The sequence below is a fragment of the Lynx rufus genome, unplaced genomic scaffold (assembly GCF_022079265.1).
Source record: "Lynx rufus isolate CCGP_SWC_20201006 ecotype Redwood Valley unplaced genomic scaffold, mLynRuf1.p SCAF_1, whole genome shotgun sequence".
Lineage (NCBI taxonomy): Eukaryota > Metazoa > Chordata > Mammalia > Carnivora > Felidae > Lynx > Lynx rufus.
Window position 1 is genome coordinate 188,328,043 of NW_025814823.1, and position 144,179 is coordinate 188,472,221.

General features: G+C 44.8%; 1 protein-coding gene across 1 annotated transcript; it reads right to left on the reverse strand.

The window, feature by feature from the left end:
- Positions 1-2,330: 2,330 nt before the first annotated feature.
- ADRA1B (adrenoceptor alpha 1B) lies at positions 2,331-53,521 on the reverse strand. The gene is made up of 2 exons (XM_047073378.1): positions 52,573-53,521; positions 2,331-2,938 (listed from the first exon to the last, which is right to left on the reverse strand). Exons 1-2 carry the CDS (start codon positions 53,519-53,521, stop codon positions 2,331-2,333), a joined length of 1,557 nt encoding a protein of 518 aa, XP_046929334.1.
- Positions 53,522-144,179: the final 90,658 nt, after the last annotated feature.

A 144,179-nucleotide genomic window follows, 5' to 3' on the forward strand; every position in this document is an offset into this window, starting at 1 on the left:
GTTCTGCTGTCCCTTTCCTTCTTCACTCTGGGCCTCAGTTATGTCAGGATTCTGTGTAAAGCCTGTTTGGAAGATCTGTGTTGCTAACAAAATGTTTTCAGAGGACTGCTCCAAACTGTTTCTTCTTCCCTGGAAATTGGGTCCAGGCTCTTCTTTTTCTAGGACTCTTTTATCAGTATTGAGACAAGAAAAAATCTGCTCTCTGTTAGAGGACGTACTCAACCCCAACATGGCAACACAAGGGAGTATAAAAGGTATGGACACAGAGGCAGCAGATTGGGGTCCTGGTCCTAGTTTAGTGTCACATAGTCAAGTTATTGACCTCAGTATCCCTATCTGTAAAGATGAGGGATTAGCCTACAGAATTCTAAACTCCAATTTTGCTCAAATAACCTGTGGATCTAGGGCATCATGCTTGGTTCATGGGATCTTAAACAGGGATGAGTCACTTGAAACTGTGTAAAAATATTATATATCTATATTTATAGATAATTTTTTTTATGGAAGGAGAATGTACAGCTTTCTCCTTGAGACTGTACAGAGTCTCAAAGGGGTCTCTGACACAGAATACCTAGCCTCTCAGGACTCTCTTTCTTTCGTGTCAGAATTAGTGGGAGATATTTCTCCTTTTCCAGGGGTTTAAGTTGTAACAATGGTGTGAGAAAGCTATTTTCAGAAACAGGGAGAGATAAGCAGAGCTAGAAGTTGAAAGCTAAATAAAAGCATCAGAACCTGTGAACAAGTTGACAATCTTGTTTAAACTCCTGGATGCAGCCATGCCTGATACCCCTACACTTTTCAGTTACATGAACTATCGCTTGCTCCTTTTTCACTAAGCCTTTTCTATTTCAATTGCCTATAGAAGAAATGATTGATGTGCTAACATTGTTGGAGAAGGCTCCTGCCATTTGAAAAAATATGAAGTTCAGCATAGAGAAAGCAAAGAGGGAAAAGAAAGGACTGAGGCAGGTGCGTTCCTGTCATGGTTTTTGTTGAATTTCAGGGAAGAAAAATGCTCTCTGTTTTGTTCCCCATCCTTTATTTATTGTTGTTGTTGTTGTTAGCAAACTGGAGGCTTTCAGAGGCAGGAAAGATGTTAAAAATCAGTCCCATCATTACAGAGATGGGAAACCGAGATCCAGAAAGGCAATGTGACTTTGTCCAGGTCATACAGTAAATCAGTAGAATGGCTAGAAGGGAGGTTACCGGCTCCCAGGCTCCCACCTCTCTGTGTGACTTTCCTCATTGCTTCTTTCTCAGGCAGGCTCCCCAGCAGAGCTTATGAGGGTTCTTGTGCTCACGTGTGTTGCTTGGTCACATAGATCCATATCTTATCCAGAAAATTCTTCAGTCTGGGTTTCTTTACAGGTTCCATGGACACAGGTAAACAATGGAGTGTTTGGCCTAAAAGGGATGTGGGGAGGAGGTGAAAGGAACCAGCCCTTTTCTCTGCCTGGGATCCCATTCCCTCTCAAGTGACAGGCCCACCAACTGTCCTGGCCAGAGAGTCCCGGCTAGGATTGGGGTCCCTGGGACCAGGCTAGAGCTTGCCCAGTGTTGCCCACAGCAGGAGGATTAGATACCGCTAAGGGTCAAAAACAGGCAAGCAGGATTTATGGGACAAATCCACGGGCTCACTTTCAGCCACAGGGTCAGATCTGTTTAGCCCTGGATGGCGGTAATGACAAAGGCCGCAGCGGGGCCGAGGGGCTCCAGAACAACTATTGTCCACAGGACCGGTGGGACTGACGGGGACAAACCTGAAGGGGAAGGAAGAGGAGACTCCAGATCCTGCCTACCGCCCGGATCACAAACTACTCAAAGGCGCACAGGAGAAATGACCTTTAATGTCCGATTTGTTTGCAACCCCGCCCAAGTGCCATCATTCTGTGAAGTACAAGGAGGGGCTTGAGAGGTACGAAGTCACGGAGACAAACGACGCCCCCGCTGCCTCCCGGGCGCACACTCGCTCTGCCCCCGCAGACGGGCGGCCCCACGCACGCACACATGCAGACCACACGGACACCGCACAGACACACGCACGTGTACCCACGATTAAATACATGTACAGAGGGACTCGTTTGGATATATACAGAGAGAGAGACGGAAATCCCGGCCGGCGTCGGGTCCCCCAGGCTGTCAGCATGCTCGGCCCAGCTCTCCGCGCTGTACCTGGCACCCATGCCCCTGCCAGAAAAGCAGCTGCCCCTCTCCCCGCCCCCCTCCCCCCGGTTCCCCCGGGGCCCGCGCCTCCGGGCGCCGACGCCCCTCCCCCCCTCCGCCCGCCCTCCCCCCACGATGGTTTCCTCCCCACCAACCCCCCGGGGGCTCTAGAACTGCCCGGGCGCCAGGGGCATGTTGGTTTTGAAGCCCGGCTGCCCGTTAGCCACGTCGGTCGCCGCCTCGCAGCCGCCGTTGCTGGCGCCGCCGTCGGTCCCGGGGCTCTCGGGCTCCGACAGGAGCTTGAAGGTGAAGAGCGGGCCCGAATCGTGGCGGCCGCGGCGGCCGGGGGGATCGGGCGCCGGCAGGCTCAGGAGCGCGCCGGGCGCCTTCCACTCGGGGAAGGCGCACAGCTCGACGGGCGGCGGCGCGCCGCGGCCCAGGTAGCCGGGGCTCGGCGAGGCCGAGGGCAGGGTCCGCTGGCTGCCGCTCAGGCAGCTGCCGCTGTCGTCCAGCGAGTCCTTGCGCGACTGCGAGCGCTCCAGCGAGCCGCCGCGCGTCCACGGCCGGTAGGTGTAGGCGCAGCCGCCCAGGCGACGGCGGCGGCGGCGGCGGCGGCGGCCGCGGCACTGGCACCCGAGGATGCGCACGAAGGCGCGCTTGAACTCCTTGCTGGAGCACGGGTAGATGATGGGGTTGAGGCAGCTGTTGAAGTAGCCCAGCCAGAACACCACCTTGAACACGGCGTCGGGGGGCTTCAGGGTGGAGAACAGGGAGCCTGCAGGGGAAGGGGTGGGGTGGGCACGGGCAGAAAGACAGACAGCAGTTTGTGAGTAGTCAGGTCCTCTCCTCCGAGGGCTCCGCCTAAACGCGGTGCCCGGGAAGCGCTCCCGCTGCCAGGGCTTTGCCCAAGCCACCTTTCGCTGCCTGGAGCGCTCGCCTCTCCCTTCTCCAAGTGAGCGAATCCGACATTCTTTTTGGGGGGCTGGTTGAGCTAACCAGCGCCGAAACTCCCTAAAATCTTTCCTGGTTTAGCTGACCAGCACCCAACCTCCCATTTCTCTAGATATCCCAGGGCAGCGCTTACCACTTTGTATTCCAGTGATAATAATCACCACACGCAACTGCACAGCTCTTGGGGCATTGTGCTAGGCGCTTTAACTATATTGTTTTGCCCTACAAGAGGCATTGAAGCTGACGCCGATTGATTTCCATGGCAAATACGAGAGGTGTTAAAGACCTAAATGTGAAAGGTAAAACTTCAAAAGACAAAGTAAAGGAACGATCTTTTTGATCTAGGGCTGAAAGGAAAATGACTTAACACTTCAGAAAGATGAACTGCAAGGCAAGGGTGGGAGAAGGTATTTATAATGTCTAAGACAGTCAAGCCATCTCGGTATTTAGAATATATAAGGAACTCCTGCAAACCAACAGGAAAAAGAGCATTCCCAGTAGAAATGTGGGCTAAGCAAGTGAACAGGCAATTTACAAAGCGGGGAAACCTGAGGGCTAACGTATGCCAGGGTACTCAAAATATTAGGGAGTAGGATGAATAGTAATGAAAACCACAAAGAGATACAAGGTATCTGTTAGGGTGGCAAAAATCAGGGAACTAGAGAGTGCCAAGTGTGGGCAGGGGTGTGGGGACATGGGGAGCCTTCTGCCTGGCTGGTGGGGAGCACAGGCTGTGAAGCTGTACTGGAGAAGATTCTGGCACCACTTGGTCTCATCAAGTATATACACATACCTCTTAACCTGGCGGTTCTGCTGCAAGGTATAGATCTCAAAGACTTTTCACACAGGTCCACAAGGGGACACCTATAAGAATGCTGAGAGCAGTGTTGCTTATGGTGATAGACAGCTGGAGAGAACATAGGTGTTCCTCACTGAGAATTATGGAAAGGTAGCCTGGGGTAGAAGCCCAGCACAGAGATTATGCAGCAGGTAGATAAGGCCCTAAAAATGGCATGTCCATATAGCAATGTGCAAAGGCTTAAAAACATCGCTCTTTAGGAACAAAGTAGGAAACAGAATTGAGATTTACAGCATAATACTATTTAAGTAACACACCAAACCACCACACGCATTTTGCAAAAACACTTTCAAAAAATGTCAAGCACAAAATGGTTGCCTAAGGGGGTAGGCAGAGGGAAATGGGAATAAAAGGAAATAAATCAATGAAATAAGAGAGAGGCCTTACAATGAGGTGCTATGATGGAGAAACATGATTAACTCATCCCTCGAATTTGAGGTCCAAAAACATTTTATGGCATATTAAGTTAAAAACAATTTCCATTTTAAATGCAAGGCAGCTAAGACTTGGAGAGGGTAAATGACTTGCCCCAGGTTACACAGCATGTTTGTAGTATAGTTGGGATTCAAACTAAGTCTGTTTGAGTACAAAATATGTTTTTTTTAAAGGTGATTAATAATACCCTTGGTGGAAAAATGAGAAAATACAAAAAGAAAAAAGAAAAAAAGAAAAAATATTGTAAAAGCACACATAACCCTGCAATGCAGAGAAATTACATTTGGTGCACATACCTTCAGATTTTTTTCTCTGTTGTATATGTATCTTTAAATGTTTTGATATATGCAATTATACTTTACAGGACATTTTGTTATTTCAAACTATGTTCCCTAACCCTGCCACTAAGTTGGTGGTGCAGTGACTTTCATATTCCTGTCCTATCTCCTCTGTTTAAACTGTGAGCTTCCCAAGGGCCTGGTCTTCTGGATCAACTTTGATTCCATTTGGCGAATGAAGAGCACACACTCCTAGAATATCTGAATGGGGGTGGGGGGTGTCTTAGCAATCACAAATCCAAGCTCCTCTTTTGCAGATGGAAACACTGAGTCCCAGAGAGTGGCCGAAAATGCCAAGGGGCAGTGGCATAGAAGCCACAGGATAGAAATCCTTTGATTTTGGGCTACACTTGAGCTTCCCCCTTGTAGCACTTCTCCTTTTTGATTCTTTGAGGTTTGCCTATTGTTATAGGGAGCCTCCTAGTTTTCTGCTTAGCAAGCCAAGGACGGTAGTGGTGGTGGGCAAGGGTGGGGAGATGGCTGGGCTCCTGGTGCAGGGCTAAGCCAGGCAAAGGTTTACATTTAGAAAGAGGGTTATCTGTATCCGGGTGTAAGTGCTCTATTTTATAAAGTTTATTTGTTTATTTTGAGAGAGACAGAGATAGCAGGAGGGGCAGAGAGGGAGAGAGAATCCCAAGGAGGCTCCCCACTGTCAGTGCAGAGCCCGATGTGGGGCTTGAACTCCCGAAACCATGAGATTATGACCTGAGCAGAAATCAAGAGTCAGATGCTTAACTGGCTGAGCTACCCAGGTGCCCCTAAAAAGTTTTTTATTTATTTATTTTTAGAGAGAGAGAGAGACAAAGAGAGAGCGGGAGGGGGGGGAAGAGGGAGAGAGAGAGAGAGAGGCAATCCCAGTCTCTGCACTGTCAGCACAGAGGCTGACTTGGCCCTCAATCCATGAGATCGTTATCTGAGCCCCGAAATCAAGAGTCCGGATGCTCAACCAACTAATCTACCCAGCTGTCCTTGATGTAAGTGCTAATTATATGTACAAGGTACACTGATTCTTCTTCTTTTTTTTTAAAGTTTATTTATTGATGTAATCTCCATGCCCAACGTGGGCTCAAACTCATGACCCTGAGATCAAGAGCCGCGTGCTCTACTGACTGAGCCAGCCAGGCACCCCACTACACTGATTCTTCTCCCAACTCAGGGGGAAATGTGGGAGTAGGCTACATTCTGCGATTGCTTCAGATGAGGCAGAAGAGGGCGCCACCTCGTGATCTGATATGTGACAAGGCCAGCACCATTAGATTTTCACCCCACCATCCCACATACTCCTTTGGACTAAGACACTGTATGGAAGACCCCAGCTGAAATCCAAATACATGGCGTGTGAACAGCTAGTATCCATCATGGAATGAGTTGTCTCTGTCCCCAGGGAAGGCCTTGTTTCTGTCACTGAGTCTGAAGGGGATAGGCATTGGTCTTGACAACGTGGGAAACTGGAGAATAGATTTTGGAGAGAGGGAAACCTAGAAAAGCTTGGAAGCCTTGCGCGTTACCCTAGAGGATAAATGCTGATGAGCATGTGTACGTGTAGGCATGTGGTCTTTTTTTTTTTAATATGAAATTTATTCTCACATTGGTTTCCATACAACACCCAGTGCTCATCCCAACAGGTACCCTCCTCAATACCCATCACCCACCCTCCCCTCCCTCCCACCCCCCATCAACCCTCAGTTTGTTCTCAGTTTTTAAGAGTCTCTTATGTTTTGGCTCCCTCCCTCTCTAACCTTTTTTTTTCTTCCCCTCCCTGCCATGGTCTTCTGTTAAGTTTCTCAGGATCCACATAGGAGTGAAAACATATGGTATCTGTTTTTTCCCTGTATGACTTATTTCACTTAGCATAACACTCTCCAGTTCCATCCACGTTGCTACAAAAGGCTATATTTCATTCTTTCTCATTGCCACGTAGTACTCCATTGTGTATATAAACCACAATTTCTTTTTCTATTCATCAGTTGATGGACATTTAGGCTGTTTCCATAATTTGGCTATTGTTGAAAGTGTTGGTGTAAACATTGGGGTACAAGTGCCCCTATGCATCAGCATTCCTGTATCCCTTGGGTAAATTCCTAGCAGTGCTATTGCTGGGTCATAGGGTAGATGTATTTTTAATGTTTTGAGGAACCTCCACACTGTTTTCCAGAGCGGCTGCAGCAGTTTGCATTCCCACCAACAGTGCAAGAAGGTTCCTGTTTCTCCACATCCTCGCTAGCATCTGTAATCTCCTGATTTGTTCATTTTAGCCACTCTGACTGGCATGAGGTGATATCTGAGTGTGGTTTTGATTTGTATTTCCCTGATGAGGAGTGATGTTGAGCATCTTTTCATGTAGGCACGCGGTCTTAATGAGGACACTTAGGGCCTGGGATAGAGGCTGCGGACGCATAGACAGTCGTGGCAAAGGTAAGGAGGATGAAGAGCTGGAGAGAACGCATGCTGAAAACATACTCATAGCTTTGCTTGCGAGCCCCATTGAAGATGATAGTAAAATAGGCAATAAATGGCTTAATGGGGACACATCCTTAGGGACTGGCTGTTTTAAAGGATACACGGAACAACAGTAAGGCTAATGGCTAATATTCCTCAGACCCACTGTTTGCATTGTGTGTGTGCTCTGTATAGGCCTTGCGCTAAACTCTTTATACCATTAGCCCATTTAATTATCACAATAATCCCTTGATGAAGGTACTATTGTTGGTCCTATTTTATACATCAGGACATCAACATATGATAGTGCCTGCTATTTACATGTGTATACACCTGTTCATTTGTTTGTTCATTCACTCATTCCACAAATACTGAGCTCCTGCTGATGTTGGCATGAGGCCAAGGTGAGGGGGATACAGAGATGAATTGGGGTGTGGTCTCTGCCCCATGGCAGCCCACAGGCATGTGGGGAGAGAGATGTGTTAACAGGTCATTGCAACACAACACACATGGCATTATGATACAGGCATAAATGTCACTCTGTCCCCCTACACCCAAGTGGCATTTGTGTCTGGTGCTTCTTCACGTCCATCGTATTGGAAGCCTTGTATCAAGGACAATGATGGGCTGGATCTCTGCCTTTATTTTCTTACAAAGTACTCTTCAAGGACTATGGCTCTGAGAAGTGTTCAGCCAAAAGTAAGGGGATGCTGCTGACTTTTTTCACTGTATTTATTTACAGCCACATTGTGAGTTTGGACTCCCTGAACCACTTGTTCCTCTGAGAAGAAGATCATTCTTTGCCTTCCATTCTTTGGCTGCCTTTCATCATCCTTCTGCTGATTTAGGCAGTGTGATTCTGTGGCTTGAGCACAGGGCTTGGGATCACACAGACCTGGTTTTGAATCCCTTTTTTGTGTGTGTACTGGCTGTTTGACATTAGAAAAGTTAATTGGCCCTCTTAGACTCAATATTCTCATCCATAAATTGGGGACAGTATCTGTTCCATATTCTGAATACATGAAAATATCCCTGTAAAATACTAGACATAGGGTCTGGCACCTTGAAAATAATACATAGTGGTCATTTTCCAAAAATACTTTATATCCTGGCACAGGCATGAGCCTCCTCCAAGAACTCTTCCCTGATGTACCTCACCCAACTCAGATTGACTTCTTTATTCTGTACCCCACAGAAGGTATACAATCACATCTTATTCTGTTATGGTTTGCCTGTTAATGTTAAGCCATTCCAGGGCTGACTGAGTCCTCGGCCACACCCAGACTTTAAATTCCTTCTGCCAAGGGGCACCTGAGTGGCTCAATAAGCTAAGCATCTGACTCTTGATTTCAGCTCAGGTCATGATCTCCGGGTTTGTAAGATCGAGCTCCGCACTGGGCTCCAGGCTGGTAGAACCAAGCCTGCTTGGATTCTCTCTCTCCTTCTATCTCTGCCCCTCCCTCCCCTGCCCTCTCAAAATAAATAAATAATCTTAAAAGAAATTCCTTCTGGGCAAGAACCACCTCTTCATTTCTTTTCTTTTCCTCTCCAGATTTGTGTATTTTTATTACAAAGAAAAAAAAAAAAGAGGGAGCACAGAGGTTTTTTAAGGCAGTGAAACTATTCTGTATGACATTATGATGGTGGATACATGTCATTATACATTTGTCCAAATCCATAGAATGTATAACACCAAGAGTGAACCCTAATGTAAACTATGGACTTTCGGTGAAAATGTGCCAATGTAAGCTCATCCATTGTAACACATGTACCCTTCTGGTAGGGGATGTTGATAATTGCAGAGCCTGTGCATGTGGGGGGGCAGGAGGTGTATGGGAAATCTCAATACCTTGTTGTCAATTTGGGTGTGAACCTAAAACTGCTCTAAAAATAGTCTATTAGAAAAACCTCACTTACGTAAAATGAAAAAGTGATCCATGCTGATTTTTTAAAAATTACATTACGAAAAAAAAAAAATCTACATATTATAAAGTGAAAATTCTTCTCCATTCAGGTAGAGGGGACCAGAGCTCACAGTTTTATTTTTTATTTTTATCCTTTTCAATTGTTTTTTTTTTTAAATGGGAGTTATACTCATATCTTTCCCCCAATTTCTTTCTTCACTTAGAAAATATTTAAGACATTTCCCCATGTCGGGACATTATATCCTACCATCTGGATATATAGTAGCTTAACTTTCTCCAGGCTTAACTCTTTTCTAATGATAGTCAAGTAGTGATTTCCAAGTTTTGTCTGTTACAGACTGTAGTAATGAAAAGCCTCATGCATTTTGCTTTTTCCATGTTTGAGTGTTTCTGTGGGATAAACTCTTACACGAGGAATCACTGACTCAGTGCCACATTTAAGTGCTGAAAGCTAGCCAGATTGCCTTCTGAACTAATTGTACCAATTTACCTTCCTGTTGGCTGTATATGATTGTGATAGTTTCTTTACATCTCTGCAACTCTGGGTTTGGTCAGGTTTTAATCTTTGCTTGTCTGAAAGCTGAATAATGACTTTGCCCTCTTGTTTCCTTTGCATTCTGTTTTATTTTGGCCCCGTGAAGACCGTAGATCGCATGCCCACCCTGAGCAAACCTTCAGTGGCTTCTGACAGAGTCCCTTTCCTTATTAGAATTGGACTCCTTAGAATAGAATCCAGGCTGTCTCCCCAGCAGCCATGTGACCTTGGGCAAGTTTCACACTGTCCCTAAGCTTCAGTTTTCTCATCAGTAAAATGGGGCTAATAATAGTGCCATGCCTCTGGGTTATTTTGAGAACTAAGAAGATAAAACATGTCAAGTCCTTTTTAGCACTCAGGGTACCAGGAACCTGCCACCCAGTCAACTTTGCATGAATGCTAATTAACCAAATAATTCTTATTCCTGTCAATCACTGATTGGACTGGAAATCTGATTACAGAAAGTCTATGTGTGGGACCAGTGTTTGGTAACTAGATATTTCATTCTGAGTAGGCTGCTTTCCTTTTCTGAACCTCAGTTTCCCTCCTTTCGGGGAGTGGTTTCATTTGGGTTCTCTCCAGCCTTAAAATTCAGAGTCTTCTTGAAGCTGGGGTTGGAAGCCCTGCTCAGCCTTGCTGGGATGTGCCCTCTTCTCTGGACTTACCACCGAGGGGCAGTGTGGGTCAAAGACTGGACGGCGGTCTCTCGGATTCCAAGCATATTTCTGCTGCTCCCTCCTCCCCTCGCCCCAGCTGCACAGAAGCTACAGGGCTGAGGGGTCTTGTTTGCTACCCAGGCGGGCCCTGTTACAGCCAAGAAGTTGTAATAGGGAAGGCGCTGAGCCTCGTTGGCTTAAAAAAGGATCAGGACCGGGATATCCAAACAGACCTTGGGGGCCAAAAAAGCCATGAGGAGAGGGAAAGGGAATATCAACAGGAGATGTGGGTTCCTGGAAGCCTGTTCTTTCTGCTTCAGGTCAGGGTGGTGCCAGTCTCTACGACGTGGCCACCAGCTTGTGGGACGTGCCTCTGAGCCTGGCTCCCCTTCTCTTGCTCATGAAATGGTGTGGTGCGCCTTGCCCTGCATCTTACCATCATGATCACGGCCTGACAGGGCCAGGAAACCTTCCTTCGTGGAGGCTCAGAGAGGGTGAGTGACTTGTTCAAGGTCACTCAGCTGGTGATGAGCAGAACGACTGCCAGGACCTGCTCAAGTGTCATTCATTTGATTCAACAAACATTTGTGGAGGCCGTGGAGGTCAGGCGTTAAGGACCGGTGCAGACATAGGTAGATCTGGGTTCAGGTGCTGACTCTGGCTTCCCAGCTGAGCTCCTTGAGCTCGGCGAGGCCCAGTTTCCTGGAAAACGGGGATGGTGATAGTTCTTTCTGTGCGGAGGAGATGAACTGAGGCTTGGCAAGTGCCTGGCGTGTTGAGAGTACCCAGTAAGTACAGCTGTTCCGACTGCTTCAAACACAACTGTCATTGCCAATGCCGATGCTGTGGTTACTGCCAGTACCAGCATGCAAAGATGGGGAGGGTGACGGAGAGGACAGGATCTACCGTGCTGATGTGGGACCACCCACCCTACTGCTCTTTCCAATGCAGGCCCAAGGGTGGGCGCCACGTGGTTCTCGAACATGTGGAAATTGTACACATTGTTCTGGGGGAGGACCCATAGCTGTCATCATGGGCTTGAAGGCGTCAGCAGCCATGAAAAGGTTAAGGCTCACCATCCCAAGTCTAGGGCTCCCAAGCATCAGTTACTCGATTGCCTGGACCACCGGCTGCTTAATGCTTTTCTCTAGATCAACTCACTTTTGGTGTCTCAACTTAAACTTTCTTAGGAAGCTTTTTATCATTATTTTCAAATCTGTTACAAAGAAAATGTCATGGTAGGGGAACAGAAGATGAAAAGAAAATGATATTAGTATCTCTGGGTCGCTCCAGACAGTGGTGGGCCTGAGGCATGCTCTCTTTTTTAAAAAGGGAGGTTGACGGGGGTTGTGGGGTATTAACTACTTGCTAAACTGAGAGGAATTCCCCTTTGAGGAATCTAAAGGATTGAAGGAACAACTTTCTCATGGGAGAACCCAGCGCCGGGCACATGGTAGGTGCTAACTAAAATTTGCTTCATGATGGACTGAATGAGTATGTGGTTCAGAGTTTCCTGGGCCATCTCTAGCTGTCCTGCCAAGCTGTCTTGCACACCAACTCAAATCCATAGTTAATTTGAGCAGCAGTCTAAGAGCCGCCCTGGGAAACCCTGCGGCTCTACTCTAAAGCCTCTTGGTGGCCTCCCACTGAGGCCTTTTAAGCAGATCCAATGGGACAACACTTCTGAACACTTCCACCCAGGTGGGGAGAGTAGGAGCTGGAACCTGAGGGGGAGGGGCAGAGCGGCAAGCAGAAGGTGCAGTGAGCCCAGCCACACTACAAGGGCCACGTCGAGGGGTTGTGAAGTGTAAGGATCAAAAGCTAAGGCTGAGCGGGATCAGCTCAGGGAGAAGCATTTCTTGGCTGGATGTGGTCCCAGTGGTCCTTAAAGTGCCATTCAACAAAACTGAACAGTGAACACAAGTTCTCAACCCTCTGGGAACCTCCAGTCTTCAAAACCACGGGGTGCGTTTGTAGAAGAGTTATCTACCGTTTGACAAGCTCTTAACTCTGCGCCAATCACTAGGTAAATGCTTTGACCTTCCCTTGCCTTCAACCGGCTCTGTTCCGAAGGCAGCTCGGCATGACTGTGCCTGGCGCAGCGCTAGGGGGCGCCATTCCACAGGGTAGTCTGCAGCACTCCCAGGTGACGGTGGCCAACCTGCATGCGCCCCGCCTGGAGGCCGTGATTACTACGCTCAGGAGGACGGAAGGTAAACTGCTGGATGTCTCAGAGCTAGTGGGTGATAGAATTAGAATTTGAACCCAGGCTGCCTCTCACAGAAGCTGTCAGTGACCACCAGTACAGCAAATGGGGAAACAAAAGATGCATGTGGATGTGGATAAAGGACTGAAGGCTATACAGGGAAGGAGACCTCAACAGTGTTTACCCTTTGTTGGTAGACTCATGGGTGAATTTTCCCTCTGTGTGTTTTTTGGTGTTTTCCAAAAATTTGCTCCATAAACATGAATTACTTTTGTAATTGGGAAAAAGCCAGTGAATATTATTTTAAAAATAAGAAGTAAACCAAAAGACACTGTGTTTATTGGGTCCTTATTACGTGTCAGCCAACTTTGCTTGCTCTATTTCATTTAATTCCTGTAATAGCCTATGAGCAAAGTGGGATTATCCCTACTTTGCAGATGAAGAACTGGAGGTCCAGGTGGAGGAGGCACTTGCCCAAGGCCCCCCCACAGGTAATAGGAAGAAAGAAGTATGAGATGACATCTTCTGTTGTTGAGCCCAGCAGCCTCCTCTGTTAGTTCCTGGTATACCTGTGGATGCCCTGCCCTTATTCCCTTACTGCAGAGCAGAAAAGGGGCCCTTTTAATTTTGTATGTATTCCTACATCCGTAGGCATCATTAAACAGTGGTTGGAGGAATGACCAACCGGCAGCCTCGGAGACTGCCCCAGGGCATGGGGACATAATGTAGCATGTATCGGGTCTACCAGGGGCCCGGTGGCTTGTAACATCCCCCAGGGCACTGACATTCTGAGACTCGAGGATTAGAGGTTTGATTTGACTTATTTCACAGTGAGCATCAGACAAGCGGATGACCTCAGGGGAGCCAGTGGGTGGTAAAACCATTTTGATCAGCTTGTAAATAGAGTGGAACTCCTTTTCAACATGGCTCTTTTTAGGAGCTTTTAGCTACACCTATGGCCAAGCTGCGTCTCCCCAGCTGAAACAGTTTGGCTCAATAAAAACTTGAAACATTTGAAATAGTTGCTAATTCTTTCAGCACCAATTTTATAAAGGAGGTTTCCTTGGATGTGGAAATTCCCTTTGAGGAATTAACCCTGGACACTTAACCCTGGAATGAGTTCATGAAATTGTCCAACAAATATGATATCTTCGGGGCCACTAGACATGTTAAGTTTTAAAGCAAATGATGAGAACAATGATAGTCACCAGAGCCCCCATTTACAGTAACCTAAGAACCAGTTATTAGGTACTATGTTTACAAACACTTGGTGCAATCCTCCAGCAGCCCTGCTGTTACCGTATCTCATTTATTTTACAGATGAAGCAACTGAGGTTTAAGAGATTAACAAAATCATGTGTCTGGTAAGGATTAAAATCCAACTTTGAAGTCTGGGTTCTTACTCAAATTGTTTAATAATAATAAAAAAAAGAAGCTTCTATTCAGTTCCTTAAGCACCAGGCAATTTCTCCCTCAACTGGGAACAATCTCTCTCTTTGCCGATTTGTCAAAGCACTTTCTCTGAACCTAAAATATGGCATTTATCACTTCCTACCTTGAATTACTCGTCTCCTCTGATTAGACTGTGAGCTTCTAGAAAAGAGAGTTCATGTCTGATTTTTTCTTTTCCCCCAAGGCCTAGAACTGTGCCTGACACATGACAGGCACTCAGCCAACATGTGTTACAGGAAAACTGAAATGTGTTAGCCCTGGCTACTCAAAATGAGGTTTATGGATAAACAGCATCCATATCACCTGGGTTCATGTTAGAAATGCAGAACCTCGGTGAGCCAGTGAGTCAGAATCCGCTTTTAACAAGATCCCGAGGTGGAAAGCGTTGCCTTAGCTCCTGTTACAATTTTATTTTTAAAATTGTTTTCCTAGGTATCTTGGGATTTATGGATGAGTAGAGGCTGGGCTAAGAGCCACCTCACCATGGGGTTGACAGTCTTGCCCCAAACCTTCCAGTGACTCCTATGGTTTACAGGATAAAGTTCAAACTGCTTAGGCTGGAATTTAAGACCTTCTCAAGTGGGCTGCAATGGACTGAATCTTCACAACATGACTTCACTTTTCTGGCTTCTTTCCCCTTATTCACACTGTCCACTGGTCTGAGATGCCTTTCACTGTCCCCCTCTCCTCTCCATCCTTTCCAAACCTCCCTCAGAATCCTCCGACATACAACCACAGCCTCCCACTGCATGGCTTCCTTAGAAGTGTGAAAGCAAGCGGAGGGAATGAGCAGTCCATGAAGACCTGCTAAGATCCAGGAGACCTGTACACCTTACCTCATTTCACCCTCACAATAGGTGGGAGGGAGAGGTGGGTTCTCTAATTTTCAATTCTCAGTTACAGATGTGGAAATCAAGTCTCTGAGGGTACAGAACACACCCGGTGTCACCACAGCCATTAAATGGTAGAGCTGGGATTCAAACCCAAATCTGCCTGGTCCCAAAGCTGGGCTGTTTCCACAAGACAGTATTGCCTCTGGACTCTTAGAACACTTACACTTCTGGGGTGGGGGAAGTCTAGAATTGTTTACTTGTTATTGTAATGGTGTCTTTATGTATATTTTATTTAGCCATTAAGACTCCAGGATCTAGAAACCAAGAGTTTTGTGTCACTCTACCCAAGTGGTTTGTCACCTGCCGATGCTGGTTACGCAGGTAACTTAGCACCATATAATTTGAGGGGCTCACAGGCCCACTGAATCCCATCCATGAGTACCCAGGAGGTGCACAATCACTAGATTAAGAGTGTTTGCTTTTCACTCCACAGATTTCTATCATAACAGTTGTTGGACTTAGCTGAGAGTCTGTCTCCCTTATTTACAAGATTCTTGAGGCGAGGGTCAATCCTTCTCATCTTGGTTTCTCTAGCACCTAACGCTGAGCTTGCTTATAGTGAATGTGTAAAGACATTTGTTGGACACATAATCTCCTTTTCATATGCTTAGGCCAGTTTCAGATTCATAGCAAGTGCTGAGTAAGTGATTATAGGGTGATTCCCTTGCTTATACCTTGCTTCCTTCCTTTTCTTTATTTAAATGGTAACCACATGCCAATACCCAGTTGAGTTCCCATCTCCTTCCTGGAATCTTCCCTGACTGCTCCAGGCCTCCTGTTTACTTCCCATTAGAACAGAGTCTACAACACATAGGTTAGTACAGAATGCCATTCTTTTTTTTTTTTTTTTTTAAATTTTTTTTTTCAACGTTTATTCATTTTTGGGACAGAGAGAGACAGAGCATGAACAGGGGAGGGGCAGAGAGAGAGGGAGACACAGAATGGGAAACAGGCTCCAGGCTCTGAGCCATCAGCCCAGAGCCCGACGCGGGGCTCGAACTCACGGACCGCGAGATCGTGACCTGGCTGAAGTCGGACGCTTAACCGACTGCGCCACCCAGGCGCCCCCAGAATGCCATTCTTAAGGGATGTGCCTCTTGTCTCCTTAGGCAGAGCCAAAGCTCCTTGAAGATGGGGTCTGTGTCCTATACTTCTAGTACAGGGCTTACCCACTGATTAATTGATTGGCACATTACATCTTCCAGAAGGGAAGCTACCTCCTGGTTTAGGCCCGGAGTTGAGAGCAGATGGGGTGGTGTGGTTTCCACAGCACTTAAGAAGCCATCTTTGATGCCAGACTGAATGTGATCCATGCTTTGACCTCGCTGGAAAGAGCAATTTCCCTGAAGAGCACTTTTAGAAACTGAGTGTTAGGGGATCTATATGAAGGAAGCCATAAAGCTTTATAAAGGGGCATAAAAAGGAGACATGTATAAATGGGGAGACATAGCTTGCTTTAGTACAGGAAATCTCTTTTGATGATAACTTCAGTTCTCCCCAAATTAATCTGTAAATTGAAGACAACTTCATTAAAATGCCAACAGGATGGTTTTTTGTTTGCTTCTTTGTTTTGGGGGGGTATTAAATGATCCAAATATATAGAAGCATATGGAATGTGTAAGAATAACTATGCAAAAATAGCCAGGTCACTTGAAATAAATAAAGAACGATGGTATTGGGATGATGGGTAAACCCACTCCTACAGATATTAAAACCTATCATAAAACCACAGTAATTTAAGAAATCCTAGGGCAGGAAGTGCAAGAAAAGGCAGATAGATCAATGCAATGATATAGTTTGGAAAAGGAGCCAAGTGTCCATGAGAATTTTATATGCCATTTCAATGTTTATGGGAAAGAAGAGATGCTTATATAGGCAGTATTGGGATACCAGGCTAGCTAGTTAGAGACAAATAAAGCTAGATCCTTACATCAAAATAAACCCGGCTAGATCCAAGATTTTAAGTATAAAAATTATTAAAATATTAGAAGATGCAAGTAAATATTTTTATTATTTTGAAATAAGAAAGAACTTTTTAAGGATGACAGAAATCCAGGATCTGCAAAGAAAAGCATTGATGAGTCTGCCTAGACATTTCTATAAGGTTGCAAACTTTGAGAACAAAGCTAAGGGAAGAACTGAGAGAAATATTTGTAATTCAAATAGCAGTAAAAGGAATAATATTTCTAATCCTCTCTTTCAAATCAATCATGAAAAAAACAACTCAATAGAAAACAAAGCAAATCGTTACAGATAAGCAAATAACAAGAATAAGTAGAGCAGACAGCCAGTGAATTATCGAAAACATAGTAAAACTCCTTCACAAAATAAATAATGTAAATTAAACAGCAGCAAAATATTTCAGGTCTATTAGTTTGGAATAAATTTAAGATATTGCTTATGCTCAATTTGGCAAAGGTGTGGGAAAGCAGACATTTTCGTATATTCTGGGTGAGAGTGTAGACTTGGGGTGGAAAATTGGCATTATCTAATAAAACTAAAATGAGCATAGCTTTTGAACTAAGTACTCCAACGTCCAGGAATTTATCCTACAGAAGAACTCTTAAAAGGGAGGAAAAATAAAAGTATAAAGAACTGTGGTAAAGTTCCCCCAGATTGGAAATTATCTAAATTTCTAACAATAGGGGTTGGGGAATAAGCCATGTATCATCGCACAATGAAAAATCATACATTGTTAAAATGATAAGCTACGTCTACAAGGAATGATATCCATGACAGAATTAACTAGAAAAAAAAAATCAAATTTCAGGAGACAGTGTCTACTATGGTCTGATTTTTAAAATAAAATTAAAAAAAATTATGTTTATTTTTGAGAGAGAATGAGAGAGACAGCGCGAACGAGCGCAAGCCAGGGAAAGGCAGAGAGAGGGGGAGACGCAGAATCTGAAGCAGGCTCCAGGCTCTGAGCTGTCAGCACAGAGCTGGATGCGGGGCTTGAACTCACGAAGTGTGAGATCATAACCTGAGCCCAAGTTGGACGCTAAACCTACTGAGCCACCCAGGCACCCCGGTCTGATTTTTTTTTTAAGTTTACTTTATTTTATTTTGAGAGAGAGCTTGAGTGAGTGGGGGAGGGGCAGAGAGAAAGGGAGAGAGAGAGAATCCCAAGCAGGCTCTGCACTGTCAGCACAGAGTCTGATGTGGGGCTCAAACTCACGAACCATGAGATCATGACCTGAGCCAAAGTCAATTAATTAACAGTTAATTAACTGAGCCAGCCAGGTACCTCTATGATCTGATCTGATTTTTAATAAAGAAACGGTGTGTGTGTGTGTGTGTGTGTGTGTGTGTGTGTGTGTGTGTTGTGAGAGTGTATTAGCATGCTCACAGAAAAAACAATCTGGGTGAATACATACCAAATTGTTCTTAGTGGTTATATTTCTGAAGGATGGGTTTATGGGAAGACTTTCACTGTGTATTTAAAATTATTTTTGCAATGAACAAACACTGCTTTTGTAATGAAAGAGAGAAAGCAAGAGAAATTGAGAGGGAAAGAGGAGAGAGAGGGAGGGAGAGAGAGAGAGAGAGAGAGAGAGAGAGAGAGAGAGAAAGGTTTAGCCTATAGGAGAAAAAGAGCCAACAGAGGGCAAGTAGCTGGCAGACCTTTAGGCCAGACCATCACCTTTCTGGGCTCCCATTTCTTTAAGTATGAAATGGGGGGGTTGCGTTAGCTAACCTCCTCCTTCTCAGATTCTAAGCTTTGTGTTCACTTGGTTTTAGAGGTGGAATGAAAATTGGGGGAGAAGGTACAAATATATACCTGCAGCCAGAGTGTCTTTGAGCCCAGAACAAACAGGCCACGCACACTTGATCCTTCTTTCTGAGGAACATGTGAACCTGCCGCTTGGCGGAGAGGCTTGGTGTGTTGGGATGAAAGGCTCCATGAGAGAGCAGGGACAATTACTGGCCTTGGGGAATCAGATGGGGAAGTGGGCCACTCAGGCCATTAGGCCTTGTGCAATGCCTTTCATCCCTTCCCTCGGCAGCTGTCTGCTGACTTCCCTGCCTTCCTCTCTCTGACTCATCTCTCTGTTCTGTCCTTTGGCTGGTGGTGATCAAAACTTTTCCCTCTTTCCAAACTGGTTTTGCAGGGTCAGGTTGGACTGGGACTCATGGATAGCGCTGTGTCTCCTTTCCACTTGTACGGTCTGGTCTGGGACATTCTCCTCCCTGCAGGGTCCTGCGGCCTTCAGAGCTTCTCAATCACAGAGTGGGTGATGATGCTACTCCACTGTCTGTAGGGCTGTCCTGTCTTCTTGTCAGAACCCTCTCCTGCCGTTGTGTATTGTGGGAGCCAGGCACATCATTGGTCTCATTAATATAGTATAATAAAATGATTAGTCTTTGCTGCTGAAGGCCTGCCCACCCCAGATTTTAGCAAAATGGGACTTTATCTTGCTTCCTGATCTAGGTTCACGGGCACACCACACAATGACCCTGAAATTCCAGCCCTTTCTCAGGGCTCAAAGGCTCCTTACTGCTAGGAAATTTACAGGTAGAAGTACCTGGAGGACAGGGAGCTGGCTGGGTTTACTGAGGCCACATGGGAATGTCTTCTGTGAATTGCTATGAAGACAGGACTGGGTGGGTTTAATATCTACTGCCTGTGCTGTTTATATTTGTGTAGCCCAGATGTCGGCTGGGAGTCTCACTGCCCTTTGAAAGCTAGGGGGGATTATTTTGAGTGTCCCTTTTCCTTAACCTTGGAAAGTCCAAAATCCTCCCCTAAAGTCTCTGGGTTCCTAGAGTGGAACAGGGGGCTAACTTCATTCATTCCTCTCCTGCTTCTTGGGCTCCATTTCCTTTGACAGCCCGTTCTGCATATACCACCTTAAGGCAATGATCCCACAAGACGAAAATCACCCATACCAACACACCAAGCATTTGAAGCCCTGCTTAATGCTGGGCTCCCCGCTCCCCTCCTTGGCCCCTCCTGTCTCAGCCCCTCTCCTCCCAGGTTACTCCAAGAGTTCCAAATTCTTTGCTTTTTCTTTTCTTTCTTTCTTGTTTAAGGCGAGCATTGAGCATTTCTCTTCTCTCTTCTGGTTGCTCTGGCCTCAGCGGGGAGGGTTCAGTTGGGGACGGTGACTGGGGAGATGGGTTTCACTTTCCACCTTCGGCTCTAATTAAGACATTTTCCCAAAGACAGTTCCTTTCCTCACAGAAATTCTAGATTTTCAGAAATACGATGTCTTCCATCTCTTCCCATGTAAATAAATGCTCCGTTGGGTTTGATGTAGGTTTTTAGATTATTGCCCCTGCTTTGCTCCACTTTGTAGCAGCTCTTTACTGAACACTTCCCAAGTGCCTGGAACCAGTTGAGAATTTAATCCAGGAGATTAGCACTGACTGGGGAAGCAAGGCAATTCCAACGATTATTTTATTCAGTCCCCACAAGCCTATGAGGTGAATACAATTACTATGCCCATTTTATGGATAAAAAAACTATGGCTTAGAGTGACTGAGGAAATTGCTCAAGATTACAGAGCGGTGGAGACAGGATTCAGTTCCAGGCCTGACACCAGAGCAACTGATCTCTCTGCTACCTCAGCGCGGATTCCCACAAACTGGAGACTTGTTATTTCCCTGGAACATTCGGTGTGAAGGTGCCTGGAAGAAAACCAGGAGGTGCTGGTTACACGTAGGGACAGAGAGGTGTGGGTGGGTGATAGTTTGGGAAGGAGGTGTTATTTGACTTCGCTGCTTTCAGGGAACTTTCCTGCAAAACGATTCCTTCCTCGTGTGTTTTGAGGAGACAGGAGCTGGGAGGACAGGGGAGTATATATATATATATATATATACTTATATATACTTTGTGGGAAGGGTGCAGTGAGGTTTTAATGGCAACAGAGCAAGTGTGTTTTAGAGAGCTTGTAACTTAAGGTTATTCAGTCTTTGAGAGGAGGCCTGACTTCCTACACAGCGTCCTGATCACAAGGAAGGTAGAAAATGCATGCTGACTCTCACGATGGTTAGAAACGGACTCAGTCTTTACAATGGTTCCAAAGAAAACACAGAAGGTGGTGGTGATCTGAATTTAACCACAACAATGACAATGGCAGATGCCACCTACTGAGAGCTTGTAGGTCGCAAGCTCTGTATCTATCCCCTGATGTGCATTATTTCATTCAATACCCAAAACGATTCAGTGTGGGACATACAGTGATTGTCCCCATTTTACAGGTGTTGAAACTGAGGCTTGGAAGAGAAGTAACTTGCTCAGAGTCACAGAGCTATTAGACAGTAGAGTTTTATTATAACCCACGAGTTCTTGCTTTCCCCTCGTCTGCTGTTTGGACTTTGTGAGGCAAGCCACCAAAAATCCAAGGACTGAAAGAAAAAGTGGAGCAGATTCCACAGGGGAGCGTGGGGTATGGGTGCATGTGTGTGTGGGGGGCAGAAGACCCATGTTTGGGTGTGAATATACTAGTTTTCAGATGACTCATCTTCTCTGCCAAATCCGGGAGGAACTGTGATTATTTAGAATTGAAAAGTCATCCTTCTGTCATTTCCTGGCTTTGTAAAAAGTAAGTCCCAGGGACCTGAGAAGGTGGGGGGAAAAGGGGTGTTTAAACCATAGACTCTTCTATCATCTGCAGAAGGAGCAATGCCAGGGGTGCCTGGGTGGCTCAGTCGGTTGAGCATCTGACATCGGCTCAGGTCATGATCTCGCGGTCTGTTGAGTTCGAGCCCCACGTCGGGCTCTGTGCTGACAGCTCAGAGCCTGGAGCCTGCTTCAGATTCTGTGTCTCCCTCTCTCTCTGCCCCTCCCCTGCTCATGCTCTGTCTCTCTCTCTGTCGAAAATAAATAAACATTAAAAAAATTTTTTTTTTAAAAAGAAGGGTCAACGCTAGGAGCCAAAGGGAGAGAATAGGGCAACATTTTCATAGGAGGAGAAAAATAAATAAATAGAGACCAAAAGATGGAATGAAGCCAAGGCCATAAAGGGCAGAACAGCCCCCTTTTCTGTCACGTATTTCTGACAAAGATGTGGTGGTCTTGTGCAAAATGAGACCCCAAAGCCGGCTGTGGCTGGGTGGCAATCCTGGGGCAGTTCAGGTGTCAGCTCGAGGAGCCGCCTGCATTCTCTGTGGTCTGGCAGTCCCACCTGTCCATCCAGATGGAGCTAAATTTTCCACCGGGTCACCCAAAAGGGCAATTCACTTAAGGGTGCTAATTCCTCTGTCCAGTTCCTTCCCTGCAGGCTGGGACCGGATGTTCCCTTTCCAAGTCTGAATATGTCACTGAACTTCAACGGATCATTGTGAAAAACGGTCCCATTACTTCCAGAAACACGTGCTCAGGCCAAGGAGGGCTCCTAGAAAAATCTGCCTGGCAAAGTGGCATTCACAGCAGATGGACGGGTGAGGCCCGGGCGTTCATGTCCCCTCCCCTCTTGTCCTAATCCACTGCCTGTGACAGGAGCGGGTGGGTACGGTTGGTGGAGGTTTGACTGATCTGGGACGAAGCTTTCCAAACCACAGAGGGGCAGGATGTGAGGGGAGAGCATGAAAAACACCAGCGTGTGAAGAAGCGCATTTGGCGGGATGATCCCTCCTTTATTGTTTGGAGGCTGCTGAAGTGTGTGGTGAAAGCAGCCCGGTGCTGGCCCGTCCATCTGCTCTGAGGTCTTGCTGCTTTGGCGGAGAACAGCATGACCTCAGGAGAGAGTCTTGACCTCCCTACCTGCCCCCGCCCCGACATGTCAAATGCCCCATCGTAGTGCCTGGGCATTTTATTTCCGCCTCTTCTGATCTGGTTCTGTATTCTGCGGGATTGCTAAAAAGAACAATCTGGCCGAGCCAGCATTTGACTGGGTCTATTCGTGCTGTGGTTAGTTTTAGTTTCAATGCTGCTGATGCATCAAGCCTCTAGCAAGCAGAGCACTGCTTACCTGTGTCTGCGCATCCCTGTAAAATCAGTGGTTATTTGATGAGCACAGGGGCATTTTCTGTGTAGCTGCTTCATAGATTCTGTCAGATACTCAAAGGGTTCCATGTGCCCAAAACAGGGTAAGAACCATTGATTTAAAGAAAATCGATCAGGAATTAGGTGGCATGCATGCTTTGAAGAGGGAAGTCTAGGCTTCATTTCTCTAATGAACAGTAAAGGTTAATGGTGCCCTGCATTGGTAATGATGCAAGTGGATGGGAATTCAGACCCCGATGGTGGGAGTGTTAACTGGGATATGCTTGCCAGAGGGCAATTGGGTCCTAGGACTCAGAGACCTTGTAATTTTATGTATTTGGTTACCCTGAAATTACAATTCTAGAAGGTAAGGGGGCTGGCTCTGGGGTCATTATCTATGTCACTGTCGGCAAGTTACTTAACCTCTCTAGGCCTCAGTTTCCTCATCTGTAAAATGGAGGTAATGTTATGTATCCATCTAGATCATAATACACGTAAAACCCTTAGTACGATGCCTGAGACGCAATAAATGTCAGTGATTATTATTTGGATGCAGGATTTTATTGTCACATTATTTATCATAACTGAAAATTAGAGACAACCCCAAATATCCAACGTGACTAGTTTCATGACCCATACAACTCGACTATTAAAGATAGTGAATATCATTGTAAAAATGTTCATAATATGTGAAAAGACAAAGGAGGTTACAAAATAGTATGTAATATGCCATCCTGTAGAAAAGTGGCTGAATAAATATGCATTAAATATTTCTTTTTTTAATATTAAATATAATTTGTTGTCAAATTGGTTTCCATACAACACCCAGTACTCATTGCATTACATATTTCAATGATTATGTTTGAAGGGTGGCTTTTTAAAAAAATGTTTAACGTTTTTATTTATTTTTGAGAGAGAGAGAGAGAGGGAGAGAGAGAGAGAGAGAGGGTGGGGGGAGCAGAGAGAGAGAGAGAAGGGGAGAGAGAATCTGAAGCAGGCTCCATGCCACCAGCACCGAGCCTGATGTGGGGCTTGAACCCACGAACCGTGAGATCATGACCTGAGCTGAAATTAAAAGTCAGATGCTTAGCCCACTGAGCCACCCAGGAGCCCCTGAAGGGTGGCTTTTATTGACTTTTTGTTTTTTTATGTTTTCTAACTTTTCTCCAACAAGCATTATAGCTTCTTGTGATAAAGACAAAACTAACCTCAATAAAAGTTACCTTTAAAAAAAAAATTTTTTTTACATCTATTTATTTATTTTTGAGAGACAGAGAGAGACAGAGCATAAGCGGGGGATGGGCAGAGAGAGAAGGAGACACAGAATCCGAAGCAGGCTCCAGGCTCTGAGCTGTCAGCACAGAGCCTGACACGGGTCTCAAACTCACAGACCACGAGATCATGACCTGAGCTGAAGTCAGACGCTCAACGGACTGAGCCACCCAGGCACCCCCATAAAAGTTACCTTTAAAAAAAGGATGACTAATCTGAGTTGAGGAACTCTGTGACCTTGAGGAACCATATGTGTGAAGGTTTCTTTCTTCCTGTCTGAAATGAAAGTTGTACCTTCTTTCCTTCTTGAGGTAGGGGCAACTCAAACGACAGGGTGGGGGTGAGCATACTTTGTGAAGGAGGACCCTTGGTGCAAGCAGGAAAGCAGGGGTTCCTAACCCTAGCATCTTTCTCCAAGCAACCTGCCTTGTCGTGCAGCAGCCCATAGGCCCAGCTCTCTGGACTTTGAAAACCTGCCTCTGGCTCTGGGCTCAAGTCCTGTTATGATTAACTCTCGGGAAGTTGGTATGGATTGAAGATGAAAGGTACAGTGACTTTCAGCTACGAAAATTAGTCTGCAGTCAGGGTCCCAAGTTTAATCTCTGTGAAACTGATGGGCAAGTGTGGCCATGCTTACTAATTAGGCAGCAGCAATGTAAATTGATCAGATCAATTCCCTTCATGACGCAAAGCCTAAGAACTCAGGGACAGCTTGAGCTTGGGAGAGCTTCCAGAAAGCCAGAGAACATGAATCGCTCTCCCAGAGATGTTAACATGGTTAATCTAGATTGCTTTGTTAATTGTTGGCTCCCTTATTCAATAATGGATGATATGGTGACGCTGTGTGGCTCCCATGTCCTTTGCGTGGGCAGACTCTGGGCTGGGCGATTTACATTATGCTCATTCATTTCTTTCCTGGATTTACAGCAAGCATTAAACCTGATCAGGCTTAAAGAGCCCTTGCTTTCTGGAAAGAAGCAAAGTAATAGCCAGGGTTCCCATTTCATTTACGAATAGCTTCACTGTTAATTTGAAAGTCAATGTATTAAAAAGGAATGGAAAAAGGAAATCATTAGAAGAAATGAGGCTTATTGCAGCAACCGAATGTTGAGACCAGCATTTTCAATTTATTTCGTACAGATCAAAGGAAGAAAAGCAAGAGAGAAGCTGCCGGGGTTGAGTAAAATGAGTGTGGAATACAGGAACAGAAGGAACTGGTTCCAAGCCCAGCTCTTGTCACTTGCAAGCCCTGAGAACTTGGGCCAATTGTTTTACTTTTCTAAGCCTTGATTTTCTTATTCATACAATGGAGACAATGATCCCGTCCTCAGAGGGGTGCGAAAGTTAAATAAGATAACACATTGAAATATCTCGCTCAGTGCCAGAGACAAAATGAGTAAAATCAGTAAATATTAGTTCTCTGTCGGTGTCTCATCCCCTGAACACAGCCCTGAAATCATGTCTTCATTCTATATCCTAGGTCTACTGTCTGTGCTCCTGGATGTCCAGACTGTTCTTTTTGACAAGACAACTTGCAGTCCTTTAAAAAAAATTTTTTTAATTAATGTTTTTTATTTATTTTTGAGACAGAGAGAGACAGAGTTGGGGGGGGGGGAGGCCGAGAGAGAGAGAGACACAGAATCCGAAGCAGAATCCAGGCTCCGAGCTGATAGCACAGAGCCCGATGCGGGGCTCGAACCCATGAACCATGAGATCATGACCTGAGCCGAAGTCGATGCTTAACCGACTGAGCCACCCAGGCGCCCCAAGGCAACTTGCAGTCTTTCCAGCATTTGAACTATGTGATTCTTAAGAGGGGGATTAACAGAATGTGGGATTGGGAATTTACGTTGAATTCGAAAAAAGCATATTCAATATTACACTATAATTTTTTGTGTGTGAAACCCTGTTGTTTTCATAACACACAACACAAAATACAAGGTGCAAATCTTGGCTGATGGTATATGAATTTCCAGCTGTAGAGGGCATGTGACTTTCAGTTTAGAAAAAGGGGTCGTTGGTTAAGCAAGGCTGAGAAAATTGATGTATAAAATGTCATTCTGGCAAAACACACTTGGATTGGCAGCGACTGACTGGAAGGGGGCTTGCGGGGAGCTTCCGGGTATGAATTATCTTTTCTTTCTTGTCTTGGGTGCTGCTTACAGGCATGCGGTCACTTTGTGCAAGCAGATAGGGTGTTGCCCTTTTGACCGGTCTTTACCGTGTGCACGTCACATCACACTTGGCTACAAAAATTAAAAGAAAAGTAAGTGGCACGCCCTTGGCACACGAGGCCTAAAGATGTCTCAAGTCAATGTATTGCGGACGGTGGAGAATTGTCTAGAAATTCTAGATGACACTTGTTTCTAGATAGTCTAGGTTTTTACACGCAAGAACAGAGCACAGTCCCAAGCGGCTTTCACCTCTCTCTCCTTGACCGCTGCGACAGCCTCCCCAGTGGGCTCCCCACAGCCATTCTTGAGCCTCTACAATGCATTTTCTGTTTATCCACAGAAATCTTTAACAAACATAAACCTGATTATATTATTTCCCTTTCCAAAACCCTTCCATGACTTTCTTTTGCACATAGTGAAAACTCTGAGCTCTTTATCATGACCTACAGGGCCTTGTGAAATGTCCGTGCTATCTTTCTTTCAGGTGTCACCTGTCACCTCTCTCCTCTTCTCTCTCTTCATCCCAGCATTCTGGCTTCCATTGTTTCTGTTCAGCCATGCTAAGCACATTTTTACATCGGGTCCTCTGCATCTCTTTTCCCTTCTGCCTGAAACGCGCCCCCCCCCCCCCCCAGGTCCCTGCAGGGCTGGCTCCTTGTCGTCACTCAGCTTTCCATCCACGGCCTTCAGCAGCCCTCCCTCTCAATGTTCTCAGGCTTTCTTGTGATCGTCACTGCCTTGTCCCTCTCTAGCACACCCCCTCATTTTATTCCCTCTGTGGTACTTACAATGACTCGATATCATATGGTTCATTTATATATGTTCTATTTGCCCACGTACACCCCTGAAGTGTGTACTTTGGAGCTTCATGAAGGTGGGGACCTTCTTGTCTGGTTCACTTTTACAGCTACATTGCTTAACGTCTGACTGGGCACAGGTCATGATCTCGTGGTTAGTCAGTTTGAGTCCCACATTGGGCTCTGTGCTGAGAGTTTGGAGCCTGGGGCCTGCTTTGGATTCTGTGTCTCCCTCTCTCTGTTGCTCCCCTGCTCATGCTCTGTCTCCCTCTCTCTCAAAAAATAAATAAACATTAAAAAAAATTTATATCTACAATGCTTAAAAGTGCCTGACACAGAGTAGGTACTTACTTGATAGAATCTGGCTGTGTGATCTTTATAAGCCTCTCAATCTCTGAACTTCAATCTCCACATCTGTAAAATTAGGTTACTAATAAGCCTCTCCTCCCATTCCTGGGGTTGTTGTAAAGATTATAGGAGACAATGTATGGGAGACATGTAGCACAGTGCTTGGCATGTCGTACAAATGGTGGCTGTGCTCCCTGGGTGCTAATTGCAAAGCTTTGTGAATCTTATACTCACTAGAGGCCTCTGATTTATTTATCGTGAGCAAACAATCATCTTTTATTGGGGCACTGGCAAAATTGTAATATGGTATGTTGATAGACCAGCTTTCCCAACATTATTCTGGTGTTTCTTTGGCCGTGAGTGATTCTCTGTGTGTCGTACAATTATGGACTGATTAATAGAGCCCTTGTGCTACTTTGATCATCCTTCAAGAGACAGGGCAGATGGAATTTGTGTCTGAAAGAATGAGCAGCCTGCAGGACCCTGCCTATGGCCAGATATGTAAGAAATGAAAACACAGGGGCATGACACTCAGGCCAGGACATGGTGGCTAGAGAGAAAGCAGATTGCCAGTGCCCTCCCCTGGAAAAAATGGGGCATCTCAAGGAAACTGGTGTCTTTAGAAGTGTATTGTCACAACAAACAAACAAACCACCACCACCAAAACCCTGTTCGAAATGTTGAGAGGGAACAGGCCCTGTGTGCTTTAAGAAGTTCACCAAGGTAAATTAAAAGTGGTCTCTAGAAGATGTTGATGTAAATACACGGGCAAATCTTGGGTGAAGAACCTCACTGAATGATAAAAGCTACCAGTGTGCAAGGAAGAGAGAACCCAGAAAAATAAAATTGGGGTGCAAGGGTCAGAGAGAAAGAATGAATGAAAATGAGAGCCAGTTGTGGTAGGAGGTCAGCCACCCAGGTAATAATATACTGATTAGAAGAAAAACCACCACAGAATTTTAGCTGCAAAATGAGAAAGTATTCTATTGGGTTCTTTTTCATTTTGTTTTATTTTTTCTTATGATCTAGGGAAGAAGAGATTGAAAAAAATGGGGAAAATGAAATGAAAAGGAAATTTCTTCTTTTCCCTAACCCCTGGAAAAAAAAAAATCCCCCTAAGTAGGTCACATGCGGCATCCTCAGTCATTTCTGCAGAGACCCAGGCTACAGGAAGCATGAAAGGATTTCCAGGCATTACCTAGATAGATCTGGTTACTGAGAGATGATAACAGGTGACAGAGACGAAGTCATCCAACTAACAACTTTTAATCAGGTTGGAGCTAGGGAGTTAGGGACTTTAGATCTGGAGCTCTTGCAGCAGGGAAACCAGAGGAAATAGCCCCGTGTGAGTTTTTTCAGGGCTGGGCAAAGTTTAAAAGTCGTTTGTTTTCCCCTGGGAGAATATGAAACCTCGATTAACAAAGAGTTTGATTATACTTAGGTAGTTTCTTATTTCTTTGAAACTTGTTCTTTATTATATTTCTCTTTATCCCCCACAGAGATGATCTAATTTATACTTTAGTTTCAATAGAGCTTTAAAATTGTTAGTTACACACATCGTAAATGAATTCTTTTTCTTTGTAAAAATGAAAAACATACCTTTTGACCACCACCCCTAATTCCAAGCTCTTCCCTTGGAGGAAGCTATTGTTCTCTTTTTGGTGCATAACCTTCCAGGTTTTTTGTCTATATATTTTCATACATATATACTCACAGAAAATAGAATACTTGGAATTTTTGTATTTTTTGGTAACATTCCATACTATATGCAACACTCTGAAAGTCACTTCCCCTTTTCTGAGCAATTCATTTGGAAGATAGTTCTTAATTAGTATACACATTTAATTCATTCTTTCTAACCGCTGCATCTAAGTCCACTGTACAGATATGTACGGGCTAATTTCCTCACTTGTCTATACATGGACATTTAGGTTGTTTTCCAATTAGTAGAGTATTTCTTTTTTTTATGACATAACATCTGGGATTTTAAAAAAAATCTTTATTTATTTTTGAGAGAGAGAGAGAGAGACAGCGCCTGCACAAGTGGGAGAGGGGCAGTGAGAGAGAAGGAGACAGATGATCCAAAGCAGGCTCTGCACTGATAGCGGAAAGCCTGATGCGGGGCTTGAACTCACGAACCACGAGATCATGACCTGAGCCGAAGTTGGACGCTTAACTGACTGAGCCACAGAGGTGCCCCTAGAGTATTTTTTTAAATAACAATTTTATTGAGACATATCACGTACCATAAAATTCACCATTTTAACGTGTACAATTAGTGGTTTTTAGTGTACAACCATCACCACTATCTGATTCCAGAACATTCTAATCACTCTCAAAAGAAACCCAGTACCCACTAGCAATCACTACCGTGCCTCCTCTCCTCAGCTTCCAGCAACCACTAATTTACTTTTCTCTCTCTGTGGATTTGTCTGTTCCTGACATTTCATATAATGGAATCATACAATACATGACCTTTTTGTTTGGCTTCTTTCCTTCACATATCCTTTTCAAGGTTCATCCATGTGGTAGCATGAGTCAGTACTTCTTTCCTTTTTTTTTTTTTGTGATGAATAATATTCCATTGTATGTATGTATGTATGAAATTTGTTTATCCATTTTTCAGTTGACAGACATTCGGTTTCTTTCCACTTTTGGGCTATTACGAACAATGTTTCCGTAAACATTTGTGTACAGATTTCTGGATGAGCATATGTTTTCTTTTTTAGTTTTTTTAATGTTTATTTGTGAGCGACAGTGCGCGGGGGCGCTCACACACAGGTGCGCAAGCAGGGGAGGGGCAGAGAGAGAGGGGGACAGAGGATCTTAAGTGGACTTTGTGCTGAGAGCAGAGGCCAATGCAGGGCTCGAACTCACGGACTGTGAGATCATGACCTAAGTCCAAGTTGGATGCTTAATGGACTGAGCCACCCAGGGGCCCTGAGCCTATGTTTTCTATTCTCTTCGGTATATATACCAGGAGTGGGATTGCCAGGTCATAAGGCAGCTCTATGCTTCACTTGGTAAGGACCTGCCAAACTGTTTCCCAAAGTTGCTGCATCATTTTACCTTGCCACAGATATATACATTTAAACAGGAAAGAATATGTACATGGGACAAATGGATGTGTTGATTAACTTGAGACTTCATCGGCCATGTGTGCAGCAAGCTGAGAAACATACTAACTCAGTGCTGTCTGGTAGAAGTTTCTGTAGTGATGAAAATGTTCCAAATCTGCACTGTCCAATGTAGCAACCAGCAGACACATGTGGCTACGGATGTGCTCAAGGAACCGAATTTGTAGTTTTATTTAATTTTAACAAATTTAAATTTGATTTGCCCCAGGTGGCCAGTGGCTCCTGTGTTGGTCACCAGAGTACTTATCCATTTCTGTCTGGAAAAGCTCATAGTTCCCAAAATAGTTGCGTTAAAGATATGTGGAAAGTGATGTGCCTTCTGGTCAGCAAACTAGTTCCTGTCACAGAATTACGAAGGATAAAATCGGAGACTATGATCCCTTAAATTAGAACCACACCACATTGAAATTCAGGTAACTCCCAACTTTTTCAGGGACATGTTTGGGAAATTGGCACTTCATGTACCTCCTTTATGCTTTCGGCTCACTCAGTTTAAAGAACTGGCTTTATTGCTTTGTTTCTTACTACAAGAGGAATATATATCACCGTAGAGAAGCATGAGGGGAAAATGAAAATGACCACAAGCAACTACCATTACTATCTTGGTGTGTGTGTGTGTGTGTGTGTGTGTGTGTGTGTGTGTGTGTGTCTATATACAGAGGTTGTTTTTATTTCAACTTTGGGGACAAAAGGAGAAGCGATACTGGAACCAACATTCCTCCTCACAGTTCCTGAGTTCACTTACTGAGTTCTGACTGTGTGCCAGGCACATGCTTGGTGAGTCAAAGTCTCCTGGGACATCAAACACCCATTCCAGCCCAGCTTGACCAGGTTCCGAGGGGGGAAGTTAGGGCAGAGAGAGCCCAGGAAAGGAGTAGCCTCTGCCTGGAAGCAGTGGAAGTCTGCAAAGGGGAAGTGACGTTTGAGCCGGACAGTTGAATTGAAAGAATTTATGACACAGAGAAGAGGGTGAGGGGTGTTGCAGGCCGAGGGAACAGCATGTGCGAAGGTATAAAGTAAGCTAGGCGTGTTCAGGGAAAGGGGACTGCTCCTGTGTGGTTGGAGGGGTAGTAGCATGAGTCACGTGTGGTTTATCTGCTTTAGTGTCATTTAATTCTCCTATTCACCTCACGAGGTAAGTAAAATGGCATTCCCATTTTATAGGCAGAAAGTGGAGAGACCAGGTAATTTGCTAGTGAGGCACAGAGCTGGAATTCTGGTTTGTTGAGCACAAAGCTCAGTCTTGAGAAAGGAGGTAGGTTGGAGCCCAATTGTGGACAGACTTTTCTGTCGAAGTTACCTTGCGGGTAGCTCAGCAGCATCCTGGCATGACTGAGCGTGCATTTTAGGGAGAGCATTGGGGCTGCGACGCAAAGACAGTTTGGGAGAGAGCGCCACCCACACTATAAGCATGTCAGCAGTTGACCTGGGATTGAACCCCTCTCAACACACACACACACACACACACACACACCCCGCTTTAGTGACAGCAGCCTCTGAGAATCCAGCACTTTTGTTTCCCTCTTCTTTCCCCAATGAAAATCTGTACCAGCAGCCCAAGTTCTGTGTCTATTCCAGACCATGGTGGAAGAGGACTGGGGTGGGGGGCACACAGGACATTGTTCCTTGCTGGGGAACCTTGAACAAATCACTTCCCAGTTTCCTCTTCTGTAAAATGAAATTGTTGGAATTTCTGTGTTTAAATGCCCTTTCCATCTTTAAAATTGTCTGGCTCCTAAAAGCAGTGGGACCTATTAAGGGATTTCACTGTGGCCACACACCATGATTTTTGGAGAACTGATAGTCAGAGACTGGCTGCCCCCAGATTTTAGAGCCTCTTACCATTTCCTGAATGAGGCCAGAGATCTGGCTTTCTAGGCATCACTAAAGATATAACAGAATCTTCTTTTGTTTGCAGGCTAGGCCAATGGAAGCAAATAACCTAATTAGGACCTCACAAGCAGCTTGCCCAGTTAAAGCTAATTTAATTAGGGTCTTATTAGTTGTTATAACTACTTTTTAATGAAGCTTTATTACATTCAACTACCCAGATCCCAAGCAATTGTATTAAATGTTGGCAAATGACCCATTAGTCTTTGATTTCATTTCTTTTTTACATGGTTCCCACCTATCCTGATATTCAGATGCCTGTGGTTGATTTTTTTTTTCTTCTAAGCCAGGTGTAAACTCGAAGGCATATTTCCCTTCTGATATCAAATTTCCCATTTCTCTGGGATTTCCTGCTCACTGGAGTTGTATGGGAGTGATATGAAGGATGGGAAAAGGCTCCTCGCTGGGCTTCCATATTCCCTAATATTTCCACCATTAATCACTTCCAAACTGCACAATTTCGAAGACTAAGGGCCCCTGGTTGAGATGCCAATGGTATTGTGGAGACAAACACAGAAAACCATTATTATTATGAATTAACATCTTAGTGAAGATTAGCTCATAATATTAGCTAATTGGCCAATAAATGGGACTCAAGAAAATCAATCCTGGGAGTGAGCAGTTTTGATAGTTGTTGGTCCGTAGAGCAGGAGGGGGAGAAAACCAAGAATTAATTAGTTTCTACCATGCACCAGGCACTAGGCTAGATATTTCCACATTTGTTATCCCCTTTAATCCTTTTAACAACCTTGATATTAATGCATTATTATCACTGATTTACAGATGAGAAAGGGGAGCACAGAGAGGTTCAGTCAGTGTCAAAGTTACACAGCTAGTAAGAGGGAGAGTGGGGATTTGAAGTCTTAGGACGTGGCAAAGGCTAGGAGACAGTTGCAGTGTGGGGAGTCTTGGCCACTAGGGCGCAGTATCAGGACACTGGGGATTAAATTAAGTTGGGTAGGGGGAGGGTGGAGAGGGTGGGAAGGTGGTGCACGTATCACCTGTGAGCAGGTAAACCGCAGGACAGGTGACTGAGGGGCACTAAAAAAAAACTTGGCAGGGCTCAACGTTTGGCCCTGGTGGGGCTGATGTGTTTGTGTTCTGTCTGTCTTCGACATCAGTGGGCAGTGTGCTGGCATCATTAAGAGCATGGGACTGGCATCAGGCAGACACACAGAGTCCGGTTCCAGCCCTTTTCTGTAGGTACGAACCTGGGCAAGCTGTTTACGCTCTCTTGGCCGTAATTTTCTCATCTGGAAAAAGGGATACCGGTGTCTTCCTCATATTCTTGTTGCGAAAGTTACAGGCTGTGTGTCAAGCGTCCAGCCCAAGGAAAGTGCCAGTAAGTAGCAGCTCCTCCACTCCTTGAACTGATGAGCTGTGTGAATACAGTGGGTGGGCCGCAGGCAAAAGGAAATGGATCCACAGGGAAGGGGGGCATCCAGTCTTACGAGGCTTGTGGTTCTTAAACCTGAGTATGAACCAGAATCATCCACAGGGCTCGGGAGACCCCCATCTCACCTACCTGGGCTGCAACCCTAGTCTCTGATTTAGTAGGTGTGGGGTGGGGTCCAAGAAATGTCACCTCTAACAAGTTCCTGGACAATGCTGGTGCTGCTGGCTGGGGGCCACATTTGGAAGCCCACTGGATAAGGTCACTTATAACTGGTGCTCTCTGACCAACATAGACAGTTGCCCCGATCCCTGGGATGGCTACAGGCATAATACTCTGAGTCCTCCAGAGTCTGAGGTGAAGCAGAGAAGCAGAGCTCTTGCCCATTTTTCACTCTGCTTCTGTGGTTTTTTGAGCCTTTGGGAACCAGTCCTTGTAAATAGGGGCCAAAAATGTTTGCTTAATTATGATGCCTTATTTATTGTTTGCCATGCCAATCTCTGGCCCTGCTTAGGTTGAAGGGATATTTGTGGTTTAAATGAACCAATTTTGTGGCTGAATGTGCTGATAACAATTTGTTCTTCACAGAGAGCAAGGAGGGGTTAGGCTCTAAGTAACAACTTCTAATCTATTAGCCTGAAAATTTACATTTTTTAAGGAGCTTATCACTGGCTTAATAGGATAGATGTTCTCAGACATGCAGGAACAATAGCACTTGTCTTCTATCATTCTTTTCACCAAGAAGGGGCAACCCACTATACCAGTGAGACAAGGTATGTGAAAGTGTCCAGCATAATGTCTTTTTTTTTCCCCTGGCCTAATGTCTTATAAATAAAAAATTACGATTTGTTGTGCTTGTTAACAAATGTTTTTTGAGCCCTTATAAAATAGCGACAGCATGCTTTACATTAGGGTTTCTCCACTTTGGCAGTATTGACATCCTGGGCCAGAGAGTTCTCTGTCCTGCGCATTATAGGGTGTTTAGCTGTATCCCTGGCCTCTCCCACTAGATGCCAGTAGCACACTCCAGTTGTGACAGTCAAAAATGTCTTCTGACATTGCCAAATGTCCCATGGGGGGGTGGGGAGGTGGTGGTGAGGGGAATCATGCTTCGTAAAGAACAATTGCTTTAAAAATTTTTTTTAAATGTTTATTTTTATTTTTGAGACAGAGGGAGACAGAGTGCGAGTGGGGGAGGGGCAGAGAGAGGTAGACACAGAATCCGAAGCAGGCTCTAGGCTCCGAGCTGTCAGCACAGAGCCCGATGCAGGGCTTAAACCCATGAACCGTGAGATCGTGACCTGAGCCGAAGTCGGACACTTAAACGACTGAGCCACCCAGGCGCCCCAAGAACAATTGCTTTAAATGAATAATCTTATTTCATCCTCACAAGGACCCAGCAAAGGACCTGTTATTTGTCCCATTTTAGAGTGGAAAGGAGGAGCAGAGAGGTCGAGCAATTTGCCAAAGACCACACAGCTAGTAAAGGAGCAGGAACAGAATTTGAAATCAGGAGTGACATAATCCAGAGCCCCAGTCTGAAAACTTTTCTTGCTTCTGAGAGTATGCATTTAAAAAAGTGTAGGGGAGAGAGTCTATTTAATCCTATACATGTATCCTGGAAGATCTCTGAGAAGGAGAGAGGTGAACATGAAGAGGAGTGGGGCTTTTAATTTTTAATGTTTATTTATTTTTGAGAAAGAGAGAGACAGAGAGTAAGCAGGGAGGGGCAGAGAGAGAGGGAAAACGCAGAATGTGAAGCAGGTTCCAGGCTCTGAGTTGTCAGCACAGAGCCTGACTCAGGGCTCGAACTCAAGAACCGCGAGATCATGAACTGAACCGAAGTCGGATGCTTAACTAACTGAGCCTCCCAGGCTCCACAAGAAGTGGGGCTTTTAGATGTATTTGTAACATTTTATTTCTTAAAAGAAGAAAAAAAGATATGTAGCAAATTCAGCAACATGTTAACTTTTGTTAAATCTGGGTGGAGGAGTACAAAAGATTATTTTTTGTACTTTTCGGAATGATGGAGATATCTCATAATTAAATATCAAAACAATTTTAAAAACAGTGAAACATGAGTAGAAATGTAAATGTCTTCTAATATTTTCTGACCACGTGACCATCACACTTGGCACTCTATTTACTTAGTTTTTTACTCCTTTCCTCTTAACAGAGGGATCACCCAACCTTTTAACGTGAAGGAACCGATCCTGTTTTTGTTTTCTCTTAAGGCATACTAGCTCCTTCGTAGAATTAGTCATAATCATGATAAGAACAACAGGAACTTATTAAATATCTCCTCCAAAGTGGAGAGTGTATTAGAGGCTTCACATACATTAGTAGCTGATGTTTATGAAATATTTACCAGTGTTTGGCACTTAGCTGAGTCCTTTCATCCTTTCTTATTTATTCCTCACTTACAATCCTATGAGCAGATGATTTCAGTCACATTTTACAGATGAATTCATTGAGGCTTGGAGAAAGGAGCTGTGGAGCCAGGACTCCAGACCTGTATTTGTCTGATTTCAATGTCTCTGTTCTTTCTAGCACTACAAGCTGCCACTCAAACGGAGTCACGAAGGGCTACAAGGCTGTCCCAGAGAAGGGAAGGTGCCAGGCCTCTGCACTTTCTGAGAATCACTGGTTGGTCCCAGACACCTGGCTTCACCTTTCCTTGATCTCCGGCCCTGTGGCAGTAGGTCAAAGTTCGCCCCATCCCTGCCCTGTCCTAGATGCTGGTTCCAACACCTCTAGATTTAGTACAGTCTGAAAATAACCCTGCCTCTCCTTCCAGATCAGCAGTTCAAGGTCAGCACTAAATTTCACCCCTGGCTGACCAGGGCCCATTGACTGCCTTGCGAAAAGCCTCCCTTCCCGGCAGAATCTGCTCCACAGGCTATCTCCTTACTTCTTGAGCAGCGCTCAATTCAATTTCCAATTTGTGAGGCTGGCATCTTCCAGAGCCAATTTGAATTTTGCAACTAAAATGTGGCGCATTTGCCATACTCTGGTCTAAATGTAGACTGTCTACTGCATTCTCTGGACTTGCACACGCCCCCATGGTGGAGTGGGGCAAGTTTGGGTGCCCAGAGGAATCCTTCCTTATTAACTCATCCTCCAATTACCTCAAACTCTAGTGTTTTCCTGGAGCCAGGTGGTGGTGGGGGAGGGGGGGGCAGTGTTTTCTTTTATATTGTTATGGATTTAAATCAGGAGCCCCAGAGCCTCGAACCACTGATGTGGATAGTGGTGGGCCTGGCAGCCTTGTGAAAGATCAAATCCGTTTACACACTGTGGGTGACTGCTTTTTGTTCTCAGATTCTGGGTAAAATACACACATTCCAAGGCCACTGCCTGTTCTGGCTCCACTGATGGATGGGGTGTTGCATTCCAAGAGGGCAGCTTGCTAGCCCTGAACTTGGGAAGCTGACACCAAATTCATTGGAAGGATTTGAAGCTTTTAAGCCATTTTATCACCTCTGAGCGGAAGCTGATTTGTCATGCAGATGCCTGAAACTTCTCCACTGGCAATGAGAACTTATCAGTATAAAATGCAGTTTCTTCAGCTGTGCTGAAACACACTTAGTGGGAGTGCAAATTGCCACACCCTTCCTAGAGGGTAATACATGACTGAGGCCTTTCATCTGAATTTACCTTTCGATCTAGCCATTCAAAGTGGGCTTTATTATAAGGAAATCCTTAAGGCAGGTGCAAAAAGATCTTAAAGGAAAAATGTGGATAGCATATTTGTTATGGCTGAAAACTCAAAACAAATGTACATCAAGAGAAGATGGGTTATTCTACACACACAAAAAGTTGCTTAGCCTCATTCCCCCAGTGTCCCCTATCCAGGTGGCAAAGATCAGAAAGTTTGATAACACACTATTGGCAAATATGTGGGCACTCTCAAATACCAGTTATGGAAATGCAAATTGGTACAAGCTCTACGGAGGATGGCTCGGCAATATTTATAAAAATTTGAAAATTTACTCCAAATAGTCCACTTCCAGGAGTTTATCTTACAGATGATATAGAAAATGATGAAGTGTGTACAAGAATATTTACTATAGCGTTGTTTGTGATATCAAAAATTTTGAAACAACCTACATGTCCTTCAGTAGAGGACTACTTACTAGAAGAAAAAAAAGTACAATGGAATACTATGCAGTTATTAAAAAGAATGAGGTTATTGTATTTATATTGAAGTGGGAAGATCTCTAAGGTACATCATTTAGTGAAAAAAATCAAAGTGCCAAATAATGTTTTTAGTATGTGATTTCCATTAAAAAGAACATACAAATATATTTTGCTATGCAGGAAATTGACAATAGCTGCCTCCAGGGATGGGTAGTGGATGGTTGTGGGCCAGAGAGGTGAGAGGGACATGCTTTTCACTCCACACCTTCTGAATGTGTGATACCTTGTGCGTGTCTCACCTACTTACATAAATGAGTTGTCATAAGTGGATTGATTAAGTACATGATGGTACCGCCCATTATGAAATGAAATGCAGCTTTAAAAAATGTGACAAATAAATTAAAAAAATGAAAAGATTCAGATTTATTGAAATGGAAAGAAGTCAACACTTGATGCTTAGTGATTAAAATACTAGGTGATCAAATCTGTGTGTACACACATACACACACACACACACACTCATACGGAAAATTCTGGAAAGTTTTATAGGAAAAATATTAAAACATGATATAGAGAGAAGGATTATGGGCGACTTTTCCTTTCTTTTTTATATCTTGCTGTTGTGTCTAAATTATTTTTTGCTATGAAGAGTGATACATTCTCACTTTGAAAAAAATACAAAACCAAAAATCAACAAGCAACTTGACAACATGTTTTTGAACTGTGGAACTAGGCATGTCTGTATCCAACAAAGAAAGGGGACAAGTAATTTTTAAGTGTTCTAGAGCTGTGATCACATAATAGGATGGATACACACACACACACACACACACACACACATGCATATATGTATATATGTTTATCAAAAAAAAATATAGTAAGTATATGTAAACTAAAATTAGATTAAAAATGACAAAGAACATTTTTTTCCTTTTGGACATTGATACTTTTTCTCTTAAAATCATAAAAAATTAAATAGCCCCATGGTAACTCTTGAAACTCAATTTCTATTCTATCACACTTTCTTAATCACAAATAGAATATTTCCTCATTGTAACATGTGAAATAATACAGAGGTATATAAAAGAATTAATAATCCACTCTTCCTCCCTTCATTCTGCCCCTGGAGGTGACTAGATTAATGGCTTTTAAAAATGGGATTACAAGTTAATTCTATGAGTTAGTTTTTTTAATTTAAATGTCATGAATAACTCTCCTAAATAATAGATTCGTAGACATAGATCTAACCTATTTGTTTTAATAACACTGTACATTTTATTATATTTAAAATTCCTTATTTGTGTAAAATTGAACATAATCAGGCTAAACCTAAAATACCACACATTCCTTGCCCCAATGATTCCATTTCTATGAATTTATCCCAAATATGTGGGCACAGACATATATGCAATAATATTCATTGCAACAGTGTTTGTCGTAGTATAAGGCCAAAAATAACCTAAATGTCAATCACTGGGGGAACTGGCAAGTAAAATAGGATGTGCCCTTAAATGGGTTACTATGCAGCCACGAAAGGAAAGCAGTAACTCTAAACACTGACATGCCCAGGACACCCTGTTGAGTACAGATCATAACCTTCCTTATCTCAGAATTTTTACAAAATGATAGCATTTGTAAAAGTAAACCGGGTAGAAACACATATCCCACACACACATACACTCAAATTTATGCACACACACACGGACACAAATGTATGCTTATAAATAAATAGAATATTTCTGGAAGCACACACAACCTGGGGTAATAGTGTTTGCTTCTGGGAAAACGACTGAGGGTCCAGGATAAAGTCAGACCTGGGTCTGGCGAGGGCAGAAGAGTTTTGTTCATTGCTTTTTTTTTTCTTCTTTCTAATTTAAATGTTTATGTGTTATTTTTTAGTAAAGAAATTAGCTAATAAAAAGTTGCTGCAAGTAGTTATGCAAAATAGTTATAAAGCATGATGGCATAGTCCGTGTGCATTTAAATTGATACAGAAAAATGTCTAGAGAGCTTAACATCCTGAAGTACATCTTTATAATATTGTGTAGCAGAGTTCTTATTCTGAGGTTAAGGGGGTGTCTGTGAACTTGGATGGGAAGAGTCACTTTTTAAATTTTTTTAAACTAACCTTTGGCTGAAAGTTAGCACTTCCTTCAGTAGGAATGTGGGCAGCAAACCATAGGAGAATTAGCAGGATTTGTCACCAATAGAAATCAGATTTGTGATATATTACATTTTTTGCAGATACCGTGAACCACTTGTCACTACTTCAGAATTATAGTAGTTATTTATTTGACTTGCTGCTGGAGCTCGTTTATTTAATATGTTAATAAAGAAGAACATTTTTTACTCCATCATAAATTTGTTTGTTTTCAGCACTATAATAACTATTTCAACATAATTGGTTTTCTTTGCATTCCTGTCTCTTATTTATGTGTCTATGGTGAGAAGGGTCTTCGCCAGATTGCCAAAAGGGGCCCAGAGAGCAAGAAAGTCCAAGAACCATTGTGTTAAGGTAATTTCTGAAGGCCTTTGGACAAGGAGTCACAAATGGAGACTGCAAGGGTGTACTTGGGAACAGGGAAAGGGGCCCTACCACTTTCTTTTGATGCCAGGGGGCAATTTATGGCCTGAATATATAAATTGGAGATGTAATTTTTTTGTTGTTGTGCTTCCAGTTGGTGGAACTTCCTTCCCCCCACCAGCTGCCTCCCTGGAACTCTGCCCGGCTGTGCTGGTAGTGTGAGCCCTGGGGCCCATGCCTGTGAATGACAGTAAGCCCGGCTTGCCCTTGGTCCCATTTTAACCTCCTTCTGGGGCATAGCCAGGGTGCTGAGCTCAGCCTGTAAGCAATGCACGTCAGCCTGGCAAGAAACTCTATCTTAAAGAAGAATTTCAAAAATCATGTGAAGCCAGCCCCAAATGCATCCCAGCTTCAGGGGAGCAAGGTGCTGTGAGCAGATACCCCTGGAAAAAGTTAAATGGGGCTCTGTGAGGAATGGTCCCCTTGGGTGTACTAGAACATTCTGTTTCTGAACATTTTGGCCCGAACTGTTCATTGGTGAAACCTTTATAGCACAATTTGTGTGCTCACACCAGAAGGGCGCTTGAGTGTTCAAGTAGGGCTCAGATGGGCTGTTGGTGGGTGTGGTCAGACGTCCTGCTGACACAGGCCTGCCAGTGAGGACTGTACCTTGGGCTGACCCACGCTCTGTCACACCAGGAGTGGGGGTGATGGATAGAGTGAAGATGCCCCTCCCTCTTAGAAATTCCAGTCTTAGGAGTCCTTCAGACACAGCTCACTTTCCCCCCTGCCCCTCAAATCTTATCATTTCAGCCTACCCCTTCTCTTGTCTCTGCATTCTGGAAATGTGCGTCCTTCAGATCCCATCATTTGTCTTCCGTGAGATGGATCCATTCCTTCATTTGCTAAGTATTTAGGGTCAGTCAGCCATGGTTCCAGACCCCACCTCCGTCACTAGTGTATGTCAGCCAGATGAAGATTCAAAAATTGCAAATCAACCTTTACAGTAACTCCTGTTTCCCCACAAAAAACACACATGAGAATTTGTGTCTTTCCTCCTTAAATTGTGGCTCACTGCACTGTCATTATGCATCTTTCTCCAGATGGCTGAGGCTGTGGGTGCCGAGTCTCTCTTGTCCCCACCTCAGGCTCCTCAGTGACCAGGAGGCAAGCGCACTCTTCCTCTGGAACTTCACAGAGGGAAGTACTTTCATCATTCAAATCGAGACACTTTTGAGAATAAGAGGGGGATATGATAATAATAACAACCACCATCATGGTTTGGTAACAGACATAATGGGGATGGGGACGTCTGGTCGTTCCATTATAGAGCAATGCTGCATTACACGTCAAGCAGTCCCAGTGAGTCTTTAGAGCATTGGCAGACTTGTGACATCTCCATTTTTTTGGGAAGTAATTTGCTATTCCAGAAATCACAGTAGTCTTCATGGCGTGCATCAGAATGTCGTGGGCCTCACATTTATTTGTAGGGCCCTGTGTGCGTGTGTGTATGTGTGTGTGTACATACGCATGTATGTGTGTTTTTTTTTAATGTTTATTTTTTATTTATATTTGAGAGAGACAGAGAGAGAGAGAGACAGAGCACAAGCAGGGGAGGGGCAGAGAGACAGAGACAGAATCCGAAGCAGGTTCCAAGTTCCGAGCTGCGAGCTGCCAGCAGAGTCCGACACGGGGCTCGAACTCACCAGCAGTGAGATCATGACCTGAGTTGAAGTTGGATGCTTAACCGATGGAACCACTCAGGTGCCCCTGTATGTGTTTTAATTTAGAATTACAGATGGAGGTGAGAGCAGCATTCATTTCACATCACCTCAGGCCTCTCTAAGGTCTTACTCTGGCCCTGCTATAAAGTTACCAGAATCGTCTCTTCCTCCCCTGCTTCTGCGGGGACTGATGCTGACCATATCTCTCCAAGAAGTGAGAGGAACATGACAAGGGCTAGTAAGGTGAAGGGAATTGGGGGCCGATTGGCAATAGGTTTCCCCCCGAGGTGGGTGGAGTAATAACCTTTTAATAAAGGATGAAGATACTGTCCAATTTTCAAGCTCCTGTCTGTGTCCACTCTAGCCTTCACATATCCAATCTTTCCCCATTGACCCCAGCACCAGGCCCATATGGTATTTTGGTTTTACAAGAGCAGTCACTACAATCTCCTTTCAGTGTGCCTGTAATAGTTTCTAGGAATGAGATAAGTCACTTAACCCCTTTAGGCCCATTTCCTTATGTATAAAATGGGCAAAACCCTAATACCGGTCTGACGGGAAAATGGTGGATCAAGTCTAGAAAGCACTGTGTGAATCATGGCTGCAATCGCTATTTTATTTTATTTTATTTTATTTTATTTTATTTTATTTTATTTTATTTTATTTTATTTTATTTTTAAAATTTTAATGTTTATTTTGATTTTTGAGACAGAAAGAGACAGAGCATGAGTAGGGGTAGGGCAGAGAGAGAGAGGGAGACACAGAATCTGAAGCAGGCTCCAGGCTCCAAGCTGTCAGCACAGAGCCCGAAGTGGGGCTCGAACCCACAGACCATGAGATCATGACCTGAGCCAAAGCCGGACGCCCAACCGACTGAGCCACCCAGGTGCCCCTGCAATCGCTATTTTACAGAGTCTACTAGGTACCTGTCTTTAGGTATGGAGGATGAGATGCGTCAGACCTGGACCCTGTCCTCCAGGGGTTTGTAGCCTGATAGCACTGCCAAAGATGTGCACATCAGTGCTGATCCCCATGGACAGATGTGGCAGGCATCATAAACGAGGGAGGGAGGGAGGGAGAGATCACTGCCAGGAAAGGCATGGGGACCAAGAAAGATTCTGTGAGAGGTGTCCACAGAACTAGGGTTTGGGTGGGCAGGGTTTGGATATTCAGAGGGTATGGGAAGAGCATTTCTAGTAGAGGGAAACAGTCTGAGCAAATGCACAGGAGGAGGAGGACGCAAGGTGTTTTTGGGAAATGACAACTAATTCTTTTTATAAAAAAATTTTTTTATGTTTTATTTATTTTTGAGAGAGAGAGAGAGAGAGCGCAGGGAAGGGCAGAGAGAGGGAGTCATAGCATCCAAAGCAGACTCCAGGCTCTGAGCTGTCAGCACAGAGCCCAATGCAGGGCTTGAACTCACAGACCGCGAGATCATGACCTGAGCCGAAGTCGGACGCTTAGCTGACTGAGCCTGGGAAATGGCAACTAATTCTATCTGAGTTATAGGACTCTCCTAATTCTCCTGCTAAACTCATAGTGCTGCTATCTACTCATTCACTTAGCTTTGTGAGCACCTGTGTTAGGCGGAGAGGAAAGATGTGGTCACTGCTTACTCTTGTGTACAGTTTGTAGAGGAGAGAGAAGTCGATCAGTCACCAGGTTGCTAGGGACAGCCATGCCTGCGGTGCTTGGGGTGGATGAACAGCACTTGCTTAGCCTCAGGGGTCCTCTCTTTATGGGACTCTTCAAGGCCCTGGGAGACACCCCAGGAATTTTCCTTATATTGTACGATTTTGTAAAGTTTTCAAAAGTAAGATCTATTAACTGCGATTGATTAGGACTGCTGTCTGTTTCCGCTTTCACTTCCCTCTATCATATTTCCCCTTGCACGGGGAGGCCATGGAGTATAGGGGCCATGAGAATTTTGGGGAGCTACTAAGCAACCCATTCATTTGGGTTGAATGTATATAGTGAATAAATATATGTGGCTTGCAGACTTTTTTTTCTGGATAGCTTGGTCATCACTAGCCACTTACTGCAAGGTGGAAAAACAGCTCCTAGAAATACTCTCTTGTTCACGATGCTGACTCACCTGGATATGTGACATCAAGAGGTAGGGCCAGAGTCTGAGCCATGATATGAGAAGTCCTACAGTGTGGGACCTCATGTATGTGGGTGGCAGAGGCGAATCACGTTCTGAAATATATCCAAGCCAGAAACTAAACTATGAAAGAAAATCTTCCAAATTTTGTTTTCCCCAATTTGATAAAAATCTTAAAAAAGTATGTGAAATTACTGGGCTGTCTGGTGGCTCAGTCAGTTGAGCATCCGACTCTTGATTTTGGCTCAAGTCATGATCTCAGGGTTGTGGGATTGGGTCCTGTGTCAGGCTCCGCACTGAGTCTGGAGCTTGCTTAAGATTCTCTCTTTCTGGGGCAACTGGGTGGCTCAGTCAGTTAAGCGTCTGACTTTGGCTCAGGTCATGAACTCGCATTTCATGAGTTTGACCCCTGTGTCGGGCTCTGTGCTGACAGATCAGAACCTGGAGCCTGCTTCGGATTCTGTGTCTCCCTCTCTCTCTGCCCCTCCCCTGCTCGTGCTCTGTCTCTCTCTCTCTCAAAAATAAATTAAGATTGAAAAAAAAGATTCTTTCTCTGTCCCTCTTCCCAGCTCGTGCTCTCTCTCTCTCTCTCTCAAAAAAGAAAGAAAAAGTATGTGAAATTACCAGTCATAAGCTGTGAGACTGCACAATGTCTGAAGTACCCATAATAAAAGAGAAATTTTGACATCTTGCTAGGGGAAAGACCCAATTATTTTTAGATTTCTTTACTTTTCTCTCTAGGACACGATGCCTCTCAGTTGCTGAATGATAGGCAGCTACTTGCTTCCTTTCCTCCTTCTCTGAATAGACTTTGGTTTCCCCAACTCCTTTGTGAGGTTCCATAAATCAAAGCTCAGAGCTCCACACTTAGGGTACCCCCGTGATAACTCCTTAGCATTATCTGATTGCCTCCTTGTGAATCCAGGTTCCATCCCTCAGCTGCGTGGCCTGAGGCAAATCACTCAACTTCTCTGGCCTTCAGTTTCCTTATCTGTAAAATGGGGACAAAGCAGTGCTCACTTTGTAAGCCTTTGGAGAGGAGTCCATTAGAGAACGCACAGAAGTACCCCTAGCCCAGTGTAGCTCAGGGAGCGTGGCACATGGCAAGATCCAATAAATGGGATGTATTAGTAGTATTATTATCAGACATGGTCTGGAGCACAGTGACTGTGGAAACATCCTGGAGATATCAGAGAAAGCAATTTCCCAGTGGGCCCAGCTGCCATCAGTTATTTTTATGAGCCACACACACACTCAGGTAAAGGCATTTCCTGCATTACAGACCTGAATAGGCCCAGCTGTGATGGCAATGCAGCTACATGTGCACCTGCTGGCATTTCTGTGGCCTGTTTTGCCCCAGCAGGATTCCGTGCCTCCACAAATGGCCCCCCATCCTGTAGTTACCTGATAAGCATGACCCTTCACACATAATTATTCCCCCCTGCCTGCCCTTCTGCCAGTCCTTTGAATGCCACTGCAAAGGTGAGGCTAACTCATTATCTATCCCCTCCTTCCCTTCTGCCTTCCTTCCCTCCTTTACTGCTTGATTTCTCCCACGAATACGTCTTGTGTCTAACCACCGTGGTATCTTCCGTGATTCCAAGACTTTAGGACCCTCACAGTAAAATTTCAAAAAAATTTTTGGTGGGGACAGACGTAGGGCTACCAACTTGTTATTTTGCCAAGCAGGTCATTAAACATACACACACACACACATCATCATCATCATCATCATCATCATCACTACTTACTACCATCATTCCATCAAAGAAATGCTATTTCAGTGTCCCAAAATAGAAAGGACATAGTCTTTAGAATAAAAGGACAGTCATTTATTTTGAATACATTTGGAAAAACACAGAATTTTTCTAATTTTTTTCTCATCTTGTCATGAGCCAGTAAAAATTTTATACCCTTCGGCACCAGACCCCAGACAAATGTTCAGGAAGCACTGTAGTAACAACAGGGATAATATAATAAATGCTTATTGAGTGCCAAATGTGGAGTCTGATAGACTCTACCATTTACTAGCTGTGTGACCTTGGGCAAATTACCAAACCCCTCTGAACTCTTGTTCCCTAACCTATAAACACAGGGATGATGATGCTTGCTCTGCAGAGGGGTTTGTGAGAATTATGAACAACACAGAGCATTCAGTGTTGGGCAGTGTACCCAATATGTTGAAGAGCTGCTTCTACAGTGCTCATTCTCTTCCTCTTCTCCAGGGAGGCTCTAGTTTAAAGAATTCACTTTCCTTCTCATCAGCCTTCTGCCTTTCTCCATGTGGACTAGCCCAAGGGACTGGGCAGGATTGGAGATGCTTCTGACTGCACTGGGGGAAGCATAACCAAATTTTCCTGGCTCTTCACAGGGTGTTCATTCCAGGGGTTCCCAGGCATGGGTTGGGGGGAACTGGTGCTATGGTGGCTGCATAGAAATCACCTGGGAACTTGTTAAAAATTGAAATTCTCTGCCCCATCATGAGAAATTCTGATACGATAGATCTGTGGTGGAGCTCAAGAATCTAGGCTTTCGGAAAGAGCCCCTGTCAGATGTTTCTGATGAATAGCTGGTTAGCTGTTGGTCACAGCTCCCTGCTTTTGGGTTGGGACATTTTGTCTATTCAATACATAAGAGTGTCTGGCAGATCACACCCAGCATGCTGTCCTATGAACCTTGATGAATGGCATCTGAGGAAGATCCTAGGAGGAATCCCCTTGACGGTGTTTGGCTGGCATCTCAACAAATGATAACCTCCATCACCCAGAAACATCAGAGTTATTCTAGACATACTTCTTGTTCTCACTAACCTCCTAAATCACATAACAACCCATCCCCAAGTCCTTGAATCTGTCCATTTCTCTCCACCTTCACTGCCCCCAGCCTGGTCTAAATTACCATCAGCTCTCACTGGGATTGTGGCCTCCTACCTGCCCCACCTCTCATTTGTGCTCCATACGGAGGCCTGAGTCATCTTTTCAAGACATAACTCAGATGGTATCTCTTGTCTGCTTCAAACCCTTCAGTAGTGGCCTTAAGATAAAATCTAAAGTCCTTGATGTGGCCTGAAATCCCTGCGTGGTCTGCCCTCTGCCCACACCTCCAGCCCTGACTTGTACCTGGTCCCCCTACTCTCTAAGCTTGCTACTTCCCCACCACTTCCTGCCTTAGGACTCTTGGACATGCTCTTCCTTCTGCCCGGACCCTCTTCTATCTGCTGCCTGTACTGAGTTAGCTCCTCCACACTTTTCAGGTTCCGCCTAAATGTCACTCAGGGACCCCTGTGATATGCTGACTCCTATTATTTACTTCTAATAGCATCTCATCCCTTTACTTTAAGTCACTCGTTGCAATTTGTGTCGTGTTATTTGTGTGCATGTGTTTTTCAAATGGTCTGCGTTCCCCTGTAGAACTAAATTCTATGAGAACATGGAACATAGCTGTTTTGCTCACCACTGTACCTCCAGCACAATATACAGTAGACATCCAATAAATATATACTTATTCAGCAAACGAATGAATGACTAAAGACATAGAGCTAGATTCTCAGATAAAGGGCAAGGTCCCACATTTTCCTCTGGCTGGAGCGATGGACGGTCCAGCGTTGGGAGACCAACATCCTACACGGTGCGGTAGGTACGGAGCAAATCTAGCCCTGAGCTAGGGTGTGGATGCCCTTCCCTAACATTTTCTGGGTGTCTTTTTTGCAGAGGCGAGTGGGGAGTGGAAGAAAGGCAGGGTTTTGTAACAGAAGTATAATACCCAGCTTTTGACATGGCAGCTCTGGAGTTTTGGAGCACATTTGCCATGAGAGCAGATTTGGACTGGGAAGCAAGAAGGCCAGATATCTCCTAGGTGCAGTGGAACAGGTATGTGCCTGTCCTGACAGACCGGGATTCACCCCTTGGCTCTATTGTTTACTTGCTATATGACCTGGGGCAAGAAGGCTAACCTCTCTGAGCTCAGCTCCAGCTCTGAGCTCCTCCCGCCTATTCATCTGTAGAGAGGGAGCAATTACTCTCCCCTGTCAGGGTAGCTGCGCGGATTAATGAGATAATGTCTGTAGAGGGCCTAGCAGAATGTCTGGCATATAGTACATGCTTCATAAAAATAAGATCTCACAAGGTGGTAAACATCCTGCAGGCAGGGGCCATGTAGCACAGAGTAGATGCATTAGGAAGTCTTTATTGATGATTTCATAAATGGTTGAATGTATTTTCCTTTTCCAGAAAGGATTCCCTGCGTGTAAAAATTTCTCCCTCACTTAAACCAATTGCTTTCTTTGTGAGCAACTCAAATCCCTGTGTTTTGAAACCTCAGAGCTGGAGGGTTAGTGTGTATATTTGTGGCGGTGGCCCCGTCCTGAGTCATCTCTGAGACCCTTACCCTCCTCAGTGTTCTTGTGGGAGGCAGGAATTCATCAGCCCCAATTTGAATGAGAGGAGTACAGAAACAAATCAGTGCAGAGAGATTCCTATTTGGTCCCAGTACTATGAGAACACAACTGTTTCTTTGAAATTGACCTTCATTTATTTGGAGGGGAAAGCAGTTAGTTCAATAATGGCTTCCTGGTGCCTTTCAGCATTTTAAAAGACGGAAGAAAGATCTGGAGCGAGGCAAGGTTCCAGTGTTTTCTAAACAACGCACTAAGCCCAGCTACCAGTTGGCTGCCCAGTACTTCCTGCTCGCCTCCCCCCCGCCCCCCAATGTATCCCCACAAGGCAATGCACATCCCTCAGTAGCCCAGCCACTTCTCAAGACCCTGGCCAGGTCTTCCCTAGGTAGGTGGGAGCTAGCCTTCATTATAATGCCTGGGAGCCAAAGATTCCTTGGACATCTTGCACATGGCCTACTGCGTAGAAATGCTACTATATTATATTCCAATTATTTCCTGTCCCTCCAAGGCCCGATTCCAGGGCCTGAATAAAGAGGTCCTTGTCTGGTGGCGTCCATCTCTGCTCCCTAGTAAGGAAAAGCTGGTCCCTGGCCCAAGTTGGCCTGAGGCCACAGGGGAAGGGTGGGGAAGAGGTAGGGAGGGTGTTACAGGTGGGGAGAACTCCACAGGAGATGAGAGACCCAGCCCTGCAGGCAGCCCAGTCCTGCTCCCAAAAATAAAAATAAGTGAGGAAGGAAAACAAATGGGGCCCCTGACCAGGACCCTGCAGAGGGCATGACTATTTTCCCTCCTTCCCAGGAGGGATCCCAACCCTTCTCTCCCACAGAGAAGACAAACACAGCTATGGAAATCTCATGCCATCCAGGCACCTGGAAGTCTGTTGCTAATTGCAAGTTACTCCTACCTGCACTTCTCTGTTTGCCAATGATTGTCTTCCCCTAGATCTGCTTTCTCTCCTTGTGAGTGAAAAGCATTTCATGGAAAATTTCGAATTTGGAACCTTCTTCAGATTCCAAAAGAGTTATTGTTCTACATCATGCTTATTTTGTTTGGGTGTTATTTGAACTCAGGGGAAGTAGAAACCCACATCTTCATGTTGCTGGGATGCTCTTCTTAAATTATTAAAAACATGCTGATAAAGCACCTTTTCTGTTTGAAGCTCTTGAGTACTTCTCAGAGTCCATCCCAACCAAGGCCTGGAGTCCATATTTCTTACCTGCCAAGGGTTGGGCAGCCAGGGGAGAGGAGGTGGGTGAAGTAGCTTAGGGACCGCACACCAGGAGATCTCCGGGAGATAGTGGCAGGGATGTGCAGAAAGGTTTCATGGCAAGGAGAGGAGAAACAAGCTCTGAGGGCAAGCCATGGAATCCAGGGTTAAGGCCTCAGAAGGTCATAAACAGAAAGGGAGGAAAGGTGGGGATAGTGTGAATGACATGAAACCGAGGATGAGTTTGAAGAGCAGGACGCACAGAGAAGTCACATCATCCTGCACCACCACGTGTCCGGGGAAGGGCTAAGCTTTGTCGCGTTTAAACCTTGGTGTCTAGGATGCTGGAGCCTGAAGGGAACTGATTGATCCCCTGGCCAGCGATTCTCAAAGCCTGGTCTGTGGACCGCCTCTTCAGAATCACCTGGTGGGCTGGTTAAACATGAGGATTCCCGAGACCTATCTGATGTACTGAATCAAATTCTCTGTGGGTTATATCTAAGAAGCTGAATGCTTATCAAGTTCCACAGATGATTGTGATCTTTATTAAAGTTTGAGAGCCCTTGATTTAGTCCAACCCTCTTGTTCCCTGAAAGTGAGATCTGAAGCCCAGAGATGTAAAACAAGCCTAGGATAACAGAGCTGATTGATGGCAAAGCTCACATTAGAAATCTATTGCTCTTGAACCCCAGCGCAGTGCTCTTTCCATTTCAGCATGTGGGCAGCCTCTTCACCTATTTGGATCTGTTTCTCTTGCCCCCTAAAGTGAAAGCTTGCACCTTTGATCCATTCCCTGCATCCTGCTGGGGCCTTCTCCTTCCTGAGGATGCTCTGGTCCTAGTCTCTATAGGTTGGGGGGCAGAGGCAGAAAGAAGAAAGAAGGACTCAGTTCTCTTCTGAGCCTTTAGTCACAGGTGTGGGATGGTCAAATGAGTAGAGAAAGAGAAAACACAGCTGTAGCTGAGGGACAACCGGGATCTGTTTGTAGTACTAAGCTGACTTTCACTGAGATTTTGCTGTGCACCAGACACCGTGTTAAGTCCTTTCCATGCATTAGTGCAAACCCCATGGAGCAAATAGTAATTAGCCCTATTTTGCAGATGGAGAAACTGAGGCTTACAGGTGAGTGCTCATTTGCCCAAGGTCACATAGCTAATACATGACCAAATCACTTCCGTGTACAACCATGATCCAAAGCAGTGTGAACTATTACTCACTTTAACCCAACAAGCCTGCAAAAGGACCCCAAGACCTTGGGGGAAAAAAAAAAAAGCTTCTCTGCAGTGAGATGTGACCACTCCTGGGAGGGGGGTGGGGTGGAGTACAGCTTCAAACGCTTTCCACGTAATGCACTAAAATTATTTCTGAAAGGCATTAACTTGCAAGCCTGCCTTGGAAACGACAACATGGAGAGTAGGTTAAACAGGTTTTTTTCTTCATCTTTGAAAAATGGAAACTCCTAATCTCAATTTGCTTTCTTTCCATTTGCCCCTTTCTCTTAAAAGCAGTGTGCCTTCAGAATTTTAGTTGTTTGAGGGATTATGTTCAGTTCTAACTGAGCCCTGGGTGTGATTGCAGGCGTATATATGGTCGTGGCACGTAGCAGCCGTTACCTCTTCTGATATCATGGCACATGACTTTGCAATGATCACCTCCCTCCATTCATTTTCCGGAGTGTCTCCCAGGGACAGGAGAGGAACCCAAAGCAGGTCAGTGCCTTAGAGAAGGGACAAGTGTTTCCCAAGCCATTGTGGACAGCATGTCACAGTACCTTCCTGTAGATTTACCTCCTAACCAGACCTTGTCTTCTTGGGAAAAAATCAGGAAGCTTTTTGAACAACTTAGACCATTAAACAAAAGAAGATGGACATATTTTTATAGGAGAGGAAGAACTCAGTTTCATCCTAGCAGGATTTGGTGTCTGGTAGCTGAAGGTGAGGGACCACTGTAATTTAAATCTGGGTATTCCATGAATCACCAGAGTTAGAACATTTCTGGGTAAAAACTGAAAACATGTGACCCTCCGGGTGTCTTCCTTCTCTTTCAAATCTCAAGCTTTAGTAACTCAAAGGCTGGATGGGGCCGTGCAGCTGTTAAAAGGCCCTTATTAACTCATAATGAAGGGAGTGCATTGAGGTGATAGCAAGCGGTAAAGGGAGGAGGGGAGAACGCAACCTCTGCAAAGCTCATGGGGAGCGTGGGTCTCTGCAAGAGCCCTGGAAATGCTGAATGAAAACTGCCTTTCTGCGTACGAGCCGCCTGCCTGCTTCCCAAATGCCGCGTCTGCGGTAACTACAAACTATTTTGTATGCTGCATTAGTGACGCTGCCTTAGCCCGCACATCATTACTACTGAGATAACGCTGGTGTGATGTTCAAGTCCAGTGTCCTTTTTAATTATTAAACCGATGCTGTTGAATGAGTCATTCCACATACCAGGTTTTCCTCCTGTGGTTCTATTTCAAGAGACTAGCGCCTTACTTAGTGTGTTCCACTAACACCTGAGTTGGTTCTTAGCCAGCTACCCAATCTGCAAAGCCTTTGCAGAACAAACAGTATTCCCCAGGCTCCAAACACACACAGGCTGCATAAAAAACAAACCCCACGAAAAACTTTACAGTAAGCTCGTCAGTAAACCCCAGATCTGAAAACGCCCTGTTCCCCGTCCGCCAGTCCCCAACTTACCAAGCGGCAGAGCGATGAAGAAGGGTAGCCAGCACAAGATGAACATACCGACCACAATGCCCAAGGTCTTGGCTGCTTTCTTTTCCCTGGAGAACTTAAAAAGTTTGACAGCTATGGAACTCCTGGGGTTGTGGCCCTTGGCCTTGGTACTGCTGAGGGTGTCCTCATGAAAGTTCTTGGAGTGGATCCTCAGGGTCAGCTCCTTGGAGTTGGACATCTCCTTCATGACTCCGGCCTCCAGGTTCTTGGTGGTCCTCTTGGCAACGATGTACACGCGACAGTACATGACCAGAATGACCGCCAGAGGGATGTAGAAGGAGCCCAGGGAGGAGAAGAGGGCATAGAAAGGTTCTTCAGTGACCCCACATTCTTTGTCATCATTGGGCGCGGGCTCCTTCCACCCAAGGAGAGGCCCGATGGAGATGACTGTGGACAAGACCCAGACGCTGAGGAGCGCCAAGATGGCCTTCCTCCGGGTGACCAGCGTGGGGTACTGCAGAGAGTAGCGCACCCCAATGTAGCGATCGATAGAGATGGCGCACAGGCTCAGAATGGAGGCCGTGCAGCACAGGACATCCACGGCGGCCCAGATGTCACAGAAGACCCGTCCCAGCACCCAGTAGCCGAGCACTTCCAGGGCGGCCGAGAAGGGCAGCACGGTGAAACTCAGCAGCAGGTCGGCAATGGCCAGGTTGACGATGAAGTAGTTGGTGGGCGTCCGCAGGTGACGGTTGCAGGCCACCGACAGGATGACCACGATGTTGCCCACGATGGCAAAGAGGATGAAGGCGCCCAGCACCAGGCCCACGGAGATGGCCCTGGTGATGTCCAGCTGGGGCAGTGTGGAGTTGCTCGAGGTCTGGTTGGGGCCAGTGAAGTTGGCATTTTTCAACTCTCCCCAGTGGGCAGGTGCTGATGTGTTGTGGCCGGTGTCCAGATCGGGATTCATTTTAGAGTCGGCCCTCCATAGCCTGGGGTGAGCGGGGCTGGAAGGGCTGCGGCCGAGCTCCTCAGCTGCCCTGCAACTTTGCTTCGCCCGCGGTCTTCTTCCCAGAGGCGCCCTCCCGGCGAGGACTCATCTCCCCCCCGGGCAGCCCAGCCCCGGCGGCGCGTCTCCTGCCTGCACCGAGCCGCCCGCTCGCCCGGCTGTCAGAGGGAGGCGGAGGAGAGAGGGGCCGAGGCGGCAGCTCCAAGTTTAATGGTCCACGTCAGGCGCGCCGGGCCGGCCAGGCGGGGAGCGGCGCGGGAGGGGCGGCGGGCAGGGGGGCGCCCGGCTCGGCTCGGCCCGGCCGGCGGCGGGTGTGCGGGCAGCGGCGCCCAGCGCAGCCAGCGCCGAGGAGGGTCTGCTCGCAACCAGCCGCCTCTGGGCTGACTGCACGGCGGTGACATCAGGCGGGGGAGCCCGGCGCCCTGACTCCGCGCGGCACTAGGGGGCAATGCGGGTCCGGCGAAGGCGCCCGCAGCCCCGACGCCGCCACCCTGGGCAGCCCTGGGCCGGCCGCGCTCCCCGCCACCCTCCCCCACCGACCTACGCGAGCCAAGGGATGGGAGGGGGAGGAAGGGTGACCTGAGCTTGGGGAACCCCGTCCCCCACCCTGAGGTGGCCCGCTGGGATTCTTGCCCCTCCTGTTCACCCTTGGGTCTCAAAAGTGGCGTGGGGTGCTTACCGCTCCTGGGGGAGGGGGCGTCTGGAATCAGCACCCAGATTTAGGGGGATAGGCAACTTGTGTGGAGCCTGAAAGAAGAATTGCCAGGTTAGGCAGCAGGTGAGAGGGTCTTGAGTGGGATCTGAGACCAACCCCCAGCCTTTACCTCCCTGGTAAGCCCAGAGGCTTCTCTTCGTTCATTCGTTTGTTCACTCACTCACTCACTCACTCACTCGTTCATTCAACAAATTGTTAACTGGGTACCCACTGCCTGCGCTGGGGACATAGCAATTGAAGCAAGTGGACAAAGACCCCTGCCCTCCAGGAGCTTCATTCTACTGGGAGGAGACAGACAATAAACAAATAAGTAAGCAAATTGCGAGGTGTGTCCTATGTTGACAAGTGTAACAGAAGATAAAGCAAGGAGGGGAAATGGAATGGTGTGTGTGTGTGTGTGTGTGTGTGTGTGTGTGTGTGTGTTGTGGGGGCGGGTATTTGAAATTATAAATGGGTTCCCTGGATGTCACTGAAGTGATGTTGGAGTCAAGACCTGAAAGAAATGAGGAACAAGCCAATGGGCTATTTGGGGGTGAGGGTGAGGGTGATGGTGGTGGTGGCAGCATTAAGAGACCTCCAGACATCTGAGGAAGGGACTTGGGAAATCCAGATTATTTATTGATTTTTTTCGTTTTCTGTCTGATATCCATGTTGGACAGTTATAGGGATACACTTCCAAAGGTGGGCATATGGTGCTTAGGAGAGAAGAAATGTGCTGAGGGAGAGCCTTACGTTGGTTAACATTTTTTCGACACTTGTTATGTCCCAGACAGTATGCTAAGTACATTTTGCATTTTCTGATAATCATAAGAAAGAAGGGCTGTTCTCATCATCATTTCCATTTTGTGGAAGGGACAAGGTACAGTGAAGTTCAGCTCTGCCCAAGTCCACATAGCCATCATGGAGAGGAGCTAGGAATTGAACTCAACTCTACAGGTCTGTTGCGAGTTGAGTGCTTAGCAGCTGTGTCACCCTTTTCCCCTGAAAGCACTGTAGGGGGTGGATTTATTTCCCTAGATTTATTGAGAAATAATTGACATAACATTGTGTGAGTTTAAGGTATCCAATGTGTTGAATTGATGTACTTAGATATTGCAAAATGATTATCATCATAGCATTAGCAAAGATCTTCATCATGTCCCATAAATACCATTTCTTTCTTGCAATGAGGACATTTAAGATCTACTTTCATAGCAACTTTCAAATATATAATATAGCATTATTAACTATAATTACCATGGTGTACCTTAGATCCCCAGAACTTACTCATTTTATAACTGGAAGTTCATACCCTTTGATCAACATCTTCCCATTCTGCTATCCCCAACCCCTGACAATCACCACTCAACTCTGTTTCTATCAGTTTGGCTTTTAGATTCCACATATAAGTGATATCATAGTATTTGTCTCTCTCTGTCTATCTTACTTCACTTAGCATAATGCCTCAAGTTTCATCCATGTTGTAGCAATGGCAGGATTTCCTTCTTTCTCCTGACTGAATAATATTCCATTGTGCATGTGTACTCTATATTTTTTATTCATCCACCAGTTGATGGACACTTAGATGGTTTCCATCCTTGGCTAATGTGAATAATGCTGCATGAACATGGAGGTGCAGGTAGCTCTTTGAGGTCCTATTTTCCTCCTCCTCCTCTTCTCCTTCTCCTTCTCCTTCTCCTTCTCCTTCTCCTTCTCCTTCTTCTTCCTCTTCTTCCCCTTCTTCCCCTTCTTCTTCTTCTTCTTCCTCTTCTTCCCCTTCTTCCCCTTCCCCTTCTTCTTCTTCTTCTTCTTCTTCTTTTTCTTCTTCTTCTTCTTCCATGTTTATTTATTTTTGAGTGAAAGAGAGAGTGTGAGCTGAGAAGGGGCAGAGAGAGAGGGAGACAGAGGATCTGAAGCAGGCTCTGTGCTGTTGGCACAGACACCAACGTGGGGCTCAAACTCACAAACTGTGAGATCATGACCTGAAGTCGGATGCTTAACTGCCTGAGCCACCCAGGTGCCCCAAGATCCTATTTTCATTTGCTGTGGTTATATATCCAGAAGTGAAATTGCTGGATCATGTGGTAGTTCTATTTTTAATTTGGGGGGGAACCTCCATATTGTTTTTCAAAGTGACTCTACCGATTTACATTTGAGGAAGGGAGTGGATTGATTGTTGTAGAGAGAGCTATCTCCCAAGTAGAAAATTTTGAGAACTGAGTGACTAGTACTATAAGGGAACTCACATTTATTGAGCTCCTACTGAGAGCCAAGCATTTAATTGTTTTTGTTTATTCTTCACAACAATCCTTTGAGACTGGCGTAACCATTGTCCATTGAGAGATAAGAAAACCGTGGTTCCAAGAGATTTGGTGCATTCCTGAGGTCATGTGGCTAGTAGACATGTGGCAGAGCAAAGTAGTGACAGCTATAGATTGAAAAGTAAAGTTTGATGCCATCGTTTACTCTCGTCCAGAAGCTTGAACCTAGGGCTTCCCACTGTCTACCTTTGATAATCACTAAAACCTGATATTCAGGGGTGGGGAGCCAGAAGAATGCTCAGGGTGATTTACATTTAAGTCCTCAACCTAGAGGTAGCATCTTAACCTCTTTTTTTATTATATAAACATGTAATAAAAATATATAAATACATATATGTATGTATTTGGGTAGCAGGGGGTTAATGCACACCTATCCAAGGTTTTAATCTAAGGCTTTAATCGTCTCCTCCCACCAAAATGCAGAGATTCTCACATGCACAAAATACACGGTTTCAAGAGATTCCCTGAAATTAAGAAATGTGTGGTAGGGGCAACCCTGAAAACAGATTTTTTCCCCCTATTTCAATTAAATTTGCTGAAGTGGGTATCTGAAGATTCTAAAAATCTGAGAAACACAGGTTTAAGGTGATTTAGCTCTTCAAGAGCTATCAGAACTTGCCCTTGCCCATCTTCCCATTGTGGTGGTCTAGGAGGCAGAGGGAATCGGTAAACTCCTGTAGATAGTCGTGTGCCGAGCTGGTTATCAAACTCCAGTTCCCCAGCCCACAGAACAGTGTTCCTTCCTCTGCCCCAAAGGGAAGCCACACATGATATCCACTCATGACTTGGTTCAGGTATCAGAATGTGGAAGAGATTATTGAGCCAGATCAAAAGGTTCAAAATCTGTGCATATTTCAGACATGATGTCATTTACCGGTGTCTTTCACAAAGTCAAAACAAACATCCCACCCAAAGGTAAACAGGTAGGTAGGTATTAGTCTTAAAAGCAGCCATGTACCAGGACCCCACTAAGTAACCTTTGCTAATGGTCCTTTCCTTGCTGCTCCTCCCCTCCCTTCACAGGAGATACCTTTTAACCCCTCTGGCTGATATCTGACCCATGGAATTGACCATTTGTTTAGGTGTCATGAGGATACAGGCTATATTTCATTTTCTCGGTACTCTCTGGGGCAAAGCCAAGCATAGAGCTCTGACTCACTCGAGGCTTGGGGAAGAAGAACCTTTTCATTATCCATCTGATTACATTACAAACCTCTGATGTCGCAAGCTCCCATTTTTGTGAGCCCTCTAGGAGAAGCTGCCATTGAGTTTGACCTGTGGGGAGACCAAGGCTATGCAAGGTTCTGAGATCAGCTTAGAGGCTCTATGGGAGGAGACCTCTCACCTGTGACCAAGCAGTTTTACATGGTACTCCCTCTCTAATTCTCTACAGTTTTCTTTTCTTTTCTTCTTTTTTTAAATTTTAAATGTTTGTTTATTTTTTGAGAGAGAGACAAAGTGCAAGCAGGGGAGGAGCACAGAGAGAGGGAGACAGAATCTGAAGCAAGCTCCAGGCTGTCAGCACAGAGCCAGATGTGGGGCTTGAACCCACGAGATGTGAGATCATGTCCTGAGCCAAAGTCGAATGCTTAACCAACTGAGCCACCCAGGCGCCCCTCTCTCTGTAGTTTTCAACTCAACCATCCACGTATGGGAACATCTGCTCTGTGTAAGGCACCATGCTAGGTGCTGTGCGCAAATCAAAGATGAATTAAATCAAGCAAGCGATAACCTAGCACTGAGCTAGGTGCTGTGAGAGAGGATGATTTGGTAAAGCACCCCTCAGAGAGTACTTGCTGTGTGCCAGGCACTGTGCAAGGCACTCCACGTGCATTTACTCAAATCTTCACAGCAATGCAAGGCAAGAATTGTCCCCATTTTTCAAGCCAGGAAACTGAAGTTCAGAGAGGTTCATTCACTGAGTAAGCAGCATTGGTATTCGAAGCATTGTTGTCTGGCTCCAAAGCTTGCATCCTTCTCTCTGCACCAGACTGATTAAAAAAAAAAAGAAAAGAAAAAGAAAAAGTGGCAGAAGGCTCAGTGTTAGCCCTGAAGGACATTACAACAGAAAACAGAATGTGATCAGGGTCCTGAGCAAAGCAGAGGTCAGGGAAGGGATGGCAAGGCAGAGCTCTCCAGGGCAGAGGGCTCTGCGGAGGGACTCCTTAGTTCAGGCTTTCTGGTCTCCAAGGCCAGCACTAGGTCTGCTGAGGATTTGAGAGCTGACTTGGATTCTAACCCTGCTTCCCTCATATAACAGCTATTAATATGACCTTGGGCAAGATAATAAAGTGAACTCTAGCATCAGATAGACCCGGGGTATGTCCCAGTTCCCATAATTTATTAGCTGTGTGTCCTCGGGCAAGTCACTTAATCACTCTGAGCCCTAGTTTCCTCATCTGTGAAATGAAGGTCATGATAGTCCCTAATTCAGACAGGGCTGAGGTGAGGATTAAATGTGATAATGGGTGTAAAGTGCCTAGCACCTAGTAAGAGTAATATCAAGTCAAGATTATTAAGGGCTTTCTAGGTTCTAGCCATGGTGCCCCAAATGCCTTCTATACATCATCTGATTTAATCCTGATCATAATATTATGAGGTGGACGCTATTACTATTGACATTAATTAGACGAGGAAATTGAGTCTCAGAATAGCCGCCCCAGGCCACAGGGCTAGCAGGTTAATACAACGCACCCGTTTTTAGCACTGGCTAAAAATGAAAAAGAATTGGAGGAGTGAGGTAGACTTGGGTCTCCAGGACTTGGAGGAGAAGTTTTGCCCCTGCTGTGGCCCAGATGGGAGAAATGAGAAGCACCATTTGTTCTGGGCAGGGGACACTGGCTGTAGCAGAAGCACTTCCTCTGCCTCCAAAGGCAACGGGTCAGAGGCTCCCAGGAGGGAGAGATTTCAGCTCCTGCCCTGGCCCTCCCGGGCACACCTGTCCTCTCTGGTAATTACAGTTTGTCAGTCTTTGGTGTGGGTTCCCCTAGCCCAGAAATTCTCGTGGCACAGCATTTCCCGGGAAGGTAGAGAGAGCTCAGTAGCAGCCCTTTGCAGCAGGCTGGTAAAGGTTAGTTGCCAAGTCATATCCAGGGGCTGTATTCACATCACGTGCTCCAGGAGAGCCCAGGAACCCTGAGTTGGGGGCTGGGGCGTGAGGGCCCAGGGGGTGCCAGAAGGTGGAATGTGACCACCTGCTGACTCTGGAACCAGGGAACCCTTCTTTCTTATGCCCCAGCAACTCCTCTGGTGGGACAGGTAAACAGGTGCTGCAGACTTGAAGGTGAGGGAGCATGTGTGCTGTTTTCTCAAACGACTCTGCCTGTCCCTTCATGGCTTTGGGCTTTGCCCATCCTTTTGCCCAGGAATCTGTGGTGGTCCCAGAATTTCTCCAGAAAGAGGCTTTAGGTTGCAATCTGATTTGAAGGTGGGTGGCGGCTGTGTTTGTGTTGTGCTGTCCACAAGACTGATGCCATTGTCCACAACAAAGACCGAGGGCAGGGAGTTGATGGAGGTTTTACTGGCGTTAACGCTCTCCCAAGCTGCCTCTGTATTGCCACTGACAGGATTTACTTTCTAACCACATTTGTTAAAACCATCAAAGGTTAACGCAAAATATCACAAAACAAAATTTATGGCAATAGGCTCCTTACCGCTGACTTTTCAAGTCACTGGCCCCTCTGGGCTCTTCTACAACAGAAGTTAGGATCACCAACTTCTGAAATGTCAGATTCAAAAGGACCCTAAAGATCATCTAGTTCGGGGGTCAGCAAACTACAGCCGGTGGAACAAATCCAGCCTGCCTGTTTTTGTAAATAAAGTTTTATTGGAACACAGCCACATTCATTCCCTTATGTTTTGTCTGTGGGTACTTTCATGTTACAATGACAGAATTGAGTAGTTGCAACAGGTAAAATATTTGCTCTCTGACCCTTTATAGAAAATGTTTGCTGACCCTTGATCTACTTCAACACTGTTATTTTACACGTGGGAGCATGAAGTCCCAGAAAGAGGAAGGGATTTACTAAGACAGAGCCAGGTTTAGTAGCCCAGAGATTTTACTCCATTCCCATGACTGGTTTTTTTTTTTTTTTTTTTTTTTTTTTTGGTGACTGTTTCTGCAGCCTGACACAGGCTCTGAGCTTGAATCTCGGCTTTGGTTGAAAAGAGTGTGATCTTGGGCAAGCATGTAACCTCTTGCAGCCTCCATTTTTTTCATCTGAGACCTGGGGATATTGCTTCCTATTTCTTGAGATAATGCACATATTAGATGGTTTGAGACTTAAAGGAACTATGGTCTGTAAAGTTTAGGATGGGACCTGCTCATAAAAAACACAACCAAAAACATCTGCTATTATTATTGATGTCCTCTGTGATTTTATATGTATTAATCTTATCCCCGTCACCTCCCCTGCCAAATTTCATAAAGAAAAGGGCTACCCCTTACCACTGGTTCTTTAACGTCTCGGGCCCCAGACCTTGTTGAGGATCTCCTGAGAGCTGTGGACATGTTGCTTTACTCCACACTTTTCCTGAATCCCTTATAGGAGCGTTCTCAGTGCCGAGTTCCTGACAGGGCCCTTTTCCAATTGATCTCCACACTGTTACTTCTTACTTTTGTTTGCTGAGCCTCTCTCCCACTCAATCTCACTGTGACTTCTTTCACTCTTGGGCAACAGAACTAACCCAGGGTTTTACTTTTCATCAAAGAGCAAAACTTGAACTGAGTAAAATGAGTAGACGCTGACCTTATCCTGTCTTCCCAGAGCTCATGGTCTAAGATGAATAATGGGAATGTGTATCTAACGACGCACAGAGAATTGTGTTTGACATTGAACATGAATGTGAGTTAAATAAGGAAACAAATAAATACATGACATAGGTCTCCATTCTTCTCCTCTTTTGTGCTGTTTGAACCAAAGCATCCAACCTTTTTTGGGGGGTTTTCACTTGCGGTGACCACCAAGTTCAGAAAGGTCTAAAGGAAGTGGTGAGAACATTTTTCCTTGGGGGCATCTAAAAATTGTATCTGGTATTAGAGCTCAGCTTTGGAAAGGACAGACCCGGCCCCTGGGGAGCAAGGCAAGAATGTGATGTCAGAGGGCGATTTCTGCCTTCCACTTCCATTTTCTGACAGAGGTGGCAGTGTGGGGCCCAGGGGTGAGGTGGGCATATTTAGGATAGAGGTGTGGCATCACTATGGGTTCCATGGGCATGGCAAAGGAGACAGGAGTGTGAGAAAGAGGCAGTTTTCTTTGCCTATCTCTGCCATGTACTGAAGAATGCCGGGACAGGAAATGCCCAGCGTTTCTTAGCTATTTACTGGACGCCAAACTGACAAATTTGGAAGGTTGCCTCAGGAGTCCTGAAAAGATGAAGGGAGAAAGAGGAGGGACCTTCTTTTTGTTTTTGTTTTTTCCTTTTGTGGGACTGCTCTAGTAAGTGCTTGTGAGTAGGGTATGGGGAAGATTTTGTAGAAACTTCTAGATGGGAACCACATGGTATGGATTGCAAGTTTCTGGAGGGGCTTCCAAATATCTTCTATCCCTTTGGAGTGCTATCCATTTTAAGGTAAACATTGCCTTCTTCCTATGGCCCTATTTGAATTAACCATGAATACAGTTCTGTACCAAGCATGTGCCAAGCTAATTCACAGGCATCATCTCATTTAATTCTCCAAACAACACTTTTGGGGAAGACATTGTTGGCTCCAATTTACAGATGAGAAAACTGAGGATAAGAGACACAATAAACTTGCTTCAGATTGCTCAGAGATGGGATTAGATCAGAGGCAGTTTGACTCAGAGTTGGTATTTTTCACCTCCCAGATAACCCAAATTTAGCTGCAGGCTGACCTCACTGCTAAGCAAAACTACAGGAGTTTCTGGGCAAACCTCCATGGGCCAGGGACATAGATCTAGAGAGGCAGAAGACTTCTGGGCCATGTGTTACCACACAATACAAGCTTGGGCCCTCTTCTGGGGTTGGATTTAAGGACTACATCTCTCCTAACTCCTTGGGAATCTCAAGTGAGCTCGAGCTTGAGTCTTAATTCTTCCAAGTGAAAGGGTGGGAAACCTGATTTAATCATTGTCTTTAAGGACTGAGAAGGTTATGTTATTGATCCCATGATGGCAACCAACTGTTGGTGAGAGAGAGAGAGAGAGAGAATATATAGATGTTAAAGAGCATGATAGATGCCAGTTAAACCTCAGGAAGTAGCTTATTTTATTTTATATTTTTTATAATAATTGGTTTTTTGTGGGGGTGCCTGAGTGGCTCAGTGACATCTGACTTTGGCTCAGGTCATGATCTTGTGGTTTGTGAGTTAAAGCCCCACGTCAGGCTCTGTGCTGACAGCTCAGAGCCTGGAGCCTGCTTCAGATTCTGTGTCTCCCTCTCTCTGCCCCTCCCCTGATTGTGCTCTGTCTCTGTCTCAAAAATAAACAAACATTAAAATTTTTTTAAAAATAATAATCTTTTTTTTTTAATTTGAGAGAGAGAGAGAGAGTAGGAGAGAGGGGCAGGGTGGGGGGGCAGTGAGAGAGAGAATCTTAAGCATACTCCACGGAGCTCAGTACAGAGCCCGATGTGGGACTTGATCCTACGATCCTGGGAACAAGACATGAGCCAAAATCAAGAGTCAGACACTCGACCAACTGAGCCACCCAGATGCCTCTCAGGGAGTAGCTTATTAAACATCAGATCAAATTCTAGTTTTTGCCACTTCTTAGCTTTGTGACCTTGGGCAAAGTTACTTCATTTAATTAAGCTTCCATCTGTTTATCTGTAAAATGGGGATTTTAATAGTCTTTACCCTATCAAATAATTATAAGGATTAAATGAGACTTTGGCATCTAGAAAACTCCCAATCAATATTAGTTATTGTTGATATTTTGCGTCATCTTAAAAAAAAAAACAAAAACAAACCACCAGATCTCTCAGTACCAGAAGTATTTAGGTACAGATTTTCCTAGCTGATCTCTCAGTGAAACTTCCAAACCATCATTTGCCAATTGCTGTAACTGATTCCTTTTTGTTTCTTTTCTGATACACATCGCATTGAACAAACAGTGGCTGGAAAAGTCACAATAATGTAAATAACAGTAGCTATCACTTGTTGAGAAATTACTGTATGGTAGGCTTGTGTGATGGGCTTTACATGCCCCATCTCACCTTAACACAAGAAGCCTATCAGGTAGGTGGAAATATTGTATCTGGCCTTTGAGATGCAGCTTCTGGAAGTAACTGTACCACACCCAGAACAGGGCTTGCTGGAAATATTTCTTCATGCAGAGAACTCTTGGAGATGTTGGAGACTAAGCCAGAGAGGGTACTGGTGGGCTCGGGGAGTAGGGAGTGGCAGGCCATTGGCCCCATGAGCTTGCTGTGCAGAAGGAAAGGGAATCAGCTTGCCAGCAGGCAGGACAGCAGGCTCTTGGCCTATAATTCTTGGCCACTGATACAATTACTGTCAACAGGAATTTTCCTTGTGTATCAGACCGAAGAGGTTCATAGGCCATAAACCAACACATCAGAGGCTGACCATTTGTGCCCTAGAAAGGCAGGGAAGGAAGGGGGGCCCATATGAACCTCCACCTGCCCTCGATACTGCAGAAAGGACCAGATCCATGAGAAAGGGAAGAAGAGAAGGTGGGAAGAGGGCCGGAAACAAACTCCAGTGAATACATATTTTCAATTAAATCTCGGCGTTTGAGTGGAGCAGTGGAAAGGAGAAAAAAAAAAAAAAAAGGTATCGTTCTAGAGCTGTTTTCTCTCAAATGAAGCTGGAGAACTTGTCCTTAAAACAGCTGGACCAGCTCCAGGTATAAAAGTTCATACTTTTATTGACAACTGAAAACTTTAGAAATGTTCTTTTGCTTAGTCTGGGGGACTGCCCAATTTACCCCTTCCTGCTGCTGTTCTGTTGGAAGTCTAGAAATTTCGAAAGGAAGAAATATGGAGCCACAGAGCAGGCAAAGGTTTGCCTAGACAGCCAGTGATGCTCAAGCTTTACTGGGCTTGAGTCATCTAGAGTGAGCCTTCAAATGCAGATTCCTGAGTCCCAGCCCCAGATATTTTGATCCAGTAGGTGTGAAGTGAGGTCCTGGATGAATAAAGAGCATTCCTTACCCTTAAGGGTCTTTATGGGGAGTGGGTCTCAAACTAGCATTTAATGACAGTGTGGTAATTAACACTTCAGTACCTAGTTGCTTGCTGCCCAAATGTTGTAACCACGAGTGCTAGGAGTTTAAATTAGACTGTGTAATGCACTTTGTATTGGGTCTGACGTATAGTAAGACCACTCAGTAATGTTAGTTCTTCTTCCTTCTAAGAGAGGAAGAGATTTTCCGTGGCTCAGTAGGCTAGCTGGTCTTCACTGAGTACGAGTACCCTCTTTTGGGCTCTGGGGAGCAGATTGAACTTGTGAAGAAAGTTTTTCTTAAAAAAGAATTTTTTTAATGTTTATTTTTGAGAGAGAGAGAGAGAGAGAGAGAAAACATGTGTGGGGGAGGGGCAAAGAGAAAGGTAGTGGACACAGAATCTGAAGCAGGATCCAGGCTCTGAGCTATCAGCCCAGAGCTGGACACAGGACTCAAATCCACAAACTGTGAAATCATGACCTCAGCTGAAGTTGGACGCTTAACTGACTGAGCCACCTAGGTGCCCCTGAAGAAAATTTTCTCAACCCCATAAGCATACCCATTTGCATTCAGAATGGACATCTATTTAGAAACAATTATCCTCTTTGTATTCAAGCTGATCCCAGCTAGAACACAGCTGATCTGCCTGCTGGATGTACACAGAAGAAGGGAGACATTCAGAAACAGAGCTGGAAGGGTCTGGAAAGGTTGTATGGCACTGCCCTCATTTCACAGATGAGGAAACCAAGGCCAGACAAATGATGTGACTGTGGTCGCTCAGAGCTAGAACCAGGACTGAGTCCTCTAATGTCTAGCCCAATACTCTTTAAAAATAAATCTACTTAATATTACTATATATTATTTGTATTATTTAATCACTAAACAGAAGGAAATAGTTTTTAAAAAAATTATCGGAGTGAATTGTTCTTATGGTAAAACTATGGGAAGGTACAGAAGACCAAAGGGAAATCACCCTTTATTCCACTGTCCAGAGAGAACCTCACTGCAGGTGTACTGGCAAATGTTTTCTAGACTTCACACTCACACACACACACACACACACATGCATGTGCCGGTGTGCACACACATGCCCCCCGCCCCACACATCCATGCATGCATGCACAACTGAGTGCATCTTGTGTGGGCCCCTAGCCTCTGTTCAACTTCTGCCCTGTACCCAGAGCTGTCCTGAGCTCCCCACCTCCCAGACCCAGACTTACACTCCCCTACGGCTCTAGAGGTGGAGACCCTGACCCTGTCAGAGCGAATGAGAGCTCGAGGACCCTCTTGGCACAGGATTTTAAGATGAGAGGATTGAGGTTTGGTGCAGGGTGTGGAGGTGGTCCAGACTTCCTGTGACCACAGGGAGGGCACCTGTCTGGGTGTGGAGAGGAATGGGACTGAGTGATGTCATCTGTCCTCACACATTCCCACAGGAGTCACCAGAATAATTCCCATACATTAGAGTAGCTAGCTGTCTGTCACCGGTGGATCCAATTCTTACTGGGACTTTTGAACGAGTCGCTTGATCTCTCTGAACCCAGGTTCCACATCTGTAAAATGGGATAATACTTGGGAGACCACAGTGAGGATAATATACCACCACTAGGTACAACTGATACCAATAATAATGATTAAACTTAGAGCTGCTCTATTAACTGTTTGCTGTGGTCGGGACTTATGCCAAACAGTTTAATATATTGTTTCATTTAATCTTCACACACACAGGGAGAGGAAGAGGGATGTGCCATGATTGTGTAATGGTGAAGGACTGAGATGCGAGACCAGATTCCAGCTGTCCTAACTGCTGTCACAGTCATTTTGCTAACTGATCCCTTTTGCTTCTTCAAATGTTTGGTAGGGGGATCTTGGTGCTTTTCCGGGCCTCTTGGCTGGGGGCCACCTCTGCCCTCTGCAGGGGACAGGACACTGATTCCAGACTGGAGACTGGGAAGTGGCCGCTGGGCTGTCGCCGAGAGGGCTGGGACACTGGCCAGAGCCCTCTCTGTCTGTAGCATCCCCCTTCCTGGCTGTGCCCCAGTGTTCCCTAGGTAACCACAGGGGACGCAGCACAGATTTATGGCCTGCCGTTCCTAAGCAAGTACCTGACATGTTCTGTCCGAAAGCGATGGTGTCTGGCTCCTCGATGAGTCATCGGGAGGGGAACAGACACATGTGGGTGGCACGGAAGGAGGGAAAACCCCCACTGCTCACCTCCCACAGCCAGAGAGACTGAGAGGAATTGCTCCATCATGCAGACTGTTGAGAAGGCAGATGTTCAAGGCTCCCATTTTATAGACGGGGACACCGAGGCCCTATTCTACCTGCTCTTTATTTATTTCATGAACGTTGGTTGAGCTTGGTGCCAGGCTATGTTAGATCGTGTGGGGGATGCAAACATGGAGAAAGCACAGACTCTGCCATCAACGATGCTATTGGCCAAGCAAGGAGAATAAACTCTGGACCAGGGAGCTGTCACCAGGATAGGATGTTAAAGTGTGTGTGGGGGGGAGGGGTCTCAAGAGTTAGCATGCCAACCATTTGTATTTAAGTAGGTTCAACTTCACTTCAATCTTTTAGCATCTACTAGGTGCTAAGGAAAGCTGAGAAAAACATGAAATCCCTCAAGAAGCTTCTAGAAAGGTTTTGGAATTTTTTTTTTCAAGGTAACATCTGGATGATTTTAAGACAGTTGAATGTTACAGAGCTAAAATGACATTTTACAGCAGGCTCATTAGTTCATGCTGGTATTTAGCAAGCCTTTATTTATTTTTAAAGTATTGTTCCTATTGGGACTCTATTTGGCCTACTTGGCTGGTGCTGGAGGAAGGGGGGATGCTGAGACATCTCACTTTTCCCTCTGACAAAGGTGAGCACGCAGCTCTAAGGCACAAGGGAGAAGAATAAGATTTCACTGGGTTATTGTAGAGTGAACCATCTTTGATCTCCACTCCTTGGGAGCCTGTTGGAATAACACATGTATTTTACATAGTAAATATTCCTACATTCATGTACCTAGTTAAAAATCATGCCAGTACGTCCAAATGTAGGTTTTGTACTTCAGAGTGGTAACCTTGGCAGGCGATAAGCTTGTTTCAATAATTCAATTAAAACTATCTTTTCCTCCTCTTTCAATATCGTTCTCCAACCAATGCACATTCTTGCTTCCATCATGGTGGAGTGAAACAATCATTATCTGAGAGCAGATGTGATTTTTAGATTCAGTAGTCCTAAGAAGGTACCTAGCTCTGGTCTGTCCCAGATGCTTCCATGACTTCCCCTGTGCTGTTTCATATGGCAGGGGCTGACATCCCATCTTCCAGGCTGCAGTTCCCAGGCTCCCTTGTCATCTGGCTTCCAGCTGGGTTTGGTCAGTGGGGGGCATGGCTTCAGGGAGAGAGACAGAAGTTAGGACATCTTTCCCTCTGTCTTTCTTGGGGGCTATTAATGGTAAAGGTTCATCACTTCTTTGGTTCCTGCTTCACCAGACAGATCCAATAGCATAAATAAATAAATAAATATATAAATACACATGTATATATATTATACACACATATCAATGACTTGCTCTCTGCCAGCATGAACATGCTATAAAATATAATAGAAAAGAGATTTCACTCACAATAGCAACTGAATATGTAATACCCAGGAATAACTTTAACAAGAAATGTATAGGACCTCTATGGAGAAAATGACAAAAATTCCGTGAGCAGCATGGAAGGAGACTTGAATAAATGGAAAGCTGTATTATGCTTCTGGAAGTATTGTAATGATGTCAATGTCCCACGGTTAAATCTATTAATTTAAGGCAATTACATAAAAAAGATATCAATGAGATTTGGAGGGAATTTAACAAATTATTCCAAAGTCCTTTTGGAAGAGTAAATGCTTAAGAATAGCCAAGAAAATTGGGAAAAAGAGGTTATGTGGAGGGAATTTCCCTACCAGATTAAAGTGCTTGACAATGTGACTGGCAGAGGGTTAGACTGGCAGATCATCAGACTAAAACGGATCATCTAAAACCAAATCCAACTCTGCATAAGAATGAATATGTAGTAAAAGTGACATTTTCATTTTTCACAAGTGTCGATTTAGGATATTTGGAAAAAAAATAAAGTCGGAACCTTACTTCTACCTCCCATAAAATATACACTCCAGATAATTAGAGATTTAGGTGTAAATATCTAAATCATAAAAATATTAGAAGAGGGGCGCCTGGGTGGCTCAGTCGGTTGGGCGTCCCACTTCTGCTCAGGTCATGATCTTGCGGTTTGTGAGTTCAAGCCCCGCATCGGGCTCTGTGCTGACAGCTCAGAACCTGGAGCCTGCTTTGGATTCTGTGTCTCCCTCTCTCTCTGCTCCTCTCCCACTCGTGTTCTGTCTCTCTCTCTCAAAAATAAATAAACATTAAAAAAATCAAAAAAATATTAGAAGAAAGTATAGGTGCATATTTTTAGCTCTTAAGGGTTAGGGAAATTATTTTTAACAATCAACATCAAAAATCATAAAAGAAATGAGTACAAATAGAAATAAAGATGTGGAACTTACAACAAATCTTCCTACATTATCAAGTTAAAACACAAAGGATATATTAAAAACATTTTCAACTTATATGAATAATAGATAATGAATATTCTAGATATTCAAAAAATCTTTATAGATCAATCAAGAAAAGATGAATAACATCCAAATAAAAATGTGAAAGGAACATGAATGGATAAATCTTAAGTAAAATATAGGGATAATCAATGATCATACACAAATCTGTGTAGTAATAAGTATAAATTACATAACAACAATATCTAGTTTTTACCTATTGGGCAGCTAGGAATAAAGCTAAGTATGAAAATTCTGAAAAGGGGGAGGGAAAATCGATCATCTCATACAGTGTTGGTAGGCATGTAAATTGGCACATTTCTAAAGGGTGTTTGACAAGAGATGTCAAAACACTTGAAAATGTGTATTCTTTAACATAGCAATTCCACTTCTCGGAATCTACCTTAAGAAAATAAACAAACAAGGGGCACGTGGGTGGCTCAGTTGATTAAGCGTCCAACTTTGGCTCAGGTCATGACCTTGAAATTCGTGAGTTCGAGCCCCGAATCGTGCTGACAGCTCAGAGCCTGGAGCCTGCTTCTAATTCTGTGTGTGTCTCTCTCTCTGCTCCTCCCCAGCTCTTGCTCTCTCTCTCTCTCTCTCTCTCTCAAAAATAAACATTAAAAAAATTAAAAAAAAGAAAATAAGCAAATTCACAAAGATCTGTCGATCACAGTTTTGATATAAACACAAATTCACATATATACACATGCTCATACCTACTTAGAAGCATTCTAAATGCCTGCTAACTGGGAATTGAATAAAGCATTAGAGTACATCTACACAGGGACAGCCATGCAACCACTGAAAGGACAATGATGTAAAATCATGATATAGTATATATTTAATGGTAGACTTTCCAGGGGTACCACCTGGGTGGCTCTGGCAGTTAAGCAACTGATTCTTTTTTTTAAAGTTTATTATTATTATTATTTTTAATGTTTATTTTTGAGAGAGAGAGAAAGAGAGAGCGAGCTAGCGAGGGAAGGGCAGAGAGAGAGAGAGATACAGAATCCGAAGTGGGCTCCAGGATCCGAGTTGTCAACACAGAGTCCGACTTGGGGCTCAAACCCATGGACTGCAAAATCACGACCTGAGCCAAAGTCGGACGCTTAACCCACTGAGCCACCCAGGTGCCCCTAAAGTTTATTTATTTGTTTTGAGAGAGAGTAAGCAGGGGGATAGAGAGGAGAGAGAAAATCCCAAGCTGACTCCACACTGCCAGCATGGGGCCAGATACAGGGTTTGAACTCACAAACCGGGAGGTCATGACCTGAGCGGTAATCTAGAGTCTGACAGTTAACTGACAGACACCCAGGCGCCCTGCAACTGACCCTTGATCTTGGCTCAGGTCATGACCTCTTGGTTAATTTGTGAGATTGAGTCCCGTGTTTCTCTTTCCTTCTCTTTGCTCATCCCCGACCTGTGTTGTGCTCTCTCTCTCTCTGAAATAAAACAATTAAGCATTAAAAAATTATAATCTTTCCAGAAACATTGAAAATGAAAAAAACCAAGATGCCAAGCTATACGAATAGTTAAAGTCTGCTTTTATAATATACAAATGTTTAGATGATTTCAAAAGAGATAACAAATACACATACAAATATATTAGTTGGGATTATATCAAGCAAGTGGAGAAATTATAGGTGATTGAATAATTTTCCATAGTTTTTGAAGGTTTTTTTTTCCTTTTTAAAATAGACATATAATCAGCTGTCCTCCTCTCCTAAAAAATAAATAATTTTGAAAAGGGAAAGTCAATTGGATCCAAATCTGGAATCAAGATGGGAGGCTTTTTTATTTAGAGCTCCGCTAAAGTTGTATTTATCCATTTTCCCACAAAATTTTGGCCCATTTTGTTTCTTTGGTTTCTTTTGTTTCTTTCTAAACTGCTTTCACAATAATAATCCTAATCTTTTCCACCTATTAAAATCCCACCCAGCCTTTGAAGGTTTGCTAAGTCCCTGTAGACCCTCCCCCACCCCTCCCCCCATCCCAGTCCTTGTAGCCAGATTTGCTTGTTCTTTCCTCCTCCGTGCACCTACCACGCCTTGGATACAACTCTAGCACAGTCCATACCCCTAGCTGGGTGTGGTGGTTTCTTGGGAATTTCTTGTCTTATTCCCCTCCCTTTGCAGGGGACTCAGAGTGGAGTTTTATGGGCTGGGATGATGGTGGGGAAGCCCTACCTGAGAGCCTGGAAGGCATCAAGTTGGAGGGGGACTCAATGCTTACAAGCGTGAAAGTCCAAATGCAGGAATTAGGGAGGGGACCAAATCTGGCTGGCTGGCTGGACTTAAACTGGAACCAGACACCAGACCTATCAGGCCCACATGTTTGTAGGGACCCTTTGTTCTAGCTGATAGAAAACCAGCTGCAACTAGCTTACGCAAAAAACAGAAATTTATTATAAGTTAATTGAATATAATAAGCAATTCAAAACCTGGCAGGTACCTGGGCTTCAGTAGCAAATGGAACCAGGGGTTTAAGATCCTTTGGATAAATTCTCATATACCATATCTCATCTTTGTTTCTTTTTACAGGATGAAACCTCTTTTCACATCACATCATGAGAAACACAACCACACAAAAAAATCCTAATTTTTACATCTTAGAATACAGACAGCCACAAAAAGCCTGGCTCCTTTCATCTTGTCTCAAACTCCCAAAGAAGCGTTTAGACAAGTCCTCGTGGGTCACCAGAGGCTCACCTCTGGGCCAACTGGCTGTTGCTAAGCAATGGGTTCTGTGATTGGCTCAGATTGGGTAGGTGACTAGCCCAGGGCCATCAACCTTTGCCAGGGGAAGGGGAGGCGTATCACATTCTTCTGGGGTGACTTCCATGGTGACCATACGGATGAGGGAAGTGCCAGTTCTTAGAAAAGAGGTGCCTCACAGGTATTCACCAGAGCACATAAGGATCCAAAATGGGATGGATGGAGAGAAAAGCCAGAAAGGTTTGCCTAGAAAACCACTCACCACTTGAAAACTATTCTTATGAGCCAGCAGGAATGCAATGTTTGGATGGATTGGGCATCTGCCTTATTTTCTCCTGTTGACTTGTAAATGTTTTTGCTATTGTTTCTCATCTCCCAGGGCTTGTCATAACCCCTTACGCCTAATAGGTGGTCAATGAAGGTTTGTTATAATTTTGATCTACAGTGTTCTCATTAGGGGGTTTTGCAAACTGGATCTGGACGACTTCAGAAAAGAGTACTAGAAGCGTTTTTGACATTAAGAAATAAATCCACAGCCTCCCTCCCTGGTTAACTGCTTTGATGGGAGCACTCATTTGGAAGGGAAATTCTTGGAAAGCATGGTAATAACTTGTTTCATTCCTCCAGTCCCATTGTGTGTGTGTGGTGTGTGTGGGAGAAGCACTTAGATGGAATTTGGAAGGCATATTGAGCATCTCCCAGCATCATGCAGACTTCCCATTTCTGTTGGGCTCGTTAGTGATACCAAAACCAGTTTTGGCCAGAGTTAGAGGGTGCAAAACTCACGCTATAGATTCATGAATTCAGACATTTTTAGTTAGGATTCTTTTTAGTCAAGTCCATGCCAGACTACTTAGACACAAAGAAAGAATTCATTGCTTCATGTCAGAGAATGTCTGGCTTCAGGTGAAACTTGATACAGGGCTCAAACAGTACAACCAGAATACATTTTCTCCATTTAAGAAAAAAATTGCTTCTTTCTTAAGGGGTCTATTTTTAAACAGGGTTTCCCTTCATGCTCTCACAAAACACTTCTTGGGGCTACATCCTTCCAGGTTTCCATCCAGTAGGAAAGATAAAGCCCACATCTGTGCCAGTTTAAAAAATTCTCTGGACTTGAGTCTCACTGACCCTGTTTGCATTATAGGCCCAACTCTGAACCAGTCACTGTGGGTGGGGGTTAAGGAATGGATGAGAGGCACTGCTTGGTTTAGTTTAGTAATGTGCTCACAACTGGAATAAAGCTTAAAAGTTGAGAGTAGGGAGGTCAGCTCCCCCAAACAAAATTGGGCTATGATGTCACAAGAGGGGAAAATGTTGGGTGGCAAAATCAGCAAAATTCACAACATACATATTTGGCAGGGATTTCAGGGACTCTGTGGTCTAAACAGCTCATTTCATTAGCTGTAAAACTGAAATCCAGAAAAGGAGAAGAGCTGCCCCAGGACACACAACAAGTTAAGAGCAGAGCCACGGGCTCTTTAATTCCCATTTGGAGCTCTTTGCACTAAAGAACGTGCCCTTTAAGGATCCATCTTTACAGGCCAGGTCATCATCTCCTACCTCAGCTTCCGTCTCCATGAGAGATAATAGGGGCAGAGCTGCCAGGTACAGTTGTGCAGGTTATGGACTGCACAATTCCAGGGGTTCCAGTTACATAAAAATCTATATAAACGGTGCTGTCTAGAGCTGTGCATACACAGGGGTCTTACACAGGAGAATAGATCTGGAATTTGTTCTTTAGCAGGGATGGCAAATACTTGTCACATGTGGTGACACTTCTCTCTCCAGATCCCATGACAGGCATTGTCTGTCAATCATGTCACTCTTTTCCACTAAGTTCAGACTTAATCTCAGAATCTTTTTCAACCCCAGCCTCTAGGTTATTACCAGTTTTCAATTGTAGCTGGCACTTGGGCTAATATCTATTTTCCTTTCTGAACTAAAATGAGTAGCTCAAATTTGTCTTCATAATGATCCCCCTCCCAAGACTCTACCTTAGTTTCTATTCATTGATACTAGCATCAGATAGTGAGGAAACTCCTCCCCCCCAAAACAAGCAGTCAATATTGCCATGATAATTCCAAAGAATGTTTTAAGGATTAAATGAGATAATGTAAGTAAAACTCTTAGTGATGGCTGTCTTGCAAATAGTCAATAAGTAGTAATTTAAAATAATAACAAAATATTGGGGCATCTGGGTGGCTCAGTCAGTTAAGCAGCTGACTCTTGGTTTCGGCTCTCATGGTTGGGTTCATGGCTTTGAGCCCCATATAGGGCTCTATGCTGGGATTCTCTCTCTTCTTCTCTCTCTGCCCCTTCCCCACTCATGCTTGCTTTCTCTCAAAATAAAAATAAATAAATAAATAAATATTCAAAAATCACCCTGTTGGAATCTCTAAACATATGTCTGAGGTGCTAACAGCCCCTAATGTTTATATTCTTGATCTAACCTCTAGGTTATGAAAATAAGTCAGAGATATAAACCACTAAATATTTTTAAGAATTAGATGTTTCTCAGAGTTTCAGTTGTTACGCACACACACACACACACACACACTCGGGGACACACATACAACCCTTCTGGGAATCAAGTTCCATGATCCAGTGGCTTTTATTTATTTATTTATTTATTTATTTATTTTTTAAGTTTATTTATTTTGAGAGACACAGAGGCAGCATGAATCGGGGAGGGTGGAGAGAGGGAGACAGAGAATCCCAAGCAGGGGCTCTGTCCCAGGAAGCGTGAAATTATGACCTGAGCTGAAACCAAGAGTCGGATGCTTAACCTACTGAGCCACTCAGGCGCCCCTTCAGTGGCTTTTAAAATCCAGGGAATAGGCGCATCTGGGTGGCTCAGTCGGTTCAGCTTCCGACTTTGGCTCAGGTCATGATCTCACTGCTCTGCTCATGGGTTTGAGCCCCGCATTGGGCTCTGTGCTGACAGTGCAGAGCCTGGAGGTTGCTTCAGATTCTGTCTCCAAGTCTCTCTGCCCCTCCCCTGCTTGTGCCTGTGCTCTCTCCCTCTATCATATAAATAAACATTAAAAAAAATTTTTTTTTAAATCCAGGGGATAATTCTCTCTGTCCTTAGGCCTTATGGCTACCTCTTGTGTCACTATGTCTTTTCTCTCTCCCTTCCCAAACCTTCTCTCTCTCTGTCTCTGTCTCTCTTTCTCTGTCCCCTGTCTGTTTTCTGAGGAAAGCAGTGAACTTGTAGGGTGGTGGCTGTGGCAGAGGCCAGAAGGGGCCGTAGTTCAGCGGTTCTCCCTGGCAATCCAGAAGCAGCCAAACACATTTGGCAGGGTCACAGGTACCAGGACAACTGGTTTTGTTGAGTGTGGTCATAGGCAGAGCCAACAGAGATACCACAGACCAGTCTTGCCCAGGACTTCTCTGCCTGTGCTTTGCCAGCCTTGCCAGGCTGAGCAAGGAGATGGGGAGGGAGCAGGAAGGGGCGGGGAGCGTTATTAGCTTAATGGCATTGGAGTCAGGAGCTGTTCCAGCCCCTAGTTCTCAGGCATGCCAGACTCTGGCAGGAACATTTCTTTTCAGGCGCCAGTGCCCCTTGTCCTTATTCTGATATTGGGTCTTTTATGAGTGGACAAGGAAGAGGTGGCCAAACTCCTAAGATGCCTGCTTAGATCAGTGTGACAGAGAATGTCCCTGTGGGAGGGGACTTTGAAGATCATGTGATCTAGACTCTTCATTTTAAAGATGAAGGCCCTGGGAGTCTGGAAGCAAAATCTTGACTCAAATGTCCACCAACAGAGTCAGTCCTGGGTTCTCTTGAAGACCCTAATGGGACAAGTCTGTGGAGGGTTGTGTGTTGGTACTTGACCTTGAAGAGAGGTGGATAGGGATTTCAGGTCCTTGGAAGGCCATTGGAGGAAACATGTTTTGGGCAGAAATTTTTTTAAAAAATCTGCTTCAATAACAACCCACTTGCTCCATGCATGCAGCTGGTTCAAAATAAAGCCAAATATGCCAGTAAGAGAGGCAGAGGAGTCCGGGGGAATAGCCCTGAGAGTCCCAAAAGCTGCCTTTCCGTTCCAGCTCTCCTACCTCCTTGCTGTGTGACTTTGGGTCAGTGGCTTGATTGGCTGAGCCTTGATTTCCTTTTCAGCTGCATGGAGACAATACAGCCATTGCCCATTGGCCTTAAAGGGTTGCTGAGGAGTAAAAAAATGAAAGGAAAGAAATGCAGGCAATTTCTAAATTGCCTCATACTATGTAAATAATTATTTGGGACCTGGACAGAATTCTTCCGTGGAGCTCTTTTATGATCGCAGAAGGGAATTCTTGGATTCTGATGTGCCAGACTCTGAGTTAGGTGTTTTGCCCATGATCTCACTGAATACACCCAACAGTCCTGTATCCTTCTGTAGTGGTGACTTGGAGAAATAAGAAGCTTTTCTTGCCCTGTGCCAGGCAGTGCTCTTTGCCCTTGAGAATTTTGTCGAGGGGGTGGTTACATTTAAGATCCCAGCGGAGCGAGGCTGATGAGTCTGTTACCCTGAGATGATCACATCGTAAAACAAGAATGGATTTGACAGAGGACTTAATGTGCTCTTCAATATGCACTTGGTTTCATATCATATTACGTTTTCAAACCCTGCAAAATAAGGGACTCGTGGTGCCCCTGCCTTGTCTCCACGCCCTTCCACACCCACATCTACTGAATAATAAATCGTCAGATGTGTCCTTTCTTCCCCAAGCACACACCTTCCATCTGAGTCAGAAGGAACACTTGAGAATTCCAGGAACACATGTAATCACTTAAAATTGGTCGGAGCCATCAGTCTCTGGGGAACTGATGCACGATCTGGGAATTACGGCGAGCATTCTTGTGGAAACATGTCGCTGAAAAGATGACTCCTTTCCGGCTCAGGTTTGGTTTCAGATCCAAGGCTTTTAATGTTTTACATTTGTCTCCACTGATCTTGAGTAACTGAACTGGGAAGTGTTCTCTCTTCTTCCTTTGTCTAGTGGTGCTTGTTTGCTTATTTATTTACTTCGGCAGGAGAATGCCCATTTAAAATGCATTCAATTCTAGAAAACAGAATTATAAAATCTTAGTAGTGCTTAATCTTCAAGTAACAGGAGTGTCTTTTACTGATTCCACAAATCTTTACTGAGATCCTTCTATGCGCCAAGCACTGTGTTGGGTGCCGAGACACCAGATTCATGGGTGGACATCCAGCCATCCTTGTGTCCAATCGTCCATTCACTCATTCAATGAGTAGTTACTGAGCACCTGTTGGTATCAGACACTGCACTATGTGAAAGGAACACAGAGTTGCACAAGACAGAAGTGATCCCTGCTTTTATCGATCTTATAGTCTTCTGGGAGCATTAAAAAATGGGCTGTGTCTTTTAGAAGCTCATAGCTTGGTGGGTGAGGAAGACACATGTGTAGCACTCACAAACTGTGAACTGTGTCAGGATTTTAGTGCAGATGTGCAGGAGAGCACTCTGGAATGCCTGAGGGAGGATGGGGATGACATTAGGGAAGGTTGGGACTGTAACTGCCGAGGGCAAGCTCTGGAAGCCCGAGATCTGAGTTCGAATTCCAGCTTGGCCTCTGGTAGCTATGGGACCTTGGCCTCCCCTTGTCTTGGTGTCCTCTTCTGTGAAACAGAGTTAATAGTGGCATCTACCCCAGGGTTGTGAAGCTTCAGCAAGACACTATTGGTAAAGCACTTAGCACGTGCCTGGTGGCACGTCTTCAACCTTCAGAGTCCATTCTGGACACATTCCTAGGAAGGCGAAGGTCCCATTGGTTCTGAGATGTGATGAGTCAGTGAAATGGGTCTCATTGGTCTTAGCTGCCATTCTGTCCTAGAAGGGCAGTGCCAGGCGGGAGAAAGAGAATTGGGCTTAGGCTGGGCCCGTGTGTTGGCCTAGGTCAGCATTTCTCAAATCATAATCCACATAGACAATGCTTACATGGTGCTGCGGCAAATACCGAGCACTGTTAAGAGCTATGTGTTTTACATGTACTACAAAGATACTATTTTTTCCTTTTCTGGTGGTTTGATAATGCTTCTTTTAAAAATAAATTTATGGGGCACCTGGGTGGCGCAGTCGGTTAAGCGTCCGACTTCAGCCAGGTCACAATCTCGCTGTCCGTGAGTTCGAGCCCCGCGTCAGGCTCTGGGCTGATGGCTCAGAGCCTGGAGCCTGTTTCCGATTCTGTGTCTCCCTCTCTCTCTGCCCCCCCCCCCATTCATGCTCTGTCTCTCTCTGTCCCAAAAATAAATAAACGTTGAAAAAAAAATTTAAAAATAAATTTATATAGTTTAAAAATCTGGAGTAATTAAAGGAAGAGCTTAAGAACAAGCAGAGTGGTATGAGTGTATGTGGTAAAACCATGCATCATACTTGTTTGTGGAGGTTTTGGAAATGCTGGCCTAGAATGAGGCTCTTTCTTTTTCTTTTCTTTTAATAGGCTCCACACCCAACGTGGGGGCTCGAACTCACAACCCTGAGATCAAGAGTCAAATGCTCTACCGGTTGAGCCAGCCAGGCATCTCTAGAATAAGGTTCTTAATGGTACCAGTTCTCCCATTCCTTGTCTGCAAAATGGAAGTGACAACATTACCTCTCAGGAGGTGAGAGGGTGACAGGAGATGATGTGTGTGGTGGCACCTGCAGGGGACTTTAGATGAGTGTGCATCTTACCTGAGCTGCTGTGTCCCTACCTCACTCTGGACTGCATTTCCCTCTTGGATTGTCTTCATTGCCCATATCACTATTTAAAATCATCTTGTTTACTATCCTCCTGCATAATTCTGAAATTCCAAATGCCCTGAAAGTGGACCGTTAAAAAAATACATTGGCACTCATCAGTTTATTTTTGACATAAACTTGCATCTTTTGTAGCAAAACTTGACCTGAATTGATGTAAAACGATCTTTCTCCTTAATTTGTCTTTAATTGAGGGACTAATTCATCCAAGGTCACAGTTAGTAAGTGGTGGAGCTGGGATTGAAACCCAAGCCTGACCGGTGTCTTTTCTACTGAGCCTGAGCCTGTTACAGCTTCTCCATTTCCCTCCTCTGAGTTGTCTCTGCAGATCACCAAGATGGACTAAACTCTTAGCTCTACCTGCTGAGCCCTGTGGCCTGAGCGGAACCTGCGAACACCTGGCACAAGCCCCTTGGGTCACGGAAGACCCAAGCATGGGGTCTATGTTACCAGCATGGGGTTCTGCGGCTTTGTGGTCAATGTGTCAGGCTTGGGAATCCCATGGAGCTGGCTTTAGTCCTGGCTCTAGTAGCATACACCTCAAAGAAGATAAGCTCCAGGAGACCGTGGTACATACTCAAAAACATGTGTTGGATTAATCAATTTGGTTAATTGATCAAGTTAAATAATATCTCTAAAGGTCATAGTTCAGTGACTGGAACAAACTAAGCATTTTCAAAGGATAGCTACTATTTTTAGCTCCCTTTGGAACCCAATTTGGGTTTTAGTATCACTAACTCAAATTTGTTTTCTTTTAAAGACTTTTTAAAAATGTATTTTTATATATATTTTTAGTTTAGAGAGAATGAGTAGGAGAGAGAGAGAGAGAGAGAGAGAGAGAGAGAGGTGGGGGAGGGAGAGAGAGAAAGAATCTTAAGCAGGATCCATGCCCAGCATGGAGCCCATCGTGGAGCTACACAGGGCTTGATCCCATGACCCTGGGGTCATGACCTGAGTCGAAATCAAGAGTCTGGCGCTTAACTCACTGACCCACCCAGGTGCTCCTACTCACTTTTTTCATCAGAAAAGTTGTCTTGGAGTTTATGATTAAATGAATCTATGAAAGCAAAAGCACAATGTGAACTCTAATGCAGTGTAGAGCTCTAAGGGGTTCTAGAAATTAAGAGCTTCAGGTTCACGTGTGTAACACATTAAAATAACATTTGCCTTTCTTTTTCTTCAGAAGAAGGATTCAGAAGACCCTCTGGGACTCACTGAATGCAGTCCCCCTCTTAGAAGATGGGTAGGCATAGGGCATTCTGTACTCACTGAGGGTGGATATACTTAGAAGGACAGGTGCAGAGTGGGTTGTTGCATGATCCAAGGGGAATGAGTTGAAAGAGACCTTCTTAACTTGGGGATTACTGAAGGTGACTGGGGCAGAAACTATTTTCCCAAGATGGCCACATCAGTATATCTCCCATTCCACAAGCTTGTCTTGCAATGTGACATGGATACTCCTGCATGAAGAGATGGGGTCTCTGTTCCCTCTTCACGAAACAGGATGGATCTTTGTAACTTCCTTGCCCAACAGGATGTGGTGGAAGTGATACCATGTGACTTCCAAGTTTAGACTGTAGAAGGCAATACGACCTGGCTCTTGGAACCCAGCCACCATGTTGAAGAAAGCCTGAGCCATGGAGCAGCCATGAGTGGGACTATTTAAGTCAATGGCCCCAGCTAGACCCCAGCCTACAGCCAGCTTCTATCACCCAACATTTGAGTGAATGAGCCCTCAGGTGAGTGCGACCTCCAGTCTTTGAGTTTTCTAGCTGAGGCCCCCAAACACTGTGAAGCAGAAATAAACCATTCCTACTGTGTCTTGACTTGATTCCTGATCCTGGAAACCATGAAGAGGCAATAAATAATTATTGTTGTTTTAAGTCATGAAGTTTTGAGGTGATTTATTATGCAGTAGTAGATGACTAATTAAATAGACGATGATTTAGAATAGGAGGGGCAGGGCAAGTATACTACCCTTCAGAAATCCTTGGCTCATATTGCAAGGAGGTTGGAGGTTCCAAAACTGCAAAGGGGGAGAGGTCAATCATTTCTGACTGTAGTTGGCTTGGGAGAGGGCAGGAGATGCACCAGAGATAAACACTTCCTGGATGGAATGTTTTTGTGGGAGAGGCAGGAAGATGACCCTGACTCTGCCATTGGGTTTTGTCCCAGAGACAAGGAACTCTTCCACAAGATCATCATGGCTGAAGATAGTATGTTCTTACACCTCTGGATGCTGGAGGCTGGAAGCATAGCCCAGCTCCTCAGGACTTCTGGAGGGTTTTATGCCAGAGCCTACTTACCTGCCATTGCCTATTTCTCTTGGATATTGTAGGAGATAAAATTCCCTAAAACCCTTGGACAATGATAAGTGTTGGACTCACGATATAAATTCTCTGGTCAGAAAACAATGAAGGAGTTTATGCTAGCCAGGATTCTTGGTTGCAAGCAATAGACAATTATTCTAGGTGGCTGAAGCAGAAAATGAAATTATTGAAGAAATTTGGTTAGTTCTCAGAATGCCTAGCAAGGGTAGGAAATAAAGGCCAGATCACATGACAGAATGAGTTCAGTAAAGGCACAGTTCCATAGCCACTAGAACTTGGATGTTACTGTACCCCAGATGCAACCACTGGCTACTATTATAGACCTTGGAAACTCGATATAGCTACTTCTTCATCAGGATGAAACCTCCCTGTCTCTACTTTGGGTTACTGGCACTCAATTCCAAGTCCAAGAGCAGATGTACCTGATTGGAGGATCCTGTGTCATGTGCCGCCTTTTAGCTGCAGGGGAAGCTGGGAAATCAAGGATCTAGAGTTTCATCTTTGTACAATGGAGAATTCCCCCCATGGAGAAAGAGGCTTCAGGTACTGGGCAGACAAACAATTATAAATGCCCACCACTGGGTTCTAAGCCTTGTCGTTATTGAGGATACAGTAGTGTGTCAGTTTGTGTTTGTGGGGGAGAAGGAGAACACACTTTGAATTTGAAAACTATGGGGAAGTTGCTGGCAAGATCCTTACATTTAGAAAATGTGATGTACTGGTTATCTGATTGCTTATTATCAGCACCATTCTTGCACTTCAGTGTTCTACTGTGCATCACAGGGCCTTGACCCCTGCAAACCATGGATCCCAGTCTCCCTTGGTAGGTTTGGCCAATGCAAAGCACTGGTAGGAAGCTGGAAGGCGGAAGGATGTGGGAAGGCACGTTCTCTATCTCTCGCCATTTCCTGTGGGATCTTCTGGGGTGACTGCACCTCTAACAGTTCAGCTACAATAGTTCAGCACTGGTCTGGGAGAGTCCTCCTTGTTGGTTCAGTACAGCCCCAGTAGACCCTCCTTGGTGCTTTATCACCCTTTCTGGCACCTCCAGTGGTATAGTCCTAAGTACATTCTTGGACTTGGATGATAACACATTATCATGTCTGTCCCTCTGAGAAGTAGCTGCTTTCTGTGACTCCTAGTCTCTGGCTAACCTCCCTTTCCTTTTTTTGTTCTTTTAGCACTTCCAACACTTTGTAACTAGTTCCTTGGATTAAATCCCTTGTGTTTGAAATACTAATGTGCTTCCTGTTTCCTGACTGGACTCTGATACATATGGTAATTTGGTAAGAACAATATGCCTGACATTTATAATATTCTCAATATCAAAGAGCTTCAATGTTTGGAATGCTGCCATTTCTTGCCTTTTCCATCTGGTAAACTCATATGCACTGTTCAAAACTTTGTTCAGACTTTAGCTCTCCAGGAAGCCTTCCATGATATTATCCCCACCCTCTGCCCCCTAAGCTTCAAGGGGCCAAATACAGCACCATGCACTCTTAGGCAGGTGTGTGACAGTAGGTTTGTTGATGTTTACAGTGACAATCATGAAGATTGAAAGTGCATGTTTGCAGGACAATGCTTCAATAGCTTTCCTTAGGCAAGAGTGCTGATCTTTAAGTCTGGAATTCTGGTCTGGATTCCATTAGTAGCTAGCTGTGCAACCTTGGGGGAAGTCAGTTGACTTCTCTGGGCGGCAGTTTCCTTTCCTAAAATATGATTGGATTCAATCAGGAGGGTGATTTCTAAACTTTGTGTGTGTGTAAGTTTTAAGTAAAATTATGTGGAAGCCAAATATGGAAAACAGAAATAAATGCTCTGATTGATTAGGGGTGGGCATTTCCAATGCTCCTGTGTCCTCAAACCTTTGGTAGTGTCTCACCACACCTCTAGGGTTCCATGGAGCAAAATTATAATTGTGCATTAGATCACCTTTTCTATATATTTTAGCTTTACACATCCAGGCACAACAAGTAGGTGAACTGAAGCCAATTCAATATGATGCTCCTGCATTGCTTATATGATAGTCTGCACATGGCTTTACTTCTACCAATAGATGTAGAGAATCTGAGGACAAATCTTTCCTAAAATCATGTCAGATAAGACATATATATTTTGGCCAAGGGAAAACCATACAAGACTCAATGGCAAATGGAAATAGAATCCTGAGGAGATATTTTAATAAGGATGGTCCAAATCTTTTCACCATGAACCTGATAAGACAATTGCCATAGCTTTGAATACTGAGGCTCAGTTACCTTGTAACCAACATTCCCTCTTGAAACTAACCATATCTATGTTGGTTCACCTTTTCCAGTGCTGTATGTAGCCTGACTAATTGGCTCTACTGAGATGAGGTGGGTTTCAACCATTAACACAGCTTGACACGTTAAGAAATCATCTTTGTAGCCAGCCACACTAGAGACAGTTGGTTGTTTAGGTAAAGCTCAAGTGCACTGATTTGTGCTTTCCTTATGGAAGGAAGAAATGTAGGGGCATGGGGCAGAATAGAAGCAGAAAGTGTCTCTGAATAAGTCTGGGGTCTATCTGGAGTTGTCCTTAAGAAGGAAACTTTGACCATGAGAATTAACACATGTTCTCTATTCAATTTTTCATCATTACCATAATTATCTTTATAGCCAAAATCATTATCTTCAAAGCATTGAACATTTACTGTGTGTCAGGAATAATATGCAGCACTTCTAATTCTTACAACCATCTTACCCTTGTTATTAATAGATGAGAAAACTAAGGTTTTGGAAAGTTTTATTACTCACTTTTTTTGCATTTGTCAGCTAACAAGTAACTAAACTTGGAGTCAAACCCACATCTGCTTAATTACAAGATCATCCTCATAAATGACATCCTACTACCTTCTCACTTCCTGAACACAACGCAAGGGTGGGCTCCTCACTCCTGTTTGTCTTATTAGCATGATGACATTGCCATCATTAGTCTGTCCCCTTACTCAAAGACACAACAAGGCCTGTGTGGCCCCTATGGTAAAGCTCCTGGTGACTTCCTTTAGCTTGAAGCAGCTTCAAGTGTTTGCCATCCTCCCATGCCTGCAACTGCTGGGTACTGTTGAGCTATCACCTGGCTTGGGGGACCCACTGAATCAAGACTGAAACCAATTAACATAGGAAACCTGCCAACTCATCCTCCACACCCCCAGCAGACAGCCTAATTTCCTTGCTGATGAGAACTTCTCACTGCAATGATCTTGCCCCAGCCATGGGGGATTTTCCAGGAGAATCACATGTCTCTCTTCAATGGCTGCAAAAAGTCAATTAGTGACTGAAAAGGCAGAAATGAAGAAAAATGTGGAAAGGAGATGAGCATAAAGAGCCAGAGAATGTGGCCAATGATTAGAGAGAAGTGTCAGTCATTTAAACCAGACTGCAGGTCCCATGAGAAGGGATGTCTTGGTTAAATGGTGGTAGGAGAGACCACACTAGCTTCTGATCTCTGAAATCATCACCGTCCATATGAGCATTGAAGAAGCACCGGATGTCACTTTCAATCCCTGAATGATCCTGACATTTGGTACTTTGGAACAAGTTTTTCCCTTTTCTGAATTGCATAGCATGGAGATTAAAAGTGTAGGCCTTGGGGTTGAACAGCTTAAATTCTGAATCTAGTCTCCATCACTTACCAACTGATTTGAACACATTATTTAATCTCTGCAAGACTTCATTTTCTTAACTATAGAATGAGAGGATGATAATATTTATCTCACCGAGTTGCCACAAGGATTAAGGGAAATAATTCTTGCAGGGTACTAAGCACAGTGACTGGCACATGGTAAGCATTCTCTAACTTGAGATGTTTTGGGCTGTAATTGAACTTCCAGCTCAGAGTGGCTTTAAAAGAAAGTGTGACAGCTCATGTAACCAGAAGTTTGGGGAGAGAATGTCTTCAAAGTTGGTTAAATTAGTTCTTCAGTGACGTCCTCAAGAACGTGGTTCCTTTCATATTTCTGTTTTATGATCCTAAATTTTGGCTCCACGATCAAGCTGGCAATAGAACAGGCACTATCTAGATGTGTCAGTGAACTGTGACTCTATTTGAAACAAAATTTTTTTCCCAATCCCATCAGCGAACTTCTGTTTATGTTTCATTGGCCAGAATTGGGTCACATGCCTGTCCTGACTAATTATTGTAAGAAACAATTAACCGATGGCATCACCTGGGAGTTAAGGAGTGTAGTCTGGAGTATAGAAGCTGCAAGGAGGGAAGTTGGAGGGCTGAACAAAATTGAGGTTGTTTTAGGAAAGAAGAAGGGAAATATAGATGCTGGCTAGGCATCTGACTGAAATTTCTACAATCAATACAGTTCACTGTTATTTTTATTATTACTGTCTTTCTCATCAGTTTCTGCTTTGGATTACTGGCTAGCTATCCCAGTCTCTTTTGTGTTCTGAAAGTCATGACTCCGATCTTACTCAGCATTGTCAGTGTGTGCTGTGCTAAGTTTTGGTCTCTGCCTCTTCTGATGACAGGGCAACTGAAATGTAGTATTTCTGCTTCCAACTTTCATTCTCCAGCCAGAAACACCTCAAGCCAAACACTCCAGGTATACAGAGCTACTAAGAATGAGCCAAAGGAAATTGATTTCAAGATCCCAGCATCTGTCACTCATAACAGTAAGTTGTGTAACTGAGCTGACGATTCAGTTGCTTATGTGCCAAAGCATCTGTCTTTTTCTACTTTAGGAACATGCCTGGGAATCCTTCCTCTCCTTAACATGGCAAGCCCACCTCAAATACTATTCTGGATTGAAGGGTGGCAGATTTGAATATTTCTAGTGGTCACAAATTGTATGGCTAACACATTTTTCTTTCTTTTTTAAAGAAGGACCCATGTGGATGGCTTGGTGAAAAATTATTCCCATTTTGGAGAAACAACCCAAAACATAATGACTTATCATTTGGCGGTTGGGAAAATATTCCTCAGTTATATGGCATAACAAATTTTTTTTTAGCTCCTTCACCCCAAAGCACAGTTTAGTTCCACATGCATAAGTGAATTTCTTTCTTTTTTATTTAATTTATTCTTGACTTTTGGTCACAAAGAAGGCCACTTGTTGAATGGATGGCATAGACCATTTCTGTGTTATGAGTGGTCAGTTCAATCAACCATCATCAACCCCTCATCTGCTAGTCAATTGGCCTAAGTCAACCAGAAAATGATGTGCTTAGTTCTGAGGGTAGCCATGGGTTTATTGCCTCATAGTTTAGATTACATTTTTCCTCCAAGGGTCAGATCAGACCTTGGTGTCTGATGTCATAAACTCCCAGGAAAATGGCAGAAATTCAGTACCATGGGAGCACTCTCAATGATCAGCCAGAATGTCTCCAGGATCTGGCAGAGTGAATTATGGTTCATTGAGTAAGATGTTCATCACCCTCTTCTTAGAAATAAATTCCCTTTGCTTCATCAGAGAATCATGAACCCTTAGAGCTAGAAACGACTTTGGAGGTTATGTGTTTAAGTGTGTTTGCCGCAAAGTCCATGGGGTGGGTCTAATTTGTGTCTGTGGCAGGGACTCTGATGCAGAGACTCTGTTTGTGTAAAGTCCCCATTGGCCTTCTTGGAGAGCCAGTGAAGCAGTATGTTGGAGCTGACTGTTGTCTGTAGGCTAAAATTCTTGAAATGAGATGGAGAACAAGGATTCTAAGTTTGAGTCCAGTTTTTGAATGGCCTGTCAAAGAAAGGGGATAATTTTGGATGCTATACATTTGACATCTTTCCCTCTATCTTGTTCCCAGGAAACCTCCCCCAAGTTCCTAGAAGAGAAGACGTGGTAAGAAATTATACATGTGAGTCAAATAAAAGAATCATAACCCTACGCTACAGGATGCTGAGAACATAAGGAGACTTGGCTTCAGAGTCTGATAAGAGTTTGCTCTTATGATTTTGGGGTGGTAGAAGCATGATGAGAATCAGATCTGGGAAAGGGGAGAAAGACCACAGCCATTTGTGAGCTAGAGAGTCTGTGACTTCTGGATCAATGCTATCTAAGACTTGGCTCAAGGAGAGCAATAAGTACAATGGCCCAGAGAGCCTGGAACCAGCAGCTGCACAAGAGAACTTCAGTGGTCACTAAGGAGGTGGTCATGTGAACTGACCTTATCTTTGTGTCTCCCTTTTCCAGGACTTCACATGTTGGGAAGATTGATTGACCTTCATTCATTCCAGCCATGGTGCCTTGACTTTGTTGCTTGGAGAACTCTTCAATGGTCTCATTCAGTCTCTCTTACAAGCTAGTTAGAGTTGGGTTCTGTTGATTGCAATTAAATTACCCTAACTGTTACAGGGTCCCTTTATGAATTAGCTAATTGCAAAATAGACAGACACCAGAGGAGTGAGTTTGGCCATTTAGGGGGCTTGAGCCCTGAAGCTATGTGTCCATCACTGTTCTGCTACTTGAACACTGCCAAGCACAGCTGTATGTTTGGGCTGTTGGGCAATGGAAATGTGTCAGGAATGAATGGTTGGCACTTAGCTGCAGGTGGAAGACACAGATGGTTAGCTGTCATGATACTTATCCTTGTCAAAAATCATCGCTCTCCTTCTTGTCTCAATATGAGCCATGCCAACAGAAAGAGGGCTCTGGGAGTCAGCACAGCTAGGAACTAGCCCAACTCAAGTTCTACCTGGCCATGTGACAATGAGCCAGTCATTCCACCTCTCTGTAGTCATTTTCTTCACCTATGAAAGAGTGAAATAACATACAGAAACCCAACATATCATACTAAGAACAGCAGAATAGCTCTGGTTGCCAGAAGTGGGCCAGGTGGTGGTAGTGGTGGTGGAAATCTGACCACTCAATCTTTCCTGTTACCTCTTTTTTGTTGTTTGTTTTTGAAGTACTTCTGGGGAACTATAGAGGTCTGAGGAATATAGTTTGATGACCAGATTGCTAAGTGATCTCTAAGGAACTTTCCAATCTACCGTTCAGTCAATTTTAATTTTTTTCTAACAAAACAGTCACATTCCCCTTTCTTCCAGTCTTCTGCTAACCATAGCCCTCATCATTACACACACACACACACACACACACACACACACATCTTCTCTGTGTATACAGGGGAAAAAAATGGGTTGTTTATCTGTTTAGCACTTGCTGATTAGATCTGTATTTTCTAAGATGGCCCAGATCACTGACAATGTGCTACGGAGCCACTAACAACTCTAGTAGAACATTTTCCTGCAGGAAGGAATCTTGAGCTCTCTCCAGGTCACTTATGGCCACCTGGCAGGCTTTTCAGGGCTCCATGGCCCCAAAACAGACATACAGAAGCACAAGAAGTTATGAAAGTTCCTAGTTCCTAGAGCCCATGTTTGGACTTCTTAAGGATAAAATGCTTCTTTGACAGAATCCTTAGAGAAGCTCATCTTCTGAGAACGTTTCAGATCAATTTATAGTACTGGTACTTAAAGGGGTACAAGAGAGGTCAGCGTTTCTATTCACCCATGTTCCTTATGTAAAGAACCTTCCCTCCTTTCTAACAGATCCTTGGAAAATTTGCTAAAGAGGTGCTGAAGGATCCATGTTTGCACTAGGTGATCCCTCTCTGATGCCTGCCAACCATCTCTGATTGGTTTAGAAGTGGCTCCTTGACCCAGGTGTGACCAGTAAGTTCCTCTCTACTGGAACCCAGAGTCCTTGTCATTTAGATGTTGATTGACATAGAGCCGTATGGGAATATGGCTCTGGGACAGTGACGATGTTGGGCCATGAGCAATAGAAGAAACCAGTATGCCATGAGAAGAACATAGCAGACACACAAAGAGAAGGTCGACAGCAGAAAACACAAGGGAGGAGAGGGAGAGAGAAAGAGAGAGAAAAAGAGAGTGAGAGTGATAAAGCTTTCTGATATTGCTCTCAGTCCACAAGACCCTCTAACCTTCCTACACTTAGCTTTTCTTTAGAGTCCCTTGGATCCTTCCATCAAACCTGAATTTTCACTTGAACTAGCCAGAATAGGCTCTGTTCTTGGCAATCAGGCAATGCTCAATTAAGACAAAAGACTTAATGAAACAAGTCATGGCACCACCTATGCTGAAAGAGCTTGTTCGTCTCTTTATTCACTCAACTGATGTTTACTTAACCTAAATGTGTCAGCACTGTGGATACCAGCATGGACACAGTAATGAACAAATATTTAGGGATTGAAAATTATTTCAAGTGTGGAATGGCTGAAAGGTCCAGCTCAGTGAGGAAACAGCATGATGACAGTCATCCTTTACTTGAAGAGAAGTGATAGGAAGAGGAATTAGACTTGCTTTGTTAGCCCCAGAGGGCATAAGAGAGTTCCAGTGGGGAGAGGGGAATGAGGGAACTGAACATTGGGGAGAATTTTGCAGCAGTTTGGCACTGTTTAAAGATGCAACAGATTGTCTTAAGAGTTGAGTTTCTCCTACAAAGGGGCCAAATGACCAGTTTTGGGGGATTTTGTAGGTAGATGCAAACATTAGATGATGGTTTAGATTGTATAACTTCTAAGATTCTGCCCCAAAGCTCTAGATTGTAATTTTACCTTGGACCTTTAGGTTTGCACGATTTCAAGCAAATTATTTAACTTCTCTAGGGCTGTTTTCTCATCTGTGAAAATTAGGATAAGAAACTCTCTTTGTTGTGAAGAATAAATTATATGGCACTTAGTAAATGTCTGGCACAGAGAAAGGACTCAGTAAATGAGTATTCTCTTGATTCTTCTCTGTTACAGGTGGGGCTTTTTCCCCCCCCATGAAATGCTGTTTTCTCACTTGCTGCTTCCTCTTCAGGGATTTTATTTGCTTTAAGCAGCTATATAGTCCATGAAGATGATATGCAAATTATTTCTTATGTCTTATTTCTTGCTTAGCATAGGGCTGTGAACAAAGAAGGGCCTTTATAAATACTAGTAGAGGTGATTTATTTATTTTTTTTTTATTTTTTTTTAACGTTTATTTATTTTTGAGACAGAGAGAGACAGAGCATGAACGGGGGAGGGTCAGAGAGAGGGAGACACAGAATCTGAAACAGGCTCCAGGCTCCGAGCTGTCAGCACAGAGCCCAACGCGGGGCTGGAACTCACGGACCACGAGATCATGACCTGAGCCGAAGTCGGCTGCCCAACCAACTGAGCCACCCAGGCGCCCCAGTAGAGGTGACTTAATATGTATGGAGTCTTAGCTAACAGTCCCGAAGCTGAAACCTATACGAGAATGCATTTCTTGTCTACCCTTTAAAATTAAATAGTGAATCACAGGTAGAAACTTGTCCACAAAGAATTTCATGCAGAGGCACACATGCACACAGACTGCACCTAAGCAAATGCACAAAGCATGCACACAAGCATGACCGTGCACATCAACACACACACACACACACACACACACACACAAACCCAGAGGCACAGACTTTCACTTCCCCCTCCCTGTAATCAAGAAGATAGAAGAGGAATCCATCCGCCTGTGGGATGAGTCACAGAGGCAGTTGGGATGAAGGGCAGAATTCAGCATCCCTGGGGAATCTTTATTTATAGCCCCAACTGCTGGAGAAGGGGCTGAAGTCATTCCTAAGGAGCTTCAGCGATGGAGAGTGATAAGATAACCAAAAGATGTCATTCCCACCATTGAACTGTCTTAGAGGCAGGCGCCTGTTGCTGCCGAGCAGAGAAGCGCTGTGTCACTCCAGGGCTGCTGTTTGCTGGGAGGAGTTGAACAGACTGTATTCTAGCTGGTCCATCCACTGCTGCTGGGCCCTCTTCCCCAGTGCACAGGCAATATCTATGCTAATCCCAGCAAATCCTCCCAGTTCCAAACAAACAGAAACCTCTCTGGGCCTAGAGAGGCCACTGATCACGGAGGATGCAGTTTAGATTCATAATGATACAGTGTAATCTGCTGGCCCAGTGGTTCTGCCTCTGTCAACAGTGTGGTTTCTGTAATGAGCAGAGCAAGAGGTATGGGGAAAATGCAATGCTAGACTCAACCTACCTTCCGGAGAGAGGGGGTGGAGAGAGGCAGCTGGCTCTTTGCTGCGTAAAAGGGACAGTGGCGAAGTCTGGTTGGGGATAGGGGTGGGGCAGTGAGTTTTTTGAACGCAGAATCTGTGTCTCATCTACTGTTTCATCCCTAGCACTGGGTACACTGCCTGGCATACAGGCAGTACCTAGATCTTAGTTGACAACTGGATGCAGGCATGGCCTCTTTAATTTCCCAGTATTTGAGGGCCCCAGTTATAGTTCTTGGGTAAGATGCATGCTAGAAAGGAAACAACATTTTCTAGGGAGCCCAGAAGCCCAGGGCTCCAATGCTGCCTCTTCTTCTAAAAGACCTTGGGCAAGTCACCTAATCTCTCCAAGCCTCAGTCTGCTCATCTGTAAAATGGGGACTGACGGATACTTACTGTTTTGGGGGCTGTGCTAAGTATTAGAGATAGTGCAAGCATGTTACTTCACTGTGATATATGCTACCTGGGAGGAATGTATTTCACGTTATTATCAGCCAATAACACTTCAGTTGACTGCCCCCTGCCAAGACTGCCTGGGATGGTTTGTTCTATTGGCCCCTTACTTCAAAGCCCTCTTGTTTGAGTGTGAGTTCTCCTCAGCTCCCCAGGCTCTCATTTGGCTCACATGTGTGCCTGGACCCTTGTTCCTACCTGGGGCAGGAGATCCCCTGGACCAGAGACCAGCTGCCCAGTGCAGACCCTGTGCTCTTTCTCTTGGCCTTTGACCCTCCCCTGGCCCCTGGCCCTGAACATGGACTATTCTTCTTTGGACTCTACTGCTGGTCTTGACCTTTCTAACATGTCAGTGTTGCCTGAGACTGGCCTGACATTTGGTCCCATTGGTTTCTACCTCTGATTCTTAGGGCCTGAAGGAATCAAGCTGAAGAAACCAGAACCTGCCTGTCTAAGATAGAGAGCGCCAAATCCAGCAGTTGAGTTTTGAACTATTCCCAGGGGAGGTCAGAGGGCAAGGGAGAGCAGGAAGTGAGTATGGGGAGAGAAGGAACAGTCAGGAAGTGGAGGACAATCATCTTAATGGTATAATGTCTATCCTTATTCTTGAGATAGAGTAGTTACTGCAGCCACCATTAAAACGTCATTTCCTAGACTGACTGAATAATGTAGACATTATTAAAAGCCCAGGCATTTGAACCAGACCCTGTGGCTTATTGGCTTGGGGGAGTTGCACCTTACTTTTGAGCTTTGAGTTCCTCACTTATCAAATGAGGTCAGAAACGGTACCTGCCTCATAGGCTTATTGAGAGCATTAAACGAGACGATGGGTATAAAGTGCTTAGGATGGTGCCTGTTGCACAGTAGGTAGTCAATAAAATGGTGATTATGATAATTGATACTTGTTCTCATGACCCCTGTCCTAGTGGCTGCTCAGGGTTGGCCATCAGGACAATCCCATAAGATAAAAAATTTGAACATATTTAGAAGAAGACTAGAGAGCTTGATGTCAAAATAGAGTATGAAAATAATTATTTTCTTTCTTGGTTTTTGAAATTTGCTAATTGATGTGTTATTGGACATAGGTTGGATGCCTCACAGCCAGAGGGTGTGAAGGACTCCCTCAGACCCAGCTCCTACATGACATTTTGATCTGGTGCAATGGAGAGGAAGGGACTTCAACAGGGTCTTCCTATTGTCCCAGGGCCTTCTGGGCCATCAGCATTGCCTAGCCTTTCAAGCTTAGCAGAGTGGATTATAAGTGGGGAGGGCACATAGGACCAGGAGCTAAAGCTTTATTTGCTACCGTTTCTCAGGGTCTGTGGCTCTGAGGTTGCCTGGGACTGAGTGATCCAAGGAGGTGACGAGGGACCATAAGCCTTGATTTATGACCTGAGGTTTCCATCCCAGAAGCCACATCATCAGTCCCTCTGGGAAAGAGTTTTAACTGGATGAACTGCCCTTCTAGCTGCAGGATTGATTCCCAGACTGGCTCCCAAGGGTTTCTCCTTTTTATGTACCCCTTAGGGGGAAGAAAACCTGGAGAGCAAATCCTGGGACTGAGTCAGTATGGGAAGCTGCCCTCCACGGGCCAGGCAAAGATGGTGGAAAATAGGGGTGGTGGAGTTCATAAGGTAATGAGCTTACTGTCAGCTGGGCATACACAGAGTCCAGAAGAAGGGACAAATAGTCCTTTACATTACATTCCAGTCTTCTCTTACAACGTCTAAAGACACTACACGCCAGAGTGGCCAATGGTGCTTAGACACATTTCAGTTCTTCCCTAGCATCCCAGTTGATATGGGACCTGTATAGAAGAATTTTGGGGTGCCCTGGATGGCCACACCTTTCATAGGTAGTAGGTATTACAAATATCTACTATTCTCCCAATCTTCCTTTTTAGCATATCTGTGTGGGCAACATTGTGCTAAGGTGGACCCCTCCATTAGGTCCAGGCACGAGCCATGTTTGGTCTCACTCAAACGTGATCATTCTCTTCCCATTTTCCAATTATTGGTGTAGGTGTGGTCATGTGGTTTAGCTCCAATCAATGGGACCTGAGGCAAATTCTCTTGGAATCATCTAAAAAGATTTGGCTCTTTGATAAGAGAGAGATATATGAGGACAAACAGTAGTCTCTCTTTTCTTTCTTTTGTATGGTATTGGGTAAGACGTGGTGCTTGAAGCTGTGGCAGCTATCTTGCCATCATGAGGAAAAAGTCAAGAGCCAAGAGCACAGAGACTTGAAATTGTTGAGCTACAGATCTAATCCTGCATCTAACTGCCAACTTGTAGACTTTCTGTTAAAGTATTACAAGCCCTTATTGTTTAAGCAAATTTAGTCAGATATTGTTACCCGTATCAGAAAGCATTTGAACTAAGACATCAGGGAAACTTCTCTTCATTTGACTTTCTCTTTCCTTTCTCTTCTCTCACTTAACCCAAGGGACTCAAACTTGAATGCCTGCAGGGACCAAGGCAGGAATATAAAAAGGTGAACCTGGCCTGGTATGAGAGAAGCAAATTGGTGAGTGAGTGCTTCTTGTAAAGGGGTGGTTTTACAAGAATGCTAGCATCGTGTAGCAAGATGTTCTTATTGTTCAAGAGAAATTAGAAAACTGCATTTTTATGTGAAATCTCTTCGTTTTATATGTGCACTTAAATTTTAAAGTTTATTTATTTATTTTGAGAACGGTAGAGTGAGAGAGAAAGAGAGTGCATGAGCAGAGGAGGGGAAGAGAGAGAAAGAATCCCAAGCAGGCTCCACGATGTCAGAACAGAACTCAATGTGGGAGTCAATCTCACAAACAGTGAGGTCATGACCTGAGCTGAAATCAAGAGTTGGACACTTAGCTGACTGAGCCATCCAGGGACCCCCTGTGCATTTAAATTTTAAAGGAAGATACTGAATGGACCAAACCAATACATCTGAGTACTAGGTATAGTCCATAAGTCATACATTTGGGCCATGGTGTGAACCCCAGAGTACCATCTCTTCCTGGCCTTGAGCTCAAGTGTGGATTGTCAATCACTTCTTTCAGATGTTGTGCTGAGTGGGGCTATGGCTGTGCGCTTGGGTGATACAGGGATGGGAAATAAAGGATGGGGAAAGGGAGGGCAAAGGTGACAACTGTGGCCTGCTGTTAAGGTGGAACATCTATAAGACAACAAACCTTTACTCTGTGTGTTAAACCCTTTCTTCACCATAGGTCCTAAGTGTGATTTTTACAGAAAGGGTTGCTGTCACTTTTCAACCAAGTCCTGTCGCCAAAGGCCTCCTTTTCTTATTTGAGCATCACTGTTATTCAAGTTCTAAAAATGGGGGTGAGGAGAATCTGTTCCACCAAACAGACAGGAGGCTAGGAAGTTGGATGCAGCCTTCTAGAAGACTGCCATCCTAAAAGACTCGGTGAGTGCTGTGGAGAAACACATTCTGTCTGGGAGTAAGCCTTCTCAGTGCTACTTAGTCCAATAAGTGCACCGTCCTTTTCAGCAAAATAAGAATATCCTGTGGAAAACCCAGGGACACTGTCTGCAGAAAGAGGCTTGCATTGAAGGACGATTCCCCTTCCATGCTCAGAGCATTTCAGTGGGTGGGTAAGTCAAACACCCCCTCCCTAGGGAAGGCCTGGATGGATATGGACATTTTAGATATTTGCTAAACTGACTTTCCACGGACCTGGTGACTCTGCTCCACAAGAGCAACGTGAGTCCCGGCCCCTGTGTGACCCAAGTAGGTTGTTTAATTTAAGTCCACAGGCTGTAAAATTGGAAATCTTCATGTTTGCCTTTAGGTCATCAAATTAAAAAGTTTTAGAGAGCCTTTGTTGAAAGGCATCAGAGAAGAGCTAACATGAACTTCACGCACCGTACTGTGTACAGCCCAATGATGCCCTCCTGATGACAAGGGAGGATGAGTCACCACCAGCTTCGGGGACTGAGAAGAAATGTCAATGAAGCCATGAATAATAGGTGCTGTGCTGACACTTAAGAAGGTTAAGGGCAAGAATTAGTTGGCAAGGAAGAAAACAGTATGTGGGGGAGGTCAGCCCCAATCCTACAGAGCCCCTGTAGCTCATTTCTGTTTGATTTGATAACCAACAAAACAGGGAATTTCTTTCATTTTAAAGGGAAAAAATGTGGATGTATTGGAGACAGGCGTCTTTTTTTCAAGAGCAGAGAGGTAGACTTGATTGGTTCTGGGAGCTCCTTCAAGCTCCAGGCCTTTACCATAACTGAGGGGGGCTGGCAGTCAGAAATCAGAGAAGAGCACTTCTCCAAGCATTCTGGGTTCTTCAGAAGGAAATTCTGCAGAAAGGCAGAGCCCAACCTTGGCTACTTCTAGCTAGACCCCAATATCCCAGAAGTGCTAAGGAATGCCATCAAGTAACTGGCTCAGAAGACATTTCCTGCCCTCTGCATAAGGAATAGGAAGTGAGGTTAAAGAGTTGATGGTTGTGTTTCCTCAGACCTTTGGATCAAATACTTCCCTGGTGTTTCATCCTGGAGGAACCAGCAAAGGATGATCACCAAGAAGATGACCAAATACCTAACCATCTGATAGTATCTCCACTTCCTTGTCAGTTTAACCAGAAACATCTTAGTGAGGGCATATAATGTCTAAGAGGAGGAAAAGAGGTGACATCACCACCCACTGTTTCCACTATGATGGATGTTGCTGCATCATCAACTAGTATGTGTAGATTGAGGGGTTGTGGGCCACAATGAGCATGTTAATAACAGCAAAGCCTGTCACAGATTGTGTTCTCTAGAAGCAGGTGTGGAGACAGAGTTTGGTGTTAGGGATCAACACCTGTAGGAAGGAGAGGCCTGAGAAGTGGGAAAGGTTGACCCGTCATACTTGTTCCCATTGTCCTGCAAGTGGGCCAAAAGGATTGAGCCTTTATCAGTCACTGGATATGGGCTGCCAGGGAAGGGTATTGTCTTGAGCAGAGTGGCTCTCTGCAGCTGAGCTTATAGCACTTGCAGCAGGGGGCGTGGTGAGTTCTTCCTTGAATGGAGATTTATATCCTTCACAAAATCCAAATCTCAAACCCAGAGAAGGTCCTCTTGCTGATGTGATAGCCGAGAAACAGCCCCTCAGAAACCCAAGCTACCTTCTGACCAAGGCAGTTGGACAAAGCAACTGAAATGTCCATGATGGTAGTGAGAATGAGCATAGCAAGCCCTCGTGCTTTGGATTTGGATAGATTGGATTCAAAATCCACACTAATACTTTCTAGCTGTGTGACTGTGGGAAATTAATAACCTTTGCTAAACTCCTTGTCCTACTCTGTAAAGTGGGGATGATAATTATAAGGCTGGTCCTGGACCTGCTTGTCCTCAGATCCATGTCTTCTCCTTCCTCTTCTGTTCTGTGTCAAAGGAGCAGATATCTGCAAGTTGCTGTTCCCAGGTTCCTGTGTTGGCTGGCTTCTAGTTGGGTTTAGCCAATGGTGGGAGATCTCAGGACAAGGAGAAGGGCATTTCTTCCTTCTCTATCAGCTTCAGATGTATCTAGCAGCAGGTGTATCTCCACAGAGAGCTAGTATTAACATGATCACATTTTAAAGGCTATGTGTATAGGTTTTAACAATGTAGATGAGCCAGTGCCTTAATAAAGATTATTTTAGTTGATTAACCATCACTCATGTAGAGGATGGAATATAGGATTGGAATTTTTATTAGAGCATGGAAAAGAAGATGATGGAAGTATGCCAAGGCTTGTACTGCAGGGATCTGATGAATAACTAAAGTAAGAGGAGGAGGACTTTGGGGTGTCAGATAGTGGTAGTGAGACAGAGGAGGGGACCTACACTGTAAGGTATTTAGATAGTTGTGGAAATAAAGATTGTCAACATAATAGTTCTGCAAAAAACTAGACCCTCAAAGATGTTTGAAATTAACATACAAAGTCTGTCAAAATAGAGCTTCAACCCACTTTTATTACTCTTTCTTAAAGCCTATAGTGGGATGAATGGTGGCAACCAAAAGATATGTCAAAGTTTTAACCCCAGGTACCTAGGCAAGTGACTTACTTGGAAATGAGTTCTTTGAGGATGTTAGTTAAGGATCTCAAGATGAGATAACCTTGGATTTCAAGTGAGCCCTAAATCCAATGACTGGTGTCCTTTTAAGAAAAGGGAGAGGGAGGTTTGAGACATAAAGATACTGGGAAGATGGCCACTCAAAGGCAGAGGTGGAGATTGCAGCTGTCTCACCACAAGTCAAGGATGTGGGAACCACCAGAAGCTGGAAAAGACAAAAACAAAATTCCCCTACAATCTCCAGGGGGAATGAGGTCCATTGACACCTTGATTTGGACTTCCAGCTTCCAGAACTGTGAGAAAGTACATTTCTATTGTTTTAAGTCACTCAGTTTATGGTGGTTTGTAACAACATCCCTAGGAAACTAATAAAGACCCAACTTTCAGCTGTATCGTTTCACTGAGGTATTCCTTGAGAGCTCAGCTCTTTGCTGACTTCAGGTCATGTTACATTGGACATGCATCCTATTTCTATTTCATGAATGCGAATTTAACTATTTGGCAAAAATAACAAGAGATAGGCAAATTGTCAGATTGACAGAGGCAGAAAAAGAGTGAGCTAATAGTCAAGGTACTGCCAGCTCTGCCTCCTTTCTACATGGTAAGTGGTGGATGTAGGTAAATGGAGGATGCAGGAGGCATGGCAGTGACTGCTCCTACTCTTCTTGCCCATGGACCTCACACTACGTGTGAGTCCAACATTTAAGCATTCCTTTTTTTAAAATACAATATGGTACCTCAAAGCAAACTCACAAATTCACTTGATAATCAGTTGAAGCAACAGAAACTGATTTCAGGACTAGAGAAAACACTGACTATATTGGATTTTTTGAGAGACAGTATGCCATTCTCCAACATGGTCCCTGATGACCATCATTTAGCCATGATTTTTTTTTTTTTGCGTATGCATGATTTTCAAACCCAAATGCTAAGATTTGATTCCTTCAAATTCACTTTGCTTAGACTTCCTTAACATGCTTCAATATGGCATCTTTCCCAAAATTTTTCCCTTCATCCTTTCATCTGTGTTGAATTTCTAGCTTCTTCAACTTCCATAGTATTTCCCTCCACCTTGGTAACATGTCTTTGCTTATAGGGACTTGTGCATATACAAGCCCCCTTACACAAGTTCCTTGAGGCTGGGGACTACATATCATTGAATCCCCCAAAGATAAATAGATGGATGGGTGGATGGATGGATGTAAAGATAGATGGATGGATGGATGGATGGATGGATACACTGATGAGTTTATAGATTTCAGAGAAAAATCAAATGGAAACTAGCTAAAGCAAAGAAATCCTGTTTACACTTACACTGCTTAATCTGAGGCTGATGCAAAAATTGAGACTCGAATTGACAGGTGACTCCTGTCTACCCTTGCAGATAGCTGGCTTCATTTCTCTGTTGACTAAAATGAAGTCAGGCATCAGGGCCCCCCTTTAAACCACTAGTGCTGGGATACATATGTATTGCTGGGATACATATGTATTGCAACTTAGCTTAAATATCGATTCCTCAAAGAACTCTTTCCTGCAGCTTCCAATCTAAATAAGTCTCTCCTCTGTCATATGTTGTCATGGTATCCTCTTTTTTTCCCTTTAGAGCAAATATCATTGTTTGAAGCTATATTTGTATTTTTCTGGTGACTTTTAGTTTAATATCTTTTATACTCTCCCACCTCCTGGCTGCCTTTAAACTCCAGAAAGGTAGGATTCGTGTGTTTCCTAACCTGGTGACCTAATGTCTAGCTCAGTGCCTGACATACTACCACTGCTACTAATGTGTAATATTAATTAAATGTGTGTCATGTGTCAAACACTGTTCAAAAGTACTTTACATAAATCATTTACTTTCATCTTCAGAACAACTCTGTGAGCAGGAACTTTTATTATTCCCATATTATAGGTGAGGAAACAGAATGAGAAACTGGCAGAGTTGAAATTTCAACCCAGCCATGCTGGTCCCAAAGTCAAGACCAGTCACTAAACATTTGTCAGATAAATAAATGAATCATGGTAAATATTACTGTGTATGGAGGGGCCTTGGTACTCAGAACTGTGAGGACATGTATACATTTTCTGGGCTCACCTCCTAGCCCATGCAATAATGTCTGCAATACCTATTCTGAGAGTTGGTTCTTCAGATCCTTCTGCAACATTTCTGGCAATGGAGGCTCACTAACTTTTCTAACTGGACAACTCTAACCATTGGGATGCTCTTCCTTACATGACACTGAAATCCATTTCCATGGTATTTCTACTTGTGGGTATATGTTCTACCCTCAGCAGTTTAATAGAATTTTAGTCCTTTCCACATACCTCTGAGAAGAGTTTCCAATTAGATGACAGCTTCCATTCTAGTAATAGTTCCAGCTTCTTGCTAAGCCAGAGCGTGTTGGTAACCCTATTAAACCATGGTGTCCATATCTGGATACAAGATTTCTCAGGCATGGTTAGTGCAGGGTGGGGTAGGTAAGGTGGGGCTACTCATCTCCATATCCATACGGATGGATGTGCTGCTTGTTGAACTGAAACTGAGTAATTTCACAGTGGTAATAAAAATCTCTTTATTTTATAGTTGAAAAGTCTCAAAATAGTTCTGCATGTTTGACATCAGCTGATTTTCTCTACAGTATGATATTTTACTTGCATTACTTTTTTGATCAAATGTTTTAGGACATTAGAGCTATAAGCAGTGTAAGAGGTACTCTGAGGCCCAGAAAAATTGAGTGGCTTGCTCACGGTCAAATTAGTAATAAAATTCAGATTTCTTTTAAACTTTGTATTTTCTGGAGAGTATGTCCTTATCATGATCTCCATATATCTGCTGTGTTTCCCTACATATGGTTCTTTTCAATATGTTAATTGTGGCCAAAATTGTATTGGCATGAACTTCCTGTTGTTGGAAGTATGCAAACTGATAATTAGATGACTTTTGGACAAGGATATTGTACCATAACAGTTGAGATATCTGATGAGTACTGGTTTACATAATCTTTCAGTCTTATAGTTCTATGCCACCCATAGACTTCCCAGGGGTCAGGTAGAGGTTTAGCCATAAAGCTTTGAAGAGTTCTATCAACCAAATCATTTCTGAAGACAGCTACAAAGCTTCTCACCTAAACTGGTAGAAGCCAACGTCATTATCCTTCAAGACTAAAATACTACGAGAAATATACAGCTCTTTAACACTGATTATCAACTCCTTGTAGAAACTCCCCAAGACCTTTTGTCCAAATCCTGCTAATTCTGCACTCTCAGCTTGACTTCTATCCACTCTGAATAGTCGTTCTCAATCCTTTCAGCTAGAATGAGACTTTCCCTCCCACATACCACCCTAGCACTTGGTATCTTTTCTATAAAACTCATTAAAGTCAACGTTATATTATGTATGTTTTCTTGCTTCATTTAGCAATCAGTATTGATTTATGTTTTTGCCTTCCATTTATTATTATTGCTAGTCATGTGTCAAACGAAGCACTTTACACGTTTTGTCTTATGTGTATGTATATGTGCATGTGTATATGTGTACATGTGTACATGTATATGTACATGTATGTGTGTATTGTTTACTTACCCTTTGCAATTAGGCATTATAACATCACCATTTCATAGATGAGGAAATGGAACCTTAGAAGTTGTCAACTTCCTAAGAATACATGGTAAGTTTGTGCCAGAGCTCAGCTTATGAAATCTTTGAGGGCAGAGGCCATGATTCTATATTCTCTACAGTCTGTAGCAAAGTGTTTTGTACACAGTAGGTGTTTAATAATTTTTTTCTTTTGCTTATTGCCACAGATCCAGAAAATATTATGTCACACTCAGAGTACGAGAATCATGTGGTGCCAGAGAACCAAAGGCAGGTGGGTATGCTCAGTCCTCAGACTGAGCCAGGAGAGCACTGAGGAGCTAGACTATGATAGGAACTCTGCCACCTTTCATCATGTGGCCCCAGGAAATATCAAAAACAGTGGGCAATGGTCTACATCTTTGATTTCAGTTTTGGCTAAAATAAGAGGTAGAACATTTTTGTTGTCTTAGAGAATTCTTTCCGAAGAGATTCTCACCTTGGTGGTGGTGGGGGGGAACACTTGATAGGCCCACTTACAGTAGAAGCTGATACTCTGGGTAGACAGTATACCTAAGCAAAGAGGAAGAACTTGTTGCTCTGGAAAGGAAGAGGGAAATAGGAGAAAGGGAGAGAGAGGCAGTGGTAGAACCAGTGAGATGGTGAACCAGCTGTGCTGGGTTGTGCACGGTATCACTATCTCCAGAACTGTCTGATCTTCAGTGGATTCTTGAAAAGCATAGCAAATGGTTGACACAAATAGATTTCTCTTTGAAAATGGGGAAAAGACTGTGCCTTTAGACACGCTGGTAGGAGGGTAACAGTGAATCAGATGGTAAGATTCTTAATACCAGGAAAAAGCAAAGATCTTGAGGAAGGCTTAAGCCTTTCTCACACTGTGGAACGGGGGGTTCAAGGCAATGTTACTGAGATCTCAAGAGTTTGGTAGGGGAGGGGGAGCAACTGTCTGTTATTTGGTAACATAGCCACGCTAGCATATGACTAGTTTGAACTAATTGAAAAGAGAACAAATAAACATTTTTTGAGGACTAACCCAATGCCAGACACTGTGCTAGGTTGGACATAATCTCAGGGCTGACTGGGAGAAATTGTGACCTTGACCAATGGGAATGCTTCCCTCACTTGTTCTGCTGAGAATTTTTTCCCAGTTTTGCTTGTTCCTAAGGTAATTAACTCAGATTATTCTTCTAAGAGGCAGGACCTCAGTTTGAGAGCTTTCTTTCCTTCACTTTGTCCCAACAAAATGTGTCCGTTTACAAGAAGCTATAGGATTTCTTTGAGAGTAATCTGAATTTAGCCTTAGGAGACCTAGGAGGAAATTTCTGCTCTGGAACTTTCCAGTTCTTTGACGTAGGGCAAAGGATTTCACTTTTTAGGGTCATATTCATTTCGGTTTGTCTCCCTCTGATGATTTTTACATGTCTGTCACCGCATATACCATGACTGGCCTGAGGACAAGGGATGTTATCTTGTCTGTATCTTTAGTACCTTAGCATACGCTTGGCAGTCAATAAAGTTTGTTGTAGGACTGAATTAATGAATGAACGCATACATGTCCTTGCTACTTCTGAGAACCTTGAATGAGTTAATTAGTATGAAAGAAGCCAAAAAAAAAAAAAAACACCCAAATTTGCTTGCTTATTAGAAACCTCATCACATCTAGCTGCCATATTAGAAATTATAAAGCTAAGGTTTAAGGCATTAGTATTTGGGAATTAGCTGGTAGGGACTACTTTGTGGGTTTTGGGAAAGAGTTATATTTTACCAAGGGAACTTAATTAACCCATAAGAATTATGGAAAACATTGACTGGCATATTGAAAAAGAGATTTTTGGACAAAGGGCTCGCTTGACTTCTTTAAGCAGGGAGTAAAATCTGCCAGCTTCAATCAGCCCTGCAAAGGCCACAACTACAACGTCTTTTCTAAGACTCCTGGAAAAATGCCGTACAGTCGTGACAAACTATATCTTTATGTTAGTTTCTGTTTAAAATGAAGAACAGTAAGAGGCCAGAAACAAGTGACCAAGCCAAAGACCGATTATGGGATTAGTGAGCAGCAGGGGCTACGAACCATATGAGTTACGTTTTTTGGGGGGTTTCACGCAAAAACTTCTCTCATTTTAAGTTGCATCTGCTTTGCACGAGTGATTTTTTTTCCCAGAGCCCCATGAATGATTTATGACTTTCTGACGCCTCATCCCACAAGATTACATAAGGAACGGAGAAAAACAAGTGATTGAGCCAAACTTAAAAAACAAAACAAAACAAAACAAAACAAAACATTTTCAGAAAGTAGATTTTTATCTTGGCTTCAGATAGATAACAGTTTCCTACTCACCAAAAGTGCTTCTTTATGCCAAAGCGCACCCCATTTATGTGAGGATCTGCTTGATTTCGTTTCACCATTGCCCGCACATGACCATCAACATCGTTTGGCCCCAGTGATGTCTTGGAATGTCCAATCACCCTGATTCTTCCCTTCTCCCCCAAACTGAACTTTTCAGTTGGATTGTACAAATGGTCTCATTAGTCTGGTTAATAACTGGACAAAAACACTGATGGGAATAATATCTACCAGACCTGTCATTTAAAAAATCATAAGATAGTAGCATTTCGGAGTTTTCAGGGGATGGGGACCATCTGTTTCTACCAGTTGTTTGACAGATAAAGAAACTTCTGACAGACAGCTGAAGTGATAGGTCCAAAGCCACACAGCGAGAGTGCCTCAAGCAGAGAGAGGGACAGAATTCTACCTCAGGGTAGAGTAGTTCATGTGAATTTACCGAGAAACTCTCATCCCCTTATTGAAGTGGACGTGTTAACATTGGATGTTATTTTTCACTGCAGGGAATTTGGAGGTTATCTGATGGAATGTCTGTTGCTGAGCCAGAGCCAGTCTAGGGAAGGTGGCCAGTGCTCGCACAGCAAGGGCTGGTGTTCCGGGTTTGAGAACCGGATAGCAGGTGGGATGGGGACAAGGTGCTTCACTGCAGTAGTCAAAGTAGCCACATCACGGGAGGAGGGCTTGTTTGAATCCAGAGGTCTGGATGAATGGGCCCCTATGCAGTTCCCGGTTTAAGTCGTAAGTGTAAGAGAACAGTCTGAAGATGAGACCAGTGGTGGGGGCTGGGGAGTGACTGAGGGCAATGTAGTTGGGGTGAGCTGCCAGGGTGAGGGCTGTGGTCGGGTATGAGAGCCACAGGGGGTGGGAGTGGGTAGGTGAGGCCAACTTCAGGACTGGGCCATGCCGTTTCAAGTTTAAAGGCAAAGATTGAAATCCCACTACCCTTACCTAAGAGAAAAACAAGTTACAGAAAACAGTGTGTAGAGTCTGACTCCATACCTGTGTAAATCTGTCTCGATCGGTGGCATGGAGAGTACCGTGCAGTTTCCTGGTTGAGAGCACGGACTTAGGAGGCAGAAATCCTAAATTTGTTTTTTGGCTCCACCTTTTACCAGCTGTGTGATTCTGGGCAAGTCATTTAACCCCTCTTTGCCTTAGATTTCCCAATAACAGAATAAAGTCTACTTTATCAATTTGCTATAAAGGTCTGAGATACTGTATACATAAGGCACTTAGCACAGTGTCTGGTACATAGTAAAGGTATAAAAAATGGTCACTTTGGGGCGCCTGGGTGGCGCAGTCGGTTAAGCGTCCGACTTCAGCCAGGTCACGATCTCGCGGTCCGTGGGTTTGAGCCCCGCGTCGGGCTCTGGGCTGATGGCTCAGAGCCTGGAGCCTGTTTCCGATTCTGTGTCTCCCTCTCTCTCTGCCCCTCCCCCGTTCATGCTCTGTCTCTCTCTGTCCCAAAAATAAATAAAAAACGTTGAAAAAAAAATTAAAAAAAAAATGGTCACTTTATGTTTTTAGTCTTGAATTTTGGAATAAGGTAAACTTGGATTTGAACCCAACTCTTTGCTTATTAGCTGTGTGCCCTTGGGCAGGTCACAACCTCTCTGAGCCTCAGTTTCCAATCTGAAACATGGGGATAATAATTGCCAAGTTGAAGGGATGTTGTAAGTATTAAATGAGGTAACATAAAAGGCTCAGAGGAAGGTAGTTCTGGGAGACTGGAAACACCAGGATGAGGTGAAAATATTGGATGATGGAGTCAGACATGAAAGGAAAGATGCTCATAAAAACATTGGTGGTGATTTTTTTTTTTTATTTTCTTCATGGTTAACGTCTGTGTTGTTTGAAAAAAAAAGTGTGTTTACAGTGAGTCTACTTTATTGAAAAGAAAAGAATGGCTAGTGAATAGCAAAATTTAAATAAACAAAGATAAAGCCTACTGCTTGCTTTGCAATGCTCTAGTGCTAATGATAAGTAGCTAGAGCCAAAGAAAGGCAAGCTCAGGCTGCAATGGAGACAGACTGATGTCTGGAGACTTCTCTTAGGTGGAATCACTGTGGCTGTTTTGGATCAAAATAACCTAAATCACCTTATCAGGCTAAGTGTTTTCAGGGTGTAGACATGATCATAGATGGTAGCAGAGATCTAATTTTTAGTCAATTGGTGTACTGAATTGCAGAGTTTTAGCACTGGAAATAATTTCAGGCTTGCCACAAGGCAAGCTTTTGATGGACCTCTCCCAGCCTGGGGCCACCAGCCGGGGCAGGGTGGGGATCTGAGAACCCTTCCTGGAGGTGAGGCTGCAGTGGTGTTCATAATGGCTGCCAAATGGTGCCGACTCTCCATCACTTCCTCTAATGTGGAACTCTGAACCGTAGCATACTTCCATCCAGCAACCTCAACTTCTCTCAGGAATGTGGTTTGCCCAACATGCTTGTTTGCACTATTTAGAAGGTCTAAAAATGGGTGTTTAAATCAAGTTCAAGTCCTAAGCTTTCCTTCAGAGGGGAGATTCATTCATATATTCATACAATCCTTTATACAACAAAGATTTGATGAGAGTTTATGGGCCAGGCCCAGAGCTATATATCAGTCAATCAATCAATCAATCAATCGAAGAGAAAAGAAAAGGAAAAGCAGGGCTAAAGGGAAAATGTAGATTGCCTTCCAAATTAGTATAGAAAAAAGAGCCCTGGACTAGGAGTTAGAAAAAACTGGTATTTTAGTTGCAGATGTTCTATTAAGTAACTCTGAGATGTTAGGCATGTCACTTCTCCTTCTTTGGGCCTCAGATTTTCCTGTGTGAAAGTGAGGAGTTTAGGCAAGTTTCCCTGGTTGGAATGATCCCTTGAATTTTCCTTTTTGGAGAATAGACTGAGACGGGGTTCATACTGAAGCATTCCTGCCAACAGAAGGAAGGCCTGGGTCCTGGAGAGACTAAGGAAGAGGGATTTCCCACTTGCACTCATAAATCTAGTAGGTGGCTTTGGCTGTCCACCTGGTTTTCAGGCTGATATCAAGACTGGAAGGCAAGTGGTTGAGCTGGGAGTTCTTAGTGTTGGCAACGAGAGACCTAGACTCAGAGCGGTGGGCGCCATGCATGGATCCAAACTTTGCCACAGGAGATCCAAAACCTCTTGGAAGCCAATGCTGAACTCTTTCCTTCCACATCTCAATTTCTTTCTCTCTGTCCAACCTGTGAGTTCATTCCAATTTAGTGGCCTCAAATTTGGCTTTTTAGCACAAACTTGTCCTGTTAAGTTCTTCAGGATTTTTGCTCCTGGCTACCCCCTCAAGATGTGTTTACTTGGCACGCCTTCTCAGGGAGGAGGGGACCAAATTTTGGATGGGAGAACAGGGTCTGCCTGTCCGAGGTGACAGTTTTTCTGGTAGCAGTGGAAAGCAGATTCGATAATGGCAATAATGCAAAGTGCTGACATCCCCCTTGGTTGCTAACATTTGGTCTGGAGTGAGGGGATGTGAATGACAATTGACTTAATCACTGTGTTCTTGGAGACAGTCCAGGTATCATGACTTTGCAACAGATCACTCCCCTTTCCCTATCCCCAGTCTTGTGGGAAGAGTATCCCAGCCCTCAGCAAGGCCTTCCCAGCTGTTTCCAGAGGAGGGTCCTGCTGACACCCAGCCAATGCTCAGGGTGGCCCCCACCCCCTTTGACCAGCTCTTCTGGGCTGCCTTTGGCTTCTGGCACTAACTCATGGTGTCACCAGAGTACATGGCACCTCAGTAGTCCCATCTATAAAATGAGGAGGATAAGTTAAACTGGGGCTTTCCACCTTGTGCTAGGAGGCACCCTCGATGTTCCTCACAACTGTGTATATATGGTGGGGGAGTGATGGGGATTTGGTCCTTAAACCAAGCAACTCTTTAATCTTTTACATCCTGAACTTTGCTCATAAGGTTTCCTTTGAAGAAAATGTTTTCTTTGAAAAAAAAAGTTTCATAAAACCAATAGAATAAACGCATTCATTTGTGCACTATTGTTTTTGAGCACCAGTTGTGTGCCAGGCACTCCTACAGGCACTGGGGGGGGGGGTCCAATTGTACCAGCTGTCACCAATGCCCCATTCCTACCTGCCCAGGCTCATCCTTCCCTTGTTCCCTAGCTTCTCTTCTTACTGCATGTACCTGTGACTCTGCCTCAGGGCTTTCTTGGGCTGCAGCCGCACACTCAGCCGGTGAGCAGGGCAGTGTGGGGATTGATACTGCAGGAGTAGTCTTCAATTCACAGATGGGAGGTGGTAGAAAATACCCCTTGGGTGGGGGCAACTCTGAGGCATGCTCTCTATCTTTTCCCAGAGGTCCCCATTGGGAATATGATTCAGTTGCTCATTAACACATCTTCTTTTGGCTGCCTTCCCTTTCATCTTACTCTCCCAGTCCCCTGTGGGTGCTTCCTGGGAACTCTTCCTAAATGGACCACTGCCCTTGAGTCCTTGACTTAGGGTCTGCCCTGGGAAAGGGAAGATACTCCAACCTGTGTTTGTGAAGCTTTCAATTAATTATGTGTGTGTGTGTGTGTGTGTGTGTGTGTGTGTGTGTGTTAGCTGACAATGATGGTCCCTGTGGCTCTACTTTAGTCAGGGAAGCAGAGCCAAGGATCTGAAGCTGCCTTTGACCAGGGTAAGCCCCCATCAGCCTTTAACCAACTTCCTGATTAAGTTGCCAGATATTTACTGAGTACCAACTAGGAACTGGTCCCATACTGGGCTCTGTGACAGGGAGCTAAGCATTGGATGGGAAAAGAAAACTTTAAGACCTCTTCTTTAAGATCCACTGGAGTTTTCTAGATTTAGAGAGACAAGAGATATTCCTAGCCTGGTAAGAGAAGAAGAAACTTACCCATGAACTAGTTTGAGAATCAAAACAAGGCAATAGGTGATGAAGGTTAATTTGTATTGCAATTCACATGTACAAGCTAGATATAACATTATTATTAATATTAACCATATATGTATGCATGCACACACATATACACATGCAAACATACACACATTACTTCCTAAAACTAAAGAATAAGTATACCAGTAGCAAATGCATACCTGCCTTAGACTTTGGAGACAGAGAGGGGCTTGGTTCCTTAAGAAGGCTGGTCTGCAGAGCACATCTGATTAGGGATAGGGGATCCTCTCCAGCAGGCAGACCACAGAAGTCAGGGAGTATTGGGTGTTGTGTTCCAAAGTGCAGTGCCAGGGTGCCTGGGTGGCTCAGTCAGTTAAGTGTCCGACTCTTGACTTCGGTTCAGGTCATGATCTCACGGTTCATGAGTTCAAACCCCTCATCAGACTCCATGCTGACAGTAGGGAGTCTGCTTGGGATTCTGCCTCTCTCTCTCTCTACACCTCCCCTGCTTGTTCTCTATCTCTCTCTCAAAGTAAATAGAAACTTAAACCAAAAAAAAAAAAAAAAACAAAGTACAGTGTCAGCAGCAGAATGGTCTAGAATTGTCTTCTGGTTCCTCTTGGTACTTGCAAGTGAAACTCCCCTGGGAGAGGATGTAGCCACTTAAAGAAGCCAGTGCCAAAGGGCATTGTTTTCCCCTGAGCTGCACGGGCTTGGACCTTCATTACACATAGGCTGTTGTGTTGGACTTTCTCCTTCAGCAGTCACCTTGGCTCATGGTGCTGGCTGATTAAGTTGTATGTTTCATCAGCCCAGGCAGGAGTGCAAAACTGTTATGTGAGAAACTTTGCTAAGTTGCAGGAGAATATGAAGTCTCTGTTGCCTGGCACTCAAACAATTGATCTATTTGTTTAAATAAAACGGGTCAATTCGTTTAACGAAAACAAAGCCAAAGTGCTGGTTGTTTGGCATGATGAAGACAAAACCACTGTCTTAGAGAGGAAGTCCTCATCTTTCACCAGTCAGCACAGACACCCTATAACCATCCTTGGTCAAATTTTTTTCCTTTCCCTTTTTATTTTTAATAAAATAAACTTCTGGATTCAACAGCTCAGATCCTAGTTGGCTAGAAAAGATCTCTTTCCTTCTCTTGGCTCTCCCACCTCTTCTGTCAGAGAGATTATGAACTAGCAGGCGGCCAGTTGCTGGAGCAGTGGAGGGGCTAAAGTGGATGGAGAGGGGGCTCTGCAGCCTGTCTTCGTTTCCTCAGGCCAAAGTCTGAGCCCCAGCCCAGCTACAACAGTGCCTCCAGGCCAAGAAGCTATCCCCTTCCACCATTGAGCTAAGAAGAGGCCCAGCCCAGCTGCCAAACAGTATGGAGTTCCTGGGGGGTGGGGTTGATGGGTGTCCATGGTGTGAGACCTGGAATCTCCTGAGGGTCTGGACAGTCCCCTTGTACAGCTCAACTTGGTTTAACTCAGTTCCTGCAGTCTTCAGAGGCCAGCCCCAAACACCAGGTCCAGCTTTCTTCATCATTTGGCTCCTCAGTGATCAGCTTACTCTAAACTTTGACAGACAGTGAGGAGGCATCTCCCTCCAGGTTAGTAGCATAGTGGGGACCAGAAGCTCCTGCCTTCCATCAGGCTTTCTGTTGGTCTAGTGACAGGAGGAATAACTTCTAAGGGAACTGGGTCCTAAAATGAGCACACAAGGAGAAAAATTGGGTGTGGCAGAAATTCCCCTTGAACATCTCTTGGAAGGACTTGCCCTTGTTGGAATCTGAAAGAGTCAAAACACAATCATTTTCCTCCAGGAATTTGGCTGGACCATTTCTGCTTCTTGGTGCCTCAGATGTCACGGCTGGCTTACTTTTGGATGAAATGAAAAAGTGTATCTAGAGTCGTTCTGTGTGCAGTGGTGATGATGTTATAAAAGGTGGCAGTGGGCTGACTGTCAGAGCACAGCTTCTATCTGACACTCACCTTGGGGTCCATGGTCAGTGGTTAAAAGGACAGCCCAAACACCTATACTATTGGATGACTTCTCTCTCTCTGGTTGTTTTGCTTCCTTGCTTGTTTGAACATATCCAGCTGACTTTGTGTAAGTTTCATGTAGCCGTAGGGAGAATCCACTTTATATCACAGTTAAGAGCAAGAACTTTGGAGTTGCACTGATGTGGATTCTAATTTGGACTCTGCCCCCGTCTTGTGATCTTGTGCTGTTTACTTAATTCTTTCTGTACTTCTTTCCTCACCTCTATAATGGGAATAATGATACCTCATAGGGTTCTTGAGAGATTCAAATGAGAAAACATGTGCAAAATGCTTGGCACAGGGCCTGGCTCGGACATTCAGTCAGCTGTTGGCTCTGAGGATGCACATGAGGATGGAATGATGATAATTTAGCGGTGTTCCTGGGGGCTAGACACCGTATATGTCCAGAACTCTTCTAATTTGGGATTCTATGCTTTCTGCTTTCTCACTTCCTCCTGATTTCTCTGCTGTCTCTTTTTAATTTGGCTTCGTTTACTCTTTTGCTTGTTTGGAAATAAAAGACAAAGCAAAGCAACAGAGGGTAAAGGTCTTTGTGTGGGTTGCAGATTGCAGGCACAAGGTATATATGCTTAAGTGAGATTCCCCTTCTCTCAGGGTGTGAAATAATGTCTTTTTAGCCCATGTCTCAAAGGAAAAGGAGCATATTTGACTGAGTGTAACTCTTGATCTCATTAAGGACAGAATAGTTGCATTGGGGGTATTAATTATCTAAGAACTAATAATCCAGACTAATTGCTATTTATGCTGAACAAACGGAGACATAAAAGCCAGTCCTGTGTCTATTACATAGTCACAAGTATCCTTGGGCAAGTCACTTTTCTCTGGGTCTCAGCTTTTCTCTTTGTATAATGAAGAGGTTGAATTACTTTCACTAGGAAAAGCTTTTCATCCAGCAAAATCCTACAAGGAGCTCCAATGTACAAAATTAGATCAAAATGGAGCTATTCTAGTTGAAGAGCTCTTGGGTGGCCTAGAGCTTTAGTAATTGGGGATCCTTTTTGTCTCCCCAAAGAGCTTCTTATGTACTTGCAGGATACCCTCTGCTCCAAGGAAAAAACCCTCTGTCCTCAAGTCTTAATTAAATGATGCTTCCACCTTTAACAGTCTCAAATCCCCCAGATCCCAGTGAGAAAGGAACTAGATATAAAATAGAATTGCAAAGTGGCTATACAAGTAAACATGCTTTCTACCATTGTTAGATTGCTCTTTCTGAGAGAACCACTGTGCTCAGTCCCTTGAAAAGATCACCTCCTTTAAACCTAACAAAGTCTCTCAAAAGTAGCTACTATTATCATTCCCATTTTACTCCAGGGGAAACTGAGAGTCAGAGAAAAGTAAGTGGCCCAATGTGATAGGGCTAGGATCTGAACCAGGTCTGTTCATCTCCAGAGTTCACAGTCTTAACCATTTATCTAGCTTCCAGTCGTTGGGGTCAAGGAGAGATTCTCAGCAGGCTTGAGGATGCCTGCTCTATTTTATTATCTTGCTCGCTTCTTAAAACCACAGTTACTGTAATTGTTTAGAAGTGGTTGCCAGATGTAATTTTTGTTAGTGGATCTGTGTAAACTTGCATGTTATGAACATAAATAATTCACACTTTGAATGAGCTTGTTTGTTGGAGTGCCCTCTTCATCAACACTGAGACCCTGAAAGAATTGTTCCATGTGTACCCTGGGAGACAGACTGTAGGATGAGTTTCATAGATGACCCAGTCATCCTTGGGCTGTACAGGGAAGGTTGCTTTCTCTTTTGGCTGCCGTCTTAGCTTTTCCCAGTCCTTAGCCAAGTTCAGGAGCTCCTCCCCACTCAGTCATCCAATCAGCTTGCAGTCAAACTCCTGGCTGGCCAGGCACCTGTTAATCAGGATGACTCAAGCCAAGAGCTAAGCCAACAGCCGTCTTGACACGTTAAATGATGCAGACAGCCCAAGAAACATGTTGGCTCTGCACTGTCCTTCTGACTCATCATCTTCTACGTGACTTGACTCCTCTGCCCCCCTCTCCCATGTCTGGGGTATTTTTCAGTTTACAGAAACATTTTAAAATCCATTATTTCATTTGATCCCCAAGTCACCTCCAGGAGCTAGATAAATCTTGGCCCCCATGTCTAGATGTAGAAATCAAGACCCAGTGGGGTTCCATGACTTCTCCAAATTGCATGGCTACTAATTAGCAGAGCAATGACTCAAATCCAGGCTTTCTGTGCCAAATGATATATCTCAGTTTTGACTCAGGCTATGGGATTTAAAATTTTCTGTCTTTCTTTTCTCCCCTAGTCTGACCTCTGACTTCATAAGCTCCATTCTTTTCATCCCTGATCACATTATAGGGGTTGGTAATTTCTGCTTTGGACCCTGGTCATTATTCCTTAAGGACAACACAGTGGCTCCATTTTCCTCCAGTTCATTCCTTCATTTTGTCATCCAGTCATTAACGTTTATTAAGCACCAACTGTGTACCACACACTGTGTTCAGGGTTGGGGTTATAAGGAAGAACAAAAGACCATCCTGACGTCTGCCATGTTGGATGCCACTGACTGGGTTCTCTTTTTCTCTTTCCTTAATTGCCTTCTTCATCCATGCCTTAAATATTGGTCCAAAACAAACAAGCCAACAAAAACACAGGAGGAGGGCCTGAGCTGAGAAATGCAGATCTAGAGCACTGGTGAGGACTGGGCCGGAGTGTGGCCTATGGAGTCACTGCTCGTGCTTTGTGCTTAAGGCTCTGGAAGGAATGAGGCTGCCTAAGGAAAGGACACAGAGCAGGGGTGCCTGCAGGCTGGATCTGCTGCTCAGATGCTTGTGTTGAGCCTACACTGAACTTTAGAAAAAAGCAAATTAGTCATCGACACTTAAAAATCAGAAAACATTTCATAAAAATCTAGATTCCTGGCTTCTTTTCAGTATTGAAAAGATCTGGCAACACTGGGCCCACATCAGAGAGCAACAGGTGATGGGAGTTGAGTTGCTGTGTCCTTGTAGAGAAGCACACACAGCCTTTTCAGGTCTCCCTTATCCCCTGCTTCTGTCACTTCTGTGACCTCCCTGGCCCTTGAAGATGTTTGGGTTGTGATCCTGGTAGAGTCATGGTTAGACAGTATGCCTGGAGGACACTCATATTCATTGGAGAATCTACTCCTAGGGAGATTCCTTTTTCTGGTTACCTCAAACTCCTCATCTTTGCTCCAGATTCTATTCATAAGATGTAAGTTTGATCTTCCTAAAGTGAAGGAAGGCAGAGAAGTTTTCAGAGGCAGAGAAGTTCAGTCACAGTGGGTGTGGGTGGAGGGGGTTATTCAGTCCTACTGATAGAATGAAGCCGATCCCCTGGTCTCTAGAGCATTGGCATGTAGTCAGTGTCAAAGGAAGTTGGAAATTAAAAGAATCCCAGGCCTGCCTACTAAAAAGAAAGGATAAGGAGGGTTGGGAGTTCATGGTTCAGTTTTAGAGCCGGTAACCACTCAGACCAGGGCTGGGAAGCAATTTGTTTTTTGCTCTCCAATTGCCACTGGACTGACTTTCCCCTTGTGATGTAACCTTGTTATGCTGCGGTTACACTAGACCATGTAAATTCGGCCTTTGTTCACCAATGAGACAAATGCTCCCTGGCCTGCCCTTTCTGCTTTTATAGAAGAAAAATCATTACAGTATTTTCTACCTTAGACGGAGTATGTTTTTACAAGAAAAAGAAAAATAGGAACCCAAAGGCATATCTTATTACACATGATCCAATGAAAACGGTATTCTGGGTTCTGAGTTGTTTTTGCATCCTGCCTGAATTCTTTGAAAGCTCTGAAAATCATACTAGTTCTGTTTGTTTGTTTGTTTATTTATTTAAGCAAAGTGGTTCGTCATAGCTGAGGCTTCCCATAATAATGGCCCCAGTTCCAGGGCTCCCAAGGTGCCTTTTTAATTTGTTCTTTCATAAGACACTATCAGTCTAGTGACCTGAATATAGTGTGTTGAGTAAAACGCTTGGCTGGGAGTTAGGGTCCTGGATTCTGCTGCCAGTTTGTTGTGTGACCTCAGGCATGTCACTTTTCCTCTTGGCTTCGAATCTTCACCTGTAATATCAATGGATTAGACTGGATCGGGCTTCCCCAAATTCAGTCTCTCAAGTATCACTTTCCACAATTGTCTTATAGCCTCATATGTCTGTTTTCCTGTTGGTATACTATTTTTGGCTGCCTGTTAAGTACATCTCTTTTACAAATATGTTTTCTATTGCTATTAAAAATGGCAAACCAAAACGTGTCTCCCAACCAAAAGAGAGCCTTAAAAATAAGTACAATGAGAACAAAGCTATTACATTTCAGTCAGATACCATAAGCTGCCAAGTGATGGGAGCTCACATCAGCCAAGGGCTCTGGGCCAAGCCTGCTTCCCATGAAGTTACTCATTCAATCCCCATGGTAACTCTATGACGCGGGGACTGTCATTACCCCCATTTGACAGATGAAGAAACTGAGCCACAGAGAGGTTGGTGAACTCGCTTATGGTCCTGGAGTCAGTGTGTGCCTTACCTGGGATTTTAGCCTGAGTAGGTTGTGCTATGTTGCCTGTCAGTGTGCACCGGCCCCCCCTTTGTCGAAAAAGGGAGAGTACCCTTGTCAGAGGGTGTTAAAGCTCTAAAGGGGAGTTTCTGACTGATGGAATCAGAGGGCATAAAAGAGAATCAAAAGGGGACCTTTGCTCACCAAGGAATTCAATATCTTTTGCTCCTTAACTTATCCTGGGTGCCTGTCATTTCTCATGTCTACCGACTGAAAAAGTTCTATTTTGTGATTCGCTTGCTCTGTACCTCAACCCTTATCTTGCTCATTTTCAATGGCTGAATATCACATTTTGCCCCTATTTTTCTTAAACTAAATTTTAGAAGAAAGTCACAAAATGGGATTTTTCACATGAAGCAGCTCTCCTCCATTAGAAACACAAAGGGAGTCCGAGATTAGCTGTAATCAGCTAAGTCCCCATAATGTTGCAGTAATGACTTGGAGTATCTTTTTAATAGCAGTTAACAAATCCTGGAGGATTTGAGGGCCAGAGTGGCTCCCTGGCAATTGTCATTCTCGTCACTCAGCACCTCTCTCTTTCATCCTAGGTTCCTGGGTGATTCAGGGCGAATGCAGGTGACAGCAGGTGGGAATGGGAGGAGGGTATGGGAGGCAGGCAGTGAGGGAGACCGTTGTCTCTGTCTTGGGACCATCTCCGTGGAACTGAGTGGGGACTGCAAGGCTGACTCATAGCAGGCCCGGGGCCAGAGTCATGAAAAGTTGATTCAAACATTTGTGCAAAGCGCTTCCCTGATGTGCGATAAAGGGCCTCCATAAATGTGACACATTTTGCATTTTCTAAGAGATGTCGAATGTGGCTGGCAGGTGGAAGGCCTGGAACTTCCTGCCAGAAGTCCAGCTCATTCCCACTGGCTGAGGCCTCACACCTGGGTGGCTCTCACAGCATCTGAGGAAAGGGGTCAGGTAGCTGTGGTGTGACAGGCTGATTTCACAGTATGGGGACTGCGGGCTGGTTCTTACTCGTGCCTTAATAATCATACCAGGAATAGGTATGGAACCCATGCTGTGGATGAGGCATTGCACTAAGTGCTCAACATGCATGGTCACCTTTAATACTCTCAGTCACTCTCTGGGGTTGCCATTATTATCAGCCCCATGTTAGAGATGAGAAAAGGGAGCCTTGGAGCAGTGAGGTAACTAGTAGGTGGTGAAGCCAGGGTTTGAAGCCAGGCAGTCTGGCCTCAGTGCCAAAGCTGTTAAGCCCCGTGATATGCAAAGGGAAGGCATTTATTGGACAGATCCTGGGCAGCTCAGAGAATGGAAGGGAGAGGAACGTCGGGCAAGGCAGGAACCGGGGCAGATCCGGGACTCTTTCTTTAGGCCACTACTATCGAATGACTCAGCTGTAACCAGCCTTCAGGAGTGGATGATACATCAGCAGCTGTACTTCTGCTCTGTGATTTGGAGGGGCAGCTGGTCACAGACTATGCTGTGTTTTATTACCCTGTGCTCTGGGCTCAACTCTGGAGTTGGAGGTATGAAGATCATGGGCTGTGTGACCTTGGGAAAAACATTTAACCTCTCTGGGCCTTAGTTTCCTTATCTGTAAAACAGAGGCCAAAAGAGTACCTATCACGTAGAGATATCATGGGGATTAAATGAGTAAATATTTGTCAAGCATTTAGAATGGTGCTTGACTCTCAGCAAACCCCATGGAGTGGCTGTCAGTAGAGGATGGATGGCTGGTGGGCTCCTGACAGCTATGGATTCCGGACACTCACAGGGTCCCACCTCTTCCTTAGATTATGCGGTCAGCTCACACAGAGGGAAGAGACCACTTTGCCTGCGTGGTCTTCCAGAGAACCCTGTGACTCAAAGTGTGGTCCTCGGGCCAGTGGCAGCAAACCACTGTTTGAGATACAGGAACTCAGGCCTTACCCTAGACTGAATCCAACTCTGCACTTACTAAGCTCCCCAGGTGAGTTGTAGACACAGTCAAGTTTGAAAAACACAGGGACCCCTGGGTGGCTCAGTCGGTTAAGCATATGACTTCAGCTCAGGTCATGATCCCACCATTCAGGAGTCTGAGCCCCGTGTCGGGCCCTGTGCTGACAGCTCGGAGCCTGGAGCCTGCTTCGGATTCTGTGTCTCCCTCTCTCTCTGCCTCTCTCTCTCTCTCAAAAATAAATAAACAGTAAAAAAATTTAGGGGCGCCTGGGTGGCTCAGTCGGTTGAGCGTTCGACTTTGGCTCAGGTCATGATCTTGCAGTTCATGGGGTCTGGCCCCACGTCGGGCTCTGTGCTGACAGCTCAGAGCCTGGAGCCTGCTTCGGATTCTGTGTCTCCCTCTCTCTCTGCCTCTCTCTCTCTCTCTCTCAAAAATAAATAAACAGTAAAAAAATTTAAATTGACCTCTTTCCCTTAAAAAAAATGTTTGAGGAGCACAGTTTTAGAAACTTTAGAAGCAGATAAAAGATGAAAAAAAAATCTAAAACCTTCTTTTCTGTGTTGGCGATTAAGTCCAAATTATATACTTCTGGTTCCCCAAGCTAGATCCTTCAGGACAATAATAAGTCTCACATCAGGAGCACTTTATAATCTGACTAAAGGTCTTTCACACCCACTTTCTGCTTGCTCTGCAGTACCGCCACCTGTGAGGCGCACAGAGCAGTCAATAATATCTCCCTTGTACAGATGTGAAAACTGAGGCTCAGAGCCTTAAGTGGCTTTCCAGAGTTATCCTGCTATGAAATGTCAGAGCCGGGAGTCAAGCCCAGGCGTTCTGTTGTAATTCGGGGCTTGCTGCAGTTACCACCCTGTTCATCAGTGATGAGAGAACTGTTGCCGGTTCTTTCTCCTCGATTATCCAGACACAGCCTGTCAGCAAGTCCCCTGACTGTTCTGTCAGGATGACTTGGAATCAGCCTCAGCTGAGCTCTTGCAATAATAACGATATTAGAGCATATTGAGACTTACTCCGCTAAGATCTTTCCTTGCATTACTTATCGAATTCTCCCAGCCACCCTGTGAGAGGGTATTATTATTATCACCATCTTATCCCAGAGGATGAAACTCAGGCTCCAAATGCGAAAGTATCCAGAATCGAACAATAGCAGGTAATGGAGCTGAGATTTGAGTGTGAGGCGCTGGTCGTGCCCGTGTTTGCACCTGCTTCTGAGCTAGTCTGTCCACCTATGGCCTGTGCTCCAAGCCTTTGTGACATGGCTGCTGTCTTCCCTCCCTTCCTTCTGCCTCCCCTGGTAGCCTTTTCTTGAATAGTACGTTCCAATGAAGCTCCCTTCTTTTTGCATTTCACAGCACTTGGGAAAATGCATTACACTTTATCATAAATTACTCTATTTTTTCTTGTTATTTTCATGACAGTGTAAGCTCCGTGGAGGCAGCCACGTCTTCTTGGTCACAGATGTTGTCTTGACCTATCAGAGTAGGTGCTTGGTAAATGTTTACTGAATGAACATCACTTATTGCATGAGCTTGGTTTCTTCACCTAAGCAGTATCCACAACTACTTTTGTAGCCCTCACAGCACAGAAAATAGTTCTGGAACAGTGTAGATCATTACCATTCCTTTCTTAAAGTTTATTCATTTATTTATTTTGAGAGAGACAATGAGAGAGAGGCAGAGAGAGAGAGGGAGAGAGAGAATCCTAAGAAAGCTCTGCACCATCAGCACAGAGCCTGACTTGGGAATTGAACCCATAAAATGTGAGATCATGATCTGAGCTGAAATCAAGAGTCAGAGGCTTAACCGACTGAGGCACCTAGGCACCCAGATTATTACCATTTACTGATATGAAGCCATGTATTCTCCTCAGTTATTCATACACTCTGAGCATTTACTGAGGGCCGACATAGGCATTGGTGTTTAGTCTTCTGGGTTCTTATCTCTGTCTAGGACAAGGTGAGGTGAGCCTCTTAGAATCACCTCACTTATCACCATCAGGATCCTGACGGGAGATTTCCGGCCCCGAAAGGCCAGTAGTAAGGAGATACTCTACCTCAGATGATGTCTTGGACTGAGCTTGAGGTCCCGTGAAATCAGTGGCTCCATTGACCACAGCCTGAGTCTGGGCTCAGATGCCAGGCAGGGCCCTGCAGAAGGCCAGAGCATGCCCCTTCCCAGCCCCTTGGCAGACACCAGTGCCAATGAACCAGGGGAGGAATTTTCTGCCTTGGAGGCATGAGCCAACTGAGTGGCTGCCACAGATCAGCTAAGGACATAAGTCATCCCAGCCTCCTGTGGTTTGCCCAAGAGCTGGTGCCAGACTGGGAGCTGGGCAGACCTTCCTAGGAAGGCTGGGAGCTGCCAGAGAGAACAGCGGAGCTTAGGTGAAAGCTTTTTGGATGTGATCGCCCAGGCTCCCGGGAGTCTGACTAACCCTTTCATCTTCAGGGCATGGTCTCACAGTCCACCCCTTGGCTTGTCTTCTAACTGCCCAGAGGCCATAGCTTATTGGGAAGAATCTCCCCATTTGGTGCATTTCAGGTTGGCAGGGGCTTTCTGTGCTATTCCATGGGGTGAGAAGATCCTTCTGGTTGATTGCTTGTCAAGGAGCTGGCCTGTGGTCTGTTCCACCTCACAGTCCTATACTGGGAGGGCTAGTTCTACCTGCCACCCACCTCTCATCTTGTGGAAGAGTCCTGTTCTTGTCTTCCCTGGAGTTGAATTTGCCTGGAAGTGAAAGCATTTCTATGACAAAGGTCTCAGAAGAGTGCCTTAAAGCAGTACAAGGGGGAGAGGTGGGGTTGTGACGGTCTCTGGGGGGCAGTCTCCTAATGTGGGCTTTGGGAAATGTGCCACCAGATGCCCCACCTCCTGCCTCTCAGCCTTTTTAGTACCATCCCAGTCCCTCTTCAAATCTCTCCCTTTCCTCAGATCCTTACTGCCTCCCTTGCCCTGCTCCACCCCTCCTCTTCCACCCAAGATCCCAGCCCCAGTGATCAGAACCTTCTTGCAAATGACAGTTGGCTCAGGCTGAGGCAGGAAGTGGGGGCGTGTAAGTCATCAAAGTGATTTGGGAGGCAAGATGATTTATTGGAACATTAATTTGTTTTTGAACTTCCTCAATTCTCTTCTTCCTCTTCATTTTAAGCAGGTAGTTTGGCCCTTTGGGGCTTCTTGCTTCAGGGCTTCCTGTCAACAGAAGCAGCCTGCAGCCCACAGCTCATCTGCATCTTGTGAAGAGATACCATGAGGCATCCTTTGGGGAGGAGAAAAGGGAGGCGATGAGTGAGTCTCCTGGGGATGGACCGGTACACCTTTCTGTGGCAGCTCCCTAAGGAGATGGGAAGACCTCGTGCGGAAGACGACCTGACGCGCCCAGAAAGGCAGGAGCCTGGGACTGGAGAGCTGGGTGGCGGTGGGGTTCTGTGGAACACAGGATGAGGAGAGCAAGCCAGGCTGCCTTGTATCAGGGAGTCACCTCAGGGGTGCACCTTGAAGACCTCAGTGGTTCCCATGACAGACTGAACACTATGGATCCTTTCTCTGTTTCCAGGGCATCACGGCATCCAACTGTTTGTATTCACATTAGGAGTCGAGGGGCTAGGGGTGCTGTACTCTGGAATCCCTCATCTCCAGTCTGGCAGATTGAGGGCTCGGAGGACGAAATTAACTGATTTTAAAAACACAAAGAAGGTGCTATTTCTTTCAAACTTGCATCGGAGGCCTGCAATTTGTACTTGCCTTCTTGATTCCAAGGTGCAGACACATCTTTTCCGGCGACAATATTTCCGTTACAGAACTTGCACAAGCCTCTACTTTGACATTTCCATTTATTCATTCAGTCCATAAATACCTACTATTTGTTAGGTACTGAGGTAAGTGTGGAGGATACAATGATGTACAAAGCTGGCCTTGATTCTGCCCGTGGACCTTACCACTTCACAGGGGAGAATATATATAGTATTATATATATTATATATTCATCAGATAATTCCACAAATATTCATATATATATATATATATATATATATATATATATTATACACCTGGGTAAAGACTGAAAGGAAAAGGTGAGTAGTAATGTGTCTGTTACAGTCCAGAGCAGGCTGGAAGTGGAGGGGTGGGCAGGAAAAAGAGGAAGTGATGTTTGAGCTGAGTTTTAAGACTAGATGAGGTGTGCGTGCACGTGTGTGTGTGTGTGTGTGAATACATGTGCAAATGTGCACACGCATGCATATGTATGCATGTGTATACATGTATGTGCATGAATGGGGGTGTTTCAATGAAAGGGAAGAACATTCTGGAAGACCCCAAGGTGGGGGCAGGAGCCCAGTGCCTTTAAGGAACTACACAATGTCTGTGTGGCTGCCAGGTGAGGCCTGGAAGGGAGACACATAAGGCCTCAGGGATCGGATTGGGCAGTTTGGCCTTTGTTTTAAGAGTAATGGGAGGCCACTGAAGGTGTTTAAGTCTGGAGGTAATAGAATCTGATTTACATTCTAAAAAGATGATTCGGACTGCTGTGTTCAGCAGGGATGATGAGAAGGCAAGAACTGAAGCAGGGAGACCAGGAATTTACAAGGAGGTAGATCTAGCTGTAATTATGGTGGAAGAAAGGCGTTTAAAACATTTGTAAGTGAAAAACAAAACAAAAACAAGTTGCAGAAACACAAGTATGATTCTCTTTGTAATTTTAAAAAGAACATGCATATGTGTGTTTATAAATTCCGCGTGTGTTACTGACACCATAGAAATTTGTGCAGACATAGCTGGTTTCCAGCTCTGAGCTGTTGTTGACACTTCATTATAAAACAGAAAGCATCCTGAACTCGGGGCCCACAAGCTTGGGCTACTGCCCCTAACTGCTCACTTTGGGCATGTCTTTTAGCTACTCTGTGCCTCAGTCTTGCTATACGAGAAGGGTACTGGGCCAGATGAACGCTAGAAATGAATTCCTTCTACTTCTGGGTTCTTTAACTCCAGGCAGAAGGAAAGTGCAAACAGGAGGGGACGCAGCGGACATTATGCAAGCGAGTCACGGAACCGGCTCTGTTGGAACCTCTCAGAGTTAGGGTGACATTCTGTAGGAGCAGCAGCAGGACTGTGGAGAGTGAGAACATCTCACAGGGCAGCCTGACAGTAGGAGGGGTGGGCAGCTGTCTGCTGTGATTTCCAGCCTGCCTGGATCAAAATAGCCCCGTCTCCTGGCCCGTTCCAGGAAGCTCCTTGCTAGTAAATACGAAATCCACTTACTCAGGGCTGGTGCCGGATCTACATCAAGCTCTTTCCTTCCAGCATCCCATGAGCCCTGACGAAGTAATTATACTGGCAGAAATGAACCAAGGGGACCCGAGGAAGGCAGGACTCAAGGCCTAGTCCGTTTTAAAAGGGAGAGTCTTGGAGGCACCCCTGCCCCTTGTGACGGGCCTGACTGAGGTGAGGCTGTGTGTCGCAGGGGGCCGGGGTGGAAGGGTAGCCCTGGAGGAGGCACACTCTGAGTTACATAGTGGCTCTGAAAACTTCTGCGGAAACAGGGCCTACGTCGTGTCTGCTCACATCCCATCGTCCAAAGCAAGCCTTACGACCAAGCCTTATGCTATCGGGACAGGGAAGTGTACTCCTCCCATGGGAGGGCACTGCCAGTCATATGGCGAGGATGAAGATGTCTAATCCTTTTGCTGGGGATCCTTGGGAACAACAGTACAGTCTGGCACAGACTAGATGATATCGTACTTCCTTCAGCTCCGGCTTTGGCCTTTCTCATTTTCTCCTAGAACATATCCAAGCTCTCGTAGTCCTGGTTTCCTCCCGAATGGAACTTTGGACCACTGATTTTTTTAATGGAACTTAATGAAAAAGAGATGATAGGCTCCACTTGTTTGCAATTGACAGCAAAATTCTAGAATGTGTTTTTGCAAAGACAGTGATGAGCATTTGGATTAAAGAGAGGTTGCTGTGATTCAGCCTGGTTCTTGCCAGATTTGTCTCAGCTGGTTTTAGAGGTGTGATGAGACCGGTGGCTCTGGGGACTGACAATCACAGTGAGCTGGGCTTCAGCAGAACTTTGGTAGCGTCTCTTTTGGATGAGATGGGATATGTGACAAGGATGGTTCATTTTTTTTGCTGGGTGAGCCACTGTACCTGGCACCTACAAATGAAGAGGTTCCTGGTTTGCCTCAGGGCTTTGCACTCAGGCTTCCCCCATTCGGTCTAATGCTTCTAGCCACATTTGGGTTGAACGAGAGTTCGTCATATCTGTCCCTGATATTAACCTGGGAAGGGTAACGAATGCACGGTGTGATGGAATTGGGATCCCCAAATCATCGTAAGAATCATGGGTAAAATCCACAAGATGAAATTGAACAGGAGTAAATGTTTAAGGTACAGTGTTGAGGGGCGCCTGGGTGGCGCAGTCGGTTAAGCGTCCGACTTCAGCCAGGTCACGATCTCGCGGTCTGTGAGTTCGAGCCCCGCGTCAGGCTCTGGGCTGATGGCTCAGAGCCTGGAGCCTGTTTCCGATTCTGTGTCTCCTTCTCTCTCTGCCCCTCCCCCGTTCATGCTCTGTCTCTCTCTGTCCCAAAAATAAATAAACGTTAAAAAAAAAAAATTAAAAAAAAAAAAAAAAAAAAGGTACAGTGTTGAGATTTCCAGAACCAATTACATAAACAGATTAGGAAGGTGTGACCTGATAATTGTCCTTCTGCTAAAAGATTGTATATCCTGGAAGTTGGTTGAGAGTAAGTCTAATATGAGCTAACATAAAATGACTGCTAAAAATATGATGTGGCTAATAATTTGAGATTTTATTAATGGAAATCTAGTGAAATCTAATTTCAAGTCTATGGACTCTGATGGGCAGCACAATTATAGAGGGAGGGAGGGAAAAAGAGAGAAGGCAGGAAAGATACAGACTGAGAGTATGAGAGAGAGAAACTTAAATTATGTGGAAGCTTTGCCTGCCCTGCCATTCAATGAGTGTGTGTGCCTCAGTTGAGTAAGAGCTAGGATTTGTTATATTCACTTTGCTAGTTTCATCTCCTTTGTGTCTCTCAAAGTATGAATACTTGCCTGTACTAAGTCTGACTCTGTTCTATATAGGTACAAAGTACAAATACCACGTATTAAAGTGCAAGCAATTGATTTGTGATCAAAGAGCATGATCTGTTCTAGCATTGGCGGAAAACTGTAGGTGTTGGTTTCCTGAGAGGTGATAATGCTGTTCTCCAAAGTGACACCTCTTTTCAAGGGTAATTTAGGTGGCATTCAGGGTTTGCTCACTTCCTACGTGAGCTATGATTCCACTCTGTAGTGTCAGAATAGATGGATGTGATGGTTTTGCTCTAATTCGAGAGGGGTGTTGACAAGTCAGAGCCCACAAGGAGGAGGGTGAAATGCCATTAGAACAGTTGACGGAACTGGGATGTTTTGCCTGTAGAATGGGAGCTTGAGAGGATTACAAAAATTGTCTTTGAGTATCTAAAGGGCTGTAATGTGCCGGGATTTGCTCCTTCTGTGTTGTTGCAGGAATGAGGTCAGATAGCCTGTGGAAGGTACATGTGACCTGATACAGGGATGATTTTTCTAAAAGTTTAGCACAAAAAGTGGAGTAGGTCACTCTCACAAGGTAGTGAGCTCCCCGTCCTTGAGGGAACCTAGCAAGAACTGAATAACCCAATGGAAAATGGGTCCGAGATGTTTACAGGAGGTTTTTGTTCTGTTAGCAAGCTTCTATTCTCCCTTCTTTTGGTTATTATACCTGAGTTTACTCTAAGAACTCCTGACAAAAAGTCTACTCCCAATTTATGTGTTTTGGGTAAAATGATGTTGACTTCATCCTTGGCTTCCTGGATGAGGCTGTGGGATTCAGGTCTGACCTCTTGCCCCTCTGGCTACAGTGATGGGCTGGGGTGGGCACGTGACTTACTTCTGGCCAAAGAGATTTGTTGAGCAAGAAGCATGGCTCTCTTTTCCATTTGGGTTTGAAGCAGGAAAAATACGTGCCAGAAAAGGATAACCCTCTTGACACCATGATGAACTTGAGAATGGAGAAATCATGAAGGGGAGTAGAGCCAAGAGCTGGAGAGGGACCAGGTTCTGAGGGCCATGACACCATGCCTGAAGTTAGCAGTCCTGCAGGACCTATCACTTATGCGAGCCAATACATCCCATTCCGTGGGTAGACACTTTGAGTAGGGTTACCTATAGCTCACAAAGAGTCCTTGATAGCTATGATATGATATGTGCAGTGCGGTTATAGTCTATGATTCTCCATGTGGTGAATTACAATGTTATTTACCCATTTATCTCTCAGACATATCAGTGGAGGAGCTAAATGCCATCAGTGAGCCTCCTGAGCAAGAAATACAATGCAAGTGGTAGAAAATTCCTGAGCACAGAGCTGGAACCCATTTCTGTTAAATGCTTCTGGATGCATCTCCTCTTATTCTAGAGGTAGAAGCAGCAGTTGAAAAAGAAAAGTAGCATTTGATGTTAATATTCTTGGGTGTTACAAAAGCCACTTCAAATTCTTAGTTCATAGTTACTAACTTAACCAGAACTGCCACATGCAATCATACGTGGGTACTGATGGTGGGATAAGTAGCGCCTGTAATGTGAGAGGTTGAAATTGCACCAAAGGAATTTAATGAGCTCAGATACAACAAGAGCAGGGGGCAGAAAGATTATGGATTCATCTAATCCCAGAGATGAAAAGGACACCTGCATGAACTCCAAGACTATATGACTTGATAGTGTGCTTTCAGTACAGTTGGAGACCTTGGAGTGCCCTTAGTGGCTTCTAATTCCAAGCTTCCTTCTTTCTCCTTCATCACTGAAAACAGGAAGACCAATTCAGAGTGATTGCACATTCACTCAGTAAATATTATGGATGCTGGCTGAGACTTTCAGGTGCTGGGAATACTGCAAAGAACAAACTAAGTCCCTGTCCTCATGGAGTGCACACTTTGTGGGGAGAGACATGTACGTAAACGAACAACGTTCGGTATAACTTCGCTTAGTGTGTCAGTTTCCTGTTGCTGCTGTAACAAATTACCATGCATTTAGTGGCTTAAAAAACCCAAAGTTATTCTTTTATAGTTCTGGAGGTCAGAAATCTGGTATGGGCGTTACTGGGTTAAAATCAAGGTATTGGCAGAAGTGTGTTTCCCTAACAGGCTCTAAGGGAGAACCTGTGTCCTCACCTTTTCCAGCTTCTAGAGGCTGCTCCAATTCCTTGGCTTATTCCTTCCACTTTCACTCAGACCTCTGCTTCTGCCGTCAGAGCTCCTTCTCTGACTCCAACTCTCCTGCCTCCCTCTTACAAGGATCCTTGTGTTTACATTGGGCCCACTTGGATAATCTAGGGTAATCCCAGCATTTCAAGATTCTCCATCCCACCTGCAAAGTCCCTTTTGCCCCATAACATGACATATTCACAGGCTCCAGGGTTTAGGGTGTTACTTTTGGGGGCCACTCTTCACCTCACCACAGGTCGTTGTAGGTGTTGTGAAGAAAACTAAAACAAGGTGAAGGAGAAGAGAGTGGGGTGGGGAGAAGGTCCTCTGTGGCAGTAACATCTGTGCTGAAACATGAAGTGCAGGGGTGAGCTGTGGAACAGCTGAGAGGAAAGACTTTCCGCCAGAGGGACCGGTGAGGGCAAAGCCTCTGAAGCGGAATGAGAGGGGCTGCCGGAAGAACCGAAAGAAGGGCTGAGGCTGGAGCCGAGGAAGCAAGGATTGTGGAAAACAAGGAGGTTGATGAGGTAGGTCGGGCCTTGCGTGTGGGCTAGGTGTTCCCACTAAAGGTTTGGATTTTTTTTTTAATTTTTTTAATGCTTATTTTTGAGAGAGAGAGAGAGAGACGGGCAGACAGAGTGTGAGCGGGGGAGGGGCGGAGAGCGAGGGAGACAGAATCTGAAGTAGGTTCCAGGCTTTGAGCTGCCAGCACAGAGCCTGACGTGGGACTCGAACCTGAGAACCATGAGATCATGACCTGAGCTGAAGTTGGATGGTGAATCGACTGAGCCACCCAGGCGCCCCTGGACTTTATTCCAAGTGTGATCAGAAAAGGTTGGAAGGCTTTGGTCAAGGAAATGACACGATCGGACTCAATGCTGGAGGAGACCCTTCTGGCTGTTGTGTGAACAGGCCCTGGGGGCCTGGGCAGGGGTGGAGGCAGAGAGAGGAGTTGAGGCTCCTGCTGTTGTCTGAGGGAGGGGTGATGGCGTAGCCTATGGGGTCGGGTGGAGGCACTGAAAGTGGTCAGGTCTGGGCCATGTCTTGCTCTTGGAGCCGACAGGACTTGCCGGTGGACTGCGTGTGGATTGTGAGGGGAGGAGACGTGTCAAGGGTGACATGTTTTCAACTTGAGAACCTGGGTGAGTGGGGTGCCATTTGGGCTACAAGAAAGCACGGCAGGGAGGAGCTTTTTTTTTTTTTTTTAAATGAGAGTCAGGGAAGAAAATCAAGAATTCTGCCTTGGACATTTTACATTTGAAATGCCTAAAAGGCATTAAGAGGCGGTGTTGAGTGAGACGTTAGATAATCCAAGTCTGAAATTCGAAGGAAATGCTGGAGCAGGAGACACAAGTTTGGGAGCGAGCATATGGATGGTATTTAAAGCCACAGGACTGGGGGAGATCATCTAGAGAGCGAGGAGAGAAGTTGGAGAGAAGAGGGCACAAATCAGAGCCCCTGGGGGTCTTCCAACAGAGAGGTCAGAAGGATGCAGCAGTAAAAGAAATAGAGAAGGAAGTGCAGAGTTGATAGAAACCCCAGGGGAGAATGGGGGCCCTGATGCCTAGTGAAAATAAAAGGAGAGGTGGTCAGTTGTGCCACATGCTTCTGGTGGTTCAAGGAACACTTGCGAGTGAGGGCTAGGGACCGGCCACCCATTGGGTTGGTGACATGGAGGTGTCCAGACACCTCTGGGGGAGATGTTTCTGCAGAATGGAGAGCTGGAAGCCTGGCCGAAGAGGATGACAAGGACGATGCATGGGCAGGGATTGAAGGTGGCGAGCAGAGACAGCTTTTTCGAGAGGTTTGCCCTAGGGGAGACAGGAAAGATGGCAGTCGCTGGAGGTGGAGGCAGATGAGGGTGCCGGGGCAATGGGAGATATTGCAATGAGGCTGCAGGCCTAGGGGATGGTCCAGTGAAGAAGGAAAGGCTGGTCACATAGGAACACACATGGAAAAAGGTGTCAGCAAGGTCCCTGAATAGGAGAGAAGCAATGCGGTCCCTTGCGTTGGCCTTAGTTGGGTGATCAGTGGGGATTGGAGGTTTGTGGCCTGAAAGTTAGAGTAAGACTAGTCAGCCTTGTCTGTGTCTTCTTTTTTAGTCACAGTGAGGTAGCTGCTTGGGGTGGCAGGAAGTTGGGTTAATTCAGGGCTGGGGTTTTGCCAGGAGGCTATGCAGATGGTTGAGGGTATTAGCAGCGATCAGAGGGAGGGCTGAGGGGGAAGTGAGGAGCCTGAGGTTTTGAGCAAGGTGTGATCCCAGCCCAATGTGGATGCAGCTCAGAATTGTGCAGACTTCCGAGGAGTCTCTGAACCTCTGACTTTCTTCTCGTCCTGCTCCCTCTTCCTAACTGCCCATTCCTCCAACCCAAGGCGGGTGGTGTTTCTCAGTGATGGAGAAACACCTGGTGCCTGTTGAAGAGGCAGATCTCTGGGTCCTTTCCATGACTGACTTCATTCAAATCTTTGGAGACAGGCCCACTGTTTACATTGGAAGCAAAGGCCCCCGTGCTCCCAGCTTCACCGGGTTGAGGACCAATGCCTTGGGAGCTTCAGCTTGCTTTTAAAAGTAACCTTCACTTAATTCTTGGCTTGAGGTCATATGAGCAACCTGATGTGGAGAAACTGCCAGGAAATTTTGATTCTTTGACCATTCTTCCTTCTAACGAGCACTGCACCTTCTTTTTTTTTTTTTTTAAATTTCCCATCCCTTCTGAAAAGCTGTCATTGAGTACTGTGCTTCCAATGGAAATGCCTGAAAGCTGCTAATATTTGGGATCTGGAGGTTCCTGGGGTGTGGAGTGTTTGGCTAAGAAAGCGGAGCGTTGTGGGCTCATGAAGAAACTCAAAGGACATATTCTTGTCTCCTTGAAAGTTTATTTCCCAACAGGAAAGCCATCTGTTTTTCCACTACCAGCCTCAGCTCGGCAATATATGAAAGCTGGTTTGCCCCTCCCTTTTGGCCATGAACTCATGCCATTTGGCTTCACAGAGGTATCCATTATACTCAGAAAGTTATTTCACATAAGGTGTAAAATGTTAAAACGAGGGCTTGCAGGGGACAAGTTCAAGTAGATTTGTCCCTCTTGTCAATGGGTCAGTATCAGTTGCTGTGAGAATCATTGTCTTTGCTCCACTGGTGGCCAGGCTACCCTGGTCTGCTTTCAATTTCTTTTTCAGGCCAGGGTCTTTGCATATGCCCCAGGGCCTTTGCATACACCATTTCCTCTATCAGCAAGTCTCCTCCCTCAGTTCACAGGGCTGGTTCCCTTTCAATCTTCAGTCCTCTGTTTAAATATCTCCTCCTCAGAGAGACTGCTTTGACTACCACATCTCCTACAGGTCTTTGGAGCACTGCCCCCTCCCCCATTTCTTATCTCAGCACCATATTTGTTTCCTTTATTGCTCTTCTTACAGTTTGTAATTATTATTTATTTACTTAATTATCACCTACATCCTCCAATAGATAGTAATCAATAAGAGAGCAAGGCGTAGTCTGCTTTGTCCCTCATTTTGTTCCCAGGGCCTGGCACATCATAGGTCCTTAATTTATTGATTGATTAATTTAAATATACTCAGTACAGGGAGTGATGTGATTAAAATACGTTCAGGTTCATATTCCTTCAGTACCAGTTAGGATTAAGTTCAGCAGAAGGTGACAGAAAACTAAAAACAACAGAGGCTTGAACAAGATAGGACTTTATTTCTTTCTCTGGTATGATGGTTCCATGGCAACCCAGACTCAGGTTTCTTCAAGCATTTAGATGATAGGCTATGGGTATGGCCATTGTACCCAAGGTCTAAGATGACAGCTAGAGTTCTAGCCATCACATCTGTAATTTGAGGCAGAAGTTTAGAAAAAGAGGTGAAACATATGATTGAAAAGAGGGCCCATGCCAGCCACCTTTCAAGAAAGTTTCCCAGAAGCTATCATCACAATATTTCTGCCTCCGTTTCACTGGCTAGTACTTAGTCACATGGCTGTATCTATCCGCAAGGAAGCCTGGGAAATGTAATTCTTTTGGGAGGCACATTTCTACTCTAAGTAAAATTTGAGGTTTTGTTAACAAGGATGATAAGAGATATGATACCTGGGTAGGCAACTCTCAATCTCTGCCATATGTCTCCTGCTCACAAACCTTCAATGGCTCCCCAGTACTTACGTCAGAAATTTTTAAACAGCACTATGTATCAGAAACATTTTGGAAACCTTTTCAAAAGACAGATACTTGGATTTCAACCTCTGAGATTCAGTAGATCTGGGGAGGGGTTTGCTGTTGGGGCTTGAGAGGGTTAGTCATATTTTGTCCCCAACTTCATTGCAAGCCTGAGTTCTAGACCATTTGAGGAATCAGGCAAGTGAGGATCAAAAACTTGCCTTTCTTCTCTATAAGGCTGTTTGGAGAATGTAACTTTGAGCTGTACTGACCAATAGGTTTTCTAGCACTTCCATCCCCAGATTAGGCTGAATTATCTGGTTGTAGGTGTAGTAGAATCACCATGTGCCTCTTTGTGGAGAGGACCTTTGCCTCTGAAACTGGTGGGAGCAGGCCACAGCACAGGTGCTCTGTGGGCAGGCAGGTCCATAGGCACTGAGCCACCACACCCATTTCCCCTTCCAAACCCACTGATAAGATGAGTTGTGCCTGTTTCCCATCCACTTCCAGGGCAGGCATGAATAGGAGGGAGGCAAGAGACCAGGAGGGTTGCTATGGGAAAGCTGAAGAGTGGGGAGCAGTGTAAAGGCCCCTAAACTGCATCCTAAAGCCCAAGTTCCCTGGCAAAGCATCTGAGCACTTTTGTGATAGCCTGGGACCCATGCCTGCAGCTTTCCTTCTTCTTGTTCCCTCTGCTCCAATATTTTCTTACCCCAGTGCCTTTGTTCATGCTATTTTCCTGCCTGGAGGGCCCTTCCTTTTTACCTCTGCATGTTGCACTCCAACCTCCTTCAGAGTCCAGAGCTAATGCCGTGTCCTCCAGAAGGTCCCCGTCAACCCCATCGCACCTCTCTTTGCTCTGTGTTCCCATGGCATCTTGTCCCACCACTTATACCATCTTCTCATTATCAAGCATCTGTGATAGACACTGCTAATTGCCTACTAGGGAAACAACAAGAGGGAGGTTCATATGAAAAAATATAGGACACTTGGAGGGTTGGGAGGTAAACACAGGACAACCTTTGGTGCAGCCTGGTGGCTTCCCCCATCAGACCAGACATGTGTTCTCTGGTCATTATCAAACTTACCACGCCCTACATTTATTATAGGTATATAATATACCTAATATATAGGTACATACATTTATTATAGGGTCCTCACATAATTATATTACCTGTCTGACCCTTGTAGAGGTTTGGCCTTGTGATCTGTGTTCTACAGCCCCCCTCCCCCCCGGGCCATGGCTGAGCCCACCTTGCCTGCAATATTTCCAGAGATAGAGAAATGTTCTCTTATAGGTCAGCCCATGGCCTTGCAAACACCACCATTAATCTTCCTGTAACCTGCACCGAGTGGCCCAAGTCCCATCTCTTGGGGTCACACAGAATACATTGCCTGTCTCTTGCACATGACAGTTATTCTGACATCTAAAGTCAGACATGTCACCACTGTTTCAATGTCCTCTCAAAGATAAGCACACAGTAACTATTAATTGTTTTGTGATGATGTTAATAAAGTTATGACTGATTGTTAAATGCCAGCTGTGAGCATCTAACAAATGAAGTAGGCCTGGGTCAGCTAAAGGAAATCAGAGTGTCAGAATTCTATGGGCATTTTAGAAATCGTTAGCCCAGGGATGACAGATAGCTTCATGTGCTCATTGATAAATGGGGAGTGGCTGCTTGGAGCGTGGTGCTGGTTCTCTGGCATATCTGGGCTCACTGGGAGGGGATTCTGGGATGGATCAATAATGGCTGCCAGGAAGAGGGATAAGGAGACAGTGGAGGGTTGAATTTTCTTCCTTGTGACCACACTGCCTCACTGCTGTTGGTGTCTTCCAGGGCTATTCAGAGGCCACTAACATCTTGTCTTACCAAGACGTTAATGGGGTTTTTCTTACTGTTCCCTTATTTTCTTACCTATTGGCTCTCTCGCCACTTCTTCCAAAGGCTGCTTTAGGCATTAATCTGCCTATGCATCTCTTTCCCTAGTTACATAAGAAAGAATCATCCAGCTTCTTCCGCTGCCATTCTTTTTGGAAAAGCACAATAATCAGTCTCTAATGAGCTTGTGACTCTGAACCGAGGTATAATAATTTCGGTGACTGTGCGCTTCCGTTGATGGAAATATATTTATTTTAGAAGCTGATGACCTGTGGGAAAAGACTATTATTCTAAATATCATGATGAGGTCATGGGAGCTCATGGAGGGCTTGGGGAGAGGGGGAGGAGAGGGGAGAGATCCAGTGAAAATTAGAATTGCATATGAATGAAAATAGACTGCTTTCTGTTGTGTTCTGCTTTCTGTCAAGAGATTCTGGTTTTGTGATTCTTTAGGGATGTTGAAGCAAAGTGTACACAGATGGGAGAAGTTTCTTGAGGCTGGTTCAGCTCTTTGTCCAGGGCTCCATTAGGTGACACCCCTCGCGGTAGCTGAGGTCAACCTGAGGTTCCAGAATGGAGGACTCATAGGAGTGGAGAATGGGATGGCCAGTGGTTGTGTTTCACATCTTTATAGGATCTTAGACATTTTCCTGTACTGCCATTTTACCTTCTATTATATAAAAGCTGGAGCGCAAAAAACGAATAAACAAGCAGAAGTGCATAGGTCCCCATAATTCCATCCCTCAGTCATTACCGCTAAGCATATATACACCGCCCCATATATAGTATGTATACACATGCACACACACATGCACACACATATCTGTTTTGTAAGATGGGGTGATAGTAGACCCAGTCTTTAATTTTCTACTGTGCAGTATGTTGTGATCATCTTCCTTGGTCAACAAATGCAGATCTGTGATGTTGTATTGCACATTCACTGATTGCCTTCCAAACAGCTATTCCTACCTTCCTGTTTCTTAACAGAATGTAGAATTTCTAAGCCAGGTGGTTTAGGTGAGTCATCCTACCCCAAGCTCCAGGATGGACGTTGATTAGATTGTGCCAATCAGCTTATTTTATTAACCAGACTTTGGCAATTGGTTCAGAGATGAGCACTTCACCCCGTTTGGACCCAAGAGGAGACATTTGCTGAGGACTTCTGAGATAGAAAGTTTCTCTCTCTTTCATGGAAGTGTTTGGAATTGATATTTTCTTTCACCTCAGGTGGGGTAACATAAGATGGTGGGACTAGAAGTCCAGTGACCATTATTACTCATAGGAGGAGTTCTAGCTGACACTGAAACTATAAGACAGAGTTGAGAGAATGGCAGAAAACATGAGTCAGAGCTCAGACTCCTTCAAGAACCTCTGGATCAAACCATGCCTGAGACTCATGACACTTCTAGACTTTCAGTTCCATGAGTCAATAATTCAAGCTTATTTGAGTCATATTACTGACAGCCCAAAGCATCCCAAATAATACATTCATTTAAAATTGCATTAAAAAGTATTAAAATACTATAAAAATTGTATAGTATTACATAGACGTGTTCAAAGCATTTTCATGTTTACTACCCAATTTTATCTTTAAGTGGTCTTATGAAGCAAACAAGTATCTATTCAGCAAGTGTAGAACTAAAGCCCAGAGAGGGGACAACTGACCTATCCAAGTCAGTTAGCAGCAGAAGCAGGCTTCCTGACTTCTTGAGCAGAGCTTTAATAATCAGTTATACCTCAATATAGAAATGTTGTGGGGCACCTGGGTGGCTCAGTAGGTTAAGTGTCTGGATTTCAGCTCAGATCATGATCTCACAGTTTGTGGGTTCGAGCTCTGCATTGGGCTCTGCACTGACAGCATGGAGTCAGCTTGGGCTTCTGTCCCTCTCTCTCTCTCTCTGCCCCTCCCCTGCTCATGCTCTCTCTCTCTCTCTCTCTCTCTCTCAAGATAAATAAATCAACTTAAAAAATAAAAAGAGAAAGATTGTGGACTAGTGAATAAAATAATTCTGAAGAATGGGACCACATTGTTAGGTTGACAGGGTGTAAAAATGACTTGTCATGTGAATCAGTTGCATCCTGGATTTGAAACCTAGGGATGTAAGGTATGAAAAGGTTTAGAGAGATTAGAGCAGTGGTCCTCAAATTGCAGTCTGGGATCGCCTAGTGATTCCTGAGATCTTTTCAAGAGGTTTGTGAGGTCAAAACTATTTTCATAATAATGTTAACATGATGTTTTCTCTCCCATTCTCATTCTCTCATAAGTGTATGGTGTGATTTTCTAGAGTCTGCATGGCACGTGACATGCAACAGGCTAAGAGTGGAAGGAACTAGGCGAATCCAGCTGTCATCTATTAAGCCAGACAAGTAAAGAGATTTGCAGAAATGTCAAACAATGTCACTCTTCCTACTAACTTTTTTGTTGTTGTTTAGAAAATACAGTATTTTCCAAAAATGTGTTACTTATGTTAACATGTAATGTTTTTATTATTTTTGAAAATGAATTTATAAATAAAAAATTCAATATTTTTTAGATTTAATTTAGAATATATTAAGTATGGATAGACACAACCTACATAGACAAAAGCTATTTGGGCCTCAGGTTTGTGTTGTTTTTTTTTTTTAAATCAGTATCTGCTAAATACTTTCTGGTAATATTATTTGTGTGTGTGTGTGTGTGTGTGTGTGTTTTAATGTTCATTTATTTATTTTTGAGAGAGAGAGCGTGAGCAGGGGCAGAGAGAGAGAAGGAGAGAGAGAATCTCAAGCAGGCCCCATGATGTCAGTGTAGCACCCGACATGGGGGTTGAACTCACAAACCGTGAGATCATGACCTGAGCTGAAGTCAGACATTTAACTAACTGACCCACCCAGGTGCCCCTGGGTCCTCACAATTTTTCAGAGTGTAAAGAGCCACTGCTCTAATCTCTAACTTTATGAGAACAAAGTTTGAGGACTGTTGGATTAAAGGACAAATATTTCAATTACACTTCTTTCAGAAGACTCATTCAGGACAAATTGAGTATCCCGTGGCTTCTGACACCTAGACTCCAGGAACGAAATACAATGTGCGCTGGAGAGTTTACCATTGATGGGGAATAGGATTGGTATCGCTTAAACCAGCTTGTACAACTTTGCCCACAAGTTGCCTTTGGGATCAAAATGACTTTGTTTTGTGTACTTTAATCAAATCTGTCAGAAAGTGACTAGCTCTGTTCATTACTTTGTAGACACATAAAGCCATTAGGGTTCTGTGTCTTGAGAGGTAGGTCTCACACTGATGCGGCACCTATCAGTCAGGGTTTCTGATAGCAAGCAACAGAGTGCACTCTGGCTAATTGGGCAGAGAAGTTAGTTATCAAAAGGATATTAGGCGGTCTTTGAGTTGTTAGGCAGATTGGACGGCCAGGCTCGAGGCTCAGTTTCCAGGAACGATGAATGTAACACTCCATAGAGCCACCATGATGAGGACCGCTGTACCTGCTGTTGTCTCATCACGCCCTCGAAGGAGACACTACTGCCACTGTGCCACATCTCAACCATGGAAACTCTGTCACCCCAAAAGTCAGACCCGTCGCCAGCATTCTTGCCAGCCAAATACATCTCTTGGAAAGTCTCTTTCCTTGAGTTGCTCTCTTCAGAACTGAAGTTCGTAAGGCTGTGCCTGATTGACAGAATCGGAGACACGTGCCCTCATCCATGTTGCAGGAAAGGCTGGAATTTTATTTGATTTTTCTAGGTTCTACCTTGGAGAAATGGGATGCATTTCATCTGAATTTATTTGGGCTGAAATTATCCCAAACATAACAAGGGCGTTTAACAGGAACTGAGACATGAGAAAACATGAGTGATGTCTGTAACATGTGGTGCACAGAGTCATAGAGTCATGGCTATGCAGAGAACTCCAGGGTTCAAACTCTAACCCTGTTACTGCTGGCAGCTATAAGACCTTAATCAAGTCGCTCGCATAGCCTCAGTGGTCTTACCTGCCTCCTTGGGTAGGTATGGAGATTAGGTTAATTTCTTGGATGCAGTAACATGTAATATAATATTGTGTGTACCTAGCAGGCACGCAATAAATGACAGTCATTAATATTACCAGTCTTTGGGCTCTGCCATTGACACATTTTCCCTTAAAGGGGCAAGGGGAGGCTGAGGCACAAAGAGGCCAAGGGACTTGCATAAAATTTGAGCAAGAACTAACTTTAGGACATGCTTTTGAGCTCACTGGTTCTGAGACCAGCTCCTATCCCCATTCCTGAGACCCATCATCTCTGTGTGCAATCAAAAGGTGACAGAAGTAATAAAGATCTCATGTTAGCTGGTTATTTTGGGGTGGGAAAGTCTAAAGTAAGTTTTACTTACCTTCCTTATTCTTTCCTGTGTTGTTGGAAAATTTACTAATGAGTACATAGTATTAAAAATAAATTTTGAAAAGTTTGTAAATAGCAGTGAAGCCATTTTTATTCTGGGAAACAAAGATCTGTCTCACTTTGGGTTCCTCTCAAAGCTGTGCATGAGATGAAGATTTGGGAACAGGTAGTTTATGTTGAAGGTGATTGAAGTCTAACTTCTGGTTTTCTTTTCTTTTCTTTTCTTTTCTTTAGTCTATTCAATTTTTTTTTTGAGACAGAGAGAAAGAGAGAGAGAGAGAGAGCAAGTGAGCATGCATGTGAGTGGGGGAGGGGCAGAGAGAGAAAGGGAGAGAGAATCCCAAGCAGGATCCATGCTGACAGTGCAGAGCCCCATGCAGGTCTTGATCCCATGAACCCTGAAATCATGACCTGAGACGAGGTCAAGAGTCTGAACTGAGCCACCCAGCCATCCCTGACTCCTGGTTTTCTAATGAACAAGAAATATTAACGACGAACATTTCTCAAGTGTGGATCATTGTCAAGAGTGTGTTCCCAGGGATTACCCAAATAACAGGGATCTATGGTGAAATGAATTTGGGAGATGCTGAGACAAAAAGTTTGTTTCTGTTTTTGTTTTTTTGTGTGTTTTTTTTGTTGTTGTTTTGTTTTGTTTTGTTTTGTTTTGTTTTTGTTTGTTTTACTGCAGGACTTCTCCGGGGTTTTGTCCTGCTAATACACAGAGAATCTCTTGAGAGGGACTCACAGCACCATTCCCCATTGTTATCCTAAAATTATTTTGTAGGGTCAATACTCTTGTGAGCATTTTGGGAAACGTTGGATGATCTCAGAGGTCATTTCAAACTATAAAGTTAGCGATTTCTGTGATCTCACTTAATCTTTTCCCCAAGTTGTCAAGATGAGTAACCACGTTCAAAATCATTCATCAAAACCAAGAAGCCGATTATGTGCAGAACTGGGACTCAAAGCCAGATCTTTGAACTTTTTTTTTTTCATACCAGATACACAGAGGGAGGACGGCAGGCATTATGGTCAAATTGTGACCCTGTAAAAGATATTAATCCCCAGTACCTCAGGATGCGATCTCACTTAGAGCCTTTATAGAAGCAACCAAGTAAAAATGAGGTCCTTAGGGGAGCCCTAATCCAAAATGACTTGTGTCCTTGTAAGAAGGGGGAATTTGAACACAGATACTCGTAGATGGAAGATGCTGTGAAGACACAGGGAGAAAGCCAGGTGAAGGCGGAGGCAGAGTCTGAAGGTATGACAACACAAGCTGAGGAACATCTGGGGCTATGAGAAGCTGAAAGAGACCAGGGAGGACCTTTCTCATACATTTCAGAGGGAACATGGCTGTGCTGCCACCTTGATTGTGGACTTCTAGAATCCAGAGCTGTGCAACAGTAAATTCCTGTTGCTCTAAGCCACCCAGTTTGTGATACTTTGTTACGACAGTTCTAGGAACTACTATAGCTGATGTAACCAGAGCCCTGGAATGTGGCTTCCGGCTCCTTTTCAGTCAGACTCAAGTCTGATCTACAAACACAGCAGGGCACTAGCTGGCCTGTAGGGAAAGCTAGTGGCTTCAGCCAGGGGAGACAGTGCCTCTGTTTAACAGCTCAGAACAAGGAGAGTCTCCATGCTTCCCTTGGACCCCGTCTCCTTCTTCCCCTGTTTTCTCGCCTTGGCAGCAAACAAGAGAACTTCGAGGCTTGTAAACCTTTATAAATAAATGGAGCCCCTTGGATGTTCACTTTCCAGTGTGGCTGGGCAGGGCTGTTTCCTTGTGTCAGGCTGCTGGGCCATGAAATGTGACCTCTCTCTGTGGGAAGAGCCAAGAGCAAGTTTTGCCAGTGGAGTTGGCAGGTACGGAGCTGCTCCCAGTACAGACACCTGTTGCTTGAACCTATTTGCAGAGACCTCCTGGGTGCTTGCTGCCCCACCAGGCAGGGCTCCAGCCTCTGACTGTGTGAGTCATTTCTGTATCATTGTAAGACCTTCCACTGATGTGCCCATCACAAGATACTGGGGGGCTCGTGAACTGATTTAATCCCCTCAGTGACTCTAGAAAACAGGCAGGGCATCCCCCTTTTACTAATGAGCAAACTGAGGCTCAGACTGAGGAAGGGACCCTTCCCACGGTCATAGAGTTAGTTCATGGTAGAGGAGAGACTCTCCTGAAAAAGAAGCCACCCGTGGGAAGAGCTGGATGTCTACCCAAGAAAACATAGGTGCAAGGCAGTGGGTGCTTGGCGGGCAGAGAAAAGAGCAGCCTCCAGTCACCCCGCCCCTTTGCCTGCAGCTGACCCCGTGAGCGCCGGTCCCTCTGTGGTAGGTAGGCTCAGCTTTGGGAAGAAGACATCACGCTGATGCGGGGTGGGCTGGTGGGCCAGGCAAGGGCCTCGGCAGCTCGTGGGAGCTGGGGAGCCAGAGGGGCTCTCAGCCCACAGAGGCGATTTCTGCATTTTACTCTAAGGGCCTGTGAACAAAACAAAACAAAACCTGGTCCGAACTTTCCAAAATGCTCTCAAGTACTGCCAAGGCTGGATCTGTTTTCTGAGCCACGCTGAGGCAGCCTTATCTCCTACTCCCTTCAGAGGAAAGGCACTGTGACCCTTTGGGGGCAAGCATTTGTCTTGAGCAATGTCGAAACTGCTGGATCATGCTTGTTTCCCCAAGGAGGCTCCTGGCTCCCACCCCTGTGCCCCTCGTGCTGAGATACTCCAAACAGCAGCTGAGAAACAGGGTTGGGATACAATGCAGGGTGAAGAGGTCTGTTCTGCTGCAGGTGATTAACCCCATGGCCCCTCAGTATTGAATAAGAGGCCCAAGTCCTTGGACTGTTCACTCTTCTCCTGTAGAAATGTTTGTTCCCTGCCTGGCCCCCAGCACACATCTCACAGCGACACTTCACTGCTTTCAGAGTCTTCCATGGCTCCCTATTGTCTCTACCTTCTAAGATGAAGTTAAAATTCCTTAGACTGGAGTTCAAGGCCCTTGAGGGTCTGGCCTCAGTGTTCCTCTGCAGCCTGTCCTTTCTGGGGTCTCATGTGAACCCAGACCAGCTTTACCCTGGACTTGGAGTTCCTCAAAAGCACTTGGGGATTCTATTCCATCGTGTCCATGGGAAAGACCGGTGTAGTGGAGACAATGGTAGGTGCTCGATTTGTAGCTGTTGAGTCAAATCATATCTTCTTTTCCTCTCTAGTCATCTTTACAGAACACAATAAAAATAAAGACATAGGTAAAAGTAGCTATGAACAATTGACCTTAAACAAGGGTGATTGCCACAAATTCCTGATGCTCTCACGTCTATCCAGCCTGGATTGTAGGAGGGTTGTCTCAGAATTAAAAAAAGCAAATTAGAGCTATTGTCCTGCCCTTTGACTGGGGGCCAATAGCCCTAGGATGGACTATCCCACCCACTACTAGCCTCCATCACACTCTGCCCCCTACTCCATATTAATCACTCAAGCGGAGAATGGGGGACTATGGAAGGAGCCTGGGAATGCCAGAGAATATGGAGGGAAAACAACAATTTGCAAGAGGGCACCTTTCTTTTCTCTGTAGGGGACCAAGTCATGTTGGTCCTGATATGATGGCTAAAACCATTTTGGATGTAGGATTCTTGGGTTGGGAAAAACCTGTTAGCCCCAGTAACCTTATGGTGTAAGCTATAGTAGGGTGTCTCTCACTTCTCATCCAGGGACATTTTTGCCCCCCTAGGGATATTTGGCAATGTGCAATGTCTGCAGATGACTTGGGGTGCTCTTCCCCAGGTCACGACGCAATGCTTCCTCAGAGAGGTCGTCCCTGTCCATCTCATAGTTGCTGTCTATGGTAATCATTTCACTTAATATTCTTCATAGTACTAACAATATATGATATTATCCTATGTGTTTGTGTACTTGTCTATGTTCCCCACTAGGAAGTAAGTGCCAAGAAAGCAGGACTCCTATCTGTCCTGTTAGCCCCTACATCCCAGTGTCTAGGGCAATGGCAGGTGAGAGGAAGCTTTCATCCTTGGTGGATGTTCATCCTTAACTATTCATCCTTCACTACCTGTCTACATTTCACTTCCTTAGGCCTAGGTAACTCCTTCCTTTTGTGACTCCTGTTAGCACTCTATAGCGCTGATAGACTTTTGTCTACTCTGTTGTACATTTGGATTCTGTGGGCAGTGTGTTAAGCCTTCTGCCCTGCTGTATTCTCCTTGAGGACAAGGACTGGGCTTGACCTCTGGTTGTATTTCCTGATTTCTTCCCACAGTTCACACTGCACAGAGTGCTGCCTGGATATCTGTCGATGTCTGTTGCATTCGATTCCATTCTGATTGCCTCCCCAGCATGGACAGGGAGCTTTCTTCCCCCCAGGGGTCTTCAAGGTAGAGATCTAGTCTTTAGCAAACTAGATTTCACACCTAGTGAATTCTCAGGCAGACAAGTGATTGTTATGGCAAGAGGTTGTTGAGTCAGGCTATTGTCTGAGTTCCTCTCAGTGTATTTTCTCAGCAGAATCTGAGAAATCATGAAAGGATGGATAGGGCACTGAAGCAGTTGCAAAGTTCCATACTATCAGTGAAATGTGGTTTCTGATCTTCACGTAATCACTCTTCTAAGCTGGGCTGAATAATGTTCTCAGATTCTCTTTTTTACCAGAATAATTCCATGGGAGAAGAGGAAACATTACATTCAAGAGAGCTAGAGCTGGGAGGGACCTTCCAAATAATGCAGCCCGACTCTCCTTAATAAAAGCCAAGGAGCGTGAAGCTCCCGAGTTGTATTCAACATCACACAGGAGTAGGGGGGGCAAATGTCGGGTAGCCAGGCTGGCCTCTGGGCCCTTGGTCAGTGCTGTTTTCATCGAAATGTGAGGCCCTTGATCCCAGCAGCTCTTCTGATGCTGTTACACAACATGTTTCTTCCCCCAAACTGCAGATTCCAATCCTTCATGCACCCTGGCTGGTGGGATGGGGTCCTGCTTCCATGGCCCGCTTTCAAGGACATCAGGAAATCTCCCCTTTCTCCCTCCCCACCCCAGTCTCCCAACCTGGCCAGTCGCTGGTGCCAGAAATTGCACCATCAGAGACGAGCTACTCTATTATTTTTTAAAATTTATTTATTTATTTTGAGAGAGAGAGAGAACCAGCAGGGGAGGGGCAGAGAGATGGGGGACAGAGGACCCAAAGCGGGCTCTGTGCTGACAGCAGAGAGACTGATGCAGGGCTCAAATTCACGAACTGTGAGATCATGACCTGGACTGAAGCCGGATGCTCAACTGACACAGCCACCTGGGTGCCCCCCATAATGTGTCTTTAGACCAAAGATTGCAACCTCAAATGCCTATGGAGGCTGAGCAGGTAATATAAATGGTGAATTGGCACAGGTGGGGTTGTGGTGGGCTGGAGAGAGAGAGTGCAGGCCAAGTCCAGAGGGCCTGAAAGGGCCACAGTGGCTCTGCTCCAGCCAGAGGACCAGATTCTTTGTGTTTTCAGGAGAAGCCGGAAATGTGAGTTTTTTATTCATTTTAAGCCCAGGCAACAACAACAACAACAACAACAACAACAACAAAATAAAGGACCGTCTGGCTTAAAAAATCAACCAAACAAAGCTCTCGCTCTTCAAGCTGGATTAGATTTTTTGTTTTTTGTTTTTTTTTTGCACAGGAGTATGCAGCCATTTATAGTTCTTTCCTATGGAGAGGGAATGAGAGAGATCAAAGAAGTAAAATGTTTCCTCAGGGAACTTCATGGAAGCCAAATCTGGGTGGCCAGTACAAAACCCGGAGTCGGGGGAGGCGAACGAGGTGCATGGGGTGCAAAAATTAAGGGGGGCTCACTCTCAGGGCTGACCCTGAACTTGCATGAGGAGTGAGCCCCTCCAAGCACTGGAGTGAGGCAGTGTGCAGGGGAGAAAGGACAACCATATCTACAGGTCAGGCTGAGTGGAAAAGACCCCAAGAAGCAGGTAAAGTGGCTTGAAGGCTGCAGGAGGCCCGTCTTGCTGGAGGTATGGTTCTGCTCTGACCTCCCTGCCACGGAGGGGGCTGGGCAGAATGTGTCCTGTGCTTACAGCACCGCTGTTTGCTTCCCTGATGCAGCCACACCCTCTGGAAGACTCCACTCGGTCTTGCCCCAAGTGACCTCAGTGGAAAGTGTGAGAAAGCAAGGAGCAGCAGTTGTTTTTAATCTCCAGACCCAGCAAGGCAAACAGTTTCAACACTGTGCCTGGGTCTAGGGCCTCAGTCTCTTTGATTGTCCAGGAGCCTCCCCCCTCCCCCCAGCGGCCGGGGGCAGGGGGGGGGGGACCATTTGTGGTGGGGGTGGGGCAGGGGGTGGGTGTCAGCTCAGTCAGAAGCCCCAGGAGCGGGCATCCACAGCTGCTGTTTCCTGTGGGCTCCCTGGGGGGCAGGGCAGACTTGTTGCCCTGGTTCATTCTGACAAGGGGAAGGCTCGGCCTTTGCAGGACATGGCCTCCCTGCCTCCTGAGTGGAGCTTGGCAGGGATCTGGAGGAGCAAGACTGAGTAGCAAATCCTGCCGCCTGTTTGGCTCTCCAGCCAAATGCCTGCGGTTTCGGTCCGGTGTTGGGGACAGCTGGGTCTGTTTTGGTGTTCAAACCAGGGGGGAGGGATGTGGTTTCAACATTGAAAAAATAAATTGTTTTAAGAGAGAGACAGAGAAGGCTTCCAGCGGGAGTCCTTGAAGGCTCTAACCCTTCCTGGCCCCTCACAATGTCAGAGAATCAACGCCTGACGCGAGCCAGGAGTTAGCAGGCGGGCCCCAGGGAGATGACAAGCAACGGCCCTGGAGTGGCACCAGTTATCCCCAGGATGCCTGGAGGGCCCACAGGGTCTCTGGGACCCCCTCATTCACGGATCCTGGCTGCCAGCCACTTGCTGTTTTTTTAATACCTGCCGCAGGTAACTTTTGATACCCCCAAATCCTGTGGGGCTGCTTGAGGGAGCCAGCAGGGAGGAGGGACTCCGGGGGGCAGGAGAGAGATGACAGCTGTCTGCAAATGCTGGATGTTAGAGAAGCTGTCAGTTGGAAATGGGGAAAAAAATAGACTTCTCTGGGACCCCAGACTTTATAATTAGGACCAGAGGTGGAGCACCTTTTCCTGCTCATATAAGCAAAACCACAACAGACCCAATTATTTTTTTTAAAGTTTATTTACTTATTTTGAGAGAGAGAGAGAGAGAGAGAGAGCGAGCAGGGGTGGCACAGAGAGAAAGAGACAGAGGGAGAGAGAGAATCCCAAGCAGGCTCCACACCGGCAGCACACAGCCCAACGTGGGGCTCTATCTCACAAAACGTGAGATCATGACCTGAGCCAAAACCAAGAGGTGGGCACTTAACTGAGCCACCCCAGGCGTCCCAGACCCAACTCTTTTTTTAAGCAATTGGGGATGTCTGCCGATTGTTGTGTCTTATCTCAGTCACCTCCTTGGTGAAGACTTCCACGAACAACTCCCCGTGGCCCCCATTTCAATTTGATCCTCTGCCCAGTTACTCTGTTCACCTCCTGCAAGTTACTTACCAAATTCAATACATGTCACTCTTACTGCCTGCTTACTTG

Coding starts and splice junctions, on each gene's coding strand:
- ADRA1B (XM_047073378.1), bottom strand. CDS start 53,521: ATGAATCCCGATCTGGACACCGGCCACAACACATCAGCACCTGCCCAC. Junction 2,939..52,572: donor CTTCATCGCTCTGCCGCTTG/GTAAGTTGGGGA, acceptor CTTCCCCTGCAG/GCTCCCTGTTCTCCACCCTG.